The sequence below is a fragment of the Piliocolobus tephrosceles genome, chromosome 1, assembly GCF_002776525.5.
Source record: "Piliocolobus tephrosceles isolate RC106 chromosome 1, ASM277652v3, whole genome shotgun sequence".
NCBI classification, from domain to species: domain Eukaryota; kingdom Metazoa; phylum Chordata; class Mammalia; order Primates; family Cercopithecidae; genus Piliocolobus; species Piliocolobus tephrosceles.
In genome coordinates this window covers 165,249,444-165,393,622 of record NC_045434.1, presented here as the reverse complement: position 1 = coordinate 165,393,622, position 144,179 = coordinate 165,249,444, and the positions used below count along the sequence as shown (strand labels likewise).

General features: G+C 42.3%; 3 protein-coding genes and 1 long non-coding RNA gene across 5 annotated transcripts in view; 1 reads left to right on the top strand and 3 right to left on the bottom strand.

The window, feature by feature from the left end:
* The window catches only part of FYB2 (FYN binding protein 2), a 102,234-nt gene extending 90,822 nt beyond the window's left edge, over window positions 1–11,412 (bottom strand). The window contains exon 1 of the mRNA XM_023186820.3: window positions 11,296–11,412. Within this exon, the coding sequence (XP_023042588.2) occupies window positions 11,296–11,304 (9 nt within the window). The 5' untranslated portion in view covers window positions 11,305–11,412. The remainder of the gene's footprint in view (window positions 1–11,295) is intronic.
* Window positions 11,413–15,692: 4,280 nt separating this feature from the next.
* On the bottom strand, window positions 15,693–18,932 carry LOC111522945. The gene is made up of 2 exons (XR_002725383.2): window positions 18,578–18,932; window positions 15,693–17,159 (listed from the first exon to the last, which is right to left on the bottom strand). It is a non-coding gene; the product is annotated as an uncharacterized LOC111522945 (long non-coding RNA).
* Window positions 18,933–46,459: 27,527 nt separating this feature from the next.
* Window positions 46,460–109,404, top strand: C8A (complement C8 alpha chain). Its single transcript, XM_023186805.2, has 11 exons — window positions 46,460–46,669; window positions 59,150–59,243; window positions 66,489–66,633; window positions 67,610–67,757; window positions 73,010–73,199; window positions 75,025–75,225; window positions 77,233–77,473; window positions 98,006–98,131; window positions 99,290–99,447; window positions 103,765–103,987; window positions 108,869–109,404. The coding sequence occupies exons 1-11, from the start codon at window positions 46,593–46,595 to the stop codon at window positions 109,018–109,020; spliced, it is 1,755 nt and encodes a 584-aa protein (XP_023042573.1). The 5' UTR covers window positions 46,460–46,592; the 3' UTR covers window positions 109,021–109,404.
* An 11,039-nt stretch (window positions 109,405–120,443) lies between these two features.
* The window catches only part of C8B (complement C8 beta chain), a 44,963-nt gene continuing 21,227 nt past the window's right edge, over window positions 120,444–144,179 (bottom strand). Inside the window, exons 5-12 of one of the 2 annotated variants that reach the window (XM_023186793.2) lie at window positions 143,258–143,390; window positions 140,749–140,946; window positions 137,048–137,288; window positions 134,917–135,045; window positions 132,075–132,238; window positions 124,573–124,726; window positions 123,052–123,120; window positions 120,444–120,795 (exon numbers count right to left, since the gene is read on the bottom strand). In XM_023186793.2, the coding sequence (XP_023042561.1) occupies window positions 120,641–120,795; window positions 123,052–123,120; window positions 124,573–124,726; window positions 132,075–132,238; window positions 134,917–135,045; window positions 137,048–137,288; window positions 140,749–140,946; window positions 143,258–143,390 (1,243 nt within the window). In that variant the 3' untranslated portion in view covers window positions 120,444–120,640. The remainder of the gene's footprint in view (window positions 120,796–123,051; window positions 123,121–124,572; window positions 124,727–132,074; window positions 132,239–134,916; window positions 135,046–137,047; window positions 137,289–140,748; window positions 140,947–143,257; window positions 143,391–144,179) is intronic. The other variant, XM_023186786.1, reaches the window with a different exon arrangement.

Below are 144,179 nucleotides of genomic sequence, written 5' to 3'. Positions count from 1 at the left end.
GTATTCTTCTAATCCACTCAGTAAACCTCAGGATCTTCTTTACTCCAAGAACTTGCAAAGCCAGACCTTCTTGTGAGAAATGTTTACAGCAGCAATTAGTTACACACCAATACCTGACAAAGACTCCTGGCACCAGCTCCCAATTTCCTTCACCTTGGGAGGTTGCCAGCTGCGAGGGGCCAGCAACACATTCTGCAGCCCAGCTGGTTTCTTAGGAAAGAAGCATCCTTGGCCCTTTGGAGAAAACCATGCACTGATGGCTTTAAAGAGAAACTGTGTACTGTATGCTGCAGTAGAAAAGCATTAGCTAGGAGAGTCCTGAATAGATCTGTATTCTAAGGCAGTCACATTATATCTCATCTCCATCTGTGAAATGGATATGCTGGTTTACAGCAGAGATTTCACTAACAATCCTTGCGTGGAGAAGAAGCTGAATGATGGCAATCTCTGTCTAGACTTCCTGCCTTCCTTCTCATTAATTAGCTTAATCAATAAATGTTAATCCTCTATATAAGATATGAACCCAAACTACCAAGTTGTACATCTATTATGTTGTTACACACACACATACTCATATATAGATATAAATATAGCATATAATAGTTCTACATCACTACATCACTATTCACATTGTGATCACAGAGACCATCCTCATTGGCCACCACGTAAAGAGCACCTATTGGTAACAGCACCATGTAAACAGCACCTGAGTTGTGCAACTCAGTGGCCCCACTGCAGATTTCAGTGGTGATAGATAGTGGTGAACAAATGTTCTCTGTTCTCACAGAACTTCTAGGCAAATGGATAACTTTAAAGGTCTACAGAGATCATTCATTCGATGCCAACTATGTACGAGGTAGTGTTCTAGACATGTGAAAATGCACTGTAAATTGCAAAACATAATATAAGTATACTATTAACAGCTATTTTCCTCTTATCTCTCCCTCTGAATATTTTTTTTTTTCTCTACCTCCAGTCTTACCTTTTCTAGTTCATCCACTTCACTAGATTCGCTCTTTTTTTATTCCCCCTTGGGTTTCCTAACATAGTGACCAGAGCAGAGAAGACACTGTGAATATTTGCTGGAGGAACGAACGCCTCCATGCTTTTGCACACATGTCCCTCTCTTTCCAGAATGCTCTTACCCATGTTTATTGTCTGAAAAATGTTTGTTTTACTTGACTCAACCCAACTGCAAGTGCCCGAGGAAAGTTTCCATCAGGAATGCAGTGAGGGGTGGCCACTCCCCTGTGCTCCTAGAGCTCCTATACCTCCTCTACTGTGGTGTTTATTACACTCTAATTGTTTTTTACATTCTTCCCCTTCCTCCCTAGACTAGGAGCAACTTCAAGTACAGCAATAGGGTTAAGAACATGGGCTTTGGATTTAAAAGTCTTAGGGTGAAATCCTACCTCTACGAATTTTGTCTCTGTCACCTTTACAAAGCTATTTCAGTTCTCTATTTTCCTACTTCCTGATGAGTGAAATGGGGATACAGCTTTTCACATCCTAGAACTGCCATAGACATTAACCTTGGCCTGGTGCCTGACACAAAGCAAACTCACAATAATGATATTCTGATGAAGATAGTTGTGATGTGGATAAAGAGAGAAGAGAGAAAGGAGGAGGAGGAAGGGGAGAAGAAAGAGAAAGAGGAGGGGGAAGAGGGAAAGAAGGAGGAAGAGGAAGACAATGATTATCATGATGATCATGGTGATTTTTAGCGATGAAATGACTGTGGCAGAGTACATGTTCAGTAAATATGTTCAGAATTAATCAACCTGATGGTTTCAGATGGAAAACTTGAATCAGTTCTGTTAGATGGCATTTTAGTTTCCAGTAATAGAAACGCTCCAATTTTGCCTCCTTCTTCTGCACTCACAGACATGAACTCATTCCATGAAGTTTTCTTGGAGTTTTCACTCCAGTCTGCATCCCTTGGCTCTAGTCATTCTGTGAAACTACCCTATGAAGTTACCCTCTTCTCCTCACTCCCCTCTGTTTCCGAACCCAGGCTAGCTAACAACGGGCACAGGACCCACTCTGTAAACATTTAGTTCTGCTCTGTTTAGACTTAGACTCAATTCACACACCCATTTTCCACTCCCTCCCAGAGGCTACATTTTTCTCTCAGCAAAATCTGAAAAATATCAAAGAGGACTTTAGCAAGACTTTTCTTTAAATAAAGGGCTAAGAAAACCAAATGGAGATGGCCTTGAGTTGGCCATATGAGCACTGGGTCAGATTTTGTTACTTAGCTAAGAGATGCCAGTTTCATGTAAAGAGCCGGAATAATTGAAGGGCAAAATGCATCAGGCAGTGCTGCCTGGAACGCACAGCTTAATGGAACATTAACAGAGATTTTTCTTTGGGTTAATTAACAAGAGGAAATAGTAAGACTCTGATGTCGGGTGATACCGTACTTTTCCAATTTTTTGGAAGGGAGTTGTATTTTGAATATATTCCCCCTTTCCATGATCCTTCATATCCTGTGTATTTACCATCTTTTATTATCAATGATATACTATCACTGTATTTACCATCTTTTATTATCAATATCTATTTACTTTTCTATTTCTCAGTAGATGGTGAATCCTTCAGTGGCTATCATCATCATCAACAGTAGGAGCAGCAACAGCTAATACTCACTGAGCACACGTATGCACTGGGCATGATTCTAAGTGTTCTCTGTATATTAAATCATAGAAGCTCTAGGGGAGGGACCATCATCAGGCAGGTAGGCACTTCCATGGAGAATCAGAGAGGTCAAATAACTTGCCAAAGTTCACACAGCCAAAAAGTGGTAGCACTGGGATTCAAACCCAGAAGCTGAAGCTTTAAAGCACACATTCTATAAGAGTTCCTCTCTCAGAAAGTCTAGAATAGTGGTATTGTAACCAAGAAGTTTAGCTTCAAAATGCATTTTAAAACTTTTTCCTTTCTTGCTTTCAGCCTTGAAACACACTTTAAAACTTTCTTTCCCTCCCTTCCCACCTGACACTCCCTTGCACTGCCAGCTTATCTAATTATGTACTTACTTAGAAATTCCAGGGGCTAATCTTGAAACAAACCAGCCCATGGCGACCCAGCTGTGAAATTCCAGAGATTACCTCCAGGCAGTTAGTCAACAACCCAGCCATTGCTGAGATGATACCAGCCCTCGCTCCAGGTGGGCCATGACTCAAGACAGTCAATGGGACAAGACAGAGGAGCCTCGAGCCTCACACCAGCACCACCCTTGCATGTCTCCTGTTCCGAGTTCCCCTTTTCAAACCTCTTTCCATAGCCTAAAGTTTCCAATGGTCTCTCTCTCTCTTTTTTTTTTTTTTTTGATATGGAAACTGAGACCCACCAAGGTGAAATAATTTGCCTAAGGGCACACAGGCATGAGTGGCAAAGACCAAAGTCACCCAGACGTCTTGAGACTCCCAATTCAATGTTATTTCATCCATACCACAACTTGGAGAAAAGGTTATTGTAATGGACAAAAAACAAACAAACAAACAAAACCAGCAGCAACACACACTTTTGTATGATTTTTTAAAAAGGTGTGGAAAGTGGTTCTTCCCTGTTAATCTTTTAAAAGTTTAAGTGATAATACTGCTTTGTTTTTCTGTATCGACTTTTCAGTTGTTAAAAACCTTTCCCAACCTTTTTTTTCCTTCTTTTTCTCTTTCTTGTCTAAGATCACACTCTGGGCTTTGAGGTGAGCCATTGGCTAATTCATCAAAAGTGGAGGGTAGAGGGCTCAGAAAGTGGTTTGAATTCTAATGTCAGCTCTGCTACAATTTTGGATTGGAGAATTTTGATTATATCAACAACTATAAATATCAGTCTAGGATTTTATTCTTTTCATAGTACTTTCAAATACATTATTCTATATAATTTTATAGACAAATAGTTATTATTAGTCACACTTAGAGATGGGAAATCTGAAACTCAGAGAAGACAAGTTATTTGCTCAAGGTCACATTCCAAGTAGATGGCAGACCTAGACTCAAATTCAGGTTTCCAGTTTAAAGTTTTTTTTAAAACCTCTGTCCTATATACCATTCACCATCACTATGGTAAAAAGAACCAAACTAATGGTTAGGGATGGGGACTCTCGAGTTAGGCACATTTGAATTTGAATACTGATTCTACTCTATCTGTAAAATGGGAAAGATAGCTAGCAGTAATAATACAGTGAAAAGTAATAAATAAAACCTCCACTTTTTCCAGTATTATGATACAAAATTGCTTAATTATTATTCTGAAACACATTATTTGTAACTTCTCTGTATTTAATAGGTCCTAACAAAATGTTTCATTATTTTGATTAATCTCTAAAAATCTCCCAGGGGCTTGTTATTTCAGATTTTACAGATGTGAAAAGCTAAAACCCAGAAGTCAGTGATCAGGGAGGAATACTGACCATGGTCGCAGGATCATTTCTGTCCATTTTCCATGCAGAGGGGTAATAAACACTTCTCAGATTTCTTTACTGAAGAGATAAGCACAGCTGTCGTTTTGGGAACGGTCAAAATAGCAACATGATATAAAACACCTCCCAGGTTGATGGGGTAAGAGAGTCCAGTTATTTACATAAATTCTCTTATTTTATTTGTTGATATGGTTCATTTATTAGTTGCTAGGGCTATCACAGCAAGCACAACAGACTATGTGGCTTAAACAAGAGAAGTATATTGCCTTAAAGTTCTAGAGGCAAAAGTCCAAGACGAAGATGCTAGCAGGGTTGGTTATTTTCTGAGGGTTGTGGGGGAAGGATCTGTACCAGACCTCTCTCCTTGGCTTATAGATGGCTGTCTTCATGTTCACATGGTGTCTTCCCTGTATCTTCACATTGTCTCACCCCTGTGCATCTCTCCAGGTTCAAATTTCCCCATTTTATAAGGACACCAGTCATACTGGATTAGTGCCTACTCATGAACTCACTTTAACTTACACTGCTAATAAAGACATACTTGAGACTGGGTAATTTATAAAGAAAAAGAAGCTTAATGGACTCCCAGTTCCACATGGCTGGGGAAGCCTCACAATCATGGTAGAAGGCAAAGGAGGAAGGGCAAAGGTATGTCTTACATGGCAGCAGGCAAGAGTGTGTGCAGGGAAACTGCCTTTTATAAAACTGTCAGCTCTCGTGAGACTTATTCACTGTCACGAGAACAGCACAGGAAAAACCCACTCCCATGATTCAATTACCTCCTGCCTAGTCCCTCCCATGACACATGAGGATTATGGAAGCTACAATTCAAGATGAGATTTGGGTGGGAGCACAGCCAAAACATATCACTTGATCACCTCTATAAAGAACCTATCTTCAAATAAGGTCACATTCTGAGGTGCTGGGGGTTAGGACTTCAATGTGAGTTTGGGAGGGATGGGTGTCACAATTTGACCCATAACAGCCCACCTGTTATTACTATAAGTTATTGTTTGTAGAATTAACTGCCTTTGAGTTCATTGAGCTGTTCTAAGCTCTTTAAATGTATTAATTTATCCAAATCTCGGTTGAATGTTAAGATGTAGGTACTATTTTTCCTTTATAAATGAGATAACTGGGACACAGAGAAATTAATTAACTTGCTCAACACTGAACAGCTAGTAAACAGGAGAGCCAGAAATTTAAACCAGTCATGCCAGTTCAGAGTCTGTGCTCTTAAGCGCCAGGCTTTGCTGCCTCTGTGAGCAAGACAAAATCCTTGTCTCTGGGATCTCACAGTCTAGACCTGGGTCTGATCAAAGGGTCTAGGGTCTCTTGCAAGGCAGGGAAAGACCAACTGTGGCCAAGGTAGGGAAGTTTTCTCAAGGAGGTGTTGTCTGAGCTGAGTCATAAATGAAGTGATGTTCAACATTCTGAAGAGGAGAATGTACATGCAGGTGCAGCAGGCTAGGAAACTGGAGCATGAGGGATGTGGTGCAGGGGGTGAGGAGACTCGAGTCCGAGCATACAGGGCAGGCACCAGAGTGCCTCGGCTCTATCATCCAGGCCACAGAGCTTGGGCTCTACTCTGTGGGCAATGGGGAACAACTGGAGGAAATCTGGCAGTAGACTGACATGATTAGATTTTGCTTTTAGGACCATTTTTCTCCCCAGGGGGAATGTGGGTGTGCGGTTTGGAGAAGGGAAGACTTGACTCAATGGGAAAGTAATGCCAGGCTAAATGCTGAGGTCAGAATTGCTGCATAAGGCTGGCTGGCAAGGACTTCAGCCCTCCAGTAGTATAGGTAACTTAATGTGTCAGTGTCAAGGACTAAACAACACAATTCAAGAGGACTCTGCGGTGCAGCATCTCAGCAAAGATGAACAGGATATGCCGTCTTTTGGACTTGTGACTAATTGTGTGATTTTTTCTTTTCTCTGTCTAGAAATTCTCCCAGAAATCACAAAAAGCCTCACCCTAAATTATCTGAACTTAATCCAGGCCCAGTTTACTCTCCCAAGAACAAGCTCGTTAACAGTAGACCATCCTTATGGTACAGATCCTCTCAGCAGGTCCACTTGTGTAGATGTTACCCTGTCTTGTGACTTATTCCTTAAAAATGGAAATATTCATGAAAAAACCCTCCAAAGTTGCTGTTGAAGCCTGTGTGGGGTTTCACAGACATTTAGACCTGGCTTCTGTCAAAAACAAGCCATGCATGACCTTGGGAACATACTGCCATCCCAGAATGTCAGAGCATGACAAGACCTCAGAGGTATTTAGTTGGACCACCCATCTTAGAAGTGAAGCCTCTCAGTGGCTCTCTTGGTTTACAGGATAAATTATATATGGCATTGAAGGACTTTCAATATCCAGATCCTGTTTGCTTATTGGGATTCCACTCTGGATACTCTTTTTTTAAACTTTCTGCTGTAGTAGCACCTTGCTGCCAAGTGTCCCCAACTATCACCCTGCCATTTTACCTACCTCTGCTGCTCTACCCATGCTGTCCCTTCTGCCTTCTCTCCCTCCTTCCCTTGAGTGTTCCCTGATGAAATGCCACTTCCTCTTCCTCTGACATTCAGTCAAGACACCAGCTTCTCTAAGGAGCCCAGGATGAACCCCATTCCTTGTCAAGCATCCATTCTCAGTGCTTCCATCAAAGTTTGTGCCTTCCTCCATTAATCTACTTTTCATCAAATATGAAAATTGTCTGTTTCCTTGACACTCTTCCTTGCAAAGCTGAACAACCAGATGGGATCTAGGATAGGGTCCTTCTCAGAAATTCTAAGATGGGGCCTGAGAGTAGAGTCTACTGAGGAGATCTGACTCAGAGTTTACCCTCAAATTGAACAAGAACATTCAGGGAGCAGCCACTATAAATGGGGCACACTGGACAAATTGTGTTGAAGAAGTGTGTTGGCATTTTCTGTCTCTGTGGCTCAAATTTCCCTGTAAATTGGGAGTTTCCAGACTGGTTGGTATTTGAGAACACTCCCACCTGCTATATTTTATAATTCCGTGACTTGTGCAAATCACTGATAAGAGGCAAAAGTAGGCCAGGCGTGGTGACTCACGCCTGTAATCCCAGCACTTTGGGAGGTCAAGATGGGCAGATCACGAGATCACGAGGTCAGAAGATCGAAACCATCCTGGCTAACACGATGAAACCCCGTCTCTACTAAAAATACAAAAATTAGCTGGGTGTGGTGGCGGGTGCCTGTAGTCCCAGCTACTCAGGAGGTTGAGGCAGGAGAAGGGCATGAACCTGGGAGGTGGAGTTTGCAGTGAGCCGAGACTGGGCCACACTCCGGCCTGGGCAACAGAGCGAGACTCTGTCTCAAAAAAAAAAAAAAAAAAAAAAAGGGCAAAAGTAAACTTAAATATACTTCAACTACAATTCCAGTGCTCATTCATCAAAAATTCAAGCACCATTTTGTAAGCTCCTTGACTGGCCAGCTCTCCCAGCTCAAAAGTGCTACAGTTCTCTCTTGCAATGACTGTATAACTGAGTGGAAACCTACCTGACTGAGGGCGTGCACTAGGCTATACCTCTGATTTAGAAAGAGAAAATTCCATCAACCTCTTTGGGTGTCTAAACTATATAATAAAACATAATTCTGTAGGGTTCACTTCAACCTTATGTTTATGGACAGAGAATGACTTTTTAAATAACTACAGAACAAAGGATATATCTAATTGTCCTGATATCCGTTAATGAAAACAAACCACCCCAAAACTGAGTGGCCTAAAACAAAAAACATTTTTCTGTATTTCACAATTTTGTGGGATAGGAATTTGGATGAAGCTCAGCTGAGTTCTCCTTCTGTTCCACAGGGTATTGATAAAAGTCATTTGGCTGCATCTCACCAGTGGCTGGTCTAGTCTGGAGGGTACTGATTTTAGTCTTGCAGGAATGGCTAGAAGGTTAGGCTTAGCTGGAACTGTCAACCAGAGTGTATATATCACGTGTCTCCAGCCAGAAAATACTGGAGTATAGACTACTCACATGGGGGCTCAGGGCTGCAAGAGTAAGTGTTCTCATAAATGAGGTAGATGGGGTATGACCTTTTATGACACAGTCTCTGAAAGCACAGAGTGTTACATGTACCACACTGTATTGGTCAAAGTAGTCATGATTTCAACCAAGGGATGGGAACATGGGCACCATCTCTTCATGGGAAGATGTCAGAGAATGTGAGGCCAAGTTTTAAAATCCCCTGTATAACACATACTAAACATCTACTACACACCCAGTGCTATTCTAGATAATGTAGATGTATCATCAGGATGATACTTCCTGCCTGGGCCTCTTCCTTGAACTCTAAACCTGCCTGTGTAGCCCCCCTAAACATATTGCATCTAAAACCAACTCCTAATCTCCTTTGGAACCTGCTCTGTGTTAAGTCATCTCGGTAAACCTTGATTCCACTCTTCCAGATGTTCTAGCTTTACAACTTGGAGTCATCAACAATTTTCATTTTTTGTCCAATCCATTAGTAAATCCTGCTGACCCTACCTTTAATCTATTTCCAGCATCTGACCACTTCTAGCCACTTCATTGCTAAGACTGGTCTGAGCCACCATCCTCTCTTGCTTGGATTACTGCAATAATCTCCTACCTGGTCGGCCGGCTTCTGTACTTCCTGTCCCTAGTATCTATTTTCAAAACAGTAGTCAGATGATCCTTTTAACATGTCAGTTGGATTGCATCATTGCTCTGTCCCTAATGCCCAGGTGGCTGTCCATTTTGCTTAGAAGAAATGCTCAAGTTTCAACAATGGCCTCCAGGGCCCTATATCATCTGACCCCACTCTCTCTGACCACTCTCTCCTTCACTTCCTCCAGCTCCAGTCATTCCTTGAGCACACCAATGAGCTTCTGCCTCAGGGCCTTTACATCTGCTATTACTTCTCTGTAGAATGTTCTTCCCTAAGATATCCACACAGTCCATTAATTCCCATACCTTTTTCAAGTTTCTGCTCAAATGCCACCTTCCATTGACACCTTTCTTGAAACGATCTCATTGAAAATAGCAGTCCGTCTTCCTGCCTGACCATCCTTATTCCCTTCCCTGCTTTGTGTATCTACATTGCACTTACTGCCATTTGACCCGTACATAGATTTGTTTGTATTCTCTCACTAGAATATGAGTTTTAGGAAGGCAGGTGTCTTCAACTATTTGGTTCACTGCTGCATCTCCAGCACCAAAGCAGGACCAGACTGCACAAAACATGTCCTCAACAAATATATGTTGAATAAGTGAGTATTTTGTTAATTTTAGAAAACAAAAAAAAATCTTTCTTTCAAGATGAGGAACCACTCTTATTTCTCTTTTGATTTTTTTCTGTCTCTGAGCAGTGAAAGTTATATAATCATATTAGTTTATCCCATAAAAGTGTGATTAGCTAACAAACGTGCTCTTTTGTACATTTTTATCTAATTTGCCTAACATTCTTCCTGCTGTCCTATTGTAATCCTTGCTAGCAATGCTTGGCTTATAGTTGGCACTCAACAGTTGTTACTGACACAGGTAAGCTCATGTCCCAGCTCTGCTGCCAGCTGTGTGATACTGAGTAAGTGATAACATTGTCAGTTACCTCATCTATAATAAATGGGGCAATGGCATAGATCTCACTGTGTTGTCATCAGATAAACTGAAATGATGGATGCCAGTGCAGATCCTGGCCCATCAGAGATGGCAAAAATGTAAGTCAGTTTCCTTTTCTTACAGGCACACTACATATATTCAGCCTGGCACATTCTCATCAAGGAGGAGTTTCTCAAAACTTACTAAGTGGTACAGGAGAGGTGGGGGTGGCGGGGAGAACTCAGAGGAGGGAGATGAAGTCATGCCAACATGCCCCTGCTCACCCCTTTCCAAAACTCAGCTATTTGGACTGGAGTGATCTGCCTCCGAGATAAAGATGCCCTGTGCCCCGAGACAAAGGAGAGCTTTTCCTGACCAGCAAAAGTTGAAACGTATCCTGTGTACTGATTTAAAACCAAACATGTGGGTGAGAAGCCACATGATTCATGAGAGAAAATTACTTGACTCCAAATGTATAATAAAAAAGTATGGAAGCAACACACACACATGCACATCAAAAGAAACTGACTTATTGAAGACGGAAATAGAGGAGAGTGGAGAATTGCAGAAGGAAAAAGGAAGATGTGGTCAGTCAGGCGAGACATCTCCAACTATGCCAACAGCACTCAGCCATCCAAAGGGCAGGGAATGCTGGCGTGGGGCAGGGTACTTTTCCATACATCTCTATTTATACAAGCACCTCTGATAGTCTCACAAACTAGTTATTGTACTAGTAATTCACTTTCATGAGTGAAGGACCCAGGGCTCAGGATAACAGGCACACTTGCCCCAGGCCACACAGTTAACAAGGAGCAGAGCGCAATCTAGAGCCACAAGCCACAAAAGGGCACTGCACAGCCGGTTTCCCAGCACCAAGCACTGCCCTCTGACCAGGAGGCCCGCTAATCACTGTAGAGGCCGGATACTGTCCACAAGGGCAAGTAAACAGTGAGAAGCCAGCGGGCGCTTCAACAGAGGATCTGGGAATAGGTCAGGAGTCCAGCTGGCTGGGTAGAGCTGGGTCACATGCTGTCATTCCTCAGCACCTCCTGTCCACTCATACTCCAGGTGGCACAGGACATGGCACACTCCTCTTCCCTCCCACCTGCCCTGAGCAAAGCCAGTGTGAGCAGAAACGCACTGGCTGACACCTGACATGTTTATTTCTGCCCAAGAGGCAGGACGCATAGGCAGTTTTTCCGCAGGGCTCTCAAGTGGGAAGAACTTGACCTTCAAGAAAAGACACGCAGAAAGCCGGCAGCAAAACTGAGATAGCCTTACCCCTTCCATTGCTCTCCTCCAAGTCAGGGTCGGGGAGACAAGCCCAGCCTCCCAGAGCTGGGTCCCGGGGCCAACAATCTGCTTTCCTCTGTCTCTGCCAGCCAGGGAGCAATCACTTCGCACAGGACACACCTGAGCCCAGGCTCCCTACCTGCCCCATCTGAGCCGAGGCTCCTCCCTTGCCTGGGGCTGGGCCAGGGCCGGCCTCCATCCTCCCAGCTTGGTTTAGACCGGCACCTGCCGGGGGCTGGGGAGAGTCCTCTGTCTGCAGTCCTGCCAAGACCACCTCTTCTCAGCAAGCGGCTCTTCCCATAGCTCCCTTCTGGCTGGTCTAACAGTCACCCACTCTCCAGGGCATTTCCCTTTGTGCCCAGGCGGCGGGAGCTGCCGAGGAATGGGGAAGGCAGGCTCCTGTTAGTACAGACCGTGCAGGCTGGATAGTGTGATCCCCATTAGTAACAGCCTCCGCCAGCTCCGCCCTTGCAGACGACTACTTAATTTCACAAACCCTTTCTCACGGTCAGGGAAACCAAAGCCCAACAGGACAGCGTGCCTAAGCCCACAGGGGGATTTAGTGGAGGCCAGAAAAGGAGCTAATATAAAGGAACACCCTGTTTTTGGCCTGGTATTTACTGAGGCATTTGGATTCCCATTTTAAAAGGTGAAGAAGAATGGCCGGGTGCAGTGGCTCACACCTGTAATCCCAGCACTTTGGGAGACCGAGGTGTGTGGATCACTTGAGATCAGGAGTTTGAGACCAGCCTGGCCAACATGGTGAAACCCCATCTCTACCAAAAAAAAAAAAAAAATTAGCCGGCTGTGGTGGTGAGTGCCTGTAATCCCAGCTATTTGGGAGGCTGAGGCAGGAGAATTGCTTGTACCTGGGAGGCAGAGGTTGCAGTAAGCGGAGATCATACCACTGCACTCCAGCCTGGGGGAAAGAGTGAGACACTATCTCAAAAAAAAAAAAAAGTGAGGAAACTGAGGCTCAGAGAGATGGTAACACTTGCCCATGGTCACATAGGTAAGTGAGTAGAAGGGCCAGAGTTGGAACCCAGATCTGGCCGGCTCTAAAGTGATTTTATTTTGCTGGGGTCACTTTTGTTTGTTTATCTGACAGAGTTGGAGATAGAAACCCAAGCCTCAGTTGCCAGTTTGGGGGCTTGCAGCTCTCCCGGGGTTGGGGAGGGGCAGAGTGGGTGGCCTGTGCCCTGCTTTATGTGTAACCGGTGTGACTTTTCTTTCTTTGTCAAATTCTTAGAAATCTTCTCCTGTCCTGACCAGGGACAGGAGGGGTGGAGCACAGGTGAGGAGACCCCACCTGAGGGCCATTTCCTTTAACAGGTGATTCCCAAACCTGGCTGATCACCAGAGCTGCCTGGGAATCTATCAAAAAACACAGCATTCAGGGCCCAGACAAGACACTGCATCAGTGCTTCTGGCCCAAGGACTGGCAGTTTGGATTTTATAAAAGCCTTTGAGGTCTGTGTATTTTAAACTTTATTAATGAATGACTCAGTAAGACGTGCCTTTTACATCCTTCCTCAACACACATACACATCGGCTAAAAGAAAAACTCCCCAAAGCAGTACTCACTCTTACTGTGTGTAATCATGCCGATATTTTCCATTTTGCTCTGAGCCATGACATGCCATTGAATTAAATAACTGGTAGCACTTTCTTGACTTCATGACTCTCAGTTTGGCCAACGCTGCTGTGTAGACTCTGCTTCCAGTCAGTCGGAGGGCCCATTTCTGAAGCTAAAGGGGACCCAGGCCAAAAGTCATCTGTAGCTTTCCCTTAGCACTCTGGTTCATGCTCCTGTGTGTGTAAGTTTGTAAATAAAACAATGGAGGAAGCTCTCTGGAGAACTTGGAGCCCTCCCCACAGTCCCCGCTGACAATTGGGCTGTCAAATTCCCTTTGCTCCTAGTGCAAGAGCTCCCCCTAGTGGCTTCAGGCCAGCCTACACTGGCAGAGGGGGTGGAGCAGAGCGGCAGGATTCTCATCTCCTCTTTCCTGGGAGGGCTGGGAGGTCTGTGCACTTTGCTTTGGTTCAGGGGTACAGTGCTAGCTCGTAGGCACTAATCATTGGTAGCTTTTAGGGGTGGGTACTGTTTAGTCAGTCGGCTTAAGAGCTATGACTCTTGGAATGGCAGAGAATCCCTTGCTGTATGTCTTATGATCCTCTAGGTGCTAAACTCAGTTTCCCCACTAGCTCTTGGTCTTGGGAAAGTCAACTCTGAGATGCATGTTTCTCATCTGTAAAAGTAAATAAGAGTCTGGCAGCGTTGGCTTAAGGACTAATGGCCATGGGAAAATCTCCTGAGAGGGTGGCTTAGCAATAAGTAAACACCAATAATGTCAGTTCCCCTCTTTCCCCTCTCCTCCTCAGTGGTTGGTGGCTGTGTCATTGTCAAAGTGCCCATGTAGCACTTGGATATACAAATGAAGTAACATCATTTTATTTCCCTGTAATCATCCCAGTTTTCTCATGGGCCTCTATCCCATAAGTGGCAGATCCTTGTATTCAGTTGCTATAAGGAGAACTCATACATGACTACATGGGAGGGTAAAGGCAGAAGAGATAGGTACAAAGTGCAGACGTTGTGGGGAGAATTTCGGATGGGAAATTTGAGGGTTGACCTAAGTGGCAATAGATATCACTATACCTTATGAATAAATATTTCAATTCAGTAAAGATGTATGAAATCCTGCTGTATCCAAGGTGCTTTGGTGACCTCCTGCTAGCTTTAGGCCAGGGTGAATCTTACTGGCTTAGAGCCAGGAAGGTTCACTTAATCATGGATAAAGAAATGACTAACTGAGCACCTGCTGCCTGCTGGGATCAGTGCCCCAGACCTTGCAAGCATCACTTTATTTAGTCCTTATTATGATCCTAATTTTCCAGCAGTGGAAACTGAGGCCCATACAAGTTATGTTGCCTCTTCAGGTAACACAACCAGTGGAAGATCAGAGACTTCAGACCAGGAAGGCTGACTTCAGAGCCCATGCCCACAGGTGCTCTGTTTGCTTCTATTTAAATCTTAGAGAAATACAGAATCATAAACTCACAGAATCAGAGAGCTTCAGGGGTTCTTTGAAGCAGTATTTTCCAAACTCAATTTTGAAAGTAGCCTATGAGAAAGCTTAGCAGATACTTAGGCTGAAGTTTGGCTCAACATCTTCTAGATATTTCTAGTCGTTCAAGACCCTAGCTCCAGTTTGCTCCTCTGCGAAACAGGGATGATGTGCCATACTCTCCAAAAAGGGCCCATCCATTCTTCAGGGAACTGAGCAGCAGAAATCAGTATTTCCAGCACATTCTTAATGTTTCCAAACCTTACTTTCAATCTCAGATTCTGCTTGGAGCTCTGCAGTGTCTCCTATTATGTCTCAGTCTTTCATTTCTTAGCAAACATATTACTTACACTTTGTATCATAAGCAATGGTGTGAAATAGAATACCCCAATGTAAAAAAAGGAGCACTTAAAACAGATCTGAAAATGGGAAATCATGTACCCTCACCTCTTTCAGGGTAAACTTCGAGCACTGTATGTTATATGATGACAAAGCCAGACTGTGTCGATTGATTGTCAGAGTTAGGCTGGTGCTGCTAGAGTAACCTATTATTAATAGTAAAATTCTTATTGGTTAGATTAATCATTTCTGAGGATTTCCAGCACAATATGTAATTTATTTATGTATAATTTATATCCTGACTGCTTTCAAAAGGGAGAGAAGGAAAGATGAAAGAAGTTAAATTTATTGAGAGTCTATTGTGTAGCAGGCTACACAGTTGCATATATTTTCTTCTATTCCTCATGACGATGTTGTGAGATAAGAGATGCTATCTCTGGTTGATGAATGAAGAAAGTGAGGCTGTGAAAGGTTAGGCAGATGTCCTGGCCATGCGGAGAGTACAGGTCTGTTTCTCCATCTGAACTCTGCCCTGCCCTAATCCATTGTTCTTTCCTCCATTCTATGGCAGCTGCAAAAGGGGTTGAGGGAGCATACCATTTAAAAAACAGGTAAAAAGGATGATTTGAAATGAAGATAATAGCCATGTAGAAGACAGGGCAGGTGGGAAGCTAGGAAAGGATGGATTATCAGGACAGAAACATGGGACAATTCATATAAGGTATACAAGTATTTAAAGATAAATATTTAAGGATAAAATGCCTAGAATTATCTTGGAGATGTGTGGGTTCAAGAAAGGTCTTGCTTCCATTTTACCAGTTTTTGAAAAACGTTTAGTCCAGCTGGTTTCTCCTTTGCCTTGAAGGAAGCCTGCATCTCAATTTTGTGCTCATCTAAGTAAACATTTTAATAAGTGTGTAATAATTTAGTAAGAGCTTTTTTGAAGAATGCTAAGCAAACATGACCAAGACAAGTTGCTTTTCTTTTAATAGTCTTTTAATAAGAATCTCAGCACCTGCTTTGAGCCAGGTGCTGCGCTTGGAGCTAGGGATGTAGCAACCCTTTTGGTTCTTGTAAAGCAACGGTCTTCCCCCACTAATGCCAGTTACATTATGTATGCATCACTCAGATGAATTATTAAGATGTTTCCTAATATGCTTGTCTTGTTGAGATCAAAGGAACACCATTCCTCTGTGGGAAGAAGATGGAGCTTGCCTGGAAATAAGAAATCTTTTCCAATGTCAATCACTCCCATGTTCCATCACCCAGAAAAGTGAGTCTTTAGACAGAAAACTCAAGCAGGGAACCCCCATCTCTCTTTGGGTTTGTTTTTCTTGGGTCTGGACTTCAAGGCATAGTCATACCACAAGAATGCAATGTTCAGAGACTCAGAGTACTAGGATATAGGAGTGGCAGGTCTCTCCACAAAATCCACAGGTCAATTGGTATCTTAGTCTGTTTGTGCTGCTGCAGCAAAATACCTTACCTGGGTAATTTGTATACAGCATAAATTTATTGCTCACAGTCGAGGAGACTGGGTTAAGATGACTGCAGTTTTTGTGTCTAGTGATGGCCCCATGTCTGGTGAGGGCCTGGTCTCTGCTTCCAAGATGGCACCTTGAACACTGCATCCTCCAGAGAACAGAAGGGCTAAAAAGGGCCCAGTTAGTTCTCTCTGGGTCTTTTATAAGGCATGAATCTCTGAAGCTTCACCATAAATTTTGGAGGAGACACAAACATTAAAACCATAGAAATTGGTATGTGACTTATGACTCATAATTTAGGTAGCTGATTTCATATATGTTGGAAAGCTCTATCAAAGTCTAAGAGTTTGAATAGTTTCTCCTTATGAGGACTTGGGGAGGCAAAGCTTCTCTCTCACACTCTTGCACTCTCCCGAGCATGTACTTAAGGCATGTGCGTGCACATCCCAGGGTCTGCAAAGGCATGGTTCCTGCTCTCAGGAGTTGCTGTTTCTGACCCTTTGTCATCCTGAAAGCAGCCCTAGGGATTGCACCTCCTTTTCTGCTTTAATGTCTATTTTTCTTCCTCATGTAGCTACATTACAGAGTTGCCAGCAGCCCAGGCTCACACTGCCAAGAGCTGATGCAACAGCTTACAGGGAGATGGGATGTGGCAGGCCACACTACCATGGCCCCATGTGTTGGATCTCAGTCAGCTAGTTCTGAATGAGGATGCTGGATGAGACAGGCCATTTGGCCCTTGTTCATATTGCAAGGTAAGAGTCCTTTGTCATCAAAATGAAGGGCTCCTGGGAAAGGAGGTGGCCTGTGTCAATGAGATCCTGTTTCCCACTGTCTCCTAGAGCAGAAGATGCTACTCAAGCCACAGGGGAACAATCTGCATACACATAAGCCAGGCGGAACTGAGCATGGAGGTCAGTGTATTCATTCAAAGGCATCTATCACTGTGGCAGTTAATCACCTATATAAACATTTGTAGAATTGTATGACCTCATTTCATGCTCACAGCCAGCTAATAAAGAAGGCAGGGCACATAATGAGTCCCCATTTTACAGATGACAGAACAGCAGCTCAGAGAAAAGATTTGATCAGGGCAGGATTTGGGGAGTGTGGCATGTGGAAGAGGAGGAGGGAGTTGGGAGGTCTAGAGAAGAGTGCTACAAACAAGCAACAGAACCTGGAAGCTCCATGCTTGATGTGGTCACCCTGCTCACCTGCTCCCTTCCTTTCTTCTGGCTCCCACCTGCCTCTGGCCCATGCCCATATCCGTGTCTCTTCATCCATTCAGGAAATGCTTACCTAATTACTGCTATGGTCTAGGTTAGACCAAGACACACAGTGGGGAACAAAATTCACACTATTCTCACCCTGTGGAACCTGTAGTCTAGTTAGGATGTAAGACACTAAACAAACACCTGAATCATATGAGTACTCATACCCTCAAGTGCTATGAAAAAAATAGGGAATAAAATAACAAGGGCCCCCACTTTGTCAAAGACTGTCATGAAGTCCTGTCATTCCTGAATGTACTTATTCATTCATCCAACACATATTTATTGAACACCTACTCAGTGTGTTGAGCTAGGCTCTGTTCTATGGATTGAGGACTCACAGTGACCCACAAAACCAACTACTTGCTGCATTTCTTCCTTGGGTATTTCATAGATACCTCAAACCAAACAAGACCATGATTTAACCAATGATCTGACCCCCTACGCCTGCTCCGAGCGGCATCAAGCTCATCCTCTTTCCTGAGCAGAAAACCTGGACTTTCCTGACTCCAATTGATCCTTCACTTCTCAAGTCCAGTGGACTATGCCTCACTCAACAACATTTGGTGAGTATGCCTGCTTGGCACACATTCCCACAGTGGGTGCCCGATGGTCACTGGCACGAAGTAGGCATAATCTTTGCATTAAGGGAATGAGAGTCTAGCTTCACCTCAGGAAATGACTAGACCTCAGAAACATCTCTTCAATCAATGTGGTTCTCTCATTCCCCTCTATGGGGGGTTGTAGGTTTAGTCCTGAGAGAGGTACCCCTTCCTTCAATCCCCCACCTCACACCAAATGAGTCTTCTTAGTGTTACCTGATTGATCTTCCCAAGACAAATCTGACCATGACACTCCACCATGGGAAACATCCTCTAACTCTCTAATGCCTACAAGGGCAAGTCCAAATCCTTCCCAGGACATACAAGACTCTTTAGAATCAGCCCCTTGGTGCTTCTCCAGCCTTGGCTCCCATCACTGGGCTCCCTACACCTGCTAGACTGAATTTCTTCCTTTCTGAGCTCTCCATGCTGCATCTGGCCTCTGGATGTTGGCCTATCCCATTTTCTCTACCTGGAATGCTGTCCCTTGCATAGCTGTTACCTACATGTGCCATGTCCCTTAACCTTCCAGAGCTAGTGCCAGTGATGCCCCTGCATTGAGCCTTCTCCGATGACAGCGGAAGGTGATTTACTCAGTTCTATATTTCCACAGTTCCTTCATCATTCATCCCATAATTGATCTTGCAACAACAAAAATGGTTTTATTCCTATCCATGTGGTAGCCTCTGTGAGTCCTTCATAAACTCCCCATCCTCCCGAGTATTTCTGAGAATCTTCAAAGGCAGTTCCCAAGGGCCCCGAAGACCGACTGTCAGCTAGACCCATCACGAGTGGCATTCACCACAGTCTTTCTTTCCAGCTCCAATCCAGGGCCCACAAAGCTATTGGTGGAATTTCACTACTGTCACCAGAGGCCATCCATTATGACAACACCAGTGTCCTTGCATAGGCTTGCATCAGACTAGGCATGAAGAACTTCTGGTGCATAAACTCATTTTATTTTCACAACAACTGTGAGTAGGCACTCACCCTCCGTTTTACAGATGAGAAAGCTGAGACCCAGGGCAATGAGGGTCACACAGATCAGGCTACAAGGCTGGTCAGTGGGAGGGCTGGGATTTGCTTTTGATCAGCCCCATCCAGAACATATATTCTTACCTGCTGCGCATGGGCCATACACCAAGCCTCTGGACTGCAGCTCAGCTCACCACCCTGCCTTTGTCACTCCACCCCATACCTATCTCTGCCAAGTAGGCAGTGGGGCCTTCAAGGGCAGAAATTGGTTCTTACTCTTTCTCTACCCAGCTCAGTGCTAAACCTACAATAAACGCTTTGTAGTAAACTTGTTACCTTTCTGGTGAGAGTTCATTCGGTGGGATTATTTTCCTTTTCTCATTTTAGGTCTAAGCTTCTTCTCAATAGCTGGTCAGCCTCATTTGACAGCCAAGCCTCCTTTAGAAGGACCAAAGTGATTTGAGAGATGTATGGGTCAGGAAACGGTAGAACCATCCTCCACTGTAGTGGGAGTGTTAACTTCTGGCCTTTCCCAGATCCCTTTTAAATGCCTTGTTTCTATTCATTTGGCCTCCAGACCAGTATGGAAATATAATAATGCTCTGGGCAGCATTGAGGAGACCATGTGGCCGTGTGCTGGCCTCACACACAGGGAAGCATTTCCGCAGCCAGCCTGATATCCAAATCTTCCATTTTGGCCATGAATGTGCATCTTCTCGTCATGGGCAAATTGTACTGGGCTCTAGGAATAACTGTAAATTGGCCTCACTCTGGCTAAAGTCACATATCAGACCTGAAGAGCAGAAGGATAATGGATCCTTTGCCATTGTCCTAAGGGCCCCTGCCAACACTCTCAGATATTCTGGATTCTCTAACTGTTCTGATTGTGATGATCTCACTCCACACCCAGTATCTCACCATCTGTCAGTGATGCAGGACTTGAGTGTGGGTTAACTTGAACAAGAGGATTGGGGTTGGAGAACCCAGTTAGAAAAAGTGGATAAGCTTTCCCAGAGCCATGAAAGTGTCTTGGAAAGTATAAATATAAACATGATTTATGATAAGTAAACATATTTCTCCATTCACCCATTCACTGATTTTATTATTAAACTGACCATTCTCAGGAACTGCTGGATGGGGAGATGAGCTGATGTACCTGCCAGGGTCCAATTAGGAAAACAGAAATTGTTCTACCTATTGGAAGCAGAAAATTTAATATGGACAATTTGTTACACCAGGAGAGCTGTGAGGATACCCAGAGATTAGCAACAGCTGGGAGCCACTAAGCTACAAGGACAAATTGGAGGTGGTGTCATCAGGGTCTAGGAGCTAGAATCACTCAGAGGAAGCGTGAGAATCAGTATGGGAAAGTAATGGTCACCTCTACATTCTGAAGCTTCTAGAGAAGAGAAGAAGTACCCTGGCTTCTTCCTTCCTCCCTTCCTTCAGTAGTCTCCCTGTGAGTGCCTTACATTGACCAAGCCCAGGCAGAAGCCAGCTGATGCAGGAGCCTGAGACCTGCAGCCTGTAGGGGTCAGAGGTCCTGACATTTGGAGGAGAACAGGACAGGGCTGAAAAATGCATCTGTGGGCAACCTCTCTCATGGCAGGCACAAGGGATACAAATAATACAAGAGAAAACAGTAAGTACCGTAATTGACTTTTTTAAAGCCACTAGATCAAAATAGAAAGAGCAATGACGTCCTTCTTTTGTGGAAGGAAAGGGTTCAGAAAGTTTTTTGGAGGAGAAAGCATAAGCTGGGTCTTGATGAAGCATGAGATTTTGACATGAAAGCAGGGAGAGGCTGTTTCAGAAAGGTCAACAGTATGATCGAGACACAGTTTCTGGAATGGATCTGGCATCCTCAGGGAGCAGAGAGAACTCTGGCAGAAGTGCAGGGTGTGTCAGGAAAGCCATCCCAGGGGGGAAAGACCAGGTTGTGTAGCGGCAGTGCAGGCTTTGAATTGTGTACTGAGGACTTCAGATTTAGCCTGTAGGCTGGGAGAATTCTGATGCAGGGTGACTGAAAGAGGGTGGTCCAGATCATCCTGGATGCAGAGGAAGAGTGCGACACCCTGCCACCTTCCTGTGTCTCCTTCTCCTCCCCGCTCTTCCTTCTCCTCTTCTGTTAAGCAAATGGAAAACTCATGCACCCTCCTGAGTGTTTGCTCTTCAACATTTATTCTAATGCCGGGATCCAAAATATTTTTGTAATTCTCCATGGACAGTTGCCTTCAGATCCTAAGATATGTTATTTAAGAAGACAAATCTTTGCTTTGGATTTGCAAACAGAGATTCAGTTGTGGTTTTCTTTTCTTCTTTTTAATTTTTTTTGGAACATTACAGGGGATTGGGAATTAAATCAGATGCATAATGCAGTTGATCAAGCCATTATGCTTTTTGTTAAAATTGAGGTATAATTAATACGAATTGAGCTGTGGCTCAAATATTCATTGGAATATGAAGTTCACCTCTCCAGGTGACTGCTCAGAAGAGATTCATTCGAATATCTAAGTAGTCTGTTTAAAAATCAGTTTCGTGATTTTATGATTAAGTATCATATGATTTACCTTAGGCATGAAGAGCAGAGGAGAAGAACAATCCCTCCCATTTGTACAGCACCTTATGCTTTCTAAAACACTTGCACAAAATCAAAGGAAAGTACAAAGAAATAAAGAGGGGGGAAAAGCAGAAGGGCAAGAAAAGAAGTCAATATCTGAGGATATTTCAGGAAACTCATGGTCAGAGGTTAAGAAGTTGAAATCCACAATGTCCAGTTCACTTACAGATTTCTGAAAGGTTAAATGACCATTTTGAGTGATCACAAAATAATATTCACCATCTACTCCTACAACTTCTTTCTTACATCAAGGGAAAAAACATACCGATTGTAGCACACATTTTTGGTAAACTCGCTAGCATACACTTATCCCTGCTCCCCTTTCCCTCAGCTTTAAAACATTATTTAAAAAAAAAAAAAAAATTGTGTGCTCTCCTACTTCCCCTACTCCCACTTAAATCCCTCTGTGAGTTAAGGAAAAGCTGGTTCCTCCCCCTCCACCCCACCCCTCGCCTCCACCAATCAGATCCCACCAGCTCCAGATGTGGGACCCGATTGGCAGTTCATCAGCACATGTTCTTCATCTCAACGAAGAGATGGGTTCAGTTGTAAGCATGTGATCTAAGCCAGCCCAATCAAGGGACTTTTTTTTTTCTCGAAATATTGGGATAGGGTTTCCTCTTGCCCTTAAAGCTCACTAGGAACAGGTAGTAGCAGGAGCTGCTGACAGCCATCTTTGACCATCAGGGGAGTCAGGTTAAGAATGAAGCTTTACCAAGCAGAATAAAGAGTGGTCCTTGAGTTGCTGGATGGATTAAACCAGCTCTAAGACTTAATCTAGGCTTGAAGTTTCCAGCTCTGGAAGCCAATAAAATCCTATTTCAGTTAGCCCATTGGAGTTGGATCTTCTTTTTCTTACAAATAAAAACCTGGGTGACGGCCGGGCACGGTGGCTCACGCCTGTAATCCCAGCACTTTGGGATGCCGAGGTGGGCGGATCACGAGGTCAGGAGATCGAGACCATCCTGGCTAACCCGGTGAAACCCCGTCTCTACTAAAAAAGACAAAAAAATTAGCCGGGTGTGGTAGCGGGCGCCTGTAGTCCCAGCTGCTCGGGAGGCTGAGGCAGGAGAATGGCGTGAACCCGGGAGGTGGAGCTTGCAGTGAGCCAAGACTGCACCACTGCACTCCAGCCTGGGCAACAGAGCAAGACTCCATCTCAAAAAAAAAAAAAACAAAAAAACAAAAAACAAACAAACAAACAAAAAAACCCTGGGTGATAACCACAAAAATACTCTTCCAGTATGAAAATATTGCTTATGTGAAGCACAATAGCTTTTAAACCAGGCTTTATTCAGCCCTGATAGATGCCAAATGTTTTCACATACATTGTTTTGTTGATTCTTTATATATTTACCCTATCTTTAAATGAGGAAATGGTAGCCCGGGGGATTAAATGGCTTCCTTTAATAGTCAGGGTTGTTGATCCTGGCTGCTGTAACAAACAGTCTTCATATCTCAGCACTTTACTATATATGTGAGTATTTCCTGCTCACATCACAATCTAATGAGAATTAGGTGGCTTTCCTGGGTGGGTGTCCTTTAGGTGATGACTCATGGATTTGGTTCACCTCCCTTGTGTGATCCTGACGTTTTGGAATATTTTGTTTCTGTTGGTGTGGATTTAGAGACAGAGTGTGTGAAAAATCTCCAGGGAAGCTTCAGAGGTAAGGCCTGGAAGTGTGGCATCCCTTTTGCCCACGTCCTACTGTCCAGAATCTAGTCGCATGGCCAACAGCAAGGAAGTCTGGGAAATAGTCTTCCTCGTGCCTAGAGGAAGAGGGCGAGCATCTCTCTGTCACCCCTGTGGAGGGCCATCCCAGGATCCCGCCCGGTGCAGCTGGTAAATAGGGCCAGGATTCTAAGCTAAGCTTCTCATTCTGCGAACTCCTTCCCCCTCTGTTTCGCTTGCTCCTGCTTCTTTTTCTCCTCCGCCTCCGTCCCCCATGCAGTCGTATTTAGCTAATCTCCTCCATACGTAGTTACACTGCTTATGCAAAGGCCAGCTGATATTTCTTCCCTCAGTATCTTCTTAAGGGAAGAAGAAACCCCCAGGCCCCCTGACATTTGATAGAACCACAGAAGCTGTTGTTACTTGAGAAAAATGTTCACCACATAATAATGTATACGAGGAATTGATCATTTACTTACCCTCAAAGCAGATGGACTTTATAAGCAGAAGTGCTCTGTAATGCAGGCATGACTGGGAAGAATAAATCAAATTTCTCTGTGTACTTAGGGGAGAAAGAATTAATTCAAATGCAGGGTCTGCAGCTTCAGGTCCATTTACGGAAGCCACAGTCCTGCACTATGACCACCAGGGGGAGCGCTAGGCCCATCCCTGCACAGGTAGCTATTTTTAGAGGCTGCTTCTAGCCTGGAGGAAGAAACCAAAGAAATAAAGGACTACGATACTTTTTTTTTTTTTTTTTTTTTAAACGGGACCAACTTATAAATTATTTGTAAGTCCAATAAAAGGCAATTATTAACATTTCCTACTATTTCAAGAGTAATATATTCTATGTTAGAAAAAGATTCCATTTATTCCATGGCTATGATTCAGACAATGGGAAATTGGAGACAACCACAACCAAAAAAAAAAAGATTGTTACCCTGTGTAAATCTTTGTCTTTAAAACCCAAATCAGAGGATGGGAATTCTTGCCCTAGTGGGCATGAGATATTTGCCCTGAAGGCAGTGGAATTTGATGGGCTGGGGAAGGTGACTGGAAGGTATGTGTGTCTGGTGACACTGTGTAAAACTGTCATTCTTCCCACAGCACAAGGGAAGTGAGTCAGAGTACTGTTGTCCAAACAACTGGATAGTGTTTTATTATTTCTAACTCTGTAGGCATGCAATATAATAATGAAGCTCAGAAGATAGTCTCATATATGTGTATGTATATATATGCATACACACACAGACACATATATATATACACAGAGAGAGAGAGAGAGCGTGTGTGTGTGTGTGTGTTGCTATGTTGTCCAGGCTGGCCTCAAACTCCTGGGCTCAAGCAAATGTGTCCTCCTGTCTTAACCTCCCAAAGTGCTGGGATTACAGGCGTGAACCACTACTTCCGGCCAAAAGAGATCCTCTTTTAATAAACAAAAGTGTTGTTTTCAAAGAGCCTTCCTGTTCTTTCCAATCAGTTCTGTGAGCATCACTTTCTTGCCAAGCAGCAGTGTCATGTGATGGGACAAGCCTGGTTCCTTGACTCCAGAAAAACAGAGCCCGAACCTTGCCCCTGTGAGTCAGTAAAACTGAGACTTTGGGCAAATAATTGAACTTCTTCCATCTTCAGTTTCTCTAATACAATATCTATCTCCCAGAATGAACATATAGCTGGAATGAGGCAGTATACAGGAGTACCTAGCTCAATAAATATTAGCTTTCTACTTTGATAAGGTCTCTTATTTCCCTACAGATGGCAACAAATACATTTGAATTGAGCGGCTGGATTCTACGTTGTCACATATTCTGAGTCTGTGGGGATGAATGAGGTTTTGTGTTGAAGCCATGGCAGGGATGAGGAGTAGGTGACGGTGGACACACTCGGGTGCGGAGGCAGGCTTACTGAATCCCTGAGCTCTAAAGAGGAAGCATGTTTCTGGGGCTATGTGTTCTCCAGAGAACTGAGGCCCTTCACTGAGCTGAGAAGGCCTTTTTCTAAAGCTCAGGGAACAAAGCAGCAGGCAGTGGGAATGTGAACATGTAAACCAAGGCTCTCATCAGCGGCTGTGACTACTTGGAGACCTTTTCCTGACTGTGTGACAAGCAGAACAATAGGAGTTGATAAAGCTCAGAGCCTCTGCTGGGACAAATGACTGAATGTTTGTGTGCCCCCAAAATTCATAAGTTGAATCCTAACCCCTGATGTGATAACTGGAGGCGGGGCCTTTGGGTGGTGCTAAGGTTATGAGAGTGGAGCCCTTACAAATAGGATTAGTGCTTTTATAAAAGGGGCCGTGGAGAGCTACCTCACGGCTTCTGCCATGGGAGGTTACAATGAGAAGCTGGTGTCTGTGAACAAGGAAGTGGGTTTTCACTAGACACTGAATCTGCTGGGGCCTTGATCTTGGACTTCCCAGCCTCTAGCAATGTGAGAAATAAAATGCTTGCTGTTTAAGCCACCAAGTCTATGAGTATTCTGGGGTTATCATAGCCCGAATGGACTAAGATAGCTACTGTCTGGGGAACTTGCAGGTGTCTGGGGAATGTGTAGAGCTTGGAAGAAAGCGAGTTGCAAGCATTCTGAAGATTACCAGGACTCTGGGGGTCAGCTCAGTGCTCCAGAAACAAGAGAAAGCTGACACCCCTAGAGAAAAAGCCCATGTGCCACAAGGTTTGCCATCAGGCGGCACAGTGAGCCCAGCACCTGCTCGCCATTCACAGAACTGGTCTTAAACCACTCAGTTCTACCTCCTCATTCCTCCAGGCCTGATCCCTGTTTGTGAGCATTAGCCTAAGACCTCATGGTTATCTCTGCTGTTTATTCTTAATACCCCTCCACCCCTGTCCTCCACCTTTCTCAGCCGTTGTCTGTGCCCTGGGAGATTGCACCACCTGGACTTCTTTGCTGCCTGTTCAGGTTAGAAAACTCCAGCAGGAGGTGCCGAAGTGAGATAAGAAGGAAGTTGAGGTATTTCTTCCCTGCCCGTCTTCCTACTTGGGCGTGAAACTCTGCCACTCCTGGTACCCTGCCAGCCACTGCAGCTCCCACCAACCCTCCTCATGGCCCCCATCCCCGTGGGGCTCTAGTGATAATCTTTCCGCTCACCTTGTTCCTTCTACCATCTGTGTGGTAATGGCTTCCTGCTCTTGCTCCGTGCTGCATGCTCCACTCTTCCTTGTCAATTCCCTCAACTCTATTCACAACTCCCTGCGATGTCTCGTCATTAAAATCTCTGCTTTTCAACCACCTGGGGTAAATTCTGTTTTCCACAAGGGCCCTGATTCAGACATATCGCCTCTTTGTAATATTTATTTACATATTATCTTGTTTTAGAAAGGAGCCCAAAACAATACATAAAATGTAAAATCACAAAAGTTAAAGTAAAATTTAAAAACATGGGGACAAAGGTATAAATTGGAACCAAAGACAAAACTAAGAAAACTGCACAGCACCATCACTCCCCCATTTGCTTATTGGCAGGCCACAGATGTAGCCCCTTGTTTTCTAGATGCCCAGAGATAAAGTACAGCCTCTGTTGAGTGCACAGTCTATAAAATACCAATAAACCATGTATGTCACACAAATACAACTGTGTGGGACTATAGTTTTAGCAGCATTCTCTTAGTTGTAATGAAAAGACTTTTATACAGAACAGCACCAGAAAGGGGAGGACTAGGTGAAGGTGTTGCCATAAAGATGCCCTTGGCCATGAAGGAAAAGGGCATGTCCCAGGCATCTGAGAACAGGTACCACAGTGTGGCCAGACCTTCCAGTCACGGCACGTGGTCCAGGGCACCTGCAGAAATCTCAGCAGCGGGGCTTGTTGACTCTGCGACCCCGTGGTCTGCCATTAGCACCGCTGAGCTTTTTCTAACCATTGGCTTCACTCTGCTTCTCTTTCTGCCAACAATTTGCTCCTTTAAATGTCCTTGGTCTATTATCAGACTTCTGGTTACTCAGATTTCCACACTGCCATCAGTTTGTTTGCACATAACATCCGTTTATTCAGGGTCTCTATTCTACCTCATAGCCTCTCTCTGGGCATTCAACCAGTCTCACTTTCTGCTACTGATTCTCCTTATATCTTTCAATTCAGATTTTCCAGAGTGAAAATACGATTGGCTGTATTTCTCCTTGGGCAGAACTTTCCATATTCGGTCACATTATAACTGGTGTTTGGTCAGGTGTCCAGCCTAGGACATTCCAGGGGCTGACAGGGTAGGTAGGGTCACATGCTAAACATGACAGCTCGGGGTTGTGGTGTGGGCAGGGCAGTTTCCTTTGGAAGAGGAAGATCAACCCATATAGACTGCATCATCTGGGCTCCACCAGTTGACAAGGAAAACCCTGTCGGTCATTTTTCACTCTTCATGAAGAGACTGTAGATGGTTTGTGAACATCTGCTGATTCTGGTCTCCTGGACTTCTCTAGGAATCTCCATCATGGCTCAGTCCTCTGTAAAAAAAAAAAAAAAACTTCTACTGATCTACTCCATCCCTGAAAGCAGAACCCAGACAGCAGGGGGAATATGACCTAGGCAAAAACAGTAGATATTTGATTTTGGTGAGGTCATTGGTTCCTGAGCACACCAGTGTGAGTTAGGGGCTAAAAGACAAATGCTAACCACTGCCTGCTGGTGAGGACAGAGAAGGACTCTAGTTTGCAATGAACTGACTTGGGACATGAAAAAGATGAGCTGTGGATGATGTCTCTGAAGGCCTCCAGCTAAGCATGGCCGGGAAAGGCAAGCAATGTCACATAGCCAGTCTGGAGAATGTATCTTTCTGTAGTGTGGACAGCCACCAGAGGAGAACTTTCCCCAGGGAATTTGGCATTGGTGAGTGAGTGCTGGTGGAACTGGAGTTCTGACCCTGCCACATATCGGCTGTGTGACCTTGGACAGATTACTTGATTCTTGAACCTGTGTCTGCATATATAAAATGCAGGCAGTAATATCTACTTTGAGGAGCTGAAGCAAGAAATACATGATAGAGTGGTTATGAAGCACTTGGAGACTACATATTCAAAAACTGATAGTAATTTTTATGATTATGATTCTTGCTGAAGCTGCTGACCTGTTTTCTAATATTTGTAATAGGACTTGGGTTCCCAATAACTTGAGAATAAAGGAACTTTTCAAAGCAAATGAGGAATTGTGCCACTTATGCTGAGGCAGTCATAGCATTTTGGATAGACAGGGCCGTGGTTTTAAGCAGAGGCTGGGGCTACGTACTTCATACAGCTCAGTCAGCTGTGGGTTGAATAGTCTATTGCAAGATCCAGATTTTGAGTTAAATTTTTTAAAAAGGCAGCAGTACAAGAAAAGATAACAGGTCTCCCAAGTGGCTTATCAGGCTAGAAAGCATTTTCTTGCGTGGAGACACAAGGATGGCTCAGTCCATTATAACACAACCCTGCCCCCGAAATCCTGGAGGTGGTGAGGGAAAGTGCAGGCAAGCTTGACCTTATATTGGAGTTGCCATCTCTCACAACAGCCCTCTCCACCAATATCTGAAATCCTTAGTTCCAGTAAGGGTGTGAGCTCTGAATCACTGAACTCTACCTACCTACACCCTCTGGGGAGGGCTGCAGGAGGCCAGTGGCTGACGACTTCTTTTTTCTGCCTCCTAGGGGAAAAACTGTTCCCCTTCAGTCAAAGGGACCATTTCTGCAGTCAGAAGGCAAGGAGCCCTGCTCAGTCTTGCTGCCAGGTGCAGGCTGAATTATCTTGCAAGAGCGACTGGAGCCTACCTTGGCTGAAGTCAGTGAGGTTGTAAAATCACTTCCCTGAGGCACTCCAGCACCCAATTTGGAGATGAGTGGGGATTTACATGATTCAACGGAATGTTTCTTTCCAGTGTCAGGGCTCAGTCAGTCGTGAAGGAGGAATTTGTAAGCAAAGCTTACTGGCTGTGTTTGAGATTCATTCTTGTCCTTGTCCGGCGGGGCTGGAGGAGCAGTGGCAAAAAAGGGCTAAAATTTTTGGGGCAAGTAAAAATAAACGATGCTCAGGGATGAGATGTATCTGCTCCGTTGGGACCTTGTGAGACTCTCTTTATTGGGGTTGGGGGATGAACCAAGAAAACTTTTCTAAGTCTAAATCCACAATAAAAGGGACACTCAATTGCTGAATATTTATTATGGGTTAGGGGCTATGTTAAGTCATTTACATAACATTTTCTCATTAGATTCTTACAAATCTCTGTGAAGTAGCTATTTTTGTCCTCGTCTTACAGATGAGGAAACTGAGGCTGAGAGAAATTAAGTAACGAGCCCGTCGTGATGCAGCCAGAAAGTTGCTCAGCTAACTCAGTACTGCCCTACCCCAGGGGGACACTCCCTGGAGTTGTGGCTGAAATTCACACCTGAATGTGTTTATTTCCAAATATATATCATGCAATCTAAGAACAAAATGAGCCAGTATGCTTGCTTTGCGCTTGGAGGCTCTGTGCGATCCCCGTAAAAACAGGTTAACAAGTAGCTGGAAGTTGGGGAGAAGTAGTGTCTGTATCATTGCCCTGTGGTTTAGTGGATAAAGCTGGAGACTGGAGTCCTTCACCAGGCAGAATTCAGATCCATGCTGATCCACTTACCAGGTATCGGATTTCAAGAGAGTCACTTATCCTTTCTGAGCCGCAGTTTCTTCATCTGTTTACATGGATTGCTAAAGGAACTCAGAGTGGTTGTCACTGTAATGGCCTCGCTGTATGGTATAGGCTCCACAAATGTTAGGTTTTCCTCTCTTGTGGTTATCTATTGTGGTATAACTAACCATTTCAAAATATAGTGGCTTAAAATAAAACAATCCCTCATTTTGCTCATTTAAGGTTAAGACTCGGTAGGGACATCTTGTCCCTTCTCTATGCAACATTGTCTGGGGTGGCTCATCTGGGAACCCTCTTTCAAGATGGCTCATTTGCATGGCTAGCAAAGTTGTTTGCAGTTCCTTTTGAGATGGGATATTTCCCTTGACCCCTTTGTAGGACTTGTGAAGGGGTGACTCATTTACTCAGCCCGCAGCTCTGGACCCCTCACAGAGCGGGAGCACACAGGTGAGTGGGTGCAGGAGCCCAAGCAAATGAATGCTGGAACAGGCCAGTTGCTCCTCTCTGGTGGGAGCAGACTCTGTGCAGCCCTGCAGCAGGGTTCAAGCACATTACAATGTTCTTTTAGCTCTGCTATCTAGGAAGGGGTGTCTGCATCCCCTGGAGCCCCAGAGGGAGTGTGTTACAATCAATGCTCTTTTAACATTTGCTGTCCATGGATAGCTAAGTGTTTACCAGCTCAGTGGAGAGTCAAGGTGCCAGCCTTTTACACCCTGCCCTCTTGGTACCTGAGTTCTTGTCTGGCATTCAGGAAGATCAGGTCACATGAACAAATTGAAGTGTGGGGAATGCGGAGGATTTTATTGAGTGGTGGAAGTGGCTCTTAGCGGGAAAGGGAGCTGGAAGTGGGACAGAGAGGGAATATAATCTTCTCCTGGAGTTCAGTTGTCCCCAGCCGAACTCTTTTCTGAAGTCCCCCTGTCAAGCTGTCCCTCTGAAATCAAGCTGCTTTTCTTCTACATCTGGCTGCTGCTTCTCTTCTCTCCTTCTCTGCTGCTCCACCCTGCTCTTCTGCCAGGGGAGCTTGGGATTTTTGTGGGTACAGGGATGGAAGCTGGGGAGACCAGGGTGGTTTTGGAAAAGGCAACATTCAGGCAGGAAAACAAGCAGATGAGGTTCTCGTTTGGGGCCATGGGTCCAGGCTTGAGGGTGGAACCCCAGCCAGGGACCCACCCTCTTCTACCCAGTATTTCTCTGCCTCCTGTCCATATCACTTTCCACACTGGTCTGTTCACAGAGCAACTCGTGCTTCCTCACAGTATGGTTGCTGGTTTAGAAGAGTAAGTGTCACAAGAGGTTCGGAAGTAGAAGCTGTCCATTTATTAAAGCCTGAACCTGGAAACTGGCACAGCACTACTTCTGCCACATTTTTTTGGCCAAGAAGTCCCAGAACCCAGAATTAAGGGCAGGGGACATTAATGGGAGGAATATCAATTAGTTTTGGGATCATGTTTTAAAACAACCATGCCACAGTCTGCCCTCTGGCCTCAAATTAATTACAATTATTCTACACGCCAACTGTATCCACTGCTTCCCAATACCCCCACAAAAGCCTCATCCCATTATGGTGTTAGATTCAGGATCAAGGTCCAGAATCCTGTCATTTCATCAGGTTGAGATGCCAAAGAGGCTCCTGGGGTGCAGTTCCTCAGATAAAGCTCGTTTTGATCAGAAGTCCTGTGCACTAAAGAGACAAGTCTTCTGCTTCCACTTACAATGGTGGGACAGACAAACTCAAACCATCAGAGCAGCGGTGTTTAGAAGCTGAGCTGCTGAGTCAGTCTGGTGGGCTGGGGCATGTCTGATAGCAGCCTTGTGCCATGGACTGAGCACAGGCTTTGCCACTGGATGTTCTGGCTTCCAATGTAGACTCTGCCACTGATTTTGTGGGTGGCAGTGAGTATGTCTTTCCACTACTCAGAACCTTAATTCCCTTTTCCTTAAAATGGGAATAATAATCTCCGCTTCACAGGTCTTCATGGGATTTAAATAATGTTGTACTTGAAATTGCCTGGCAAAATGCATGGTCTATACTAGGTCATCAATATGAGAAGAAATTGGACATAATGATATTTATTTCACAGCATGAATGCAAAACTCAAAGTAAATGAAAGAGATTTGTAAACTGTACAAGTTTTATGAAAGAATAATGTGTGTTTGTTTCTTTTGTTAACATCCGTTGGCTGCTTCCCAGTTGAGGCCCCAGCATCAGCAGTGAGGGGTACCCTCTGCCCTGGGCCCAGTGACAGCTTGGTCTCTGAGGCAAAAGTTGGGAAAGGGAACTGCTAGCTGCACATAAAACAAAAGTCATGAGACTTTCCCTTTCCTTTTGTGCTTGATTTTGCTCTGAAGCCACCAGATTTCACCCACATGGGATTACACCAAAATGTATCAACCCAGCCTTCGATGCTAGAGAAAATTTCTGGAGGGGATAATTAGATGAATCTACATTGCAGCCAAAAGGTCAGAGCAACAGTGAGTGGGTGGGTGGCCATATGGTTTCTGTTTCTAAGAGTCAAAGATGAAGTAGAAGTAATATGGGCTTAGAAGTAGGCAAACCAGGCCAGGCATGGTGGCTCACGCCTGTAATCCCAGAACTTTGAGAGGCTGAGGCTGGTGGATCATAAGTTCGAGAGATCGAGACCATCCGGGCCAACATAGTGAAACCCTGTCTCTACTAAAAATGTAAAAATTAGCTGAGCGTGGGGGCACGCGCCTGTAGTCCCAGCTACTCAGGAGGCTGAGGCAGGAGAATTGCTGCAACCCGGGAGGCAGAGGTTGTAGTGAACCGAGATCATGCCACTGCACTTCAGCCTGGTGACAGATTGAGACTCTGTCAAAAAAAAAAAAAAAGTAGGCAGATCAGGGTTCAAATCCAGATACTGCCTCTTCTTGACTATGTGATGTGGGAAAGTCCTCTCACCCACAGGATCCTCAGCTTTCTCACCTGATACACAGGAAAATAATCATCCCAGCTGATGCAGTTGTTGTAGAAAGCACCGAGGCAATGCATGTGAAGAACTCGCTTCATTGCCTGATGTAAAGGCAGTGCCAAGCAGATACTACTTTATTATTATTGGGAGAGCATGGGATAATAGTATTCACCTCATGGGCTGGTATAAGGATTGGATAAATTGCATTCAGAGCATTTTCCCAGAACTAGACATGTAGAAAGTGCTCAGGAAATAGTAGCTACTGCCATTAATAATTTTAATTTTAGCAACCACAGTGTTAATCACACTCGACTAACAGTCTTTCGAAGTTTCTATAAGCTTGGAGACAAGTAGGTTTGAATTATGTATACAAATGCCATGTGAAAGATTTCTTCTGCAAGAGACTGGTGTATAAACAATTTACTTGCACAAAACAAGGAAATAAAAAATATTAACAGAAAAGGAGCCATACTGAGACCAGCACCCACAATTTTGTTGATGTTTCACATGAGAAAGTGCACAATAAAATCTCCATTTTGAAGACGTTGCTCAATTTTTTAGACAGAGAGAAATACTAAGTGGAACAGGCTTACTGAACAGTTCAAACTGGGGCCACAAACCAGATATGGTTTTATTTATTTTCCAGTCACTGCCTTCAGCTAAGCGCTGTCTAAATCCACTTTCCCATATCTTATTGGTAAATCCATAGCTTTTTGGTCACTTTCAGCAACATAGATAAAATCACTCTAGTATTTTAGCCTCCTTGTCCTAACCATGGTACTCCATGGTCCCTACCTAACCCTCCTTGTGTGGGCTACTCCATCAAGTCTACTGCCTTCAGAAACCAGAAGAGAAGTAGGCACCAGTTTCTATGTTTCTATAAGTTCCCAAACTCCAAGAGACCACTTTTAAGAACTTTCTTACAATCTTCCCCTCCATGTCAAGGTGGTCCTGGGCTGAAACCGCACATTCTGCAGCTCAGTGGACAGCAGACTGGGGAATATAATGCTGCATGGGTGAGCTATTGATACAATAAGGCTAACACTTAATCCAACACCTAGCAGTTTAGACCACACTCTTTCTCAGATCTGTGGCCGACTAAGCAGCCTGGCTTCAGGCTACGGCAGGTGGAGGTCAGCTGATTGAGTCTGGATTTGAATGAGCAACTCTAATTCAAGCTGAAGGTATGCAGGTTTGCTGGGCCCTTCTGTTCCACGTACCTCTTTTCCTCCAGGAGAGAGGGATACCTGAGGCATGTTCTTTTTGTGATGATAACTGAGACATAAAAGGTCTCCTCCAAGTATCATGACCTCACATTACTATATTCAAAAACATGAAGGGAAATGAAGATTCTCCCTGCACTGCTCTCAGTTTCCATCAGGCTGGTAGCTTTCCTTAGAAGTTGTCCAACAGATTTTCCTCTGTATCTCATCCACTAGGAAGGAGTCTCATGTCTATCTTCAAATGAGTCTCCAGAAAAGGGAAAGTGCTGACCATGGTGGGCTCAGAAAAATGCTTGTTGAGTGAATTGATTTTTATGGAAACAAGCAATCTTCATTTAGGTTGCTAAACCAAGTGTCATTTCTGAGAACAAGCAAAACACATGACCAGGTTAGGGTAACTAAGTAAAAGGAAATGAGGAGGGAAGAGTAGGAAGAAGGACCCAACTTTATGTTTGTTGCCAACTCATCTACTAAAACACAATTGTAGTTTCAGTAACACAGAGTGATAATATGCTCAGAGTTTGAGGGCTATGCCAGAGCTTCCCAAGCCTGGGGGTCCTTATTTCATATTCAATAAAATAAAAGCAGTGGTGGTAAAGAAGTTAATAATTACTAATAACAGTGTGTTATAATTAGCTCTTAATAATAATTAGCTGTTTTTAATACTTAGATAGTATCAATTAAGTGCAGGCACTTCTTAAGAGCTTCATAAATATGAGTTCAGTATTATGTACTGCTCATGAAGACTGCAGTGGCCAATTGGCCTCAATGAACCACGCTTTCTGATATTCACACCCTTGGATGGTCTCCTCCCACACTGATCCTCGGGTTGACCTGCATTTTGCTTTCACCAGTGGGACACTGACAAGTGTAATATAAGCATATTATATGGGAGTCAGCTGCTATGCTGTAATGAAGCTTAAGCTAGACTCCTGAATGATGAGAGCACATGTGCAGAGAAACCCTATGCAATGATAGGCTGTCTTTCATGTCCCAGCCCCAGTTTAGCTCTCAACTGAACAACTTTCCACAGAATCCTGAGAAATAATAAGCCAATGTTCTTTCCAGCCACTGAGTTTTTAGGTGGTTTGTTATACCACAGTAGAAATTTAAATAATTGGTACAACGAATGTGTGCAAATTCCTTGGACAATTTATGTGAATGACTTTCTTTTCCTTTCTTCCTATTTATGATCAGCCAGAAAAAGCTAAGAGGATGATTATGAGCCTCACAGGGCTCATTTATTCATTTATTCAACACATATTGATTGCATGCCTGCTCTGTGCCAGGCAATGTGCTTGGTGCTGGGGTACCGCTGTGAGTAAACAGCCCCTGCCTTCGTGACACATATAATTTATGACACAAATCCCTCCTCCCTGATGCCACTCTGAAAAGATGAGTAGCGGCCTCCTCAAATATATCATTTGTTTTCTTAATAACCGATTATGCATCTGTCACTCATCTAAATCTGACATTAATCTGCTTGTTATGTCAAAGACAGGGACGTAGTCAGACTTTGAGATCAGGTTAATTTCGCCTCAAATCCTCTCTCCCTCCTGCCTCCTTTTGGCCTCAGTTTCCTCCTTTTTGGATCGAGTATAAGAATTCCCACTTAAAGCTACTGTAAGGAAGGCAGGAAAAGCACAAGTGCTCAATACATATTCATTCTTTTCTCTCTTTCATGGAGTGGAAAAACTACATTCAATTTCAGGGCAGTTTTCATCAGAGGACAGTTCATGGGCATCTGGTCTGGACCTCTCCTGTTTTCTAGGATGCTGATGCTGACAAGAATTTTGCACCAAGCTCTCCTAATACTCTCTACCTGCCCTGAGTCCCTGGTCCTCTGCAGTGGGCAGCTGAGCCTGTGATCCTGGATGCAGGGCCCCTCGTCGACAGAGCATTACCAAAGACTCTCATGTACATTATCTCAATTACTCTTTCCAGCAGGCCCGCGAGGCAGGTGTGCTTAGCCTCATTTTATAGTTGAGATGCCCAAGGCTCAGAGAGCTAAAGTGACTTTTGCAAGGTTACAAAGACAATTAGTGGCTGAGCGTGCCTTGAAACCCAGGTGACCTACCTCCTGCCTTAAGGTCTTTCTAGTCTCTTTGCACTGCTTCCCTGCCACGCCATCCCCCACTGCCTAGTGCTATATCACAAAGACCTTTGAAAAGTGAAACCCAGAGCGTTCTCAAGAAGTGGAGGCACAAATGCACAGTTATTGTTTTTCTTGCAACTGTGTATGTGGGGGGCATTAACATTCACCCAGGAGCTGCTGAAATCCACTCAACCAGAACGAGGCTGGTGAGGAGAGAACTGACCAAATTTGTTTACAGGGGGCTAATCCGGCTCTGTCTCTCACTCCACACAGTCTGGGAGAAAGTCTAATTACAGCCTGACAGCCCAGAGTGTCTCATGGGAAGACAAATCTTGAATAAAAGTATGAAAACAGACTTGAATGGTGTGTGTGTGTGTGTGTGTGTGTGTGTGTGTGTGTGTGTGTGCGCTTCCTGGTCCTGCAGTTCTAACAGGGATTTGTGAGATAAGGATTATATAAGCCTAAGTTTGAATACTGGAGGAGGCAGTGGAGATAAGCTAGCCTTCGGGTGTGGACACTGAAGTCCGGAGAAATCAAATGGCTGTCCTAAGTTCATGCAATGTGGTCTTGATACAGGTTGGCATAAGAATCCAGGTGCCTGACTCTGGAGATTCTGAATTCCCTCTGGGGAGCCCCCAAGGGCTTCCCTTTGTGTGGCAGGTGCATGGTGTTCCAGATCCTGGGAGTTGGTCTCTAACCTGTTTCTCTGCTTCCAATCCTAACTCCCTGATCCCCGCCCCTCACTGCATCCTCCAAGAGGATCCCAGAGTGCAAAGTACAAATCTGATCAGGAGGCTCCACAGCTTCAATTCATTCAATTGTACCTCCCTGTCCTTAGGGATGAAATACATACCTGAGCCTTACCAAAAACCAGCAACAAAAAACCGAAACCAGAAAACCCAAAGTTGTTGGATGTGGCTTTGCCTGTCCTGCCAATCCTTCTCAAGGTATACTTGGTTCTAGCCCTCCAGATAGCTGGTTGAGCCCCAAGATGGCCATGCTCTTTGGTGCCTTCCTGGATTTGCTTATTCTATTCTCAATGTCTGGGATGCTTGCTCTTTCTTCCTCTCTCTGTTCAAAGTAAACTTCTGCATCAACCAAGCTCCTATCCCCTTCCTCCTGCTTCCTTCAAAGCCTATGTCTCACATCAGCAGCTGTTGGTGGCTGCTCCCAGCTTAGCCCTCTGCAGCTCTCCATGACACACTCACCCGTATGCATGGCATGGTGATGGACAGGGGCTGTGTTCTCTTCATCTCTGAGTGTTCAATGCCCACCACAGTGTCTAACCCTAAGCCTCAATGGAACGAATGCAATAACTGATTGCCATGTGCATTATATCACTGGCTATAACATAATAGTGAAAAGTTTGTCAGCACTCCCACAGCTCAGGTTCTGACTAATCAGTCCATTGGGTCACTATTGCTCTGAGACTTAAAGGCTACAATTTCTTTAAGGGTCTCATTTAAAATGTAAATACTCATGGGCTGACAATATAAAGATGTCTAAAATACATAGAAAAAAGACACACAGTGGTCTCTATCAGTTTCTCAGTGACCCTTGTGGCATTACTGATTCTTCAGATGGCATCATGGGCATCACTGAGAGTAAGCCCAACCCGAATAGCCACAGGTTGGTATTTCTGGAACAGAGAATCATGACAGAAGGGATGGTGTATTAGTTCATTTCATGCTGTTGACAAACATACCCAAGACTGGGAAGAAAAAGAGGTTTAATTGGACTTACAGTTCCACATGGCTGAGGAGGCCTCAGAATCATGGCAGGAGGCAAAAGGAACTTCTTACATGGCAGCGGCAAGAGAAAATGAGGAAGATGCAAAAGCAGAAACCCCTGACAAAACCATTAGATCTCATGAGACTTATTCATTACCACGAGAACAGTATGGGAGAAAGTGCTCTCATGATTCAAATTATTTCCCACCATGTCCTTCCCACAACACATGGGAATTATGGGAGTACAATTCAAGATGAGATTTGAGTGGGGACATGGAGCCAAACCAAATCATCCCACCCCCGGCCCCTCAAAATCTCATGTTCTCACATTTCAATATCAATCATGCCTTCCCAACAGTCCCCCAAAGTCTTAACTCATTTCAGCATTAACCCAAAAGTCCACAGTCCAAAGTCTCATCTGAGACAAGTCAAGTCCCTTCCGCCTATGAGCCTGTAAAATCAAAAGCAAGCTAGTTACTTCCTAGATACAGTGGGGGTACAAGTATTGGGTAAATACAGCCATTCCAAATGGGAGAAATTGGCCAAAACTAAGTGGTTATAGGGCCCATGCAAGTCCAAAATCCAGCAGGTCAGTCAAATCTTAAAGCTCCAAAATGATCTCCTTTGACTCCAGGTCTCACATCCAGGTCATGGTGATGCAAGAGGTGGGTTCCCATGGTCTTGGGCAGCTCTGCCCCTGTGACTTTGCAGGGTACAGCCTCCCTCCCAGCTGCTTTCACAGGCTGGCATTGAGTGTCTCTGGCTTTCCCAGTCAATGGTGCAAGCTGTCAGTGTATCTACCATTCTAGGGTCTGGAGGATGGTGGCCCTCTTCTCACAGCTTCACTAGGTGGCGCCCCAGTAGGAACTCTGTGTTGGGGCTCTGACCCCACATTTCCCTTCTGCACTGCCCTAGCAGAGGTTTTCCATGAACACCCCACCCCTGTAGCAAACTTCTGTCTGGGCATCCAAGTGTTTCCATACATCTTCTGAAATCTAGATGGAGGTTCCCAAACCCCAGTCCTTGACTTCTGTGAACTCTGAGCCTCAATACCATGTGGAAGCTGCCAAGGTTTGGGGCTTACACTCTCTGAAGCCATGGCCCAAGCTGTACATTGGCCCCTTTCAGCCACGGCTGGAGAGGCTGGCATGCAGGGCACCAAGTTCCTAGGCTGTACACAGCATGGAGACCCTGGGCCCAGCTCACAAAACCATTTTCTCCTAGGCCTTCAGGTCTGTGGTGGGAGGGGCTGCCATGAAGACCTCCGACATGCCCCAGAGACATTTTCCCAGTTGTCTTAGGGATTAACATTCAGGTCCTCGTTACTTATGCAAATTTCTGCAGCCATCTTGAATTTCTCCCTAGAAAATGGGTTTTTCTTTTCTATCACATCATCAGGTGGCAAATTTTCTGAACTTTTATGCTCTGCTTCCTTTATAAAGGTGAATGTCTTTAACTGCTCCCGAGTCACATCTTCAATGCTTTGCTGCTTAGAGATTTCTTCCACCAGATACCCTAAATCATCTTTCTCAAGTTCAAAGTTCCACAAATCCCTAGGGCAGGGGCCAATGCTGCCAGTCTCTTTGCTAAAATATGACAAGAGTCACCTTTACTCCAGTTCTCAACAAGTTCTTCATCTCCACCTTACTGTCCACATCGCTGTCAGGCTTTTTGTCAAAGCCATTCAACAAATATCGAGGAAGTTCCAAACTTTCTCACATTTTCCTGTCTTCTTCTGAGTCCTCCAAACTGTTCCAGCCTCTGCCTGTTACCCAGTTCCAAAGTTATTTCCACATTTTTGGGTATCTTTTCAGCAACACCCAACTCTGCTGATACCAATTTACTGCATTAGTCTGTTTTCACTCTGCTAATAAAGACATACCTGAGACTGGGAAGAAAAAGAGGTTTAACTGGACTTGCAGTTCCACATGGCTGGGGAGGCCTCCAAATCATGGTGGGAGGTGAAAGGCATTTCTTACATGGAGGCAGCAAGAGAAAATGAGGAAGATGCAAAAGGGACAATTCCTGATAAAACCATCAGATCTCATGAGACTTGTTCACTACCACGAGAACAGTATGGGAGAGACCGCCTCTATGATTCAAATTATCTTCCACCACGTCCCTCCTGCCACATGTGGGAACTATGGGAGTACAATTCAAGATGAGATTTGGGTGGGGACATAGAGTCAAACCATATCAGGAGAGAAGTGAAAAGATTACAAAGAAAAACAGCATTCATTATGATTTTGCCTGGAAATGCTTGCTCATTCAGGTCAATTCAGTAAACATCAATTAGGTACTGTGTGTATATATGATATATATCTGTATGCATATACACACTTATATATATTTATAAACCCAATAATCATCAGACCCACTATATAGGAGGGGTGATGAAGGCACAGTGGTGAAACAATTTGCCCAAAGTTGCAAGACTGGTTCATGGCTGTGCTGGGATTTCAATCCAGTTATGTTTGGACCTAAAAGCTGAAATCTTCTGTAACTGCATAAAACATGCACCTACTATCTGTCAGCAGTGGAAATACAAAGATGATTTAAATCATGGTCTTTGCTCTCAAAAAGCTCACAGGGTATCTGGAGAACAGAAAGTAACAGGCATCTCAGTGTGGTGCTGGGAGGGAATGGAAGGTTGAAAACTGTGGGAGAAGGCAATGTGACCAGGGACATTGTTTAGAATAGCCTGCTCATGGTGACCGCACAAAGCCAACTGACTTCTAGAGGGCTTTAGGATTGTTTTTAACATCTCTGCATGCCACGTGCTCCCTTATTGCTTGCACCAGGGGCGGATGAAGCCAGCCTGGCTATGGAGAGCTAGTTTCACTCACTGACTCTCACGTATCTGATTCACAAAGACTCTGGGCCAGGCATAGTCTTGCCTTCCAGAAGTTCACAGAAATCACAAGCAGGATGAAGGACGACCCATCAAGTCAGTAGTCTTTTAAAACGAGTGGTATGAACTGGCACTGTGGGAACAGAGAGGGCTATGCTGCACCAAGCTGTGAGTGAAGGCATTGCAGAGAAGGAGACAACTGACCAGTGGATGAGGCCTGGAGAATTTGCTCAGGTTCAAAATTTGCTCAGGTTCAAAATTAACTCTGTTTTTATTGCAGCCAAATTCCAACACAGATTTTTCGAAGGACCACCCAGATTTTGGCCAGAGCTACTTACAATGCAGCTCTTTGAGAAAAGGTCCTTAATTTCTACTTTAATGAGTCAGACAGTGACTCCCTCTCATCCACCCTCCAAAATGCAAATACAAAGCTTCAGTATGAAGTAGGGAGCAGCAGGCACGCATTAGCCCATTCGTTGTTAAGCCTCTGATTGAGACCAATTACTAAACCAGCCCTACTTCATTTCCAGTCGAAAACCCACTGCTAATGTCTGTTGGCTGCTACCAGGGACTGATGAGCTAATCAGGAGGAAAAACAGATATAAAAGACATGTAATGAAGAAGGGAGGATGGGGAAGGCAGTGGACAGGAGATGCTCATTTGCTAATTGCAGATTTTGTACCAGATACTCTGCTGAATATTTTGCAGGCTTCTCCAGTGAGGGCGCAGGATATCATCCCCCAGTATACCCACACACCCACCCACACATATACACATGCATACACAGCCCCCAGAGAGATACTTTAGGCAAACCCACAAAACTGTATGTTCAGCCATTCATGTTGACCCATCAGTTAGCTGCACAGCGAAACTTTATGTCTTCTATGACCATGGTGAGCTTGGCCACGTCCATGTTGAAGTTGCTACTTTGAGTTGCTCTCAAAGTTTTCAATGCTTTAGATGCCATAATGGTACTGGAACTTGGGTAGAAGAGGCCTTTCTACCATGTTGCCACCTGGATCTACAGCTGGAGTCATTCTATCAGCTTCTGCTGGTTGCATTGTCCTGCCAGAGGGACTCACAATCAGTCCAAGGAACCAGCACACAGATTTCTCACATCCTCCCTCCAATAGTCGCTTTGCCAGATCCCTCCTTTCTTCCACTCTCTCCTTTCTTGGTACTTAAATGAAAGCTCTCACGCATATGAATGGGGAAAAATAGATTGTGAGAAGGGGGAGCATTGTTTGAATAAAGCAGCAACAGCTGCTCAAAATGTCCAGTTGTGAATAGATTTCTTCATTTAGTGTTTAAATACCTTCATTTTAGATATTTAAATATCTTTAGATTAAATATCCTAATTTGGTGCTTGATCCTATCCTGTTAGATAGGTATTGTTTTATCCATTTTACAGATGAAGAAACTAAGGCTAGGAGGCAATAACTGGTTAGTGGCACTTTCTAATCTAAGGCTGTGTTTTTTCTACTCCAGCACATTGCCTCCATTTGCACTAGATTTGCAGAATTTAGATCTCCTATTTGGATTGGGCAAACTCAGGGTCAGCACGGGGGAATGTGGCACAGAGCTTCTAAAAGCTTTGCAGAGAGCACAGATCTGGATGTCACCCTGTGGGAGCAGTCTGAGCCAACACAGGACATGTTCCTTTCTGAGGTCATAACTCACAGGCTGACTTAGATGGTGAAAAGTGTTTCCCTAAGACAGGCAATGTGTTTTCAAAATGAATTGCCATCTCCATGTCTGTTCTGCTTGGTATTTTATAACTATCTATCTTTGATAACAAAATGCTGCAATTAAGGTGGAATCCACATATGCAAACCTAACAATTTTTTGGCATTTCCCATTCATCTTAGAACATTTGGGTTGAAAGCAGATAGATGCCCCTCCCCCGTCCCAGTGCATGCGTGCACACATGCGCGCACACACACACACTCACTCACAGAGACACTGAATACTCCCATTTCTTATTAGCTTTTCTCCTTTGATTTCATCCTGTGATGATTTTGCTTTCTTTGTCCTCTAGAAATTGTATTCATTCTCTGCTAAAGCATGATAGATCATTAGACTTGGAGCTAGAAGACCCAGGCCTTAGCCCTGATATACCACTTAGTTGTTGCACCAGACCAAAAAGAGCTAAAGTTTTGCAGTTGGACGGATTATAAATCCATGACTCTAAGACTCACCTGCTGTGTGATTGCAGGCAAATTGCTTAACCACCCTGAATTTCAATATCCTCATTTTCAAAACTGCATTAGTATTACTGGCCTTGCACGATTGCTGTGAAGATTAAATAGACATGTAAGGTGGTAGGCACTGGGCCTGGGATTTCAAATATCTTAGTTTCATTTTCCCCCTCAATCACTATCTCTCTGACTCTCAAGATTCTCTTCAGGATAATGATATTTATTTATTTATTTATTTATTTATTTATTTATTTTTGAGATGGGGTCTGGCTCTGTCACGCAGGCAGGAGTGCAGTGGCGTGATCTTGGCTCACAAGATCTGATGATCCTCCCACCTCTGCCTCCCAAGTATCTGGGACTACAAGTGCATGTCACCATGCCTGGTTAACTTTTGTATTTTTTGTGGAGATGGGGTTTCACCATGTTGCCCAGGATAGGATAATGATTTTTATCTCACAAGATTATTTTGAGAATTAAATGAGAAAATATACCCGAAAATATTCTGAAATAGTAATCTATTTTTAATTGCTTATTTGCTTATTCACTCAACAACTATTTCCGATTAAAGATTTTATTGTTAAGTGATATGGATGATTATAAAGAAGAATCAGACACAAAACTTACACTAAAGAAATGTACGTTCTCCAGTTACTCCCTGCTCCCCTAGAAGAATAGGAAACAAAAATTAGAAGTGCTGCTGGCACATTTATGAGGTTGAGCTTCCAAGGAGATACCTTTTAAATGGAGCCACCAGCAAAAGATCCATGATGGATCTGACATTTGAGAAGACGCTTGGCAGAAAGGGAGGAGATGATGGAAGAAGGTAGTTCAGGTGGAAGGCCCAGGGTGAGCAAAACCACAGCAGCAGCAAAGCATGAGAAAGGTGAGGGGAACCTAGACTGTGCTGTGGGGGACCATTGCAAAGTTGTAGTTGATAAGGCTGCAAAAATGGGCTGGGACTCATTTATGAAGGAATTTGGACTTTTACTCTTATAGACAATGGGAGAGCCAATGCAGCTTTCTGAGCAGGACAGTGATGTTGTCAGGGACTGTTTTCTTGTTGATGAATCTAGCAGTGCTAGAGAGGGAGGGTTGAAGTGAGAGAGAACTGGAGGCCCACTAGGAGTGGGTTACGAGAATTACAGAGAGATGAGGCCCTAATATGGATCAAAGACAGTGAGGATGAAGGAGAGAAGGTTGGTGGAAAAATATTACAGAGGAATATGGTGGGATGTAAGGGACTGTGTTGGGGATGGGGTGGGAGAGGTGATAAAGGTTAAGGAGGAGTCCCAAAGCCATTGAGGGCTTAGGTAAGGAGAAAAGGCATCAGAGACATTTCAAGAAGGAGCTGCTTTAGGAAGGAAGACCCGATTGCTTGTATTTCAGGAATCAGAGGAAGGCAGACAAGCTTTTCCGTGGGGCAGTGTTGCCCAGCCTAGGTACTATTGATATATTGGGCCAGACAATTTTTTGTTGTGGGGGCTCTCCTGGGCATTGTAGGACATGTGGCAGCATCCCTGGCCTTTATCCACTAGGTGCCAGGAGCACAACCCCCCAGGTTGTGATAACATAAATATCTCTGAACATTGTCAAATATCCCCTGAGGGCAAAATCACCCTCAGGGGAGAACACTGTTGTAGGGGAAGTCTTCTCCTCATGAGAAAAGCTGTAGGAGGAGTCGGGGAACCTGAGCTGTCCTTCCCAGGGGACTCTGTGGATCTGCGTCAGGAATTTTGACTATGGATGAGACAGGACAGGAAGTTGGTAGAAAGAGGTGGCTGCCAGATGTACCATCATGAGCTGGCCCCAGGGTGCCCAGATAGAACACCCCCCATTGTCTTTCATATCTTCAGTGAAAGCATAATGAAATGCTAGTCACGCTGGAATATTGTGGAGCAAAAAGAAAGTGTGCTTTTCAAAGTAGGGTAGAACTGAGGCCAAGAGGACCCAGGATTCCAAATGAAAGGAGGTAGGAGAAAGAGAGACACAGAAATCGCAGGCTCCAGGGACTCGCCAGGACCCGGAATCCACATTTACTTGTCAAGTTTACCAAAATCTCTGAGAAAAGGGAGATGATAACAATTTGGTGCCTTTAAAAAAATCTCCACATTTAAATCGGAAACACATTTTCTTAAGCATACTAGTCATTCATTAAAATTTCCCCTAACTTTGATATCAGTAATGATACTACTGGACAGTCCTGCTAATGAGAGAATCTAAATATTCCCAATGATATTGAGATAGCTGTACAACTTTTGGCAAGTTAGTTACTTTCTCTGGGCCTCCATTTCTTCGTCTTCATTAATTCCATCTACATGGAATTAATAATTTATATCTCATATCCCTGCTATGAAAATTAAATAAGACATATGAAATGCCTGCCACATAGTAGGCATTCAATTATTGTCTGTGTATCTATCCATCATCTATTTACCTACCTATCTATCCATCCATCTCTATTAATTTTGTTTGTTTGTTTGTTTTTTGTTTTCAAAATGTCAGACTTGGTAGTTTTATTTTTTGTTATTATTGTATTTTAAGTTCTAGGGTACATGTGCACAATGTGCAGGTTTGTTACATATGTATACATGTGCCATGTTGCTGTGCTGCACCCATTAACTCGTCACTTACATTAGGTATATCTCCTAATGCTATCCCTCCCCGCCCTCCCCACAATAGGACCCGGTGTGTGATGTTCCCCTTCCTGTGTCCAAGTGATCTCATTGTTCAATTCCCACCTATGAGTGAGAACATGTGGTGTTTGGTTTTCTGTTCTTGTGATAGTTTGCTGAGAATGATGGTTTCCAGCTGCATCCGTGTCCCTACAAAGGACACCCCATCTCTTAATTTAATTTAATTTATGTCTTGGAGAGTAAGAGATTGTATGCAGGTATGGTACCGTTAGCCCAGATGTGTGGTTCTATTGACATTTGACATTATAATTCTAGAGAGTGCTTCTGGAGATGTCTATTTAAGACATCTGGCCCCCTTGAGAAACAGATATGCTGGACCTTGATGATAGCCAGTGTCTGTATGAAAAGTGGAAAGTCCATTGAATTACACATATATTTCAGGATTTAGATGTTTGGCAATATATAGTAGAACTTTCATATAACTGTTGGCATTTCCTACATTTTTCTGAGTGCTTTATGTCTGAGTTGATATGACAATATTAGCCTTGTTTCAGTCTTGTGAAATAGATTGATCTGACCTCAGAAGTTCCAAGAGATACCGGAAAAGACCAGGAATTCTAGAACTGCATCATGGTTTGGTTTTTGTCTCTGTTTGAAAATAAGACCTCTTTGCTAAGCTGTTGTTGGTTAAATATCTTCTTTTCCTTAACCACATGGATTTGTTTTTCAAAAGGTCTAAAGGGCAGTGGCCTTTGGTGTCTGGAACATTTTTAGAGTATTTAGGTAATCAATACTCTGGTTACTATTTAACCACATTTGAAAGAGAATCAATTGAGTTCTGTGCGAATTTGTGTGTATCTGGGTGAGTTTCTAACATCAGATAGATCTTACAGGTCCCAGCCTGTAGACAGCTTTTACTCCAATTTCCTGAATAGATAGTTTTATTCCGTCAAGGTAATATAGCGCGGTGGCTTCTGGCTGAGATGTTTGCTGTTGTTTTCTTCATCTTGTCTTTGATGACTTGTCAGCCTGGGGTAACTGCACAGGAGAAGGTGAACCAGTAAGTGGGCCATATGTCTCTGCAAAACTTGCACATAGGAATCACCTGCTGGGGAACTAAGACACTTTTATGTTTGCAGCAGAGGCTATGTTAGAATGGAAAATAACCTCTTTTCATGTTATTGCTATTCCCGTGGAGGAGGATGGGACAGTGAAAAGACTGTGCTAAATTGGCCTACATGTAAATCACAGCTCTAATGCTTAGAAGCTGAGTAATTCAGGGTAAATCATTTAATCTGTTTGATCCTTAGTTTCCCTAGCTGTAAAATGAGAATAATAATACCTCTTCTATAAGAGTTAATGTAGATAAAATAAGATCCTGAATATGAAATGTACTCAACTTATAGTAGACACTTAATAAATGATAGTTTTCCAGAGTGGTGCTGAACAGTTAACTTAACCCCTACTTCCTTATCTGTAAAAGAACATCATAAGAGTACCTGTCTCATAGTTTTGGGGGAGGATAAAATTAGATAATGTGTTCAAAATCACTTTGGGGGAGGCAAAGGACTATAGAGATGCTGGGTCATTTGATTCTAAAACTGACTTTATCTTTTGCTATGGGATAATAGAGGGAAGTGATATAGTTTCATATGTACATTGCATTTCACCCATTCTATTTTCTTGAGATTTCCAACCTAGCTTCATGAGATTTTTTTTTTTTTTTTTTGTATCTTAATATTAAGTATTTTGTGGAGCCTAAGCAGTCCTTTATTTCACCTTTGGGATAGCTTTAAAGCAATCCCTTTCTCCCAAACATTAAAGATGTTAAATAGATTTATTTAATTATAATTCTTGATAGATGATGCAATTTTGAATCATTAGTGCTTTTAAATGCTAGAGCAAGTGAGAGTTCCTTTAAGTAACAGTTCAGAAGGGAGGAAAGCATTTTAAAAGCAGTTAATCTGTAACTTGTATTTAAAGGAAATACAATTTTGAAATCAGAAAATTCATCTCTAATAATTAGAAGATAAAGCAAGAGAACTGTGGTAAAGGAAATCTCCGCCGAGATATTCTTAATTATAAAAGCTTATCATTGTAATCCTTTTTGAAAATGAACAAAGAGTCTTGATGTTTGATGAACTTATCAAACAAGACAGACCAGTGAAGAGGCAAATTTCAAGTCAAGGCAAACTAGAACCAATTAAATACTTTACAAAGTGCTGAAGAAGGAAATCATGAGGTCTTTGTATCTAATGCCAGTGTGTCTGACACTGACTTTGAAAGTGAAAAGCTACATGGTGAAAAGATTTTATTAGGTTCAAATTCTGGCACTGGCATTTAGTAGCTGTCTGATCTCAGGCAAGTTATTTAATTTTTCCAAGCTTCATTTTCCTTACCTGTAAAATGGGAGGAAAGTAAGAACAAAAATTAAATGCATGAAAGTACTTAGATCAATACCTATTACCTATTACCTAGTAAGTGTTCAGTGAAAGCTGTCACCAGCGCTTTGTGTGATTGTTATTGTTATTTTTGGGTATTTTCATTCCCTTGATGGTTGACAATAATCAGACAGAACAAATTTATAATATGCCAATTGGCATGGATCTTTCTGATCAGTCAGAGATTTTAAACTTTATTTTTAAGTAATAGCACTCTTTTCCCCTGCAAAATAAAATTTCACATGAACTCTAACATTGAAAACAGATAATATATAGATTTACATTTTAATGGCACACATTTATTTTGTAAGTCCGTGTTTAATGTTTGCTCATTATAAAATCTTAATTAAGAGTAGTTATTTGAAAAAAACATTTTAAAACAATGGTGATGGAAGGAAGTTATAATCTTCAGCCTCAAAATCAGTGGATCTCTATTACATATTTTATACAAATAACATCTTTCAGTATGTATGTTGCTTAGAAGTTTTTAATTTCAAGTTTCAAATTTGCCTAGAAGTTTTAATTGCAATTCTTTTAATGTATTGGGATTTGGTTTTTACTAAGAGTGTGGCCAACCTTAGTGAATATTCCATATGCTCAAAAAAGTGCATTATTCTGTGTTCAGTGTAGTTCCAAGTCAATTAAGTCAAGCTGGTTGTTAATGTCACTCAAGTTTTTATCTTGTTCTATTGATTACTGAGAAAAGAATGTTGCAATCTCCAACTGTATTTGTGGATTTGCCTACTTACAGTTCTATTAGTTTTAGCTCCATGTATTTTAAAACTCTGTTATTAAATACACACACACTCACACACACACACATCTAGAATTATTCTGACTGCTTGATAATTTACCCCTTTATTATCATGAAAGGCTTCCATTATCCCTGGCAATGGTCCTTGTTCTACAACCTATATCATTTATCATTAATACATATAGTTATCCTTGCTTTCTTATGATCTGTATGTGCATGGCAAATCTTTTTCTATTATTTTATTTTAACTTATATGACTATGTTTAAAAATATAATTCATGTGAACGTACATAGATGAGGCTTGCTTTAGCTGGTCTCACAATCTCTGTAGTTTAATTATGGTAATTAGACCATTTACATCAAATATAATTATTGATAAACTTGGGCTTGAGTTCGCCGTTTTACTATTTGTTTTCTATTTGTCCCATGTCTTCTTTGTTTCTATTTTCTTCTTTTTTGGGGCCGTATTTTAGATTTATATTTTTCAAATTCCAAGGTGATATGGTTTTGTGGGTTTATAGTTTTCATCAAATTTGAAAATTTTTGCAATGATTCATTCATATATGTTTTCTGCCCCATATATTCTCATCTCTCTTTCTGATAGTTCAATTACAGAGATGCTAGCCTGCTGGATAAAGTCCCTCAGGTCACTGATGCTCTTTCTTTTTTTTGTTGTTGGCGGTTTATTTTCTATTTCATTTTGGTTTCTATAACTATATATTTATTAATTTTTTGTTCTGCAATGTTCAATCTGCTGTTAAGCCTATCCAGTGAATTTTAAATTTCAGTTAATATAATTTTCAGTTTTAAATGTCTCATTTGGTATCTTTTAATATCTTCTACTACCCTTCTCATTAGCTTCTTAATTCTCCTCAAATAATAGAGCATATTTACAATAACTCTTTCAAAGTTCTTATATGCTAATTCCATTATTTCTATTTTGTTGGTCTTTAGAATTAGGAATGATTTAGTATCTAGCTTAATCCACTCATGTTACAGAGAAAGAAACTGAATCCTAGAGAGAGAAGAGGAGTATTCAATAACAAGATAACTCTGATAGGCATTTACGAATACTAGCCAATTTAACCCTTATTACATTCTTCTAAGAGTGTTGTTTTTATTATCCATCAGTTGAAGGCCAACATTTTCAACCCAACTTTTCCATTAATGAAAAGCAGAATTCCTTAGGGGAATTTAAAAAATGTGGATGGGGACCCCAAATACAGAGGACAACTATCTAAGCATCTAAAGCTCTTTCTTTTTGTTAAGTGGGCCTGTAGGCAGTTGACCCTAAAGAAGTTTCAATCATGATGTCCCTTTTTATTTTATTGCTTTTGTGGACATCAGAGTATATTTACCAAAGCATCTTGGGCCAAGGCCATGTGAATATTTTTAATAGTAGTACAGACGACTGAAAATTGATGTATATTCAGGAAACATGAATTTTTACTTAATAAAAACAATTGGAGTAGTGGATGTGACTCAAAAGTGAATCATGTAATATGGAGACTTTTATTCAGGGTAACTAATCTTTAGCAATACTTCAGGTGGCATTGGGTCTGGTCTATGAAGTATAATCAATCTGGGATTAAGTCCTGGCATCACCACGTAGTGGCTATGGAACTTGGGCCAGTTGCTTCAACTTCCTAGGCTTCATTTTTTTTTCATCTATGAAATGGAGATAACACATATTTCATAGAGTTTTTGTCAGGACTTGAGTAAGTTTATATAAAGTACTTATAGCAGAACCTGGTACGTGGTAAGTCTTTAGAAAATTATTTTTATTACCCTGTTTCTCTTTTGTCAGAAATCCTTCAGAATACATCTTGGAATGCTTAAAAAATGCATAGGCTTTGGAGTCTTTGTTGGTTTGAATTCTGGCCTTGCCACTTTCTACCTACATAACCTTAAGCCAGTTATTTCAACTTCTTATGAATCTGTTTTACTCATTTATAAAATGGAAATAGTACTTCCTACCCTCACAGGGTTCTTGTGAAATTTTAATGAAATAACTTAAGATTATATGAGATAATATATTCGAGGTACTGTGCTCAGCACTAGGGTACAATGGTGAGCAATACAGTCACGATCTCAGTCTTCCAGAGCTTGCAGTCTAGGAGTAGGAATAAAGTGTTAGAAGCTCTATGTATATGGCGCTATGTTAGCATAGGACAGTCAGGCTAAGGAAAGCTATCTGGAGAGAATGAACTGAAGTGGAAAGGTTCGGCCAGATGAATGAGATATGATTAGCATTCTGTGGAGGAAATAACGTTCTGCAAATACTGCAGGAGAACCCAGTATATGCTTGGAACTTAAAGTTCTGTATGGAATTCTATGTGCATCTAGCACACAGTGGATACTTTTTTGGATTTATTTATTCATTCATTCAATAAATAAATATTACAGGTGTGCTAGGTGTTAGGTAATAAACTGAACAGATAGTGTTTCAACACTCATGGAATTTCCAGTGTAGCGATGGACTCAATAAGTATGTAACCAAAAATATTATCTTAGAAATTGTGGGCGTGGTGGCTCACACTTGTAATCCTAGCACTTTGGGAGGATGAGGCAGGTGGATCACTTGAGCTCAGGGGTTTGAGACCATCCTGACCAACATGGGGAAACCCGGTCTCTACTAAAAATACAAAAAATTAGCTGGGCATGGTGGTACATGCCTGTAGTCTCAGCTACTCGAGAGACTGAGGCATGAGAATCGCTTGAAACTGGGAGCCGGAGGCTGCAGTGAGCCAAGATTGTGCCACTGCACTCTGATGTGAGCAACAGAGCAAGACTCTGTCTCAAAAGAAAAAAATAATTTTTTTTCTTTTACATTGTGATAAATACTGCGAAGGAAATAAACGGGGCCCTTTGTTCGAGGATATTAGAGCAATCTAAAGACAGGCTGATTGAGGGAATTTTCTGCGGAGGTGGCATTTAAACTGAGACGTGAAGGGCGGTAGGGAGAAGCTGGGTAAAGAGCAGGGTAAAGCAGAGGGATCACCTGTGCTAAGACTCTGTGATTGGAAGTGGCTTGTCATGTTTGAGGACTGAAGAATGAGAGAAGCATGAAAGCAGAGAAATGCCTTAAGAAGAAGTCAAAAAATTGGACAGAGGCCAGATCCCAGAGGACCTTAGGCACCACAATGAGAAATTTGGATTTGAGTCTATGTGTAGTAAAACACACACACAAAACAAAAATCACTGAGAGTCTTATAAAGGAAGGATATTATCTGATTTCTCATTTGAAAAAATTATCTTGATTGCTGTGCAGAGAATGGATTGGAGAAAGGTAAAGTAGAAGAAGGTCTTGGCCCACAGGAAGGCATAACAAGGAACTGCTTAAAAGAGAAAATGAATAGTTTAGATGTGGAACCATTAAGTTTGCCATGTCTAAGAGGCATTTGATAGACATATCAAATGGAGAAGTTGGATAAACAAAACAGGATTACAGAGGACTAGTCTAGGTTGAAGGCCTAAATGTAGAAACATTTGCACAGATCGTGTATGAAGCCAAGGACATGGATCTTACCTTCTTAAGGGTGAGAAAAGCAGAAAGAGAAAAAGAAGAAAGACCAGACTGCACCTTGAGGAATTCCAGTTTTTGGAGGAGAACTGGCCAGAGGTAGGAAGAGAGTGAGGAGGAATTATGCTGAAGAAGTTAAAGAGATGAAAGTTCTCATGAAGAAAAAAGTGGTTAACAGACTGTGTGTTAGTCAGTTTTGTGTTGTTATAAAGGAATACCTGAAGCTGTGTAGTTTATAAAGGATAGAGGTCTATTTGGCTCATGGTTGTGCAAGCTGTATAAGAAGCATGGTGCCAGCATCTGCTTGGCTTCTGGTGGGAGCTTTTCCTTTTTTAATTGACATATACATGCTTACTGTGTTTTATTGAGCACCCATTATATGCCAGGCACTGTTCTGGGCCCTGGGGATATAAATGAGAAAGACAAAGTCCTTGCTCTCAGCTCTCATGAAGCTTCTGTTCTAGAAAAGTGTATGCAAAATATTTTATATACTTTAAGTTATATAAAGAAAATAGGAACATCCTGGTGAGGACTTTTGTGCTGCGTCAAAACATGGCAGAGAAGGTAAAAAAGGAAGTGGGCACATTTGAAGGGGACCAAACAGGAGGAGGAACCTTGCTTTATAACAACTAATTTCCATGGGAACCAGTGAGAATGAGTCTGTCTAGCCAGGAGAACCCACTCACTACTGCAAGAGCAGCACTAAGCCTTTCCTGAGGGATCTGTCTCATGACCCAAACACCTCCCACCAGGCCTAACACTGCCACATCGGGAATCAAGTTTCAATACGAGTTTGTTTTTTACCCCCTACTTATTACACTCATGCAATCAACATGAGTGGGGAAAAATAAACCATAGCAGAGGGCAAGTAAAACAAAACCAGACAACTTTCTACCTGACTTAGCAACATGGAGGTTGCTGAAGACTGAGCGCTTTCAAAGTTAAATCTAAAATACCTCTATTGTATGATGGAATCTCCATGTAACTGGATGGGACTGGCTCAAGATTATATGATTAGTGATAATCAGATTTTAACACAAGCTGAGCCAATTTATGAGGACAATCCCCTGGTATCATCAGAGTTGGGCTTTCTGACCTTCTAGCCTAGGATTGGTAGCTAATTAATTATTTTCTTTTCTAAATTGCTGAAGTGGCCACATTCTGGGTCAAGTATTTAACTTGCACGTTGCTTATTCAACTCTAGGTTTTAGACCCTTTGCCCAATAAGCTGCTCTATTTTAAAAGGCAGATGGGAAGCGTGTCACTTGTCCACAGCCCTATTCGAGTACCTTCAATACATTTTTGATGAAGATGGAGAGGTTTGATTAGCATGTGTGAGGTTGACAAGGTTAGAGTGACGCTAACATGTATGCCAGGCTTGTGCTTGAGATTTTACATACATGATCTCACCCCATATTCAAAATAGTCTTGCAAACAATTTTCCCTGTTTTATAGCTATAAGAAAATTGAAATTCAGTAAGTAGCAGAAATCAGATTCAAATGCGTATTTGCCGAACTCTAAACCTCTTTCTTTTACATCAGTGTTTCAACTGTGTTACATAGTCTTACAGATGATGCATAAAAAAAGAAATGGCCTGTGTTTCCTCACAAAATTTGGGAAATGCCAGGGTAAACAAATTAAAATGCAGAAACTCTCTGAGCCTTTAATATGTTATTAGGCATTTTAAATCTCCAAGAACGATATGGCGTATGCAGTTCATCCAAATGTATTTGAAATGGAACTTTTCTCCTCTTCCTCCCTGACCCCTGTGCATATCTCAGGAACTGGTACTCTGCAGGTTACTCTTTGAGAAACGCTGTGATAGCACCGTATAGACTTGTGCTCATTCTACAGATTAAAAAACTTAAAGTCAATTAAAGCAGCTTGCTCATAGTAGCCCAGCAGGTGAGAGGCAAACTGAAGATGAGAAGCAAAGACTCCTAAGTCCCTGTGCTCCGTATTAAACGTCTTACTGATTGAGTAGATTTTTGCCAGCTGAGAGATGCCTTAAAAATATTTTCCAAGATTTATTAGGCCACGGAATTATGAATGGCTCCTTAAGTAATTAAACAATTTATACAGTTCTTTTGGAAAGCCATTTGGCAATATGTGCCATAAGCTCTAAAATCCCTTCAATGCAGTCATCCCACTCTACAGGATAGATCTTCAACAAATAACTTGAATACGGAAAAACTGAGGACTCAATAATCTAATTGTTTAATGTAAGAGGAGTGGAACAATGTGTATTACCATAAATAGTTTAGGTTTCTGCTCTATTATTAAGTGGAAGAATCAGGATATAAAATATAATACTCAGTATGACCTCAATGTGTTATGAAAATAAACAGAAGAAAATATAACTAAATATTCATGATAGTAAAATTTGGGCCAATTCTTTTCATTTATAATCTTTCCCATGTTCTCTGTAATGAGAATGTATTACTTTTATAATGATCAAAAAATGAACTACATTGAAAAATTTATTGGAATAATAAAATGTTGGTCACGTTGGTATTGGCTAAAAGGTTGGAGCTCTGTAACAACTTTAATGAATGGTCCTGGTGTACTTTCTGTACTCTGGCCTCCGTGATAACATTAGCATGTATGCCTCCATCTAGACATCTTGTCACAAGGCTTTTGAAACTACAGAAATACACCACTGCTCTGTCTAGGCTTTCGCTTCCATCCATTAGTACTGTTTCCCTCCGGTGTGACACATAACGCAGTCTCTATGGGCTTACAGTGACATTATCTTGACAATTCTGTAGTGAGATGCAGAAATAATGCTGGAGTCCTTTCCTGTTCCCAAACCTTCTCCCTATACCTTCTCTCTCTCCTTCCGATTATCCATGTTCCCACACTTCAAACTTTTATTATTAGAACAGTCTATTAGAAAAATGACGTGTGTAACAAACCCTGAGCCATTTGAATGTCGAGATACCAGGATCTAATTTAATTTAGATTACAAGAATCAGGTTCAAATAAATATCTCAACAATGTCACTGTCTATATCCCAGAAATTGTTTTTACTCCTTCTCTTCCCTTCCTTCCTTCCTTCCTTCCTTCCTTCCTTCCTTCCTTCCTTCCTTCCTTCCTTCCTTCCTTCCTTTTTCCCTCCCTCTTTCCCTTCCTTCTTTTTTTTCCTTTTGTAAATATTTACTGAGCACTTTCCATGGGCCTGGCCCATGATAGGTGCTGGGAACTCTGTAGCAAATATAGACAGTTTCTGCATTCATAGAACCTAGAATCTGGTAGAGAAAAAATAAATTTTACAAATATTACAAGTTTGATAATTAAATATTGAGAAAATGTGCAGAGATTGACCAAATCAAATGAAGGAGGTTTTCAACCAGTCTGGGTATCAGGAAATATTTCCCTAAGGAATTGATGTTTATGATGAGAATGAAAGATACATAGGAATTAACCAAAGTAAAGAGGTAGATAATTGGATTCATTCAGGGTTGGGATTTACAGTTAGGTGTGATCGAGGGAACAGTGGGATCTAGGTGTTTAGAATATAGGTAAGATTTAAAATGATGAATCATGGAATCAAAACTGGTTATAAAGGTAAATAAAGATAAGAGGGGTTCTTATTGAAAGGGAGGAAGCTTAGATGTCGAGATAATGGAGATCCCAATGAGGTTCAAGAAGAAGCACAGTGGGAATTCCCTTAAGCATATAAGATAGAAAGACAAGAGGCTGTGGAGCCCCCAAGTAACTATTCACAGGTGATTCATGAATGAATGACTTGGAGCGGAAGTTGTTTTAGAGAGTGAGAAGGTTCAGAAGAGAAGATTATTACAGATTAGGAAGAGGAGCAACTGAGCAACCAGAGAGTTGGATGACTCGTTTGTAGGGATGATGAGTCTCCCAGCATGAGGACAGGAATTGATGTAGGGGGAAGATTGTGAGCTGGGCAATGACGCTTTCTTTGAAGGGATGGGAGGGCTTCTGCCTGCTAGCACTGTGTTACAGATTAGAGTTTCTCCAAGTGTGTTCTGCAGACCCCAGGGAGTCCCCAATATCTTCTCAGGGGACCTGTAAGTTCGAAACAGTTCTCATAATAATGGTAAGACATTATTATTTTACCCTTTTACTGTGTTTACAGTTGCACCGATGGTACAGAGGCACCAATGGATAAAACTGCTAGGGCCTTGGTCAAAATCGAGGCAGTGGCACTAAACTCACAGGAAAGAACACACAAACAAACAAACTCCTAAGTTTTAAGTTTTACTTAAGAAAGTCCTTCTAGAAGCAGTAAGAATTGTTAATTTAATTAAACCTCAATCCTTGAATAGATGTGACTTAAGTATTCTATGTAACAAAATGGGAAGAATGCATAGAGAAATCACTGAGTATGCACAGAGTATGATGATTGTTTTGAGGAAAAGCAATTATCTGAGCTGTAAGTTAAGGTAGCCACTTGTCTTACTACTTGGACTACTGTAACAAATTACCATAGACTGGATGTTTAAGCAGCAAGCATTTATTCTTCACAGTTCTGGAGATTGGGAAGTCTAAGATCAAGGCGCTGGCAGATTCAGTGTCTGGTGAGGGCCTACTTCTTTGGTTAACGGGTGATCATCTTCTAGCTGTGTCCTCACGTGGTGGAAGGGATGTGGGAGGTTCCTGTAATCTCTTTAATGAGGGCACTAATTTCATTCATGAGGGCTTCACCCTCATAACCTAGTCACCTCCCAAAAGCCCCACCTCGTAATGCCATCGGATTGGGGATTAGGTTTCAACATATAAATTTTGGGGGGACATAAACATCAGTCAATAAGACCACTTTTTTTCCTGGAACACCATTTTTTCTTGATGAAAAAACTGCCAAACTATGGTTATTTGGGCTTAGATATTTGCCAGGCATTGTATAAAAAAATGCAGAGACCCTATCATTTCAAGGAAAACAAATAACGTTTACTTGTTACTAATAACAAGATTGGAGCTTCTATGAGAAAATCAAAATTTTGGAAACATATCCACTACCATGAGCTTGATGAGATCACTGGTGATATTAACAAGTTTGATGTTTAGGTATTATACAGTGAAATGTATTAATATTTGTAAGGCACATACTCAGTGAACCATGATTTTCCAAATTTCGAATGTCTGATGTTATAAAAAATTGTATATGGGCACAAGATCCATTAAAAATGTAGAGACCAATGGATTTTAATGTGACAGAGAACAAAAAATTCACTGATACGCTTTCAGGTTCCACATGCCACTAACATGTAAGAAATTGCCTCTTGTCAAGTTTTCATTTAATACCAACAGAGAGCATCCACAGTTATTGGAAAAGGCTGCTAAAACACTCCTCCCCTTTTCAACTACGTAACCGTGTGAGGCTGAGTTTTCTTCACAGATTTCAACCAAATCAATATATAGCAACAGATTGGATGAAGAAGCAGAAATAAGATTCTAGCTACTTTCTTCTAAACCAGACATTAAAGGGATTTGAAAAAATGTATATTTATGGTAACATGTAATAGGTTTGTTATTGTAATTTTAAATAAGTTAATAAATAAGTATTTTTTAAATTTCTCAGTTTTAATTTTGAATTCTGTGAATATTGGTAGATCTAGCCCACTTACCAGCTCTTTGAGGTCTTTAGTAATTTGCAGAAATGTAAAGGTATCCTGAGACCAAAAGTTGGAGAACCAGAGTTAAAGATAGACAAAATTTTCTGAACTATTCCATGGCTCCTTGTGCAGAGTTTCAACTTAGGTGTCATTATTCATCAAATTCATTACATAATTAGTCTGAGATTTGAAACACTTTCTGTTCCTACACGAGGGTTATAATCATGCCATTCTTCACAGTGGTGGCTGCCTGGCTCTCAGAGGCTGTGGTAATTCTAGTGTTAACAGACAATGTTCCCACTTTCCCCGTGGGCCAACCTGGCCTTGAAGTTGTAGCAGTGGTGCTATGGGAAGAAGCTAATGTGGAAGCCAGGCAAGCTTGTGGCTTGTTTCCCTTTCCCTGAGTAGGCTTTTTAATTGGTGAGGGGGAAGCATGGGGTAAGAGAAGGATCGTGGGCTTGGAGATACACTCTCTCACATCTGTTGGCTGATTCATAAAATGCGGCAGTAGCATGATGAGGAGCAGGTAATGGATTTTGCCATCAAACCAACCAGTTCCATTTTTGCCTCTGTCGTTCCTGGGCTATGACTTCAGGGCTATTTAGCTTTTAGGAATCCCAGCTTTCTTACACTGTAGATAAAATAGATCTAATAATATTTATCTCCAAGGATTGTTATAGGGATTAAATGAGATAATCCACATAATGTCCCAGCATGTAATAATGAAAGTCATCTTGTAGTAAACCTTTCATAAGCATTTCAATACACTTTCAATAACCCCTTTTAGGTAATGTTATTTTTAACGTAGTTTTACAGAGGGGAAAGCTGTAGTTCAGAGATATTAAGTAATTTACTCAAGTTTTCAAAGTCAGCAAGTGGTGGTTAAGACTCAAACCCAATCCTCTTACCCCAGACTCCACATTCTTAACCACTGAGCTTTCTGCTACTTTGGCTGTTCAAAAATTGTTAGCCCTCTTTAATATTCTTCTCTCTAAAATTATAATAATTTGATGCATGGGGGACTGATATGGTATTAAAGGGATAATTTATATAAATCCTCTAGCACCATACACTCTCTCATTTCTGTTGGCATTTCTACATAAAGTAGGAGTACAATAAATGTTCATTCCTCATTTCTTTCAAACCATGTTTTACTGGAAGGAAAATGTGCACAGCTTTCTCATTTGCTTAAAATTTGCATCTCAAAATTGATGCAGGGATCTTTCCTTTCTTTAGGAGAGTAAGACGGGCAGCCACACCCACAGCAGTTACCTGCCAGCTGAGCAACTGGTCAGAGTGGACAGATTGCTTTCCATGCCAGGACAAAAAGGTAAGACACTTACAACTGGTTTTGGGGCATTTCATATTTGATGTGTGTATTGGGCATTCAAATGGAGATTAAGCAGATCACTATGTCTAGGGGCCTGGGGAGAAACTGGGTCTAGAAATTGTTGTTTGAAAGCCATTGTACATGGATGGTGAAATTGGTTTCTGCGTCTCCCAATTTTGTTTGTAGGGTAGTGTTGAGTGAGGCTGCAAAAGATGTGTGTTATGGCTCATTAGCAGAAAAGTCGCTATCTGTACATAGGCATGTTTATTTCTGTGTGAGTCGTGGCAAATCTATTGCCCACTAATGAGAGTCTTCTGGAGGAACTAATCGCTTAGAAACAAAATACCAAACTGCCCATGAGGAGATGAGATAATCCAGGAGATGTCCCAGGTGTGTTCTTGAGAATTCCATTTTCATCTATGGAAAAGACCAACACACCCAATGAACAGAAGTGTGTCTACTTTGCCCATCTAAATGGTTTTGAATAGTTCAAAATGATCCCTAATACCACTGACATATGAAAGGAAGAGGGATGATGGGAGCCCTCCACTCAGGCAGAGGGGAGCATTAAAATTCTGACTTTGTTCAGAATCCTTGGCTCACAGTGATAATAAAACATAGTCAACTGGGTGTGGTGGCTCACATCTGTAATCCCAGCACTTTGGGAGGCTGAGGCAGGAGGATTACTTGAGCCCAGGAGTTCAAGACCAGCCTCAGCAACATAGCAAGACTTGCTCTCTACAAAAAATACACACACACACACAAAATTAGCTGGGCATAGCAGTGCACACCCAGAGTCCCAGCTACTCAGGAGGCTGAGACAGGAGGATCACTTGAGCCCAGGCGTTCAAGGCTGCCGTGAGCTTGGATTGTGCCACTGCACTCCAGCTTAGGTGACAGAGCCAGACTCTGTCTCGTAAATAAATAAATACAGAATAAAACACAGTGTAACTTCTAGTCTGTTTTATTATTGTTTTAAAATTCCCTTCAGACATACATGCCTCTATTAGATACTCCCTTCCCCACTTGGCATACCACTCACTGCCTGAACCTTGTCTATTAGCACACTACTGCCAAGTTTCAGTGTTAAGATTCAGTTCCGCAGTTTAGATCTGGCTTTGCCTCTTATCTGCATTGTTACTTTGGGAATATTTTTAATCGTTTCTGTGCTCAGTTTCCTTACGTATAAATTGGAGTAGTAGGAGTACCTACTTTCTAGAATTGTTATGAGCAATACACGAGTAATGCACACAGAACCCTTCTCATGCATCTGGCTCAGAATACATGTTTAAGGAATTCCAGATGTTTTCCTTCTTTTATTTTTTCATTTTTATTTCAGTAGCTTTTGGGAAATGTGGGTTTTGGTTACACGGTTAAGTTCTTTCATGGTGATTTCCGAGATTTTGGTGCATCCATCACCCGAGCAGTATACACTGTACCCAGTGTGTAGTCTTTTATCCCTCACCCTCCCCACCCTTCCCCCCAAGTCCCCAAAGTCCATTATATTATTCCTGTGCCTTTGCATCATCGTAGCTTAGCTCCCACTTATAAGTGAGAAGATATGATATTTGGTTTTCAATTCCTGAGTTACTTCACTTACAATAATGGCCTCCAAGTCCATCCAAGTTGCTGCAAAAGCCATTCATTTCATTCCATTTTATGGTTGAGTAGTATTCCATGGTGTATATGTACCACATTTTCTTTATCCACTCGTTGGTTGATGGGCATTTAGGTTGTTTCCATATTTTCCAATTGTGAATTTTGCTACTATAAACATGCATTGCAGTCTCTTTTGTATATAATGACTTTTTTTTCCCTTTAGGTAGATACCCAGTAGTGAGACTGCTAGATTGCATGGTAGTTCTACTTTTAGTTCTTTAAGAAATCTCCACAATGTTTTCCATAATGGTTGTACTAGTTGACATTGCCACCAGCAGTGTAAAAGAGTTCACTTTTCACCACATCCATGTCAACATCTATTATTTTTTTATTTTTTAATTATGGCCATTCTTTCAGGAGTAGGGTAGTATGCCATTAGAGTTTTAATTTGTGGAATGCCAGCTGTTTTTCTAATAATTATCTCTGCCTTTCTCTTCATCCCCGGTCCCACTGCCCTGAATTAATCCCTGCTTTTTAGTCACCTGAGATCTTGCAAAGTTTGCAAATGGTCATCCTGCCTCCAGACCCACCATTCAGACAGAGAGGTGCTCTGTGAATGTTTCTGATGAGTTATTCAAAATTGCATAGCAGTAAGTGGTGGAACACACACAATTTTGACCTAGTTCATTCAACATCAAAGTCTGAAATTTGTTATTCTACCTCACTCATCTCTGAGAAGTGCTGAAGAATTTTAGACTGTTCCTGTTTAAACGTGTTTGATCCCTACATGCTCATTTTGCTCTGACATCCTGTATTAGTTTCTTGAGTCCACTGGAACAAATTCCCACAAACTTGGTAGCTTAAAACAACAGAAATGTATTCTCTTACAGTTCTGAAAGCCAGAGTCTGAAATCAGGGTATCAGCAGAGCCATGCTCCCTCTTAAAGGCGCTAGAAGGGACTCTGTTATTAGGTTGGTGCAAAAGTAATTGTAGTTTTGGCAGTAAGTAACAGCAAAAATCACAATTATTTTTGTAGCAACCTAATATTTGCCTCTTCCAGCTTCTGGTGGCATTGACAATCCTTACCTTGCGGCTGAATCACTGCGATCTCTGCCTCCCTGCTCACGTTGTTGCCTCATCTGTGAGTCTTCTCCTCTGTGTATCTGCCTGTAATCTCTCTCTGCCTTCTTCTTACAAAGACACTGTGATGACACTTAGTGCTATCCAGACAATCCAGGGTAACATCCTCATCTCAAAAACTTTAACGATGTCTGCAATGGCCAGCTTTCTGAATAAGGTAAAATTTACAAGTTCCATAAATTAGGACTCGATATCTTTGTGTGGCCATTATTCAACCTGTTATACATCCTAAATTAAATTTTTCTTATTTATTTCAGTTTAGACAGCAGGTAGCACAAGACAATGACTTGCAGTTTAAATCGGAATAGAATTATTTACTTAGTGACTCAAAAACACATGTGTTTTTAAAGTAATCCTTAAAACAATTAATTCTGTTAATTAAGCGAAAGACCACCCTGGTTTTTTTTTATTAGTGTGTTTCTTCTTCTTCTCAAAATCATCCAAACAAAGATGTACATTTCTGGAAGGAAACATTATCTACCAGTTAGAAAAGAAAATTGTCTTAATGATCCCAACCACAGGCAATAGCATGGAGAAGTCGCTAAGGGAATATTGGCACCAACCTTCCTGCCACGTAAATATCTTCATTATTTGACAGCAACCTAGAAAATAGGGAATCAATGGGAATGAACCTTATGGTTTACACCATCATTCCCAGTATAGGTACTATAAGAAGGATGACAATGGCAATAGTCACCATTTATTAAATAATTTCTATGTCCCAGACAATTGTGCAAATGCCTTAAATAAATTATCTTGTTTGACTTTCACAGCCAACTGTAAATGACAGACATCATCATCCACTTTGTTTAGGTCACCCATTAAGAACATGACAGAGCCTTGATTTAAAACTTGGTCAGTCTGACTCCAAAAAGCTTCTGCGGCTGACCCCCCCACACTACTGCCTCCCGCTGAACCATCCTGGAGCGTAATGAGTGACGTAGTGGTCACTTCAATTCCTTTTGAAGTAGCCCAACAGCTGGATACAAGAATGATGATGACGTTGATAGCTACTTTTACTGAGTGTATATCAGAAACCAGGCAAAGTGATGATTTCTTTGCATGTATTATTATGAATCTTTGCAATGTTCTCAGATATATTTCATTTAAAAATGAGAAAACAGGATCAGAGGTGTTAAGTCGTTGACCCAGTGATGCATATACAGTAGGTGGCAGAGCTGGAATTCTAACTCAGCTCAAAATGGGATTCCCATAGTATACTTAACTTCACAAACTTGTGAAGATTAAATAACATAAGGAATGTAAAATGTTTGGCCAATAGTAGGCGCTCAATACATGGTAGCCACTATCACCATTATCAAATTGGTAGCTACAGGTTTTAAAAATCTAATATAATTTTTAGAGTAATAGAGAAAATTGGCTGCTAATTCAAAGAAGGAGTACTCAAAGGCAAGTACCTACTGCGTCTGATTTCAAATAACGTTGTGTGTTATTTGTTTGGAGAAGCTTAAGCCCTCACTAAACCATATTAAATCTGTTCCTATAAGTCACCATGAAAGCACTGCAGAACAGTGACATGTACCAGATCCCTGTTGCTCATTTAACTGTGAACTCCTCACCCTATAACATGTACAACAGATATGCTAAGGTATCCTTGCACCAGTTTTCAGGCTCAAATTTGCTCTTTTGTCAAAGAAACATAAATGGAGTTTAGAATGACCTAACTGCAATATTCCAAGTATCAATATTTTCTTTCTTTGGACCTTGGATAAATACCTTTACAATTCACTCCCAACCTCATTCTCAATGAAGTGGAATTATAAGCACAACATATTCATAATAAAAAGCTGTAATCAAAATAGATGTCACGTAATGGCAAATAGTCATCTGAGTTGGAGAGCAGTATTCCACGCATAATGTCCTTGTTAGATATTCCATTCTCCTTATGACATTGACTGGATAGCTACTCAGTGCTGGCTGTATTAAAAAGTCTGAGACGCTTTCCTTCAAATAACGTGTAACATTAGTTGATGAGAAAAGAAAAATACAGAAAATATATTTAAGATAATATATCTTCAGTTTCAAGCAGAAAATGGAGACAATAAGATCTATACGAGTTCACAAGAAAGTCAAACCTTTGGGGTATGAATTGTGGGAAAGAGGCTGAACAGTTCTAAAAGATCTCATGGTGGAAAATAGGCTTTAAGCTGTATTTTAAAGGAAGGAAAGATTTGAAAGTGAGATGAGAAGTCATCCTAAGAAGAAAAACCATGAACAAAAGTCTATAGCCAGAAATAAACATAGTATGTTTAGGAACAATGAACAAGATATATTTGGCTGAAGTCATAGTGTCATGTAAGGAAATTACAGAAATGTATTTAACGTGGATAGCAGTTACACTTCAAAGAATGCGAATGACTAAACAGTTCGAAACAGAGGAAGTAACAGATAAACCCCTGTTCTTGGAAGGCACGTCTAGAAATAAACTGACATAAAGAGAGGAAAAAAAAAAGAAAGAAAGAAAATTGACTCTACATTTCCATGCTGATCACTCCTTTATTTGCTGCGCTGAGGGGCAAGACTGTGGGTGAAAAATTAAAATATACTGATATTCTCCAACTGGTCATTAATTACAGTCTCTTCCCACAGAGTTTACAAATCTGTTACTGCTGTTATTAACTGAAAGGCAGGACAGGCCTATGGACAGGTTTGATCTTCACCTCTCCTTGCTACCTTTACCACTTTGCTAATGAGCAGCTAAGGAGACAAAGGTGGGCAAGAAGAGAGGCAAGCTGCACTGCTCCACAAATCACCTGTGGAATCACCTGGAAAGACTGTATGGATTACAATAACAATGTGAAAACCACCTCTGCTTATTGAGCACCGATAATATACCAGAAACAGGGCTGGAGGCTTCTTTACACATTCTCTTTCTCAGAGATCACACAGTCCTTTCAAGGGAAAGTGCCATTACACCCATTTCACACACTGGAAGACAGAAGCTCAGAAAAGGGAAGTGGCTTGCCCATGGGCAGTTGGTAAGAATATCTGGGACCTGAACCCAAGTCCATCTAATCCTCATGTCCATGCTCTGTCAACTTCAGGACACAGGTGAAAGGATATTAGTCATTATAATTAGGGAAGTCATTTAGCTCACCCACCTCATTGCACAGATTTAGAAACTGAGCAACGAAGTACCAGACACTGTTACTTCACACAGCAAGTAAGAAATTGATTGAGGTAGGAAACCCACTTCTTTTGCTGCTCAAATCATTGCTTTCTTACCTACATACTAACATTCTTAAAGGAAGGGGCCTGTGGGTTGAGCCAGGGAGAGAGGCACCAGGAAATACAGGGCTGCACATTTCCTTATTGGCCACTGTGTGGTTGCTATCCGTGCTGCATGTTTTGTATTATTACACATTTTATGTCCTCAGCTAGACTCTAAGTTTCTTGAAGGCAGGAATAGAACCTCATGTTTCTCTGAATATCCTAATGTTCAGCTTCCTCCTTCTACACTAGTGCCTGACACTACACTATACAGAAAACATGATTATGAAACTCTAAAGTCCCAAGATTGGCGTGCATTTTAATTCTTCCTTCTGTCAAGTGTCTATTTATCTGCAGTCAAAGGTGGACCCAGGGACTCAGATGATGCCTTAAGAGCTCTCTTTGTCTCTCTTTGTCTCTCTCTCTCTTGGATGGGTGCTTTCTGCAAAATAGGCAATGCATCTACAATTGTTTCCAACAATTCCAGGAAAAAGAAGCTGTCTCTTTGTAAAAGAAAATGCCCAGAGAGAACTTGATTGGATGGGGTTGAGTTATGTGCCAATCCCTGAAGCAATGATTACAACTAGGCAGATGTGATGATTTGATGGACCAGACCTGGTTCATACCCACACATCACTGTGACTGAGGAGGTGAGGTCATTCCCACCTGAACCATAGGAGATATATCTCAAAGAAAGAGGGGAATTCCAGGACCCGAAGAAATGTTGCAAATAAAAAGCAACAGATGTCTTCTAAACGTGCCTCTTGAGTACCTGACCCTAGATCAAGTGCCAAGCGTACAAAGCCAAATAAGACATGGTCCTCTCTTCCCCACCCCCAATATGCAAATTGCTCACAGTCTGGTGGGAGAGATGGAGAACTACATGGATACTCAATTGCAACTTCATATACCAAGTGCTAGTAGACAGGGAGTGAGCAACCTGCAGAATGTTACTGAAAGATGAATAGAAATTTAACTTCTTCAAGAAGAGGGAACAGAGGTTCTTCCAGTAAGTAGGAAGACCCTAGAAATATCTTGTCCAAGCCTTTCATTTGACGCTTGGAGGCCCTATTCAACATTCTAGTGGGTGATTGTGCCACTTCTGGTGACACACCCCTGTTTACGCACACTCATCCCTCAAAAGACAGCTTTGCAGAAGGCTCTCAATCATTAGATAATTATTTATGTTGAGCTGAGACCTGGCTGCACAAATCTTGGTTGATTGATTGATTGATTAATTGACAAGAATGTTTCTGGTTCAAAATCTGATTTAGTACCGATACCGGAGCCTCTTGCAGCCAAACAAGTTTGGGGGAACCATCTGCAGTGGTGATGTCTGGGATCAAGCCAGCTGCTCCAGTTCTACACCTTGTATAAAGCAAGCACGGTGTGGACAGGATTTCCAGTGTAAGGAGACAGGTGAGTAGCATTCCAGCAGGATAACAGCTGCGCCTCTCAAAAGTGACATGTGAAACACTTCCCCAGGGAGCTTATTAAAATGCATACTCCTGAGCCCTTCCTCTCGAGGTTGCCATTCTGTAGGTTTGGGATGGGTCCCAGGAATCCGCATTTTAAGCCAAGCCAGCAGCCCAAGTAATTTTGATTCAACTTTGTAGGAACATCTGTTGATTCATTTAGAAAAAGATACAATTCATTCATTCATCCACTCACTGAACAAACATTATTGGCCACATATTATGTGCCAGGGAGTAAGCTACCTGCTGTTAATATAAACATGAAAAAAATAATGCACCTTACCTTGATGTACTCCTAGTCTGGAGATGTAGAAGGAGTTAATTACAATACTGTGTGATAGCCATGGGCACATACATGTGCATGGTCTAGTGGGACTTTCTAGCAGGAGGTTCCCAAATCTGCTTTGGGCAGTCTGGGTGGGCTTTAAAATGATAGTTGAGTAGAGACTTGTGAAACAAAATGGAACTTTCTAGGAGAAAGAACGTACAAAAGCATGGGGGTCAGGGACTCCCAATCATCCCAGAATGTTTGCAGCATCAGGGCTTTGGGAAGAGAGGTAGGTGATGGGCAGGTAGGTGATGGGCATGTAGGGTCCAGACTTTGACATTTGGAAGAAGAGGAATGGAGAGCCACTGGAGGATACTGAGCAAGGGATTACATGGGCAGACTGGCATCTTAGAAAGATTACTAGGGCTGCAATATGGAGAATTAGAGAGAGACAGAAACTCAGGCAATGCCCAAGCTGGGGGGCTGCAGGCAGGAGCTCTTGAGGCTGGAAGGAAGGCAGAGGCAGTGAGAACAGAAAGAGGATGGGACAGATGGGAGGTTTATTTCTGAGGCAGAAAGGATTTACTGATTGTGGGTGTGGGTCTGGAGGGATAGGGGAACCCCAGGAGCAGCCACAGTCTCTCCTCTCTAGGTCGCTGCCTGAAACGCCACCTCGTGTGCAATGGAGACCAGGACTGCCTTGATGGCTCTGATGAGGATGACTGTGAAGATGTCAGGGCCATTGACGAAGACTGCAGCCAGTACGAACCAATTCCAGGATCACAGAAGGCAGCCTTGGGGTGAGGGCCTGCCTACTAGCTATTTAGGAGCAGGGAATGATTTGTCTTTAATTGTGAGCATTAGTTTTGAGGACAGAAGGGGGCCATTTTGGAGGGTTCCTCTGGAGTGCATGCTGTGAGCTACTCTCATTGTCCCCAGAGATGGCTTGCCCAGTCCTGCCTATGTGACACTGCCCATGCTATCTCCCCATGTCTCTGCCTGAGAGTCCTCCTCTCTTTTAGTACACCTACCCTACTGCTCATCTCCCTTCCCCCCAATGTTGTTTCTAAGGCCCATTTAAGAAGCCACAGCTTCCATAAGCCTTCCTGATGTTTCAGAAAGATAGCTCTTCTCTGATCTCAGCCCTTTCCTTTCCAATAGCCCTGTTCACAATCTGCTTTGCACTGTAGAGGCTTGCAATCACCGGGGCTAATGGTGTGACACAGTATAAAGAAAATGGGCTCAGGGTGAGACAGAGAGGGGCTTTAACCCCCACTTTCCCATTGCTTACTTAAACCTCTCAGGGAACAGTGTCTTTATCTGTTGAGATGAAATCAGCCTCGATTCTAACTTCTCTTCATTCACCTTATGTTCAGGTTCAGTTCCTTGAATGCATCACACTCTTTCCTTCTGAGCCTTAAGCAATTTGGTTCCTTCTTCCTGGAATATTCTTTCCCAAATTCCTACCTGGGTAACTCCTTATCTAATGTTCTGCACTGAATTGTGTCTCCCCTACACCCACATTTATATATTGAAGCTCTAACTCCTAATGTGACTGAATTAGGAAATAGGGATTTTAAAGAGGTAATTAAGATTAAATGAGGTCATAGGGTAGGACCCTAATTCAAGAGGACTGGTGGCTTTATAAGAAGAGAAAGATATACCAGCGATCTCTCTCTTTCCACACATGCATAGCGAATGAGACATGTAAGGACGCAGCAAAAAGGTGGCTGTCTTTGAGACAGGAAGAGAACCTCCAGCAGAAAGCAACCCTGACAGCACCTTGATCTTGGACTCTTAGCCTCCAGAACCACTAGAAAATAAATTTCGTTTGTGTAGGGCACCTAGTCTATGGTATTTTGTTGTGGCAGCCCCTGCAGACTAGTACACTGAGGTACCATCTCCCCTAGGTAGTCTTTGTAACAGCTCCCTCCCCTGCTCTTGACTTTGCCTAGGTTGACTTAGTCCCCTCCCATGGCTCCCAGAGCCTCCTGCAAGTCTTATTCTCACAGCTCTTGCCCAACAGGGCTGGGGACGTCTGTTGGGGTGTCTATCTGCCCAGGCTAGGGGCTCCTTGTCATCTCTGCTTCTCCAGTACCAGAATAGGGCTTAGCTCAGAGTGACATTCTAGTACTGCCACTCTGTTTTTGCCTAGGGTCTTGTCTCCTAACTTGAAAATAAACTCTTTGAGGGCAGAGGTTGTTTCTGACTCAGCTTTTTCATCTCCTTAGTCCCCGTGTCAGAGCTTGTCCTATAGCCTCTCACTGAATATTGGTTGAATTGAAACAAATCAATATGATCAGCTGGATCTTTACAGATAAGGAAATGAGGAGATGTAGTAACTGTCACAGAGTGACTCAGCCCTGTTGCAGCCCACTCAAGGACAAGTGGGGGTTCCATGGAATGCAGCCCTCATTCATTATGGTTAATTGCTCTGAGATCACAGCCCACCTACTTGATGGAATTGACCTCTGTAAGTGCATGTAGATATACACACATAAAAAGATGAGAAAATTCTGTGTTCTTTCATACCAGCAGTGTTAGTTTGCTGGGGTTGCCATAAAAAAACACCACATCTTGAATGGATTAAACAGCAAAAATTTACTTCCTCACAATTCTGGAGACTAGAAGTCTGAAGTCAGGGTGTCAGCAGAGTGGTTTCTTCTGAGGCCTCTCTCCTTGGCTTGCTGATGGCTGCCCTCTTCCTGTGTCTGCACATGTTCTTCCCTCTGTACATATCTGTGTCCTCATTTCCCCTTCCTATAAGAGCACCACTCACATTGGCTAACAGCCCACCATAATGACCTCATTGTAACTTAATTACCCCTTTAAGGACTCTGCCTCCAAATATACTCACACTCTGAGGCTTTGGGAGTTAGAACTTGAACACATGAATGTTGGGGAGACATAATCCAACCCGTAACATCAATAAAAGGGGATTCCTGTTGATTTCAAAAGTGACTGTAGAATAAACAATAGAAGTGTGAAATATTGACATGTTGAAATGAAAAATAATCCCTTCCTTATTGGCAGACCATGGATCTTCTCCCACGTGATTTAACTAGAAACATTTCAAATACACTTTCTGAACAGTGTGCTTCACCCACACTGAACAGTGTGCTTCACCCATACCACACTGAAACTAGTAAAATGGTCCTGCTCCACTCCAACCACTGATGTTTGATGGTTCTTCTAGTTATCTCAGATCTCAGAGGCCTTTCATGCTCTTATTTTTTTCTAATTCATTTCCCAGATTAAAATGTTTACTTATTGTTAGAGAAGTAATACCTGTTTGAAATAAAAACTGAGAGTTTTCTTCCATCCTCTCTTGCCTGCACTCCATCCAACAGCCCTCTCTCCGTTCCCTCCCTAGAGCTGACCCATGTTAACAGCTTGGTGAAGATACTTCCAGATTACGTAAAAAATGCATTGACAATATGCATTACATAGAAAATATACCCATGTGTACTGGGCATTCTAGACACAGGTATATTTTACATAAGTATGATTATGCTATACATATTGTCTGTAACTTGCATGTTTTTACTTAATAGTACGGTTTTAAGATTTCCCCCAAAATTTCTATCTCTTTTTAATAAGCATCATATTCTTCTATAACATAGTCAGCAAACTATGGCCTGAAGGCCCAATTCAGCCTGCTGTTCTTACAAATAAAGTTTTATTGGAACACAGATTTCACCCTGCGATAACAGAGTTGAGTAGTTGCAACACAGCCTTGTGACCTGCAAAGCTTAAAACATTTACTATCTGGTCCTTTATTAAAAAAAGAATTTCCAACTCCTCATCTATAGTATAATTATGTAATAATTTATTTGACTACTTCCTATTGAAAGATAATTAGATTCTTTCCCATATTTTTCTAGTACAAACAATGCGCTGTGGACATTCTTGTACATGTAGTTTTGTACACATGTGTGATTATTTCTGCACAGTAGATTTCCAAAAGGTAGAACTTCTTTGACTACACCTTTCCCTTTTAACTGGAGCTTTCACAACCAGCTTTTCCAAATATATATAGGCTTCATGCTTAGAGATTATAGTATACTCTTAGGGAATACTGTTTCTTTGAGTTTTTTTTTCGGTCTGTTAAGAGGCTATATTTATAAGCTACAGGCAGAAACATGTTCAATGGTCAGGAAGATAGAAATTTCAGGGCAAGTAGAGGGAAAGGAACCCAGATTTTACTATCAACAAAATCTAGGAAAAAAATCCAGCTATGACTAGAGGCAAGTTATTTAATTTTTCTGATCTTCAATTTCTGCATTTGCAAAGTTGTCATGAGGTTGAAAGCTAATATATGCTAAATATCTACTACAGTATGTATTCAATTTATTGTAGCTATTATTGCATCACTTACACTAATATGAAGAAAGAGAAGGAGAAAGAAAGAGAAAAAGGAAGTTAACATACATTGAATTTCTACAATCTGCCAGGTGCTCTATAATTATCCACTTATTCCTTTGAGGTGGATTTTATTCACAATTTATCCCCTGCTCCTTTCCTGCCTTGTGCCTTTTCACTGAGGCCGTAAACAATCATGATGATCGCTATGCTACAGGTAGTCACTGCATGCCTTGGGAACACAGAGGAGGAAACAGCAGTCTGTCCAGAGCATTCAAAGAAGGCTGTTGACAGAAGGCAACATTTGAGTTAGCTCTTTAAATAGGAATTTGAGAGACGAAAAACAAGCAATAACTATATTGTCTGTAACATAAGAGGCTTTGATTGTCAGGTCTTAGAACTCTTAGCCAACTCTACTGTTTTTGTTCTGTTAACTTTCCCTTTTTAGAAAATTTAAGTTGTATTTCATCTGCTTGACATTATTTTACCTGAATATGGTAAAACCATCCATATCCTAAAACATGGAACCTGGGCTGATGATTTTTAAATACTGTAGAAAGGGAAGTATGGAGAAATATTTCTGGAAGAGTATTGGGCTAGGGAAAAGTAAGTATAATTTGTTGAATGCTTAATATGTACTTTACTGCTGTTTTAGTTTCATACTTTCAGCTTCACAAAAACCATGAGAGGTAGGTATTATTATGTCCATTCTTTAAATGAGGAAAATGAAATGCAGAGAGCTTCTAGACTGTGTTCAAAGTCACACAGTTAGTAAGTGGCAAAGCTGGAAATTAAACAGGAGTCTCCCTGACTTTTAAACTGTGCACCTTCCAACATCCCATGCTGCCTCAAAGCTAATGGCCTTTCTGAGGATTAGATTCTCGACCTTAGCATTATGAATTGCATCCAATATTTCAAAGTTACTTTTTTTTTTATCAGCAGAGCTATTATACTAACAGTTATACTTAATACTAACAATTACCACAACAGCAACCTTTAGTCAGTCCTTGATGTATATGCTGAGCACAATTATGATTTCTCTACATGTTTCAACTCATTTAACTCTATGAGGGCAGTAGTATTTAAGAACTGCTTTTTACAAATGACTAAACTGAGGCACAGAGAGGCTAAATGATATGCCTGAGGTCACACAGCTAGATGTGGCAGAGATGGGAAATGAGCCCAGACTGTCTGGCTGCTGCCCTTGGATTCCTGATAATTGCATATATTCTTCTCTAACTTATTCAGCAAATATTTAGGGCTGCTTATGTGGCAATATGATTCTAGACGCTAAATAGGACTGTCTAGATGATCTACATAAAGGAAAACTGAAGGCTCAGGCCAGCCCATTTAGTCTCCAAGTGTTACCTAAAGTGGCCCATAAGCTACTTGGAGGAAACCCAGGGCTCCACAGAACATAGGTTGAGAAACTATTACTTGAACCAGCTACAACATCTTTCAGAAGATGACATTATATGCCACCTTGCCTTTCTAATTCTCTCTCCTAAAAGCTGCTTTTGCATTTTAATTTCCAACTTTTATTTTAAGTTCAGGGGTACATATGCAGGATGTACAGGTTTGTTACACAGGAAAACATGTGCCATGGTGGTTTAATACACGGATCATCCCATCACCCAGGTATAAAACCCAGCATCCACTAGCTATTTAGAAGCTGCTTTGTTCAATGTAGGTACAATATCCTGACCCAGGAAGATGCTCAGAGTGTGTACGATGCCACTTACTATGGGGGCCAGTGTGAGACGGTGTACAATGGGGAATGGAGGGAGCTTCGATATGACCCCACGTGTGAACGTATTTACTATGGAGATGATGAGAAATACTTTCGGAAACCCTACAACTTCCTGAAGTACCACTTTGAAGTAAGTCTGAACAGGGAAGCTTTCAGGCCACTGTGGTGTAGGTGGCAGAGAGGCAGAGGCCTATTGGTGGAGATTGCTTGCTCTGGAAGCTTTTGTTTTCTAGAGTTTGCTGGTGGCTGAAGTCTCCTTCATACCCATCCCCACACATACTTAGTGTTGAAGGGTGCTGAGAGGCAGATCATAAATGTGGCTACCTACCTGTTAAATCTTGGCTCCATTCCAAAATCAGTAAAATAGATCTGAGGCCCTATTCTCTGGGCTGCCAATCAGAAGACCTATTTCCAAGTTGTGGCTCTGTTAGACTATATACAAGACTGTTAGCAGCTAACCCACTGCCTCCTTGGGCCCAGTTTTCTAATCTGTAGAGTATGGGTCAGGACAAGGTGTAGATGAGCAGGATCTGAGACCTATGCTTTTGTTTCACCAAGGGCATCTCACACTGATCATTTTCATGTCTTGGCTCTTTGTATGTGATTTTGTGTGAAGCAAAGGTTCTTCTGTATAAAAATGCTTGCAAATTGCTGACAATCACTAAGACTCTCTCCATCTCTACAATTTGGTGGTCTCTTGGTCACTTAGAGCTCATGATCAGTCAAGAGCCTACTCGTGGCCATTAATTTTCTTACCCCTCATCCTTTGGGTGAAACATCATTGAATTTTTAACATGTGTCAGATCTTCTACTTTCACACAAATTGTACTATTTAACCCTCACAACACAATGGGATAGATATTATCATTGCCTCATTTTAGATATTGAGAAAAAGAAACACAAAGGGAGAAAGTGTCAGTATCAAACTCCATTGCAGTTGGTAGCAGAGAAAAGACCCAAACCTAGATCTGTCTGAACTGAGTCCAGGCTGCACAACATTTAGGGGAGGAGATAGATTATTCACGTTCTAGAGAGAGATAGTAGGATCCTAGGATTCTGAACAAAATACTGACAGAAAATAAGGCCAAGCTTATAGGGTCTGTTTTTAAGAAGTTTGTTCCCCCAACCCCACTCCAACCTCTACTCTCTATCAGACCAATGGTAAACCAATGTGGAAGACATAAACCACACCATGTTCCTAATCTCGAGGAAGGTCTTGGGCCTATGTATCAGCAAGATGGACTAAGTGCTTTGGGAACAAAGAATTCTCAAATCTCAGCAGCTGAAGCAACAACGCCTTGCTTATGCTGCTTGTCCACCCTAAGGTAGAAAGGAAACTGACCATCACAGACACTCAGGGACTCAAGGTAATGGAGGCTCCATTTCAACATATGCTCTCATGATTGCAGAGCAAACTACTCACAGGCTCCTAAGGCTTACTTCATTGACTCAAACAAGGCCAAGCCCAAGCCTCAGTTCAAGTCAGCAGAGAAATGAAATCCTGTATACCACTGCCTAAGACAATCATAATCTGCAGGTTTCCTTTGCTTCTTTCCTCCCAGGCTCCTGCCCATATGTGGCTTTCTGTATCTCACTATTGCAAAGACAAGCAGCCAGGCTTCTCTCCTGGAAGGATAAGCTAGCCAGAAAGAAATCCATGCTCAGAGCAATATAGCATTTGATCAGAATCATCTGCGTGTGTGCGTGTGTGTGTGTGTGTGTGTGCAAGCACATGTGGTGTATAAATGTTTTATCAGTACCACTAAACACTAACAATGCTGTGTTTTCTATATTTTAATAAGTATCTGTCTAATGACTGGATTGCCTTATAAAATAATTGCCTACCGTAATCTAAAATTTTAGGTATTTTACCAAGCAAAGATTTAAGTATTAAATATGAATTGAGAAATGGCTGTATGTGCACAAAGCTAACATCTATTCATTTTTTTTTTCAGGCCCTGGCAGATACTGGAATCTCCTCAGAGTTGTATGATAATGCAAATGACCTTCTTTCTAAAGTTAGAAAAGACAAGTCTGACTCATTTGGAGTGACCATCGGTGTAGGCCCGGCCAGCAGCCCTTTAATGGTGGGTGTAGGTGTGTTCAAGTCAGAAGATGCTTCATTCTTGAAAGAATTAAACAAGTATAATGAGAAGGTATTCAAACATAATGTCTGTGTCTCACAGTATTTCATAATATACACTGAACACGTATTACCTTAATTGCATTAAAAAGTACAGTAGTAATTGAACCTTAATTTGCTTGTGTAATTGGAAATGTCTGATCAGTGGTAATCAGGTTTGTTTTTCTTATTACGCTTTTGCACACAGAATCATCACAAAGGGAATAAAATTGAATGATAAGACTAGGATTCTTATCACTTTGCCCCCCCCTTCCTTTTTTGTGGTTACCTGGAGCATATAGGGAAATGTGTAGAATGGTAATGTTTTAAGAGAAACAGTTGGACCCTCTAAATTTCGCTTGGAAGAATTGTAAAGCAAGCTTTGCTTTTCCAAAAAGATAGAAGGGCGGGTATGCCAGAGAAAAAAATTTTCATTTTTCCAGCAAACCTTCACCATTAAGTGCCTATCATCCTGAGGGGTCAAGAAACGCTTCCTTGAGGAAAGAACATTCATCTAAGCTTAGATTTAAAGATCAGTACAAATTGTCCAGAAAAAGGGAGACAGAAGTTGGCAAAAGGATGCTGTAGACATGGAAATCAGCATGTGCGAGGGACTGGAGATGAGGAAGCCACACAAAAACTTGGGATTGAAAGTACTTCAGCCAGCTGAAACACAGGGTGGGAAAGGAAAACAGGGAGTGGTGAGGTTGGAGAGGTAATCAGGTGGCCAGGGGAATATTTATTGAATTAATTAGAAGCTTACTAAAATTCTCAATAGCATTAATACCAAGACTATGGATCCAGTTGGGGTTCAAAAATTGTCTTGAATGATGAAAATATAGTTATAAAAATTAACTTACTCAGCACACATAAACTGAGTCCTAGAGCTTTGCCAAAGAATGAGCTATTGAACTGAAGGTAAAGTCCTATATTGTTCTAAGGGTTATCTGTAGCATGTTAATATGGACTTTTCTAAAAGCATGTGGACTCCTCAAACTTCCATCATCACTTTGAATCAAGGTTTCTATTGCCTGAAAGTAAAGCCCATAGATGGCCATCTTCCTGTAAAACCAATCCAAAATTCTTCCAGTGCTATCTCTTATTTTTTTATATAAGGACCCTGCTTTTCTTTATTACTTAGTTCAAGATTACTATTGGAATATGAACTCCAGGGAGGCAGGAGCCTATCTCATTCAAGATTATGTCCTCTGCACCTAGTGTAATACATGCTGCTATAGGCATTGTAGATCTTTGCTCAATAACTTCAATTGAATGACATTTCAGCATGTCATTAAAGATATCTTAAACACAATTTTTAATGGATATTTAATATTAGCATAGGAAGTTTCACAATGCAATGCTTTGATTAGCACTGGGAGAAGTGTGGGGGTGGGAATGGATTGGGCAAAGAACAGAAGGGTGAAGCACAATGAAGAAACCATTGTAGTAGCTCACCCAGGTGAGAGATGATGAGAACTTGACCTAGGCAGGGGCAGTGGGAACAGAGATGGAGGTGTGGGGGAAGTCTGGCATACATTGGTACCAAGTATGTGCTTGTGAAATATGGTAGTACTCCATCACATGTATTTGTGTTCATATGTGTGTTTATATATATGTATTTCTTACAGCTACTAAAAGCTGACTTTTTGCATTATTTCTATTTATTTATTTTATTTTATTTTATTTTATTTTTTTGAGATGGAGTTTTGCTCTGTCGCCAGCCTGGAGCGATCTCAGCTCACTGCAACCTCTGACTCCCTGGTTCAAGCGATTCTCCTGCCTCAGCCTCCCGAGTAGCTGGGATTACAGGCATGCACCACCATGCCCAGCTAATTTTTGTATTTTTAGTGGAGACGGGGTTTCACCATGTTGGCCAGGATGGTCTAAATCTCCCGACCTCATGATCCGCCAGCTTTGGCCTCCTGAAGTGCTAGGATTACAGGCATGAGCCATCGCGCCCAGCAACCTTTTACATTATTTCTAATGGTAACATATATGCTCTATTTTTTCCTTTGCTTTATTCAATGGCGGTTGTTGGCAGAAATTCATTTTCATGAGAATCTTCACAAAGGTGCAGACTGCCCATTTTAAGATGAGGAGGGACAACATTATGCTGGACGAAGGAATGCTGCAGTCATTAATGGAGCTTCCAGATCAGTACAATTACGGCATGTATGCCAAGTTCATCAATGACTATGGCACCCATTACATCACATCTGGATCCATGGGTGGCACTTATGAATATATCCTGGTGATTGACAAAGCAAAAATGGAATCTCTTGGTAAGTAAAGCAGCTCTATGTACACGGTAGTCAACACAGACACCAAGTCATGATTTGAAGTTTTCTAAGCACTGACTATGAGCCATGGGAGATCTCATTTAGTTTTTAGGACAACTCTATAGGATAGAATAAGTATTATTATTCCCAGGGAACTGAGATCCAGAAGCGTGAGACTTGCTAATAAGCACCACAAACAGGATTTGAGCTCAGACTTGTCTAGCCTCCAAAACTATATGCTTCCTATTGTATCATAGTTACTTTTATTAAAAAAAAAAATGGGGGCATTTTGTTAATTAAAATGTGAAAACTTGTTTTAAATGTAGTATTATTGGTTAATGGAACTACCACACAGTCAGTCAGTGAAGCTAGAAACTTAGATTCATCTCAGACTCCTCCTTCTCCTTCACTCCGGTAGATCTCTAAAGTGCTTCAGTTCTCTCTCATTCTTCCGCTGTCCTCCATCTCCACTCCTGCTGAGGTAAGCTGGGGCCCCATCTTTCACTTGTTACTGCATCAGCTCCTAAATGGTCTCTGGCGGCGGGCTCACCCCTTCCAACCTATTCTTGATAATTGCCACCAGATGAATCTTTCTACTTCACAGATCTGATTATATCTCTTCCTTGCTTAACATCTTGAATGGCTAAGAATAAAGACTATTAGCATCGACCACATTAATGACATTACTCCAACCTAGGAGAACAGTGGTTCTCAAAGTGTGGGCCCCAGCCGTCAGAATAGCATCACCTGGGAACTTGTTAGAGATGTAAATTCTCAGGTCGCCATCCCAAATCTAACTAAATAAAAAACTGGGAATGGGTCCAGCTGTCTGTGTTTTAACAAGTTCGCCAGGTGATTCTGATGCTACTACAGTTTGAGAACCACTGACCTATTCAATGAGTGACAGGAAGGATGGGAGATCTATCCATATTGCAAAGCCAAGTTCAAATTCCCAGCTTTAAGAAGTTTCCTTGACTGCACCAGGCCAGGCTGGCTACTCCTCTTCTTCAACACATACATAAAATTCCACACTGGGAAGTCTTTAAAAAATAATTTTCCAGTAATGGGACTCCTGGGTCAAATGGTATTTCTGGTTCTAGATCCTTGAGGAATTGCCACACTATTTTCCACAATGGTTGAACTAATTTACACTCCCACCAACAGTGTAAAAGCATTCTTGTTTCTCCACATCCTCTCCGGCATTGGTTGTTTCTTGAGTTTTTAATGATCGCCATTCTAACTGGCATGAGATGGTATCTCATTGTGGTTTTGATTTGCATTTCTCTAATGACCAGTGATGATGAGCTTTTTTTCATATGAGTGTTGGCCACATAAATGTCTTCTTTTGAGAAGTGTCTGCTCATTTTCTTTGCTCACTTTCTGATGAGATTGTCTTTTTCTTGTAAATTCGTTTAAGTTCCTTGCAGATTCTGGATATTAGCCCTTTGTCAGATGATTGCAAAATTTTTCTCCCATCCAAAGGATTATAAATCATTCTACTATAAAGACAGATGCACAAGTATGTTTACTGCAACATTATTCACAATAACAAAGACTTGTAACCAAACCAAATGCCCATCAATAATAGACTGGATAAAGAAAATGTGGCACATATACCCCATGGAATACTATGCTGCCATAAAAAAGGATGAGTTCATGTCCTTTGCAGGGACATGGATGAAACTGGAAACCATCATTCTCAGCAAACTAACACAGGAACAGAAAACTAAACACCACATGTTCTCACTCTCAAGTGGGAGTTGAACAATGACAATACATTAATACAGGGAGGGGAATATCACACACCAGGGCCTGTCGGGGGTGGGGGGCTGGGGGAGGGATAGCGTTAGGAGAAATACCTGATGTAGATGACACGTTGATAGGTGCAGCAAACCACCATGGCACGTGTATGCCTGTGTAACAAACCTGCACATTCTGCACATGTATCCCAGAACTTAAAGTATAAAAAAAATTTTCCAAATGTTAGTATTATCTTCCTTATCCAGATAGCAAGATATTTGAAACCAAGTATCATGCCTGCCACTTTTCCATCTCTTTAACATTCAACATAGGGTTTAATACATAGTTAGTGTTCAAAACAAGACAGGAAGTTTGAGATGAAGTATTAATTTAGATTCCTGGCTAGAGTCATTCATTAATTCATCCATCTACATGTTCATTTAAAAAAATAATGCAACTGCTCTGTTGAGTATCCATTATGTGTTTGTGCTAGGGATATGATGATGAACAAATCTAAATACGGTTCCTACCCTCTTGCATTACAGTATTTTTCAAACTACATGTTGCAAGCCAATTGTAGTTCTCAAAATCAATGTATATGGATCACAAGAAAAGTTGTGAACTACAACAAAGGACAGAATAGAAAATATCATAGTGGATTATAGGCACTAAAGATAAATTATTACTTCAAGAAATCTTTTCCAGTTAAATAAAAACATGCACATTTGTATCGTATCATGATGCAAAATAAGTAGCCTACAATGGATGTAAAATATGTCAAATGTAAAATAAGCATTTAAAAACTTTACTCAAGTGGGTCTTTTAAGAATCATTCAAAAACATGAGGGAGGAAAAAAGAGTTAACATTTGTTGAGCACCTACTAGGCTTCAGGAGCTATTTTACATATTCTCATTTAATTTTCTTGACACCACTTAGAGATTGGTGTTATCCAAGTTTTAGCTACATAAATTCTGTGGCTCATCAGAGAGGCTAATTACTTAGTCCAGGCCTGCCAGAATCTGGGGTCAGAGCCCTGGGCCTCTGGTCTTCCACCATGTGGTTGTGGTATAGCCTTTCATTTGGGCTCCTGTCTTTGGGGCTGGATTGCTAATTAATTGCCTGGGGTATCTGGTGGCCCCTCCTCTTTAAAATCTGTGAGGCTGAAATGGGCTTCCAATGTGGTTAATATTCAAAAGGAGCCCACCGACAAATTGTCCCAGGGATAATTACCTCAGCTCTGTTTATAGAAAACCATATGTCGATAATAGCACAATTTGCTATTTGTGAAGAGCTGATTTTCTATAAATCCGGAAAGTTAGTGTTGCTTTTCTATAAATATGGAAATGTGCTAATCATCACCTCATCTGCTGGAGACCGCTAATAAATCAGAATGTCATTTACATATTAACCTACAAAGAACAAAAATATCTACCTTCTTTCCCTTTGACAAACAGAATCACACACACCCTTTCTCCATTTTGATGTTTGCTATATTGGGTTGGTGCAAAAGTAATTGACGTTTTTGCCATTAGAAACTGCAACTTTTGCCTCAATCTAATAGCTTTCTCTCCGTCTTATTCTCTTTCCCTCTGTCTCATTCCCTTTCTTTCTAGGTACTTTTCTCTCTCCCTTTTCTCTTTCCTCTTTGTCACTGTCTTTTTCTCTCTCTATGTATCTTTGATCTACATGCTGTTAATGTATATTCTATTAAGTGGTTGTTTCTAAGAGACATCCTGTGTGGTGAACATTCATGTCTGCAAAGGCCTGAGCTTGGCATGGAATGATTTAAGTGAACATTCTCATTGGTTTGCTCTGGGGGAATCTTTTGTCCTTGGGTTTGCTCAGATCCTCTCTGGGTTCATCCCAGAGGATACACGAAGCTGTTTTCTTCTAATGTACCCTTTAGATCAAATGACAGCATGAAACCATGCATCAAAAATCAAGGGAAGTCTTGGATGTTAGGGAGGTGATGTTAGACTTCAATGAGATCCTAACATTTCCTCAAGGGCTGTGACTGACAGCTTTCTACCTTCTGCAGGTATCAGTACAGTTTGGGGCTTAAATTTCTGGATTTAGATTTTGTTTCCCTCCTTCATTCCTTCTTTGGAGCTCTCATTATTTGTCTTTGTATCAAGGTATATAGAAGAGAAATAGTGTATTCCGCATTCTGACTTCTCTGGTTACAGAGCTGCCAATATATGTTGGACAGGTCAAGTACTTCAATGCCATTGTTCTGTTCAGTTGGATGTTCCTGGCCTCCTTTGCACATGCTGTTCTCTCATGCCCCAATGCTCTCTTCCCTGTCTTGCCAACCTGATAAACTTCAACTCATCCTTCTGAACCTTGTAGGGGCATCCCCTACCTCTGTGAAACCTGCTCTGATATTGCTCCACCCCTTCTCCCATAGTTTCATTTGTTTATGCATTCATTCATTCAGCCATGTCCATTGAGTTTGTATCATGTGTGAAAAGAACAAAATCAGTATGGTCCCTGTTCTTGCAAAGCTTACGATCCAGTGGAGGAAACAAAATAAACAGCCAAAGTCCAAATATCATCGTTGGTCCTCTTTTACTTCCTGGCCGCATCAGCAACATAAGTTGACTTTACTTCTAAAGCATATGCATCACCTGTTCTCCCTCTATTACTGTCTCACTTGTCCAAGCCACTGTTGTCTCTCACCTGGATACTGCAAGAGTATGGTGGTCTCTTATTCTCTTTCTTTGTTGTTGTTGTTGTTGTTACAGGGGTTGTGTAATTGTTGTTCCTGTAACTCTCTGGCACTCCAAGCTTACTTCAGTCTAGAGTCTTTGTATTAGCGGTCTTCTTTGCCAGAACCATCTTTTCCTCTGATGTTTGTATAGCAGTATTCTTATCAGTTGGATCTCCTTAAGTGTCACCTTTTCAGAGAGACCTTTCCTGACCATGTAGTTAAGTTTCTCTTTGTTATATCACCCTATTTTAATTATCATCAAATCAGTAGCCCCCATGCTCATAGACTTATTTGTTTATTGTCAATCTCCTCTTTCTAGAATGTTCGTTCCAATCTTTTTTGCTTATTGTTGCATATTCATTTCCTAGACTATAGTAGGGACTTAATAACTTGTAAATTAATTGATCAATATGTAATTGCAAATTGTGATAAAAACCATGTAGAAAATGAACGGGTTGTAAAAATAGAGACTAACTTCAGGGGGTGAGGGAGGATATTCACTTAGTTTGGGATGATCTGGGAAAGTCTCTTTGAGGAAGTGAAATCCAAACTGAGATGAGATCCAAAGGATAAGGAAATGCGAAAGACAAGGGTGAAGGCATTCAGGGTGAGTGGACAGCTTATACAAAGGCCCTGCCTGAGGAAAGAGCACGGCGTGTTTGTGAAGGGAAAGAAGGCATGTGTGACAGAAGCCTTGGAATAGGGGAATAATAGCAGAAACTGAGGTTGGAAGAAGCCAAGAGGCGTCAGAGAGTCTTTCTGTCCATAGTAAGAAGTATGGACTACATTTGCAGTGGCAGAGAAACTACTGCAGGGTCATCAACAGGGCAGTGCTTGGTCTAATCAATGGGTAGCAGATCATTCTACTGCCATGTAGAACACAGATTAGAGGAGCAGGAGTGGACTCAGGAAGAACAGTTAGGGGCATTGCTGATGTCCAGGCAAGGAATAAAGAATGAATGTGAAAGAATATGATAGATTTGGGGTGTATTTTTAAAGTAGAATTTAAGGAATTTATAGATAGACTTGGTGTGGATTGTGAGGTATCAATTACTCCTTTCTCTAAATTGAATTTTTATCATAGACACACGAGTGTGTGTGCGTGTACACATACACACATTGAGGTGAGAAGAACAGGATGTGCTTACCTGAAGGTGTCATCTTCGTGGTAAAGACAGCCCGCAGGCATTTGGAAATATGGTAGGGATTCTGGGGACAAAGAAAGGACTCTAAATATACATACGTATTTAAACGCATATTATAATAATTGCAATTATATATTTGTCTCTTCTACAGACTATGAACTTTGACGTACAAATCCTAGGCCTGTTGTCCTTGGGGTACTTTGTGAATCTAGCACAGGCCTGAGACCACAGTAGTGCACCATGAATACTCATTGAGCTGCATTCCCCTTGCTGCTTCTACTCTTCCAACTCTTACCATCATGTGAATGACCTCCACATTTACATCTAGAGTCCTCTTTCTTCTCCAGAATCCCTACCCATATTTTCGTATGCCTGTGAGTATCTCCACCAGGAAGCTGGCACCTCCAGGCAATAACATTCATTTCCTTCTCACCCCAAACCCTTCAAGCATTTCTTCCTGAATTATTTCTCTATAGAGACACCACCATCCTCCCGGTTTACTTGACATAGAGAGGTGGAAAAATAATTGACTATTTATTGTGTGCTAAGCTCCATACCAAGTCTCCTCACCTAAGACTGACAAAGTTCCTGTGAGGGAAGCATGGTTTTCTCATTTTTACAGATGGAGGAAACAAGGCAAAAAAGTCCTATCACTAGTAAATGAAAAATATATAAAGTGAGTTAAAATCCAGGGTTCTTTCTTTTTCATCTCAGTTGCCTTTATTGGGACTCACAACCTGGGAAAAATTCTGTCTCTCTCCTCTCTCCCTCTACATATCTCATTAGTCACCTCCTCTGTATCCACAATCCATCCCTTTGTCTCCATTCCCGATACCACTGATGACCATGCTATGCCATTTTTTTCTGCAGGTTCCCTCCAGCTATGAGGGAACTCATAGCATGCAGAATGCAGAAATGAGAAATGTATCAGAGGCTAAATGGTTATTTCATAAATGCCTTTGGAACAAAGTTGGTGGTGGTCTGCTCCAGACCCCTTCGTTGGCTTATGTAGATAGGACGTGACACATTTGCTTCAGCTTTTGTGCCCTGGGTCCCTCAAAATGCAATATGAAGTAGAATGCTTCCTACCAGTTAAAGAACCTCAGGGAGTCTGATCGGACACCTCTATCAGGGATGCTGTAATAGAAATCCTGCATAGAATAGAAAGTTAAACTGCCATGATTCTTGGCCTTATTGAAAGGGCTTTGCAAAGACCTCACAGAAAATGACTTATGTTGATGATTTGCTCACAAAAATAGCAGTAGCCATTCTGCCACCGTATCAAAGACAGCAGGCCCCATCAAAGATGGCAGGCAGTGTCGTAGTGGAAAAAATTATTTTCCCTGAGATATCTTTTTTTTTTTAATCTAGGCTCTACCATTCAGAAGCTGTTACGTCACATTTCTGAGTCTCAGTTTTTCCATGACTAAGGTAGAGATTGTCATAACTACTTTAAAAGTCTATTGTGAGAATTAACCAAGATAGTCATGAAAAGCACTGTGATACCTTAAATACTGTCCAAGCAGTACTTACTATTATGGATTATAATGTCAGGTGGAGTCAGTAAGTACTAAAGCCATTTTGATCAAGCTCTGTGAAATTAAGAAACATGCCAGTGACATGGTAGCAAGGAGTCCACTCTTTGAAGTCAGATACATCTGGGTGGGGATATTGGTTCTATCATTTAGTAGCTGTATGATTTTGATTGAGGAACAACACTTAATTTCTCTGAGCCTCAGCTTCTTCAAGATCCAAATAAGAATGATAACAAGGGTTTGTTTGGTTGAGAAGAATTCTATGTACATGTTGCATGATAAGTGTTTAATAGATATTTATTCCCTTTAATGAAGGATATGAATATAGCACAGTGGTTGGAAACCACTCTGCCACTTACTATGTAGTCATGGGCAGATAATTTAATCATCTTAAGTTTCAATTTCCTCACCTGCAAGCTAGAAATACTGTCATCTACCTCATAGAGTGATTGGTTGTGAGGAATAAGTGAACTTATTTTGTACCCACATTCCAATAAGCACTCAATAAATTTCAATTGCTGAAGTAGGTTCTGAGTCAGATTGCCTGATTCAAGTCCTAGCTCTGCCTTTATCATTCATGTGACCCATAGACAAAGTAGTTAACCTCGCTGTGCCTCAGTTTCTTCCTCTAAATGAGTCAATGACAGTACATACTTCATACGGTTGTTGTAAACTTGAAGTGAAACAATCTATGTGAGCATGTGGCTTAATGCCCGACACAGAGTAAGAGTTCAAAAATGTTACCTATTATTGCTGTACGGTGTTGGTGTTATTATTACCACATTTTTATTATTCCCAGATTTACAGTTATCAACTCTGGAATGTTAACTGTTCTCTCATCTGTAAAGTGGGGATAAGAGGAAGATCTGTCTTCCAGGGTTCTGCAATCACTCAGCTCTGAAGCATTGCTCAACCAGGAGGGAAATCATTATCATGATGTCCAGCCTGCAGTGGCTGGTACATTTGCTGTGGACTTGGAGCCTCAGCAATCATGCCTCCTCCTCCACCTTCCCATTTCTTTGATCAAGGTCATTCATTTCTGTCTCCAAAGCTTCATCCAGTGTTGGAGGGACCACTCTTCCCATTTATCAAGGTCACTTTGAATTCTCATCACTATCTTTCAAAGTGTTAACAACTCTGCTCAAATCAGTGCCTGCTTTCCATCATCCCTGACCCTGATTGATGCCAGATAACAGTGACCCTGGGAAAGACCCTTCCAGCAAGAGTGCGGTACGTCCAACCCATTATTGATCATCTTCTTCCAGTCAGGGCTTGTGGACCAGCCAGTCTACCACCTAACACACAACGTCTAAATAGCTACAGGGACAGAATTTAAAACCTCACTAAAGTTAATGCCAATTATAGCTCTATATCCTCTTCCTGCTCCCTCCCTGCCTTCCTGTATTTCATTTATTCCTTTAGCCTTTCCTGTGGCAAACATTTATAAAGTACACATAACATGGGAAACACTGTCGAGATACCAAGATGCTTAATACATGGTCCCTCTCATCAGGGGTCTCATAGAAAGTAAGGGGGTTTCTCTTCGTCAGAATCATCTGATTATGATCAGGGATAATTTACTCTGTGGACAGCCAAATTGGTTACCACCCAAAGTGAACAAGCAATTTATTTTCTTATTCACTATTTGGTTTTAATAAAATGTATTTACATATAATATCTACTGCTTGTAGAGCATAACACATTTACATCTGGCATTCAAATTCATCCTCATGATAACTTTATGAGGAATTATATTATTATTTTCTCCAGTTTTATAGAAAGAAAGTTGAAATCCAAAGAGCTTAAGTAAATGGTTCAGTGTGACTCACTTAGTATCAAACCTAGGTCTTCTGATTTAGATTCTGTATGTCTTCCAAGTACTCATCCCTTTTTCCATACATTCTGTCATTCATTCTGATACTATATGCAAGAGGCTTAGGCTCTAGCAGTGGTAGTAAGACAGCCAAGATTTACTGAGTATTTACTGTGTGGTAGACACTGGGGTAAACACTTTAAATGCACCATCTCATTTAATTCTCAGGAGAGACCTGTGAAGAGGACACTATTGTATAATCTCCAATTCACAAAAGAAGAATTGAGACTCAGTTATTCTCTGTTAAATAGCTTGCCCAAGGCCACATAGCTATTAATTGGTGAAGTCAAACTCAAGAAACTGTAATGTTAAGCAACATGCTATTATGTCTCAAGGAGGTCTTAACCTAGGATTTTTCAAACTGCAGACCATAACCCATTATTAGTAGATTGTAAAAGAAATTTAGTGGGTCATGATCAGCATTTAAAAAATAAAATATAATAGAATGCAAAATATCAGAGTATATCACACAAAGTGTAGTTAAGCATTGAAACTTCTTTTAAGCCAAGCACAGTGGCTACTTCTTGTAATCCTAGCATTTTTGGAGGTCAAGGCTGGAGGATCATTTGAGCCCAAGAGTTTGAGACCAGCCTGGGCAATATAGGGAGACCACATCTCTTTAAAAATTAAACAAACAAACAAAAAACTAGTCAGGCATGGTACATGCACCTGCAGTCCTGGCTACTTAGGAGGCTGAGGTGGGAGGATCACTTGAGCCTGGGAGCTCAAGGTTGCAGTGAGCCAAGATCACACCACCGCACTCCAGCCTGGATGGCAGAGAGGGGCCCTGTCTCAGAAAGAAAAGAAAAGATACTTCTTTTAAATGACTGTGTATAGACGGGATCATGATGTGAAATGTATTTCTTACGTTGAGAGTGGTCAACAAAGTGTTAAAAACACAGTCTTAACTCAGTGTGCTCCACTAACTATAAAAGCATATTTAATTACTTTAAAGGAAAAATCATCAATAGCCCTAAGGGAGGCATTGGAACGTGTATTAATCAGGTTCTCCAGACAAACAGAACTACTAGAATACCTGTATCTCTCTCTATCTTTATGTAACATGTATATATAATATAAAGAGATTGATTACAATGAATTGGTTCATATGATATGGAGTCTGACAAGTCCCAAGATCTGCAGTAGGCAAGCTGGACACCCAGGAGGGCTGCTGGTTTCATTTCAGTCCAAGTCTGAAGGCCCGAGAACCTGGACAGCCAGTGATGTATTTCCAGCCTGAAGGCCAGCAGGCTTGAGACCCTGGAAGAGCTGACATTTCCATTCAAGTCCAAGGGCAGGAAATAAAAGCCAATGTTCCAGGTTAAAGAAAGGAAGAATCTTCTCTTATTCAGAGGAGGGTCAGTCTTTTTGTTCTAGTCAGGCCTTCAATTGATTGCATGAGGCCCATGTGCGTTAGAAACGGCAGTTTACTTTATTAAGTCCAGCACTTTAAATGTTAATCTCACCCAGAAACACCCAGAACAATGTTTGATCAAATACCTGGGCATTCCATAGCCCAGTCAACTTGACGCAGGAAATTAACCATCACAGGAAGATAGACAGGTGGGAAAGCTGGAAGCAACAGTTGTCAATAACAACTGTGGAGCTAGGTCTGGAAAGTCTCATGGAATCAAATGGTTCCAAGAGTTTATCTCATTGGAACTAGAGGAATAAGCATCATTGGGTTCTAATTCTGTGGCAGGTGGCACGCTGAGCCCTCTGATGCACATCATCTCATCCAAGCCTTGTGGCAACCCTTTGAGCTCTATTTTATGGCTGTCCTCATTTTACAGATGAGGACCACCAGGCACTGAAAGGCAAGATGGCATGTCCAAGGTGACGCAGCTGGTCAGAGACAGGGTGAGGTTTGAAACCAGGTTTCTAATTCCAAGTGCAATGTTTCTTGCAGTAAACCTAGGTATTTTCTTTCATTTATTTTCCTTTCTAAGAGCATCAAACTGTTGTGATAGCTTTGAAAGCAAGTCAATTGGGTTTTAAAAATAAGTAAGGGAATATTATTTTCTATATCCATTTCTAAATGTAATGTTGGCTCAGTTTGATCCATTGATGGGGAATTGTAACTGGGAGAATTGTTAATGTTTAAACTGACAAGCATGTGATTGTTCTGAAACTTAAGTACAGACTCAGAGCCAGGAACAAGCAGTGTGCTGGCTGGTGACACCCAAAGAGGTGAACCTCAGAGACTTGCAGGTCAGAAGAAGTGTCTAAGCCAGTGATGTCAAGTGGTCTTAATAGCAAATGCTACCTAGACTGCTGAGTTGAAGATTGAAACACAAGATATGGGCTCAGCCAGAAAGTGCTATGATCAATTAGTGATGTCTGCCAGAGGCTGGGAACTGAGGGCAACAGGGCTCTTGGGCTGTGTATTTACTATACAGTTATTAAAATAAGACAAAGTCAGCCCAGATGTTTAAGCCACGTGCAGAGAGTGATTGGGGTGGGATAGACATTTAATCAAACTCCCTTAAATTACCATCACATTTATGTATCATAGCTGATTGTTTGATTGTAACTCCCTTTCAGGACGATTCTGAGTAGAGCATTTACCCTTGTTGCACAAAGTTGGAAACAGGAAACAATCTTAGTGGAAAACCATACTCATAACCTAATCTCCATTCATCCATTCATCCACTCATTCAGTAAATGCTCACTGAGCACCCATGATTTCTGGGAACACAGGTGTGAAACACACAGATCCCTTCCCTGGAGAAATGTGCAGTCAGTTGGGGGCCAAGAAGAACATAATATGATAAATGTTTAAATAGAAACAAATACAGTAGAAGTACAAAGGAGGGAACAGCAACCTTTTCTGCCCCTCCCACTTGCTAGACCCTAGACCCTAAAGATATTCAAACCTCGTCTTCCAAAATTGCTAGGAGTAGAAGTTTGCCTGGAAGAGAAGGGAGTTGCATGGGAATGGCTGGGGCAGCAAGTAGGTAAGGATGAGTAAAAGGAGATGAATGTCCAGATTCACCCAAAGGCTGGACTTGGTTTTGGAAGGGCTTGCTACTGAGGCCAGGGCATAAATGAGAACAATCTTGGCTGGATTGTGCCAGGAATAGTGATGATAACAGTGGCCAGAGTCAGTGTTGACCTCTCAGAAACCACAGAGAGGATGGCAAGCTGCAGGAATCATGCAAGGGGAACACTGAAAGCAAGAGGGTCTCTGCATTTGGAAAAGAAGGCCAGCATTTCAATGAGCAGGTGCAGACCTCCAGCTCATTGTTCACAATTGGAGTGCACTATACTGAGCAATGTACTGGTCCCTGGACTTACCATACTGTTTCTCCTTGATTTGCGTATGCTGTTTCTTCTAGCTGGAATTTTGCACCTCTCCCTCTGCCCTCCCTTATTCACTTGGTTTATGCTTATTCGTCCTCAGTTCTCTGCTTAGCTCAAATAGGACTCTTCCAGCCAGTCTTTCTGTCTCCCCAGGTCTGGGTTGGGAGCCTGTTTTAGGTGCTTCAGTGTACTCAGGACTTAGCTCTGAGTGTCACACTATTGCAGCTGCTTGTGTCCAGCGTGCATCCTGTTAATGTTGCATCCCAGAGTCTTGCCCATTGACTGAGCCTGACCCACAGCAGAGACTCAGCATCTTTCTAGCTGGGGTGGTTCCAAATCCAAGCCCATGTATGCTGTGCAGCCTCCAGAGCTTTCCTAACACTCTGCAGAGTTGGGGGTGGTGTCCTAAAAGTTCTGAGCTGAATTGGACAGTGAGGAGGGTGAGGTGGGCAGGAACCTTATTGTGAAAGGTCTTATGTTTGTGGCTAAGGACTCTGGGACAGCCCAGCACGTCTTTTAATTAATTAATTTATTTATTTTTGTGCCTGCTAACTAACCAATCACCCGAACAGACAGTCACTGGATTCTAACAAGCTCCAGGCTTTATCCCCAGTTGCCATGACAACCAGGCTTCATGGTGATGGATGGTATTGATTGACTGACAGACTCCTAGTTTCTTGGCTCTGTCCCTACCCCCCTTAAGTCATCTGCACACACATAGAACTGAGACTCTCAGCACCATCTTTCTGATTTTTTCTTGATTTTGAATTTCCACCTCTAATATCACTGAAAACAGCTTATTACTTAAAGGAGAAAAGCTGAGATGGTGTCAACCTTCTTCCCAGAGCCATCCTTAGCTCTCTTTCCCATAGGCAGTATAATATGGCATACAGAACAGGGCTTTAGACACAGGCCTTGGTTCAATCCCAATTCTGTTATTTACTTAGTATATAACCTGGGCAAGTGACAAACTATCTAAGTTAAGTTTAAACTATTTCAACTTACTCCTTTCTAAAATGAGACTGATTATCCTATTGTGGCATGATGTGTGAACACTGAGTGAGCTAACCCATGAAATATCTCCACCCAGCACATAATGGTGCTTATGAAGTCACCAGGTGCCCTTGTCCTCCCCACTTGCTCCTGGCCTAACCACTTATACTGCAGAAATGCCCATTAAGAAAACCTCATTTTACAAACTCCTCAGCCCCCCTCTTTTTCTAACTTTGCAGATTCCAAATCAGGAGCCAAAAGCCTCAGTGTAGGCTGCAACATTTCTGGCAACAGTAGTAATGGCAACACTTAACTGCAATTGCTAGCTCTGAACCAGGCACTGTCCTGAGCACATTACATGGCATGGATTAACTCATTCGACACTCACAACAACCCTAGGAGGTAGACAGTATTAAAATCCCCATCTTACAGATGGGAAAACTGAGGCAAGAGAGGTTAAACAACTTTGCCCACATGGTCATTGGGCAGGGATGGAATTCCAGCTCAGGCAGTCTCTGTTTCAGAATCTGGCCTTCAGCTATGCTGTCTCTTGTGATGGCTGAAATCATGTAGAAGAATCAGAGCCTCTGAAGAGCCCTTATCAAGTAGGACGAAGACATGGGACTGCAGTCTCAACATTGCCTCCTTCTTCTGCCTAGTTTCCTTTCTCTGAGCTTCTTTGCAGAATGAGGTAGTCAGGGAACGAGGGGTTTGGAAGGCTCCTTTCAGGACTACCATTGGCTGCTCACCACGCCTGATGAATGTTCCTCTGCAGAATAACAGTAGCATGATGAAATGGAGCATCTATTGTGTTTGAGTATGGCATATCTTGCTTCAAGACCTGATTCTTGGGCCTGTTAGTCTTGAGTGACTTTGGCAAGTTACCTAACAATAAAAGTTAGTATTTGTTGAACACCTAATTGCGCCAGACACTTTTTAGGAATTCACTTAGAGAAACTATTATCATTCCCATTTTAAAGATTGGGAGTATGAGGCAGAAAGTCATTAAATGAGTTACTCAAGTCACTAACAGAGAAAGTGAATGGTAGAACTCTGACCCCAGAGGTTACACTCTTAACCACCACAACTCCTGCTTTTTCCAATCCTAGTGAGCCTGTAAGATGGGTAAATCTCCCTTGTCCCAGAATACTGTTGAGAGTTTTCAGTGAGATAATGCTGCTGAGCATGCTTTATAAAATATAGCATGAGATATTAATCTAGCATGAGATATTACAAAGCTGTGATTTGCATCTTCAATTAAAGAAAGATCTGTGACTCCTAAAACGTTTTAGAGGCATTGTCTATGTAGGCTAAAGTCAGCCAATCCCCAAGCACTCCTGGGGGGGTTGGCACATGCCAGGTTCTGTGTAGAGATTTGCAAACCTCAGAGATGACTTAGAAGCTTATAGTCTTATAGGAAGAACAGACCAAGAAATTGACAATTACTAGAGTGAGCTAAATACTATGCTGGAGAGAAGCACAGGGATACACTGAGGGCTTAGATATAGGGCCCTTGGGGATTAAAAAAAGGCTGTCTGGAGCTGAGTGGGAGAAGCTCAGTGAAAGAGATAAAGGGATTTTCTAGCACCTGCAAAGGCACCGAGGTACTCATTTTATTCTCAGGTGTTTGGGAAGAAGTGTGAGTTTTAATGAATAAACAGAAACACAAAGGGGACAGGTAAGTTAGCTGACACCTCCCAACTAGCCCAGCCACAGACTCCAATCATCTTTCCAATGTGATGATAGAAAATAGACTATTAGATTCTCTTTCCCCTTCTGAGGCTGTCTTTGGGGGCAACCGATATAGCAAAGCAATGTAGCAGATAAATCATAGCAACATGAATGGTATTTGTTTTTTGCAAAGAGGTAAATAATGCACTACTCCTGCTGTTTTCCACCTAATGCTTTTAATCTGAGGAATGACAGACTTGCCGTGTTCTGGCACCTTGGAAATCAAGCTGCCTGGTTCTGCCTGAGAGCTGTACACATGCAGCAGCTCCATGGAGGTGTGAGGGCAGCTCTCCCACCTGCACCACAGTCAAGACCATGAGGGAACCAAGTAGAAGACATGGTGGCCAGACACATATCCTTTGGGCTCCTAGCCTGGCAAGTAGCCACAGAAACAGCTCACCTTGAGACCAGACTAGACTGAGAAGCAACCCAGCCTCCCACTACCTCTGTACTTCCTTAGGGATCTCACCTGATTTGCATCTCTCTCTTTCCCGCTCTGGAGTTCAAGTCACATTGGCTTTTCTGAGTAGAATCTTGCTGCTGAGGAAACAAACCCTCTGCAGGATCTCCCTCATCTCCCATTATACTTCTAGCTTTGTCTGGCTAATCCCTACTTGTTCTACTGGTCTCTGGCTCCTTCTTCTGACCCCCACAGACACCTTCCCTGACCCTGCTGCCCTGTATCAGAGTCCTCCCCCCACACTACAATAATTGTGTGTTTCCTTGTCCATTTCCCCACACTTGACTCTCAACTCACAGAGGTCAAGCACTCTCCTGAGTCCTCCTTATTTCTCAGCTAGCTCTAACACAGTAAAACGTCATTAGGTACTTATCAAAGTTGTCTCAAATGTTCTTAAAGTGTTCCTCTGTGTTCTTAAAGTCTCAGGATCATGACATTAGAGGTCACCTTAAAAGATCACTGGTCTTTTCTACCCTTCAAACCCTACTGTACACTCACAGGCAAACAGCCAGCCTCAGCTTTGTCTCCTACAATGGTGAGAGCTCACTGCCTGCTGGAACACCTCATCTCTGCTTGACTTCTGACTGTGATAATGATCGACCTTATGCTAAGCCTAAACTTGCCTTCCTGTAGCTTCTGGCCTTTGGGTCCTAGTTCTTGCCCTTGCAACCACACAAATAAACCTAATTCTTCTTCCTCAAGACAACTCTCTGGAGAGTTTAATCCAGTTCTACTGGTCTCTCTTAAAGAGAAATCTCTTTTCCTTTCTTCAGGTAAACATCCTTAGTCACCTCTAATATTTTCAAAAGGATGTGGCTCTGAACATCTTCACCCTCATGCTTATTCTTCTCTGATAATTCCCTATTTTTAAATTTTATTATGGTAAAAATACTTATCATGAAATCTGCCCTCTTAGCCAATTTTAACAGTACAATACAGTGTTGTTAACTATAGGGACATGTCGCTCTCATATCTTATCTTGTATAATTGAGATTATATAAGATAGTTGTATTAGTAATTCTACCTTTCCTCTTGCCCTCAGCCTCTGGAAACCACCTTGATACCCTTTGATTCTATGTATCTGACTATTGTTGTATCTAATATAAGTGGAATCAGGCAGTCTTTATCCTTCTGTGACTGGCTTATTTCACATAGCAGTATGTCCTCAAGGTTCAGTCATATTGTCACATATGGCAGGGTTTCCTTCTTTTTAAAGGCTGGATAATGTTCAATGAAGAAAATCATATTTTCTTATTTCATTTTTTTAAAGTGTTTTTGCACACAGCTCTGAGTTTCTCTAACCTATGGAGAGGAGAGTGAGATTATTTTCTCCTTCGTTTTACTAATTATAATTTGTACCCTGGTTTCATTACCCTACTGAGCAGGGAGTAATCTAAAACTCTAAGGCCTTTTCTTTTGTTCTCCTGCTAAGCTGTGTCTATTTGCTACTGTGCTTATTCATTTGGTGTTTTGTCTGTAGGGTAGGATGTTAAAGTTTTCCCAATTCAGTCTCATTCTGCTATGCTTGGTGATATGGTTTGACCGTGTCCCTATCCAAATCTCATCTTGTATTGCAGTTCCCATAATCCCCACGTGTCATGGGAGGAACCTGGCGGGAGATAATTTAATCATGGGGGTGGTTACTCTCTTGTGGTTCTCATGATAATGGATGGCTTCCCATGAGTTCTGGTGTTTTTATAAGGGGTTTTCCCCCTTTTCTTGGCACTCTTCTTGGTGCCATGTGAAGAAGGACATATTTGCTTCCCCTTCTGCCACGATTGTGAGTTTCCTGAGGCTTCCCCAGTCATGCTGCAATGTGAGTCAATTAAACTTCTTTCTTTTATAAAATCACCCAGTCTTGGGTATGTCTTTATTAGCAGCATGAGAACAGACTAATACACTTGGTCAATGTATCCACCCAGCCTTTTGAGGGCTTTTTGGAGCCTGTTTCTTTAACTGAATTATCCTTAGCTTCTTGTAGTTCTTATTCTGAGTAGATATGATGGAACTGGCTACTAAGTCCATATCCAAGGCATTGACAAAGGCATCAACTGAGATGGGATGCCAGAGTCCTGTGGCAAGCCACCAGAGATACTCTGTAGGACCACCGTACTCAACATCTGATCCAAGATCCAATGAAGAGGAAACATCTGGGATACTTGTCCAAAAAACACATTCCTGATTTCATAGAAATATACGATTAGAATTGATAGAGGTTGGGCCTAGTTACCTATATTTTTCAAAAGCACTCCAGATGATCTCAGTGTATAGCCTGGGTTGGGACTGATCAACTCCAGAGCTCACTGAGTTCAAAAGCCCCAAACAAACTGCATTTGATCTGGTCCAAAATTAAGCCTAAGGAGTGCAGCCTGATGGGATGGGATGGAGCAATGGCAGAGGATTGCCTGGTTCCATGAATATAGTCAGTCTATCCACATTACACACCTATCTGGGCAAGTTCTCTACAATGGCTCCAGACCTTTCTCTGTTCCTTTCACCTCAGACCCCCACCCCCAACTCTCTCTGTTTGTCTCTCTGGTTCTGAGTCCTGGCTTCCAACGCCAGTTTCAACTCCTGGATTTTGGTACCAGGTTTGACTTCCTCTGCCCCGACCCCAACTTGTTAGTGTCATTTTCCCACAGGCTCTCTGTAGACAGCTCTGATTTTGGCATCTCTTACAGCCTCTGAGAGACTCTTTTCTAGCCCTGGCATATTGAAACAAAAAACTCTCGGGATATAGATTGGTCTTCATTTAAGACATGGCCCCTAACCTGCGGACTTCTCAAGGGCAGGAGCTTAGCTTTGCAGATTTACATCATATTCACATTAGTTATATTCTCAAGGTGTCTACATTGCCCAATATGCGATATGCTGGAGATGGTACACAGTAGGTGCTTACTACATTTTCCTCTCAGATGGCAGAATTCTTTTTTCTAAGGCAATAACTGAGATTAGTGAAAGTACTGCAGGCTTCTAAACATGACAGACTTGAGCGTGAATCTCAGCTTCACCATTTCTTAACTGTATGGCCTTAGGCAATATAATTAACCTTCATGAACCTCAGGCATCTCAACTATAAATGAAAAGTATGAGCTAAGTGTCTCAGAGTGCTTGGGCTCCCAGGTTCTATGATTCTTTGTAAGTCACAGACTCCCCTTGCTGGCTGGGACCCACTTTGGGGTCCTTAGACTGCAAATCTCTGCAGTCAAGTCGTGCTTTTCAAGTCAGGCTGGAATTTTCTTCTCCCAGCAGCACGTGGCAGGCTGTCGCTAGATCTTTTATGAGTATAATCACACCACAGGCATCCTCCAGCCCCCATTAATCAGCCCGTCCTGTCTCTTTAATTCAGCAGCACTCCACCATCCACCTAAATAATCACTCTGGCTTCTACCCGTGAATTCTTTTCATCCACTTTTGTTTATCACCGTTGAAGCATTTTTTAATCAAAACAATTAAATATGCTAAATCTTCCCCCAATTAGTAATGCATTAAAAATTAAAAGTGTTTGAATGGAAATGGCAGAAGAAGCCCTTTGCTCAGTGTTGAGTGCCGGTGCTCAGAGCATCACTTTCAACAAGCACTTTCAGCTCAGGAGTGACTCAGAAACTGATATCCAAAGAGTCACAAAGGGCTGCAGCTGAAAGGGGTCTTGGAGATGACAACCTCTTCTTTCCATAAATGGGAAACGGAGGCCCACTGGGATCATGGGCCTTTCCTAGGATCATACAGGGTGTTAGTGACTGGAATTTGAATTTAGGACTTACGACTTCTAAGTTTCCTTCCATCAGAAACCCTTACCAAAGGACTCAGGGCATTCATTTATTTACTCTTTTTTAAAAAATTCATCAATCATTTATTCTGAAAGTACTTACTGAACACGGCACACACCACATTGCTATGCTAGCAAGACAATGGTGAATTAGATGCAAGTCCTTGACCTCATAGAGTTTGCTGTTTAATGGGGACAAGGCACATAAACTTTGATGCTCAATACTCCCTTGAAAATAGTGAATCTAATCTTTAGCTCAATTGAATGACAGGTCTAAATTATTTTTCCTTTATGGTTGATAGAATAACAGTATGACTGGAAATAGTTACTTTGTATAGTTGTAGTTTAAAGGAGTGATGTCTCAAAATACAAACTCCTTTAGCTACCGAAAAGGTTGGACTCTGTAGCATGGTCAATATCCCTCCAGTCTATTTATCTAGTTTTATCTTGCCAGGCAGACCTAGGATTGGAAACCCAGCTCTATCTATTTACATAGCAATGTGGCCTTACTGCTTTAAGAATTATTTTCCTCATCTGCAAAAGTCAGTTCCTCTGTGGGTCCTCAGATGTAGACAAATACAGATAACGGCTAATGTGGGCCTGACAGTCTTTATGGGGTCTGAAGGGCAGGTAAACTTTCCATGGTGATCCATTCATCTTCTAGCAAGACTTTGGTCTCTCTGGGGTGCAAAGAGGACCTGGACAAAAAGAATTGTGATGAAGATGATCACTCAGTCACAGAGAACATTGGTAGCTCTGAAAAAAGAGGGAATTATTCAGATCTAAAAATTGTTCATGGAGTAAATGACATTTGAATGGAAGCTTTTGGAGAGATGATGGGTGGAAGAGTAGTCTTTGGAAAGATGATGGAAATGGAGGAGGAGAGGCATTTATAGTAGGGCCAAATATGTTCAGAAGTTCAGAGTAATGGTGCCCATCATGGCCCGGGTGCTGAGGTAGGCATGGGGGCAAATGCAGATGGATGAGATAGAATTATTGCCTCAAGGTGGCTCAATAAAGAATGGTCAAAAGAAAGAGTGCTAGCATTTTTTACCAACTAGTATGTGCAACACATATCGCTTCTCATTTCAAGAATTATTTTGGTTGGAACCATGCAGAAGAGAAAACTGAAACTGGATTAAAGAACCAGGCTTTCAACTCAGGCCTTTTGGACTCCAAACATGAAGCTAGCTTTTACTACTGTGACATAGTTGTACCGTGTCAAGTTTCTTTTAATAACTCAGCATTTTGTGTTTCTCTGTGTCCCTGTTGCAGGTATTACCAGCAGAGATATCATGACATGTTTTGGAGGCTCCTTGGGCATTCAATATGAAGGTGGAATAAATGTTGATGGAGGTTTATCAGGAGACCATTGTAAAAAATTTGGAGATGGCAAAACTGGCAAGTGTTTAGCAATAGATCTCCCAAAAAGAGAAGCCAGGCTTTCCTTTGGACACACACTGGGACTTGGAAGCTATGTTTTTTTCCCAGTTGATTTCATTTTATTCAATGATCAGACTGCATAGATGCTAAATACCCCAAACCAATGACCCGCAGTGGCTCTATTTTGAATCTACCATGGGTTTGAAATCACCTTTGAAGTACTTACCTTTATATGGGACACCCTCCTAGATTTCAAGTGTTAGACAAAGATCCAAGTAAGAACTAGAATGAAAGGCATCTGGAAAATGGGCTGTTTAAATGAAGGCCCATCATATTACAGTTCAGAGGAAGGAAATAAGGCTGTTGAGAGAGAATATGGTTACCAAGTCCAAGCACAAAGAATAATTATTAGAGAGGGATTGTACAGGAATATTTTATGGCATTTCCTGAACAAGTCAGTTTGGGTGTTCATGTATTCATTTACTCATCCGTTCATCAAACAGGTATTGAGATTTTCTTCCCCAAGTGGGAGCCACAGAGGATACAGGGATGAGGAAGAAGTTTATAATGTAGTAGGTAGAATAGATATTAAACAGATTCAAGCTATTCCCATTGTGTTAGGTTACCTGTAACTCCAGGCCTTAAGTCAAAATGTTTCCTCTCTCTTTCTATCCTCTCTTCATTTACTTGGCAAATACTCACTTACCTTTGTAGACAACTCACCTTTCTTCCTGACTGCCTCCCACACCTCCTACTGTGTAGCTGACTAGTTTCTTTCGCTGTGCCCCCATTGAGTCCTATAGTAACATCTATAGCACCTATAATATTTGATTGAACCTATTTCGCATATAGCAGGTACTGAGTAAATATTTGACATATGAATGAATTAGCGAATGAATGAATAAATGAATGACCACCCATTTCCTATCCCCCTTATCCTCCATGTGGGTCAGGCTTTCCTCACAGTGTTTCTCCACTCCAGAGGATGGGACTATTTTTTGAGTCTTGGTCCTTCCCTTCTGCCTTGTCCTGCTAGCTAACCAAGAAGAGTAGAAGAATGGTAAACATCTAAAGAAAACATGTAGCCTTTCTTCCAAATCTCATTAGTGGGATTTGTCAACCAGTCCTTGGGCTTTTTGGGAAATGAGCTAATGCAGTTTATCCTCTTGACGGCAGAAAGGGCCAGGAAGGCCATGGCTGTGGAAGACATCATTTCTCGGGTACGAGGTGGCAGTTCTGGCAGGAGTGGTGGCTTGGCACAGAACAGGAGCACCATTACATACCGTTCCTGGGGGAGGTCATTAAAGTATAATCCTGTTGTTATCGATTTTGAGGTAAGTCTTTTCGCAGCTGAAGAAACTCTACGTCCATGAGGAATGAAAGTGAAGCAGACCAGATCATTTCATATTTCTTATTATGAGCCCATCAAAGAACAAGATTAAATGTAACGGCACACTGAACTAGTGGCCTTGCTTGTGCCTGACTCCAGGGAGTGCATGACTTCAGACCCGGCCACGGGAGAGCAGGGATCAGAAACTGACGATCTGGTCAGTGCCCAGTTTTACACTGCTCATCCCAGAATTTCCTCAGCATGAGTTCACATTAGGCAAATCGTGATTTTTATTTATACATAAAAGACTTTAAAAATCACATGGGCTACATTAGGGGGTGGCAAACTTTTTCTGTAAAATGTCAGAGAGTAAATATTTTAGGCTTTGTGGGACACATGCAATCTATGATACACAAATTAGTAGTAGTAGTTCTTCTTCTTTCTCTTCTTCATCAAATCTCTTAAAAAAGATAAAGGTCATTCTTAGCTCAAAGGCCATACAAAAATAAGCTGTGGATTAGACTTGGACCCAGGCTGCAATTTGCTACCATGCTCCAAAGTTATCTCATCTCTCCATTACAGGAACCTCTGGCATAGATACTATTCCCTACCATTAAAAAGTTTAGGAAACAGGCTCTGAAAAATCAAGTGAAAATGTTTGAGGTTATAGAGCTCAGAAGTGGCAATGCTTGGATTTCAGACCTTTGGACTTCATACCCAATTCTCACTTCTCTCTGTCCTAGCACCTCCCTTAAAGAAGTGTCTCTCAACTACTAGGGGCAGTTTTGCTCCACAGAGGAAATTTAGAAATGTCTGGAGATGTTTTTGATATTTTTGTCACCACCCACAGTGGGGCAAAGGAGGTGTTACTGGCATCCAGGAGGCAGAGGCCTGGGATGCTGCTAAACGTCCTTCCATGCACAGAACAGACCCCACAGCAAAGACGTATCTGGCCTCAAGTGTCAATAATGCCAAAGTTGAGAAACTCTGCCTTAAATGCTTAACTTCACAAAGTATGGAAAACTCTATTCTAACCACAAAGGAAGTAATTGTTCTAGCAGTTGCCAAACTACTTCTGTCAATATGCGGTGTAGTCCGTTCAAAATAAGACTGCATTTTAGACTTTGAAGCAAAAGATCATCATTTTCTCATCCATTTTCTCCCTACCCTTTTCTATTTTTCTATGTATATTTAAAATCCCAGATATGGATATAGTCCTCCTCTTAAAACATACACCTGTAGTTACCTATAGTTAAACCTTGAAGTCTATTCTAACACCCTGGTTTCTGTGAAGAAAGAGGTCAGATGGATTAACCTTGATTTCATTTCTTCTTCAATAAGTAAGAAACCATTTTCACGCAACTGTAATTCACATAGAGTTTGAAAATTGATATCATCAAGCTATTAGTGATTTGAGCAAAAACTGTAAAATTGATATCAGGAGTAATATATAAACTTTCACAGGCAAGAGGGGAACTTGGTGTTTGCCTTGAGATAAACTTCCCTGGGAAGACTGAGGGTCATCATTTGGAGAAGACCACTACAGTCTTTTGGAAAAAAGAGCCCAGGCTTTGGCAGGGTTGGTTGGGAGGGAGGGGAAAGACATAATTTAGGTCAGAGCTCAGCTGCCTTCTCAACGTGTGACCTTTGACAAGTTACTTCCCTCAGTGAGCCTCAGTTTCCTGCTCTATCACATAGAGATATGTCACAAGACTCAGGAGATCAGAAGTTACTTAGTAAATGTCAGTTGAAGAAACAGGTTAAACACAATATCTCAAAGTTGGCAAATGATAGAGTCCAACTCGAGTCATGTTTGACTGACACTAACATCCTCAGTCTCTTCACAACTCATGTTGCCCCCTGAGAAGTTCGGACTCGATGCATTAAGCCTCGGGCAGGCTTTACAGCAGGGAAGTAACACAGCTAGCACTGTGCTTTAAAAAGAGAATGCTCACAGGAAAACACAGGATGATTTGAAGAAGAGAGAGATTACAGACAAGGGGCCCAGGTAAGGGTTATTTGTAGCCGGATGTTCAGAGTGGAAACAGCATCTTATTCACTTGCATATCCCCCAGAGTTCAGTAGTGCTTATTTATAGCACGTACTTAAAGTTCATGAATGTAGGAGTCTTGTTATGTTACGTTTGTGTTATGTTATTTTGCTATGTTGTGTTGTGTGATATATTACTATGTGTTATTTTGTGTTGCTATATTGTATCATTTGACCTCTGAGTCTTTTTTCTCATCTGCAAAACGGGAACAAGATCATTGCCAATACATTTTCAAGCTCTAACATCCTAAGACCCCTTTTCTCCACCTTTCTCCCCTCCTTTAACTCCACCAGTCCACCCTATGGAGTGGTTTCTCTCTTCCTGTGGTTCCTGGGAGGAAGAGATCTGAGGTAGGGAACTGGGTGCTGAGCCCCACTGGAAAGTCAAAGAGACCTCTGCGTGCTTAATGGTCCTGGCCTTCCCTGGAACTAAGAGTCATCTTTGACCAGGCCAAAAGGGCAGCCTATTCTACGCTGACTTCCTAACAATGGGACTGAATTCCCTGAACTTCCAGTAAGTGGTTTTTTCCCCTTGACTGGGGGCCCTACCAGTCCTGATATTACCTGCCTACTGACCTCAACCACAGCCCCTGACCACAGGCCAAAGTCTGTTTGCCACAGGTCTTTCTGTACACACTTCCAGGAACTCAGTCAAAGCTATTGCCAGTGCCCTTAGTTGATTTCTGTTTCCAGGGAAGTGAGACTACTGGAATGTGGCTCAGTCCTACTGCTGACTTGCTCTGTGACCTTGGCAAATCACTTCCCCTTGGGGGGCCTCAGGTTCCTCTCCTTAAAATGAGAGATCTGGAGAAGTTCCTTCCTTTTATGAGTGTATTAAAATGTGTAACATTATAAGCATGCTACAGATAACCATATGTACATGCAATTTGAAAAACACAGAGTTTGGGGTTTTGTTTGTTTGTTTGTTTGTTTTTTGTTTGTTTACTATTATCACATTCAACTAACAAAAATGGTGCTTTATTTTTTTGTCATTCGTCCCTTATACAGTAGTATCTCACATTCAGTACTTCTTTAGATCCTCATAAGAAATCTGGAAATTAAGTATTATTCCCATTTTCTAGATAATGAAGATTAGACTTAGACAGGGACAGTTAGGCCACATAACTGGAAAGTGAGCCACATTTACTTAGCTTTTACCATGTGACAGGCCTTTCCCCTATATCATCTCCCTTTATCCTCACAATAATCCTGGAAGGTGCGATGACTGTTCTCCCTTTACAGATGATGAAAGAGGCTCTGTATGTCATGTGCCAAAGATTACACAATTGGAAGCAGGGTAGCTGGGGTTTGAAGTCAGGTTTTCTGGCTCCAGATTCATTGCTCCTTGTGCTTCATCTACTGCTTCTCAGTTGAGGCAATTATTTTCCCCAAGGAATATTTGGCAATGTCAGGAGGCAGTTTTGGTTTTCACAACTGGAAGGGGGCTGCTGGCAGGTAGGGGGTAGAGAACAGGGACTCTGCTAAACAGCCTACAATGCATAGGACAGCCCACTCCTGCCAATAAAGAATTATCCAACTTGATACGCAATAGTGCCAAGATTGAGAAACCCTGAACTATGGTCATGCCTGGAATGGGTTGCATCAGTTGTAAATAACCCCTACCCAGCCACATGTAGCTGCCAGAGTTACACCATTAGGGGAATTGCTCAGCAATGACAACAACACTACCTGTCAAGGATTTTATTAATTCCTTCATTGAAGGCTGACAATCAAAACACACTTTTCCTGCTTCCTAAACATTGTAGATGGGGCAGATGAGTTGGCACAAATAACTTCTAAGCTCACTTGGGATTGGGAGTGCACAGGTTTCAGAGTTAAGTGGGTGATTCTCGTGAGGAATGTACACATTGCTCCAAAATTATTGTGACGATTAAGGGAGATGATATAGGGGAAAGACCTGTCACGTGGTAAAAGCTAAGTAAATGTGTCTCACGTCCTAGCTGTGTGGCCTTGGACTTTTAACTGTCCCTCTCTAAACCTGATCTTCATTATTATTTCTTAATAATTGTGTGTTTCTGAGCCAGTCACTTAAACACTTTGAGCCTCCCTTTCTTCTGCTGGGAGCTGAGGAGTTTGTTTAGTGCCTATGTCACAGAGTGGCTGTGAGGATCCAAGGTGGTGGGATAAGTTGAGTGTCTGTGTCTGTGCCTGGCATGTATCAGGCCTTCCAGAAGCTTGATGTTCGCTTCTTGGGCTCTGGGAAAGTAGACAGAGCCCAGGGAGGGGCGCTGTGTTCTTTCTGTGCCCACAGATGCAGCCTATTCATGAGGTGCTGCGGCACACAAGCCTGGGGCCTCTGGAGGCCAAGCGCCAGAACCTGCGCCACGCCTTGGACCAGTATCTGATGGAATTCAACGCCTGCCGATGTGGGCCCTGCTTCAACAATGGGGTGCCCATCCTCGAGGGCACCAGCTGCAGGTGCCAGTGCCGCCTGGGTCGCCTGGGCCCTGCCTGTGAGCAAATACAGACAGAAGGTAAGGTCTGTGCATCCCCACCCAGTTCCAGCCTGGCCCAGCTCAAAGGGGCCAGTGCAGAAAGGACTTTTGGGGTTCCCAGGCCCTCCTTTCTGAGCCCTCCTAGCCACTATCCAGGAGCCACCCTTGAGAGTTCTATTAATCATCCATCACACTTAATAGTTCTTGTGCTTTGACCTTGCCATCAAGACTTTTCTCAGATGAGAACTGTTTTTCACCAAGATGTTTATGGATACCAGGATTCATTTATGGAGGAATAAACTAGTTAGGTGACTTACAACAACAGAAGTATATTGTTTCAGACTTCTGAAAGCTAGAAGTCCAAAGTCAGGTGTGTTGGCTAGGTTGGTTCCTGCCAGAGACTGAGGGAGTGTGTGGTCCATGCCCCTCTCCTACCTTTTGGTGGTTGTCAGCAATCCTTGGCATTTCTGGGCTTGTAGATGCATCACTCCAGTCTCTGCCTCTGTCTTCATGTGGCATTCTTCCCTCTATAACTCTGTTTCTCTTCTTATAAGAACCACCAGTCATTGGGTTGGAGCCCACCCTAATCCAGCATGACCTCATTTTAATGTGATTTCATCTGCAAAGATCCTATTTCCAAATAATATCATGTTCACAGGTAACAAGGGTTTGCCTTCAACGTATCTTTTGGGGAAGCACAATTCAACTCACTAAAAGAGATAGGTAGTTGTCATTTCAGTGTAAGTAGTTATGACTAAAAACAAGGTTTGGGCAAGGAAAGTTTAAAAGCAGATAGCTGCGATATGAACCAACTTGTACCAGGGAAGAAAGTCATCAAACAAGCATTAAAAGTCCATCACTTAAAAATGAAGAAGTCTGAGGACGTGGATGTGCATCCCAGACACTTTACTAAGTCACTGTGAGACACTGATTATTCACGTCTTTCTGGGGCTTAGCTTTCTCATCTATGTTCCCTTTTAGCCCCAAGAGTCTCTATGCATGTTCCAGTTCCTAAGCTCCCAATTTTTCAGGCATATGAAACTGTTTATATGAAAATGATGGCAAAATGTATCAGCTACCCAATCAATGTATACATTAACCTAAATTGGCTATTGCAATGAAGAAAACACAAAGGGAAAAACAAAGAAGTCTGGATGGGCAAACCCAAGGTATTACAATTGACTCCAGAAAACAAACAGTTGAAGCACAGGGTGGAGGGGGCTGAAGCCATGTGGCCCAATGGCCATGTGAAAGAAACAGGCCAACCATTAGTCCCAGTTTAGTTAGTGAGAGCCTGATACAGATGGCCCCATAGTGAAAGATGGGTTAACAGAAGTCAAGAGTCCAGGATAAGATTCTTCTCTGGCATACCAAGATCTTTGTTCTTGGTGTCACATTTCACCAGATACTGGCAAAGCAAAGCAGGCAACCCAGGGAAGTGGGAAGGCTCAAACCTATGTACTAAGAAGATCTGGAAAGATTGGGAACTTTTGGCATGAAGAAGAAAGACTCAGGAAGGACAAGTCTCATACAAACCACCATATGGGAGGACATGTTTTTTATGGCCACTGAGATTAGGTTGTAGGACTAAAGGAGAGAAGCTATAGCAAAGGGATTAGGGCTTAATGAGGGAGGACTTTCTTCTGCATGTACTGTGGCAGGAGTGAGGGAAGGGGATAGATGACCACTTTTCAGGGAATTGTAATGAACGAGATTCATTCTTCCAAGGGATGATTGGGCAAGACAGCCTCAAGGTCCTTCCTACCCCCAGAATCTCTGAGTCTCTGACCCAAACAAGGGATAGCAACATGGTGAGCAGTCGGTAGTTTGAAGCTTAAAATCTTTAAATGCAAAATTGAATTTAAAGATTTTAAGCTTCAAACTACAAATACCAACTTCTTTAGGATACAAGGGGATCTTTATGCAGTAGACCTGGTTTTAAAATGAGATGATGGTGAGTTATTATTTCCTCTTTGGGAGAGTAGTTCTAAGTAGGAGGCAGGATAGCATAGCTCAGGTATCAAACAGATCTTTCGTTTTTTGTTTTTGTTTTTGTTTTGAGATGGAGTCTCACTGTCACCCAGGCTGGAGTGCAATGGTGTGATCTCGGCTCACTGCAACCTCCACCCTCCAGGTTCAAGCAATTCTCCCACGTCAGCCAGCACTCCCCCACCCCCACCCTGAGTAGCTGGGACTACAGGCATGCGCCACCATGCCTGGCTAATTTTTGTATTTTTACTAGAGATGGAGTTTTGCCATGTTGGCCAGGCTGGTCTCGAACTCCTGGCCTCAAGTGATCTGCCCAACTCAGCCTCCCAAGGTGCTGGGATTATAGGCGTAAGCCACCACATTCAGCCCAGATCTTTAATTGCTAAGCTGCCAATTTCCATCTGTGCATACCCTCTAAAATGAGATTATACTGGAACCTTCTCAAAGATTGTGTTGAGGATTAAACTAGTTAACACTCGTGGTAGGCTCTATTATAATAAGAAAAAGATGAGACAGCTTCATGTGGGATGTTTCATTGGTAGAGAATTGTTCTGGGTTGTTACTTCTTCAAATTCCTCCTTTGGTGGCAAAAGGGAATAGAATCTGAGCTGCCTGTGTCCTGTGGGAGATAAGCCAAGAGGGTGAGTGAAAGCCAAAGACCTTAAGAAGGAGCCTGCAGGGAATACAAACCAAGGAGACCAACTCCCAGGGCCAGTTCCATCTTCCATGGAACTGCAGATTCCAGTTTCCTTGTGAGAACTGGAAAAAAGGCACTGCCTGGTAGGTGGGTGAATTGGGAGAGAAAAAGAAAACCACTCTGGATTGATACAGCACAGCTCAAGGGTCCAGGGCTTTCCTGACTTCCCAAGCAGGGTATGGACTGGGTTGCAGCCGCCATTTTCCCATTGGCCAGGCAGCATTCCCAAGGGGACCAAAGATCAATAAACAGAAAAAATAACTAAGCCTTATTAGTAATAGCCATTATAGCAGCATGTATATGAACTCATTTATTTTCCCAACAACCTTATGACATAAATGCTATTATGAGTCCCAATTTACAGATGAGGAAACCAGGGCAGAAGGAAGGTTGGATAATTTGCTCAAGGTCACCTAGCTGGGGAATGAAAGAGCCAGGATTTGGACCCGGGACCCAATCTCTTAACCATTACACCCTACTGAGGCACATCCTAAGAGTGAGGAAATTTGGGGAATGAGAGTAGAGGATCTGAGACAACTTCAGTAAGTATCATCTTGGGGAGTGGAAAGTGGGGTATATACCAGTTCCTGGTTATCAACCTGGCCTGGCTTAAAGGAACAGATGTGAGCCTTGCCAGAGTAATTTAATTATAGCACCTCAAGGGCCCTCAGAACCGGTGACTTGCTAGGATCCCTGTCCACACAGCATAGAGACAAGGAGAAGAGGGAGTGTGGACTACCCAGACGTGCCTCTCCATGGTCCAGTGTCAGGCTCAGTGGCAGGCAGGCTGAGACACCTGCACACATGGTGGGCATCAGAGAAGGTGTGGGCATTACGTAATGATCTGCAGGAAGGGATGAGACAGAGGGCTGCTCCCAAGGTCCCATTCCTCCTGCATTCAGTTGCAGGCAGTGCACTTAGTTCATTGCAGGCAGCTCATGGCGCTCCATCAACCTGGTTCCAAGCAAGGTGTGGACATCAGGTGGCCTTGGGGCTATCATACTGAACTTTCAGCCTGATGGAGACTGGGCTGGCAAGGAAGTCTGAGGCAGGGCAGTCAAATTCCATGGAAGCCCATTACAGTCCCTGGGAATTTTCCCAGCAAACCTTTGCCTATGGAGACCGAGGCACAGAGGTGGGAGAAAGAGACAGAGAGCCTTGCTGTGGCTGCCCCATCAGGGAGTATAATTACAGAGCTGGAAGGAACTTGGAGATAATCCAATCCAATGATATTCACACTGTGATCTGAGGAGCCTTGGGGTCTCAGAGCTGCCCCAGTGGAGGAGGGCGAGCCTGACAGACATCCAGCTTCAAATAGAGCAGCTCTACTTTCATCTGACTTCGAGGTTGGGGTCCATGTAAGATTTCATTTAGGAAAAATGAAATTGTGATGAAAAAAATAATGATTGAAAAACACCCATTGGATTAGTCCATCCTTCTCATATGATAGCGTCCAAAACTCAGGCTGAGCCCCAGGCTAGGCAATTCTCTGAGCTAGATTTCCAGATAGTCCATGGTCAGTGCATGTGTTCAGATGCTCTGTGCAGAGAGCCAGTCACCCTCTGTGCCTCTGTTGCCAGAGTCTGAGGGGGTTTGATTTGCAGATCCTCATACAAAAGCTTAGCAATCCTCTCCAGGGAGGTGCCCGGCCAAACCTTTTCTCTGACTCCCCAGCGGGGCGGTGCTCCCCGTTCTCCACACCCTCCAGTGACTCTGTGTCATTCTTCCAACAGAGCACACCTTCTGCCTCCCTCCGCTATCCATCTTCCATGGAATGGCGGATTCCAATTTCATGAGATGGGCTCCCAGTGGCCTCTTCTCACTCCATCCAGAGTTTCAAATTAAGTGCACGGCAGTGAGCACAGAGGTCTTGGTTTGCTACCTGAAGGCATTTCCCCAAGGAGGGATTGCAGACAACTTTCAGGCAACAGGATAGCCCTCCCTCCTCGGTAGCAGCTCTGCAACCCCCTGGACAGTGCCCCCAGGGACAATTAAAAGCCTGTCTGCCATGGTCTCCACAGTGAAACTGCCCTTGCTACATTCGGACTAGCAAAGAAGCAAAGACCCTATGTGCCTTATCTGTAGGTACCTCCAACAAGCCGCAGTCAACCAAAGGAGGGGAGGCCAGTCCGTCTCCCAAGGGTCCCACCCACCCCTCCCTGTTCGTCACCAGACAGGCACTTCCTTCTTAACCATATGCTAACCTCCTCCTCCCTGGGAAACTTCCTCCGCAGGAGCCAAAGCAGATGGGAGCTGGAGTTGCTGGAGCTCCTGGTCTGTGTGCAGAACAGGCACCCAGGAAAGGAGAAGAGAGTGTGACAATCCTGCGCCTCAGAATGGAGGGGCCTTGTGTCCAGGGCGGAAAGTACAAACGCAGGCTTGCTGAGGGCCTCTGAGCACAGGCTGGACCAGATGCTGTGGATCACCCCTTCACTGACTATTGGATAAAGACTTCTTTCAACTGAGAGACAATGCAAATCAGCACACTTTTTTCTTTGTTCTGCCAGCTTCCAGGCCTAAGACCAGGTTTTGCTATCTACAGCCAACTATTCTATTACTTACAAAACTCAATAGTTTTATTCAGCAACTGGATGTTGACTGTTAACTAAATGCTCTGTCCTGCTCACAGCACCTTGGATCATCAAAAAAATAAAGTAAAATAGAAAACTGAGAAAACTCAATCCATGACCAGGGAGAACTTACAGGATGTTAGAGACAAAGCAAGCAGACGCCTGAAACAATCAACGTCCAATTAAACAAAGTAGGATGAGAATTCTCTTAGTTCTTTGATAACAATATTTGTTCTTTCATGGAAACATTATTAATTGGTAGGGTAAGCAGACACTCTGAAATAATGAGAAAAATATTAAAAATTGACTTGAGTTATTTCAATTTTCCTTCATTTGAACTCATTTATTAATTCAATTAATCTCTCTAGTTCCCTTAAGTTCTTACCACAAATGTGACATTTCTTCTAATTATTTTCTCATGGAACACTTCTTTTCCTTCATTGCAATTTTCATAACTAGTAATTATATTATCTTAGTCTCTTTGGGCTGCTATAACAAAAAGCCATAAACTAGGTGGCTTATAAACAACAGAAATTTATTTCTCACAGTTCTGGAGGCTGGGAAGTCCAAGATCAAGGCAGATTCAGTGTCTGGTGAGGGCCCACTTCTTAGTTTTTACAGGACTGTCTTACTGCTGTGTCCTTACATGGCAGAAGGGGCTAGGCAGTCTCTTAGGTCCCTTCTTTAAGGGCACTAATCCCATTCATGAGGGCTCCATTCTCATGACCTAGTCACTTTCTGAATTTCCTGCCTCCTCATGCCATCACTTTGGGGTTAGGATTTCAACATTTGACTTTTGAAGGGACCATGTTCAGATCATAGCATATATATTTAACCCCACATCTCCTGTGACTATTTAAGATCTATCTCTTCCTAAGAGATAATAATCTTGAGGGCAGAAGTCAAGTTTGTTTTGTTTAGCACTGTAGCCCCTGAGGTCAGGCTTGTGCCTTAAATGTAGCAGGGACTTAGTAAGTAGCTGTGATTAAATAAGTGAATGAATTGAAGAGTCAGTTCATAGATGAGGAGCACATTGGTCAGCCTCCCAGAGTGGAGAGTGGATTTGAAGAGGCCAACTAGTGAAAATCAATTCACCTTCTCTGACCCATCTCTAGGGGAGGCCAATCACACCAGCCAGCCTCAGAATCCCACAGCACTCCAGTCATGCCTCAAATAGAGAATATTTTAGGTAGCACTGATTTTTCTGTTTATCTGTCAGTTTCCTGTATTAGATTGTGAGCTCCTTGAAGGCCAAATCTACAATCCTAGTGCATAGTAGGTACTCAAGAAATGTCTGATGACTAACATATATATTGATGCTTCAAGTCATTCCAGAGTCCTCAATCTTGTTGAAGTAAGAATAAGAATTTTATGTATACGAAACAACTAGAGGAGGCTTTAGGGAAATTAATTGTTGAGTTAATGCTAAAATATGTAGCACACAAAATAAGTGCTGAAGGAGGCCAGGTGGGAGAGAGATTTACCTTTCCATGAGTGTTTATATTGTGGATGGCATGGGGCTTGCCCCAGGCCCTGAAGGACTTTTCAAGTAGGCAAACAGGGAGGAGATCTCTCAGACAGAAATTCAGCATGAGACAAAGTCTGAAAGTGAGAAAGACAATTGGGGGTGTGTGCAGGTGCATATGTGTCAGGAATGGGGAGTGGGGAAAATAATGCATGTAAATAGAATAAGGCGTATAGAACACTTGGCACCATGCCTGTCATACAGGACATTATTTAGCCTCACCCTTATCATCATCATTATTAAGACAATTATTAATTAAAGAATGTGATTTAGAAGTTGATTGCTGAACTCTTTAGATCTTCTGTCTGAAAAAAGAAAAAAGACTTTTTTATTGCCTTCCATCCTGTCATTAATTTGTTTTTTACTTTTTAACTTATATTAATAATTAACCTACATTCTTTATTTACTGAGTAGTGGCAGTTTCATGCTAGAAAGTGACCAAGGGCCAAATTGGCCAGGCCACGTGAGCACTTTAAAGAGAGCATTTGATCGTGACCTAAAAACAGTGGTTCTTAAATTTGGTTGTATGATACAATCACCTGAGGAGTTTTTAAAACCCTGATGTCTGCAGGCTGCACCCCAAACCAATTAAATCTTAATCACTAGGGTTAGGGACCAGACATTCGTAGTTTTTTGGGTTTTCTTTTGTTGGTGTTGTTTGTTTTGAGACAGAGTCTCCAGGCTGGAGTATAATGGTATAATCTTGGCTCACTGCAACCTCTGCCTTCGGGGTTCAAGCAATTCTCTTGACTCAGCCTCCTCAGTAGCTGGGACTGCAGGTGCACACCACCGTGATGCCCAGCTAATTTTTGTATTTTTAGTAGAGATGAGGTTTTGCCATATTGGTTAGGCTGGTCTCGAACTCCTGACCTCAGGTGATCCACCCGCCTCGGCCTCCCAGAGTGCTGGGATTACAGACGTGAGCCACTGTGCCTGGCCTGACATCCTTAGTTTTAAAAGTTCCCCAGGTGATTCCAAGTGCAGCCAAGGTTGAGGCTCCTGAGAGTGGAGAAATCATTATATGTGCATGGGGAATGGGGTCTGTGACAAAACAAAAAGGCAGAGACAGCAAAGTTATTTGTGCTATTTTAACTAGTCCTATGCAAGATCTCTTAAGGTTTGTTTTCTGTGTCCTATTGTGCAGCCAATAAACTGAATCTCAGCAAGGTTGAGCCTCATGGGCCACAGAGCAGGCCAGAGTTTGAATGCGTCAAACACATGCTTCCATTTCCTCCACCCACCGTTTCCTCTTGTCTGTCGGTGGAGGGATTTGGAGAATAGTGTGTGGGGCACAGGGGAGGGAGAGAAACCAGAGGCAGGGAGGCTCATCAGGAGGTAAGTGTAATAATCTGGGCAAAAGATGAGAACTTTGAGATTAAGTAATTGCCTGAATCATCTGTGAGCCAAAACCACCGGCTGAGTAACGCCATCTTCCTATCTTCTGAGCCAGAGAACCCAAGCCAGCACCTGTCCTACTCCTCTGAGGATGCTACATCCCCAGGAGCTTTAAAAATTAAAATACAGTGGCAGTTTCAAGCATAGCAACCCTTTACTACATCAGCAGCTTTCCCTCTTCAAGAATGGCTCTCACAAAGCAAAAAGCATAAAGCTCATCCAATGCATTTTCCCTTAGGTCTTTTAAGAAGATCTATAATCTAAGGTTTTATAGGTAGTGGGTGTAAATACATGGTTTAAAGATATAATCTTCAGCTTGACAAGGTGTCTTTTGAAAAGTAAATTAATGACAGAATAAAAAGCAATAAGGAGAGGCTTTTTTCTTTTTTTTCTTCTTTGTGAGAGAGGAAGATCTAAAGAGTTCAGCACTCAATGAATCTCTTCTGAACTATATGCCTTTAGGGTGAAGAAAATGGACAGAGAGAAAGCGTAGGCTTCAAAAGCCACATTGCAGAAATGAGAGATGGCAAAGTGAAGCCACTGAGTGCCGTGAGAGGAAGGGGATGTGATATGGATTAGAGCAATGGCATGAAGAAAATTTATGGTGCTACTCCTTCACTTCAGAAATGGGCAAAATACTCTCTGGAGATCTCTTGTGCAGGCCCCATGCTGGGTGCTGGAGGTTCAGAAAAGGATCAGACATGGTCCCATCCCTGGAAGAATGCAGTCTGGTAAAGGAGAACTGTGAACAATGGCAATAGGTCCCAGGCAGCAGGAAGTCCAGGGACCTGTCGGGGATGACCAGCTGTGGGAGCAGGGCAGGCAGCCAGGACATGGCCAGCAGAATCTCAGACACAATGGGAGTTGGAGCATCAAAGAAAGCAGAAGGAGGGGCCCAATTGTGAAGGGGAATGGTGCCAAGTGACAGAGCTGGAAAACCAGGAGATAGAGTGTGGGGCAATTTTTGCTCAGCTCTTTGGGTAATGGTGCTGGAGTTTGTCAGGCTGGAGATGACCGAGTTTAGAATTCCAGTTTGGTCACTGGGCCTTTCCTGAGGGCAGCCAGTGCTCAGTCCCAGGGAGATTCCTAAAGACAGCCCCTTTCCTGATTACCCTGGGCTACTCTTGGGCTTTCAGCAAGCCCACAGCTATTGTTATAAAGGCCACGAATTTCAAACTGGATTCATAAAGCACATCTCTGAGGCTGCTGTACCCCTCCACCTTTACCTCCCTGTTCAGACTCTATGAGCCAATTGTGCTAGAAATCTATTGCACCTGACGTGAGGAACAAAGATCTGTGTAACTAGCCCTTGGCTCCCTCTCATTTCCTTCCCTTCCATTCTTCTCTCAATGATGCTGCTCCAGTCATGCAGGCCCTTTTGCCATTCCTCATGCACACCAGGCCCTCCCCTCCTCAGGACCTTTGCACCCGCTGTCCTCTCTGCCTGAGATGCTCACCATCTAAATGAGCTCATCCACAGCTCACTTCCTCATTTCATTCAAGTCTTTGCTCAAGTGTCACCTCTGCAAAGACATTATCTGTGCACCCTGTGTAAAGAGGCTCACCCTTTTCATTTATTTTTCTCATACAGAGTTACCATTACCTGACATTATAGATTTGTTTATTTGTTCTTTTTTTCTTCTCATATGTTATGGACTGCATGTTTATGTACCTCCAAATTCCTATGTGGAAATCCTAATCCCTAATGGGATGGTATTAGGAGGTGGGGCCTTTGGGAGTGCTTAGGTCATGAAGATGGAGTCCTCATGATGTGATTAGTGCCCTTATAAGGAGAGACACCAGGGAGCTTGCTTCTCTCTGCAATCTGCCATGTGAGGGATACAACAAGAAGGTAGTGGTCTGCAAACCAGAAAGAGTGACTCATCAGACACTGAATGGGCTGGCACCTTGTTTTTGGAATTGCCAGTCTCCAGAACTGTGAGAAATAAATGTCTGTTGTTTAAGCCATCCAGTTTATTGTCTTCTTCTATAGCAGTCTGAAACGACTAAGACAGTATGACTCCCCCCATTATTAAGCAAGCTTTTTCATGGTTAGATCCCCAGTATCAAATAGTATTTAGCCTTAGTAGGGATTCAGTAAACATTTATTGAATTCAAGAACTGTTTCCAATTTAGTTCCCCAAATAGGTCAGGCCTTCTGTTGCCTCCAGCTTTTGCACCTACTACTCCTGGAAGAACTACCCCACTCCCACTTCTCAGCTCTCATCTTCTCCTAGCCCCTCACCAGCACTTCCCTGGGCGTAGGTTATGCGTCCATTCATCCAGAAAACCAACCATGACCGCTTCCATTACCCCACACTTCATCAGGTCCTCCTCCCTCACACAGCTCTGTATTCCAGCACTTTCCATGCTCCATTCCTGTAGCCTAGTTGTGTGTCTACCCCACCCAGTGACTTCTTGCAGGGCAAGTGGGGAATCCTATTTACCGTTGAAGCCCTAGCACCTAGCATCATACTTGGTACGTAGGAATTTTCCAGGGAAAGTTTGTTGGCTGCTGTTGTCTCTGGTTTCTCTGTGCTGGAGGCAAAGACTCTAGAACGGTTTTAGTGTCTAGCCTGCAGAAACTTGTGAGAGGAAACCTAATGAAAGACACTTTCACAGGACTCCTGAGTCCTGCAACCTTCTTGGTATGTCAGAGGACAGCCGAGCCCACACTGTTCCTGAAGGCTGCACAAATTCAAGACAGAGCCCACCTTTTTCACCTTAGTGAAGGGAAGTCCATCAAATTGAGTTAAAAATTCCTCATTCACGGTCTTAGGAGTTCCCCTGGGAGAGATAAAGGAAAATATGTTTCCCTTCTATATTAACAGCCTAAAATGTGAGATAAATCCTCCCGTCCTAACCTGTTTATAATAAATGAACTCTGCTGACCAGTGGCATGATACATGTCTGACAGATCTATTTATCCATTCTATTTCTTTAGAGATAGCAGCTAAAAAGTTTTATCTATGATTTGTCTCCCTCCCCAGTTCCCATTTTCCTAACCAAGCATGTGGAGCAAGCATTTGATGGATGGTCGGTGTTTGGGATAAAAGGGGCCCAGAATCAGATAGTTTTCAGGATGTGAGCAAACTGGCTTATTAACAAGGAGTCATCTGGCAGGAGGTGGTGAGGGAAAGAGGAGTGAATATAAACAATGGCCAATGATGGATGAAGGGACACCTGGGGTTGCAAGGTGTAGACTCGAGATAACTGGTGGATGCAGCCAATAGCGATAATGGAAGTACCCAGGCTCCGGCATGGCCTCCTACACAGAGGTGAATGTCAGACTAGCCACTTGACTCCCTTTGACAATCCTCCGAGAATTCGTCACTGCAAATGCAATCACTATTTCTTTTCGTTCTTCTTTTGGTGAAATGCATCCACCTGCCCAACGAGACAGATGCTAGGCAGGGTAAAAAGAGGCAGAAGTTAGGCAGGACTGTTTTGTTCAGCACCCAAGAATGTTAATCCTCATACTTGTGCCCTGAAGATTGACAGCCTCATTTTCTGATGAGGACACTGAGGCCAAGAAAGGAAAAGTGACTTGATTCAAACCACACAGCTAGGAAGTAATGGCGTTGGGTGTTACACCTGTCTGTCTATTGCAAAACCTTCCAAACCTGCTCAGTTTCTCTGCTGCAGGGATGTCAGATGAAGGGCCTTTCTCTGCCCCTGCTATGTAAGCAGGCAGGTGGGCATTTGCCCTGCAGATGAAGCTGGATCTACCTCTGCTGTTGTGGGAGACATGAGGACAGAGGCTGCAGCTCTTGGACTGAGCTCTGCTGCTTTCAAGCTGTGTGGTCTTGGGCAAATCACTCAGGTTCTCCGAGGCTCTGTCTCATCACCTGTCAAAGGCAGATAATAAATCCTTCCTGTTGCAGGCATTGAGAGGATTAAGCTGGATTAGGTATGTGAAAGTTCTTTGTAACTGATAATGCCCTCTGCAAATATTAGTTGTTATGCTGATACATTTTTTCTTAATAACCCAGAGCTTGGGATATAAAAATCATCCATGTCCTTTATTAAGACATTCCCTAGGAGCTAAGCTATTTTATGTCTTTTTGTTCTTGTATGATATAGTGAGTTTTACACTGAAATGTCTGTAAAGCAGTTTTAAATGACTTAAAAAATAACCAACGTGTGGTTCTTGTTAATGTTTTGAAAATCCCTGGAAATGACGATAGTAATGACATAGCTAATTATGGAATGCTTACTAGGTTCAGGGTGCTCGCCTAAATGCAGTAATTCACATAATGCTCACAACACCCTAGGAGGCTGACACTGCCACCATCCCCATCTTACAAATGAGGAGATGGAGACACAGACAGGTACATAACTTGTATAAGGCCACAAGGTATTAAGTCACAGAGCCAGACTTCAAACGTCAGCAGTCTGGCTTCCAAGCACTATGCTGTTTGGCCTCTCTCTATGCTGTCCTTCCAGTTTTGCCTAAGAGGTTGTGACAACACCCCCAGTATCTCCATAAACAGATCCCTGAGTTTCTGAATACCTCATTATTGGAATCTGGCCTAACATTTAAGAATGATAACTCAAAGAAGAAAATACAACATAGAAAAATCTGATTTGTGCCAACATTCAATAAACAGGGAATCTCAAAGACCTAATATGCACTATGCTAATGTGTTGCCATTAGGTTTTTTGTGGCCATTCTAGGTTTAAAACTAATGTTGAGATGAGAACACTGAGGGTGAAGCAGAATGCTGCAAGATGATTTTTTTCAGTTCCTCTTTCCTACCTCTGCCACATAGTAGGCAGGCCTTTTAAAATCTCTTGAGCCTTGGTTTTCTCATCAACCTGTCAATGTGCTTCTCAGGTTTACTCCACCAAGAATTGCAGAGATTTTGTTCCCTTCCTTGGCAAAGCTTCCTTGGGGATTCCTGGCTGTCCCCAGGAGGTGTCAACAATACTACCTCCAAACAGGTATTATCAGTCCCTTCATGACATCAGCTGTTTTTTCTTCCCTTTTATTTCACTTTGCTCTTGCACTGCTGCCCACAAAGCCAGTTGAAAGTGCCTATCCTTCACTACTATATGGGTTGCTCCTATCACAGGGGTTGCTTTGCCCCTGCTCTCATGATACCACTATCATGTACCACAAATTCACTAAAGGTTCTCACCAGCATGAAAAAGTTCTACCCTAGGCCCGACTTATTCCTTTCATTAATTCGTTAGTTACACAATTATTTATTGATGGTCTACTTATGCCAGTCACTAAACTTAGAAGTTGGGATATATTAGCACAGTAGATACTGTCCCTGCCTTCATGGATGCCATATTTGAGAAAGAATAAGCAGCAAGTAAATTATACAATGTCTGCAAAGTCTAGAAACATTGGTGAGTAGACATGATGTCATTAAGGACATCTTCAATCTGTAAAATGAAATATCATCTCTATTTTCAGACTTTCAGACTTACTTCTATTATGATGGCGGAAGTACAGAGTGAAACGAAAACAGAGAGAGTAGACATCTCTCTCTTAACCTAATGGAAGCAAGGAAGGCTGTAGGAAAGAAGAGATAGCTGAGACCTGGAGGATGAGTGAGGAATTGGCCTCAACAGGAGGGCGAGTGGTGGGGCTGCTGTGTGCAAGATCCTATGACCAGTATGTTTTTCCACCAAGGTGCAGATGGTGAAGGTCACCAGGCTGATGTCCCCAAGGGCTTTCTGTGCCAGGCCCACTTTCTCCTGACCTTTATAAGTACTTGGGAGCAGGCCAGAGTCCTCTTCTTTAAGACAGAGATGACTTTTCCTTCTATCTGGATTTTCTGCCAGCAAGTGCTCTTTCTCCTGACCTCTGTATCCCATCCTGACTTCTATAGTTGACTCATTAGTCATAAGGATCGAGTTTCCATTTGATGCTTTCTCTACCTGTCATCCAATGATCGTATTAATATCTACCTTATGAAATTCAGATGAAGATTAAATAACATAATGTAGGTTAAAAGACTTCATAAACTGGGAAGCACTCTATAATTGGCAGCTATTATTATTATTACTATTGTTAAACTAATTATAATAATTATTATTCCCACAGAAGTTATGTTATTAGTCCAAGGTCACACGAAAAGCCTCCCACTTGGACATTAAGCACATGGAGCTAAAAGCATTTCAAAGATTTATGTTCTGGGATGCAAAAATCTCCCACATCCAGGCATCTTGTGCTGTGTTCAAGCTTCCAGGACCACAGCCAAACTGTCCTGCCTGGACTCTGCCCCTTGATTGCTGCAGCTCCTTCACCGGTACACTAGTGAAAGCCACAGTTGCCAAGATTTTCCAAAAGCACAGTTTGCATTTATTTTGTTTAATTCTTGCATTATGTTTCAGCCTCCTCCAAAATGCATTTGTTTGCAGAAAGAGCCACGTGGGGAAGTTCAGCCCACAAATAAGAATATAATTATTACGCAGTTTAGCAATGCCTGGGCGTCACCCGGGTATTCACTCGTGCTCCAAAATTCAATTGTCGCTCCTTCAAGACTGTATTTAATAGGATAAACAATTTCTGCTAAATGCAATAAATGTGAACCTGGGCTGTCATCTCCATAATCAACTCAAATTTCCCATTAGAAACAGTGGCTGTGATTGAGATTCAGAATTTAATTTGGCAGCGCTCGCTTCAGCGTGCTAGTGTCAGCTTCATGGGAGCCTCCCATCAAGCAAAGACAGAACCGCTCTTCCCTGTCTCGGGGGAATCTTAAAAGAAGATAGATTATAACTCAAGAAAATTATACGGCTTCAGTATAATGAAAGAGATAAAACATTATTGGATTATCCTTTTGAAATAACAGCAGAGGGCAAAGCAATAATATTAAACCAAACAAGGGCCCAGACCCGTCAGCTGAATTGCAGGGGCCACGGGGATGCAGGAAGGCAGGCAGGATCACCACACTTGCTGGAAAAACCCCTAGCAGTACAATAGAAGCTCCTTCTGATGGCTGTTCTATGGACTCAATTCCAGACAGCTGGTTGGGTGAGATTGCTGTGTGCTGGTAACCAAAATTTGGTGTCATATGTTAACGTCTCAGGCCCCAGCACCAAACCCAGTGGTAAACTCCAAGCAAATGGTTTGGCTGAAAATCAATGGGTTGAATCAATAGGATGAACCAATTCACCTTTAACCAACTGCTTTTTACTCCACCAACTTTATTTCAACAAATTCACCTGAAGTACTTAAATCAGACGGGAGGGGCCCAAGAGCAAAGAAAATCTTACAGGATGTTTTAATATGATGGAATGAATGAGAGAAATAAAGCTTAAATGCTCACTTGACAATCTAGAAAATTAAATTTTTATTTCTGGTAGCCCAGAGAAAAATTGTCTTCTTATTCTCTTCTTCAGGCCTTCTGCCCTACCCCCAAAATGGTATTTGCACAAGAGCATAAGTGAGCAAAATAGAATGTACAGACAGTTTCATGCGGGAGGTAGGGAACAGTTTACTTTGCACATTACCCCACAACCATCAACTTAAAATTCTCTTTCACGTGTTTCCTCTTCCAGCCACCATGATCTTCTCTTCTTTTTCAACTTTCTCTCCTTTTTCAACCTTCTCTCCTTCAGGGATCAGTTTCCCTGGCTCTTGTCTCCAGCTCAGGATCTTCCCTGGGAACCCACCTTGCCACTCCTTTATTAAGCACAACAATTCCACTCTGCCCCAGAACTCCTGCTTCCAACATGTACAATCACACCCTTCCTATATGCAGCATCAAAGTGAGCTGGGGGACCAGGATCCTCTCTCCTCAGAAGGGAGTGGCTGGAGATTTGTCAGTCTCACACACACGCGCACACACACACACACAGACACAGTAATTTCTGCTGCATTTTATTTCATGAAAAACTCTTTGTTAATCAGATACTCATTTACTGACAGGTAAGAGAGCATCATAGTTAAGAATTTAAAATTCTAGAGCCTGAATTTGCAGCCCAGGTCTGCCGCTTTCTAACTGTGTAACAATGGACAAATTGCTTAAGTGCTGTAAGCCTCAGTTCCCCCAGCTGTTCTGGCATCTACTTTATAAGACTGTCATGAGGATGGAAGGAATTAATATACAGAATCCATGGCTGACATATAGTAGTCATCCAATAAACAGGAACTACTATTATTATTGAACAAGACCTTGTACTCATCAAGGAAAGTACACATTAATGTTCATTCATCGATTCATTATTAACCACCTACTATATGCCAGTCGCAGCTAGAAAGTGGAAGTGAAATGTGAACAACTTCCAACACAATTCCTGGCTGGTAGTCAATATGAGTGAAATAAAGTTGTAGAGTGAGTAAGGTGAGGATTACAAAGATGCTTAAGCCTTTAACTCAGTATTTATTTAAATCAACTGGCATTTTACAAGCTAATATCTCTATTTTAAACAGCCTGCATGGCACTGCCTTTTGTCCTCACATGAACCCCAGCTGGAAACTGGTGTAGGGGTGAGCTGGCCTGAGTATTTGAGGGCTCAGAGCTCTCACTGTATGTAGCCCACTGCTGTATTATCTGCTAGGAGCAGTCAAGTGTTTCTGAAGCAGGGCCTGAGCAGCGGCTGCCCCCATTTTGAGGAGGTGGATTGTTACACTGCCTTTGTCTTGTCTTATGTCCTCCAGAGCATGAAGACCAACTTGACCAGCAATTCCACTTCCCATCAATGGGGATATCTATAAGAAAGAAGGTCAACAAATATCAATTAGCTCTTCTTATATTCTGGTGCCTTACTGGGGTTGGGTGAGGTATACAAGCCAAAAGGCTTTGGGAGTCTGAATCTCTAAGCTTCCTGCTGCAGTTGACTGGCCATCTTCCTGGCCATTGTACTTGTCATGCTCCTGCCTACCACAGGGCCTTTGCATAGGCTTTCCCCCCTTGCCCAGAACACTCTTCCCTCCTCTACTCACCTGGTCAATTCAATTCACCCCTCAGATCTTAGTAAAAGTATTATTTCCTTGGGAAAAGCTTATCTGACTCCCCAACTCCCTATCAGTTCCCTGTGACTCCTAACTTTCCATCAGTTCCCATATTTTAAGTTCTCTGAGCATTTTGTAACAGTTGTTACAATTTAAACTTTAAAGAACTTTATGGGACAATTCAAATGATATTGGCCTTCCTTTCCAAAGCAAAGTCTCCATTGTGACAGGGGCTATATCTGATTTGCTCACCCAGCAGCTAAGCTGGCACACAGGAGGCCCTTGCTAAACATGTGTTGAATGGATGAATGGATGAATAAATAAATGAATGAATGGTTTCCAGCTTAGACACATCCCAGCTATAGGATGCTGGACAGTTACCTTCTTCTCAACCTATATAATGGAGCTGTGTTATCTACTGTGAGCAATGGATGTTGTAGATGAGGTGACAACAGACACCAGTGCTTTCCACACCCTGACATTCTGCTTTCACTTGAGGATTTTTGATTGTTGGTGAGATTGGTAAGTCATCAATCACTTTCATCATGATATATCGTGTGTCCAGCTATGCCACTGCCTCACAGTATAATTCTGGGTAAATTACTTAAATAACTCTGGGCCTCTCCATTTGAAAAATAAGAGAGCTGAAGTGCATGGTTCCCAAGGGCTCCTCCAGCCAATAGGAACCCTGTGGTTCTGTGACTGCAGACTCACTGGGAAGACGACTGCTACGGGCATGGTTGAAGTGCAAGATGAGAAGGTGGACAACCTTGAGTATTTCACTGGGAACATAAGAGTGCAGGCAGTAGTTAAGGTCAAAGGCTGTGGGGGCAGACCCACTGGACCCGAACCTCGGTTTCTATACTTCTAACTGCGTGACTATTGGGCATGTTAGTGAGTGACCCATTGAACCTCAGTTTCTTCATCCATAAAATGGGAATATCAATAATATCTACTTCATGGGGTTGTTGTGAGGATTAAAGAATTTAATATATATAAGATACAAAGTAACAATGTGCTCTTTAAAAAGTAACCAATGTTATCTTGCTTTTACAATGTGTAAGGTATCATTCCAAATGCTTTATATGCCTCCTTACAAACTCAAGACAACTCTATGAGGTAGTTAATATGATCATATTCATCTTATAGGCACAGAAACTGAGGCATAAAGAGGCTGAGCATCTTGCTCAAGGTCAGTTATTAAATGATGGAGATGGAATTTCAACCCAAGCTGAGTTCAAGCACTCAGCAAGGTGTCTAGTATATAGTAAAGTGTCCAGTAAATGTTCATTGTTTGTTTTACATGTGCCATTTCCACATTGAACAGTATCACCAAAAAGTCACAGAAAGGAATAAAAGTGAGAGAGGAGTGAAAGGTTGAGAACTCGTGTGTGTTAAACTGGCCAAAGAATTTGAGAGCTGGAAGGGATCTTAATGATAGCCAAGTCTTTCATTTGTTAATTCAACTATTATCACTGAGCAACAGCTGTGCCTGGCTACTGAGACACAGAGGTAAATGGGATATTTACTCACAGGTGCAGGGGAGCTAGACTGACACATCAACCCAAAGTACAATGCACAAAGAGCTATAATAGATACATGTTCAAAGTCCCGGGGGAGCCAGCAGGAGGAATTAGCTAATTCTTTGGGGATTAGAGGAATTTTTTATGGAGGAGGGGGCATCCATGCTGGAATTTGAGGGCTGAATAGGAGCATACTAAGCAGAAAAAGAGGGTAAGCATTCCGGAATGATCCAAAGAGATGGCTTACAAAAGCCACGCATTGATATTTCTCTAACATGCAGCACTCTGTGTTGTAAACATAATGAAATGAGTAACAATCAATGCATCAGTTATTAAATGATGGAGATAGAATTTCAACCCAAGCTGAGTTTAAGCAGGATGGATCTCAGGTTTCCTAGTATCCAGCCCCACACTCCACACCCGCACCTTGCTCTTGTTCTGGTGAATTATTCTCTGGCCCTCCCCAGAGTTCCTTTTCCAATCAACTTACTCTTCCGATAGGAGACCTCACAGGCTAGGCCTTGGGATCCAACAGGACAGATGCAGTCACAGCGTGATCCTGAGAAGACAAGGCAGAGAAAGTGTGAATCATGCCAGGTGGAGCAAAGAACTCCTGGAGCTCAGCCCTGCACATCACTGCAGTTCCATCAGGTTAAAACAGAGCACATATTTAGTTAAATAGCTTGCTAAGGGCAGGTTCAGTGCCAGGAATACCTACTCCTTTCCTGAGGGCCTTTGCCATGAAGGGGTGTTTATTGCCATCCCTGGGAATACATACAGTTGTTGAGGACAATTACTCATTAGCTGACATTTGACCCATTCTTAAATGCTTTCAGTGTCGGAAGCTACATTAGCAGTCACTGAGGCCAATTGTCATTGACGTTCAACTTCATCCCAAATAATTGCCTAGCCTAGGCTTGAATACCTCAAGGATGGGGAACTCCTTACTCTTAGATGTCTCATCTGACTTTTGGCCAGTTCTGACTCCTTGGAAGTAATTCCCTATGCGAATTTGCAATCCGTCAAGGAACTTCTCATCTGAATCACAAGAAATCTCTTTACAGGATTGCCCACCATAGGTCAGGCCCTGCAAGCACCCCAGTCTCTGGCTCCATATTCTCCCTCACCTTCACTCTATAGCCTCAGGTGGGTCCAAGTTTCTGGGTCCAAATTTCACACAAGGCAAGGGAGAGTTCAGCAACCCTAGATTAAAATCTTGAGCTGATGAGCTGATTCCACTTGCTGCAGAACTAACCCTCACATAGGGGTCCTTATGCTGACAGCAGAACTTCTAGGCTGTATGCTCTCACTTAATTCTCTGCTCATGTCCATCCTGTCCAAAGAGCTAGAGACATATTCCTTAATCCCAGTCTGGCAACTGGACTCTTTCTGCCTGAGAATATGCCTTCTTCTTTGTCCGTTCCATTGAGCTAACTTCATTCACATGGGCTCTGCCTTGACTCCAGCTGGTTCCTGGGCTGGGACTTGCTGTAACCAGTTGCTCCTGATGCCCTGTTTTGTGTGCTGGGCTGGCCTCTTTTTTAGAGTCTTGCTAACCTATCACAACAGGAGCATAAGATCCCAGGCTTTCACCCCTCCCAGTCTGCCCTGCCCACTGCAGTGACCCCAGGCATGTCTCTTGAGTTTAACAATCAAGTTCTAGTGGCCCATCCTTGCTGCTACCCACAAATCTTATTACATATTAGTCAGGACATGCACAAAGGGCTTCTCCTACTCAGCCCAGGCCATCTTCTGGGGGAGATGCTCTGAGTCTATTCCCACTCCTTGCTGTGGACCACAGGGTCTCAGCCTGCTCCTGTCTTCAGCTTAATGATGCTGTCACCCACAGTAACCCTTGGGGCTAGAACCCAGGTATACTGACAGCCAGAGTAGTTTCTCCCGGTGGACTAAATTCTGACTTCTTGGTAAATAGAAGCAGGCAAATGGCTGGCCCCTAGTCTGCTTCAGATTATGGCTTCTACCAGGGACACTGGCTGCCTGAAAGTGGTACCTTTCAGGACAGGGACTCCATTCCCTTGACAGGGAGCACACTGGCAGGAACTAACTTCCTTCTGGAACTCCTCCAGCGCCTGCTTCATGTTCTGCTTCACTGTGCTCGAATAGGCAAAATCTGTGGCTGTCACCAGTTCGTACAAAGGCTCCACCTGGAAAGAGAAAAGGGCACTTATTTAAAGAGAAAAACATCTATCAAGTAGAAGTGTAAAGCAAAACTACAAAGGAATGGACCGGGATCAGTGCACAGAGACCACATGTGGGTTCCTATGAAACTAGATAAATCCCCCATCTTCTCTCTGCTTCCCCTTACCCAATATACACAAATTAGCTTACTCAAGTTCAGGTCAACAAACACTGAGAATGCTTACTAAGTGCTAGGCATTAAGCAAAAAAAAAAAAAAAAAGGGTAAGATAAAATCCCTGCTGTCAAGGAACTCAGAATCGAGAGAGACAGAGACAAACATACCAACAGATGGTTACCACATGGTGGTTACAGGCAAGAGCAGAAACTTGCAGAAAGAAGCAGGTGAGAGCAGAAAGGAGTGGATGGTTCATCTATCTTTGGTGGGGTAGAGAAGGTGATTTTCCAGCAGCTCTTTGGAAGGATTATAGGAGTACCGTCCCAACATCACTACGCCCTCCAAACCTATCAAAATCATGCCCATCCCGCAAGAGTCACCATCAGGAACCTTCCAGAGCTCCAAAGCTCACAGGACACCTTCCCTCCATTAATCACTCAAGGTACTGTCTGCACTACTCATCTGATACAAATCCCAGGGTTTTTTACTGCTCCTTTATAGTCAATACTGTTTTTTTTTTTTTTTCTTTTTTTATGTGCAGAGTTCCTTTTTTTTTTTTTTCTTTTCTGATTAGATTGTAAGCTCCTGGAGATCAGGGCAACGTCTCAGCTCTGTATTTCGAGAGTCCAGCCCCCAGCTAAGTGAATATAGTGGCTGGATGGATGTAGGGGGATGGAAGGCCTCATTAAGGTGATGGCAGGAGGCATGGATGAGAGGATTTGGCTGTCAGAAGCATAGAGGAAGAATCAGCAGATGCTGTTCACTCGGTGGGCATGGCCGTGTTTGAGAGGGAGATGTCACAGATAGATGTGGCATTGTTTGTGGGTTAGAAAAACCAGAGCCACAGACAGTCCAAATAGATAGTTTAAAATGTTCTATTCCTCTTGACTCAAGTTGCAACTCCAGGGCCAGGTTCCTCTCCAGGTTTTGCTTGTGATTCTGCCCTAATCCTGCCCTGAGAGTTTAGGGTATGTCTAAATGCAGGCAATCATGACTAATAGAAGCCTCCCCTGGGAAGAAAATTGCTTCCATTTCTTAATGTATCTGACGCTGACCTTCGCTCCAGTGGGCAAAGCAAGGCCCCTTGGTGGTCCCATTGTCTCACCATTTTGTGGTCAATGAATTGATCCAGGGGCTGTTTGCAGAACCATCTAACCTGCTGGCCACACAAGGGGTGGGGGTGGGAGTTTGGAGACAGAAAGAGGGGAGCTTGCTTTACACCGGTGAAGAGCTCCTCCAGTAATCTGATTTTGCTCCTGAAGCACCTTAAAAGGCTGCCATTAACCACAAAGGCATTTTCCTACCAGCACTGAGATTTGCTGCAGGAGACAGAGGAAATCAGAGGCCAAACTGGAATGAATCTTCCATATGTACTGTGTCCTGGGAGCTGTGTGGAGGTCTACAAATATGATCCTACTTCATCCTCACAAACTAGCAATTATCAGCCCCATTTTCAGGTGAGGCTAAGTAATTTGATCAGTTCACAATATGGTATTACCAGAATTCGGTTCCCAAACCTGTGTTTTTCCTCCTACTTCGCTGTGATTATTGATAAAAATGGCTTGATTATTCCCATTTACAATCTCCCTCCTAGGCTTCTCCAAATTTTGCAAGCTATGGTTTGACTTGCAGTTTAACAGCAACTCCTCAAGACTCCAAATTTCCTTTTTAAACTTAATATAGCACATTCATCTGTTATTTGATTTGCTCCTCATTTTTTCCTATCTTTTTTTCTTCTCTCCTTTTGCTCCTCCCTCCTTACCTTTTGTCCTCCTTTTCTCTTTCTCTTTCTTTCCCACCTCTCCCCCAAATACACAATTCTAACCACTCACATTGATCATTGAATCCTTAACACACCTGCCCTTGTGAAAATTTTCTTTTATCATATTGCTGCAAAGAAGTGGTGAGCACGACTAAACTCTACACAAGTTTCTATACTAAACCTTAGTGTTCTTAGCAATAACAAATAATTATTACCATAGCTAGCATTTATTAGGTGCTGAATTAAATACTTCACATACATTATCTAACTTAATCTTTACAACAATCTTGTGAGGTCGTTAGTCTTTTGTTTCCTTCTTGTACAGGTGAAAAAGCTGAGGCACAGAGACATTAAGTAGATTCACAAAACTCACAAAGCTAGTGAGTAGTGGAAACAGGATGTGACCTGTTAACACTGTGGTCTGTTCCTTTCAGTGTGTATTTTTGGGGAGGTAGATGGACCTATCCAAAGGATGAATAGGTAACTATTTACACCAAATTGGTGGCAAAAGGGTAATTTTATATCTCACTTTCTTCACTTATCATCAGAATATGAGCATTTTCCCACACGATTCCATCGTCTTTGATAAAACGGCTTCTCACAGCTTCAGAGTATCCTTCTATATGGGTGAGCCACAATGTATTCAACTCTTCATCTGTTCTTGAGCCTTTAGGACTCGAGAGTTTCCTTTCTTTCTTTTCCGTTTTGCTACTTCAAATAACAAACGAAGACATGCCTTTACACATACATCTTTACCAACTTGTCAAATTATTTCTTTAGTACATTTTTGCATTGGGGGTTGTTGGATGAAAAGCTATAAGCATTTTTAATGTATTGGATATATCCGCTTAAATTCTGTTCCTAAAGAATTGTATCAAATTATATTCCCATACTATTTGACAGAAATATCCATCTCATCACAGTCAATGCCAGTGAGTATTGTAGACTTTTAATCCCTGTCCATTTAATAGGTAGAATATAATATTGTAGTTACTTTAATTTTTATTTTTTATGACTACAGAAGTTAAACATTTTGTATCTTTATAAACCAACTGAGAAGTGTTCATCTCCTTTGAGATGTCTCTTTCTTCAAAACTATCTTTCCTTACATGTTAAGGATCTCATTTGTGGTAAAATTTTTTTTGATATGTTATCAGCCATTTAGTTATATTCGAGGGTTTTCTTTGTTTTTTCTTTTTCTTTTTTCTTTTTTTTCTGGAGACAGAGTCTTGCTCTGTCACCCAGGCTGGAGTGTAATGGCACCATCTCAGCTCACTGCAACCTCCACCTCCTGGGTTCAAGAGATTCTCCTGCCTCAGCCTCCCGAGTAGCTGGATTACATGCGCCCGTCACCAAACCCAGGTAATTTCTCTATTTTTAGTAGAAATGGTTTTCACCATGTTGGCCAGGTTGATCTTGAACTCCTGACCTCATGTCATCCACCCCCCTTGGCCTCTCACAGTGCTGGGATTACAGGTGTGAACCACCGCACCTGCTGGATTTTCCTTTTTGAAATTCAGAATTTATTTTTGCAGGTGAGCTTTGTCGGTCCAAATCCAACATTGTCTTTCCAGGCATATGCTGCCACAACATTTATATTTTAAGCGCTCTCTGGACCAGAGTAATTTGCTTTGAGAAAATCTTTGAATAATTTGCTTTGAGAAAGGTATGAGGGTCATTATTACAGTTTATTAAATACTTTAGCTTCTTTTCTTTCTGGGCACATGGTAAGGCTGCCATTTTTGCTCTCTTTGAAGGCAGGTTTGCAATGTGACTTGTTTTAACCAGTGACAGGTGAGAAGAGAGTGTCACTTCAAGGTCGAGGCTTTCCAAACAGAGTGAGGTGACTTGTCCCCCTCTTTCATTATCACTGCTATGGTGATCTTGGGAGCACATGGCAAGATGCAGTCCCCATCATCTGGATCTGTGAGCAACTACATGGAGCAAATGCCCTTTGCCAACACACTTTGGACATATGTGATTGAGAAACAAGCTTTGTGGTACCAAGCTACTGAAATGTGGAGATTTTTCTCTGCATCATGACCTAGGCTATCCTGATCTCTGTGTGAGCACCATTCATTACTATATTTTTTCCCTTCTGCCCTGGGCGATGCCGGTGATTCATACAATGGCTTCTCCACCAGCGTAGGACCCAGCCCACAACCTAACTATCCTGGCTAGCATAGAAATATACATGGATGACAGACTTTGTGACTAGGATTACCAGTTAAAGACAGGACATTCAGTTATATTTTAATATGAGATTAAAAAACAAATATATATCTATTTAGTTTAAGTATACCCCATGTGATATGTGGGAGATACTTACACTAAAAAATTATTCCTTATTTATCTGAAATTCAAATTGAACTGAACTTTCTGTGTTTTCATTTGCGAAATCTAGCAACCTTTTATGTGACTCTTCTACTATCTAAAATCTCTTTGGAATTCTTCACCCATTAATGACTATTTCACTAGGCCACAAGTTTTTCCTTCAAGACGCCACAGTTGTTGCTCCATTTTCTTCAAGCATTTCACACTGCAAAGAATTCTAGGGCCAGTTTGACTTTTATTCCTTTAGGATATATTTGTTCCTAAAAGTAAACACTTTCACCAGGATGTGTTTCAGTTTTGTTTTGTTTTCAGTACTTTGGCTTAGTTTTCAATGAGCTGTTCATTCTGCATTATCAGCTCAGGGAAGATTCTCTTCTTATGTTTTTGATTAATGTGTTTTCACATTTAATCTTGTCTCATTGTTAGGAAGAAGTCTCTGTGTTTTAAGCTTTCTACTCCTGTACTCTCTGTCCATCATATTTCTTTCCTGCCATTGTTTTAATCTCCCTGTCTCTTGCTTCTGCATTATAAGCACATGTTTATAACACCGTCCACATCACCGTCTCAATTTTCTGCAATGTCAGTTCTGTCCTTTATAGCTTCCAATGTGGGCTTTAATTCTGCTATCGTATGTTTGGTTTCCTGTATTCAGTCACTTGCTTTTTCACCTGATTAGTGTCTAAACACCTCAACTTTTATTTCATAAATTCTTCTTTTCCTTGGATTTTATGATAATCACAGAAAATGTATTCTAAAATTTACTTCTATTTTTCTGGTTTTTTAGACTTCATGATTTCCTATATCATGAACATAATTTCAATCTTTTGTGTTCAAAAATATCTTTATATGTTCATTGCTGCCTCTTAAGTCTTCTTTGAACAAAGAGCTAACTATGTGTAAAGTTTACCACTAAATATTAAGAATGGATTCCTCTGTGGTCTCCTTCCCTGCCTACCTGCTTCTATAGAAATTATGTTTTAGGCCTTGGTCTGGAAGACTGGTTTACATAATTAAGCCTTGGCTGAAACTATTGCATCTAGAAATTGTTTGTCTACTGGGCTCTGCTGTCCTGAAATCAATTGCCACTCCAGCTACCTGGTAAGCTGGCTTTGTGGAGAATTATTATTCTGACATAATGTGAAGCCATCTGCAGTTTTCTTTTGCCAGAAAAAATGCATGTGAGAGTGGGATGCCCAGAGTATATATTTCCCACTCAGGGTGAGAAGGTACAGAGGTGTGGGAAAACCTTCAAAACTCCTGCCTCCTCCACTCTTGCAACACTCCCAAAACATCTCTGATTCTCTAACACATCCCACATCACATCACATGCTTGGCATTTGACATTCCCAGTGGCCAAACAGGCACATTCAACTGATCTGAGTAACCAGGGCATTCCTTTGGTTCTCAGTTTTTTAAAAAAGATTCAGGGAATATATTTCAGGAAAAAGAAATAAAGGCTAGAGATCCATTTTCCCTTGAACTCTGTTCTCTCCCATGATGAGCTGTGATGCCCACCAATGTCACCATGGCATCGGCCAAGCCCAGATTTCTCAGGAGCTCTTGCAGCTCAGCTGATTTTATCCTTCTCATGTTTGCCAGCAACTGTACCCTAAGTGCCACCGCTGAATAAGTGCAAAGGAGAGGGTTTGAATGGCAGCCTTCTTGTTCCGCAGAAGCTATGCATTTGACATGCAAATAAAGAAATCACCCAGACTAGAGACTGCAGAGTCTCTCATCAGAGGTCCAGCCCCTCAAACCTCTACCTTGACTGCAAGGTGGGATCCCCAGCGGGTGGGTACTAGTACATAATGACTGTACAGACACTGGCAAGAAGAGCATGGTGTTAAGTTGTGCTATGGGCACCATGCAGAAGTCCCCACAGGCAAGGACCTACCATCACTGATATGTATGACAGTCCTGTTCTAACAAACATCTTTTTAGTTTAACATTATAAAACTCTCTAGTTTGGGTGACAAGTGGTTAAGATCATTATTTTTTATTCATCAAACCCACAGGAAAGTCTAGAGGGGAGGGAAGAAGTCAGTCTTTTGTTTGAACCGAATAGACTCTTGAGCAGCCAAAAATGGATACAACCTCCCTAGCCCTTGATTTTTGTCAATCACAACATGGAGATAAGAATAATTAATTTACAGACCAGTGTGGGGATTAAACAAAATAACATTTTTAAATGTTAGATGAAAAAGCATTTATAAAGAGGGTCATGAATATATTAGGTGCTCAAGACATGTTAGTTGTTGTGATGTCTTATCCTGTCCTGTAAGATAGTTATGCGTGTGTGTATCTTACTGTTCCTCATAGACTATATGTTTTATCCTTGCATCTTCCTCTATTTTTCCCTAGTACCTTAGTTCCTGTAGCATAGCAGGAATTTAGCAACTATTTGTGGGTTGAATGCATAATGTTTAATGAATAAATAATTAAATGAGTGATTCTCTACTGAAATAAAAGGAACATTAATTTAATTGATTATATTTTAATGAAATTAATATTTCTTTTATTTCACTAGAGAGGCTAGAGGCCAGGCACAGTGGCTCACACCTGTAATCCCAGCACTTTGGGAGGCAAAAGTGGGAGGATCACTTGAGGTCAGGAGTTCAAGACCAACCTGGGCAACATAGCAAGACCCCATCTCTAAAAAAAAAAAATTTAAATTAGCCAGGTGTGGTGACATGCACCTGTAACCCCGGCTACTTGGGAGGTTGAGGCAGGAGGATCACTTGAGCCCAGGAGTTGGAGGCTGCAGTCAGCCAAGATCATACCACTGAAGCCCAGCCTGGGCAACAGAGCAAGACCCTGTCTCTGAAAAAGAAGAAGATGAAGGAGCAAGCTAGAATTAGAAGCTGATTGTTAGTTTCTTTTAGCAACTTGGGGCCCAAGTGAGAGGGAGTCAAAGGTCTCTAGGTAGTACTGAGCAATGTGTCATAATTTATTTATTTAAAATATATTTTCTACTATTGTATATATGTCTCAAAATCAGGGCCTGGGTCTTAGTGATCTCTGCATTTTATACCTTGGCTCATAGTAGGTCCTCAGAAGCTATTTTCCAGGTGGAGGAAAGGATGGTAGAGCAGCATTGTGTACCTTAACTTTGATGATGGCTGGGTTGTACTGCACAGCATCTCCCCACTCCTGCATCAGGTCCGCTGTCGGCAGCTCCTGGTACGCCAGGGTAGTGATGTGCTCACTTGCCCCTCCTCGTACCAGGACCACCAAGTCCTCCACCATGGTGTCCCTCTTGTTTCTGTCTGGAATGGACACAGAGAGCTAGCAGGTCACAGAGGATACCCCTCTGCCCCCTAGAATTTACTGCAACCCAACCAACAATTTGGGTACATCATATTCACTGAGCTTATCTGAGAGATGTGGGTAGACCAGACACTTCCTTGCCCACAGGGCAGTCGTGGTGCATGGGGCAAAGGGAAACTCACCCATCCATAGGCAACACAAATTGAGGGCAGGACAAGAAAAAGACATTTATCTTGAGCAACTGTAAGTGCTAGTTACTGAGTAAGTTTATGGAAGATAGATGATAGCTAGACTAGATAGATAAATAAAGAGATAATAGGTAGGTAGATAGGTAGATAATAGACTGGCAAATAGGTAGGTAGATAGGAGAGTAGATAGGAAGATAGATGATAGATAAGTAGGTAGATAGGTCATAGGAGATAGATAATAGATTGGTAGAAAGACAGATAGAAAGATAGATAGATAGATAGATAGATAGATAGATAGATAGATAGATAGATAGAAAGATAGATAGATAGATAGATAACAGATAGTAGATAGATAGATAATAGAGAGACACACAGAGAGGTAGATGGTTAGATACAGAGATAGGGTATGATATTTTCTTTTACCAGACAGCAATTTTAGGAGCCCAGCATTATTAGCTCTACTTCACAAATTATGAAACTCATACCTGGAATTGTTAAGTGACTTGCCAAGGCCCACACAGCTAGTAGCTGATAAAGATAAATTTTAAACAAGGTTTGTCTGGTTTTATAGCCACTGTTCCTTGGTCAAATAACTTTCCTCTCCCCAAACTGACTCCTGCAGGTAGAGTGTAGTGGAACTCACCTGGGGGAAACTGAGTTCATCCTCTCCTCCACTCACCCTACACACCTTGACCAGGCATGAGTCCAGCTATGACTTTGTCTAGCCTTGTGGTTTTGGACAAATTATTTATACAGTATGAGATTTCTTTTTTGTTCTCATCTGCAAAGTGGATACTCTGCATCCATGTAAAGAATAAATGGTATATTAACAGCTAATAATTATTGATTATTTATGTGTCAGTCACTAATCTAAGTGCTGTACATGTATGAATGCATTTAATCTTCACTACAAAATAGTAGCTATATAATCCTCACTGTGCAGATAAGAAATCGGGGAGAGATGAAGGTACTTACCAGACAGTCCTGTCCAGGCCTTAGTAGTCTCACTTCTTTGTGTGAGATGACAATTATGGGAAAATTTATAAAGTCTGTGCTAAGCATGTAGTAGATACTTACTCAACAGTGGCCACGATAAAGCAATTATTATTTTGACTTATAGAGTTGCCCAGAAAGCCCTCAATCATATCAGTGAGTTATTTCCATTCTAATGTGTCTATGTCCCCAGTGCCAAAAGAACTGATGTAAAACAGCCCAGCGTGGTGGCTCACGCCTGTAATCCCAGCACTTTGGGAGGCCAAGGTGGGCAGATCACTTGAGGTCAGGAGTTTGAGACCAGCCTGGCCAACATGGTGAAACCCTGTCTCTACTAGAAATACAAATATTACCAGGAGTGATGGTGGGCGCCTGTAGTCCCAGCTTTTGGGAGGCTGAGGCAGAAGAATCCCTTGAACCCGGGAGGCGGAGGTTGCAGTGAGCTGAGATCATGCCACTGTACTCCAGCCTGGGTGACAGAGTGAGACTCCATCTCAAAAAACAAACAAAAAAAGAACTGGTGTAAAACAGCTCCTCAAGTCTGAGCCTGCAACACCTGAGCAGCATTAAAAAGTAGGGGGTGTCTCCACCAGGCATGGTGATTCATGCCTGTAATTTCAGCACTTTGGGGTGCCAAGGCTTGTAGATGTCTTAAGCCCAAGAGTTTGAGAGCAGCCTGGGCAACATGGCAAAACCCGTCTCTATAAAAAATAAAATAATAATAATAATAATAATTAGCCGAGCATGGTGGCATGCACCTGTAGTCCCAGCTACTCAGGAGGCTGAGGTGAGAGGATTGCCTGAGCCCAGAAGGTGGAGACTGCAGTGAGCTGAGATCACACCATTGCACTCCAGCCTGGGCAACAGAGTAAGACTCTGTCTCAAAAAAAAAAAAAAAAAAAAAAAAAAGCTGGGGGAGAGGAAGGGGAGGAGTCCTCATCTATGGCCAACAGGAATATAAACTGGTGCAGCCATTTTAGAAAACAGCTTAGCATTATCTAGTTAAATTGAAAAAGCGCACCCTCTAAAACCCAGCAGTTCCAGTCCTATGTGTGCTCCCTGGAAAGAGACTTGTACATGTGTACCAGATAACTATGTAAGATGTTCAGAGCAGCATTGATTATAATTGCTTGAAAGAGGAGACAAAACAAGTGTTCATCAATAGTAGAATGGACAAAGAAAAAGTGGTATATTCAACAAAATAGTCTGCAGTGATAGAAGTGAACTAACTATAGTTATACACAAAAACATTATGTTGAATGGAAAACACAGGACTGGAAGGATTATAGTCCATCCATATAAAGTTCAAAAATAAGCAACGCTAAGTCATGTTAGTTGGCGATATGTTAGGTGGTAAAACTATAAAAAACAGAAGGACATACTTGGCATAGAAGTTGGGATAGTATTTGTCTCAAAAAGGGAGGGAGATGTAATCACCGGAAGCACTAGGAGGGTAAACATTGTAAGTGTGGAAGTCACAAGCCCCTGTCACTCACCTTTTATTTCATTCAGAATACCTCTGCATTTGCCTGTGGACACACCCAGCTTGACATAGACCTCTTCAATGGCACCACCAATTTTAAAATCATTTTTGGCACAGGCGTGGACGTTGTTAAGAGTATAATCTGAAGAAAGCAAGGAAAAAAGTCCATGACATAAAACGTAATTCATTCTGTCCCTTTCCATATGATCGAATCCAGAGGCCTAGCCCTTGTTGGATGTCACAAGGACTCGGGTTCAAATAAATAGGTCACCAGTTTGATAACAAGAAATGCAGGCAGCAACTGGCACCAGGGCAGAGACTTCGTAGAGCTCAGACCCAACTTCCCCTTTCAGCCTCCCCGCAATGCTCTCTGAGGATTTTTGCTGACTTTGAAAGAGGGGAAGTGCTCAGAGTCATTTTCTAAAAATTTGATCTTATTGATTCTCTAGGGATAGATCCAGTGAGTACAGAGACTGTTACAATCTGCCTGCCCTCCCTGACCCACACTTCTCCAATCTTTGATAAAGTAGAAAAAGTGTGTTAGTTAATTAGTTGAGAAAATGCATATAAAAAGTAAGGCGTAGTATCTGGCAAAGAGGAGGGGCAAATTTCCCTGATTTCTTCTTCATTTTTGGACTATTTCCTACTTCTTCCACCCTAATTCTCCCTGAGGCATCCTCCTCCCCTGGTCTTGCTGAAATTCCAGATGTGACTTATAAGCACCTCTCTGAGCACTTTGAGGCCAGTTCAGGGAGAAAGGAGCAACTTTGACCACCAGGGCTGTCTAGCAATGTTGGTGTAGATCAGTTTTTCCCAAAGTGCATTTCTTGTAACATGAATCCCATGAGATGGTAGCAGATGTTATGAGAAAAGGAACTTCTGTGGTCGAGAAAGTATGACAGATGTTGCATACAAATAGGTGGAGAGGTCATTTTATTGGAGTACATTTGTGAAACTTTGAGAGTAGAATCTATTATGTGTTTTCCCAACTTATCTAATTATTAAGCCCTTTTATGGGAAGCAGTTTGAGGAACAGTGGAAAGCACTTTTGAGATCATTTTTATGCAGGAAGGTACCTCTGATTTTGACAAGACTGAGGCCGCACTGTATAAATTTACATTGTGTACCATGAGTCGTCTTGCAAGTACATGGACTGGTAATCAAGCCCTGGCTCTGCCACTGCAATCTGTGTGACCTACAGCAGTTCACTTAACCCAACAAGTGCCATGTCATAGGAAAGGATATTGGATTGGAAAGCAGCAGACTTGTAGTTGACTGGAGTTGGAAAGAGCTGGGATATCTGTATGAAGATGAATTATAGGGGAGGGGTGGGGGTGGAATATTAGTTTGGAGACCACAGTAATAATCTGAGACCTTGCTATGTAAAGTATGGTCTATCAGCCAGCAGCATCAGGATCACTCCAAAGCTTGTTAGAAATGCACTCTCAGGTCTCACTCCAAACCCACTGAATCAGAATCTACCTCCTCCAAGATTCATACTTGATTCACATTCACATTAAACTTTGAATGTGAAGGTCTGGTCATGGGATGAGGCTACGGTGGTAATAGGAAAAATAGGAAATATAATTTGGAGGTAGAGCTGATGGATTTTAAGAAAAGAAAAAACAATAGATTTGAAGAAAAGAAAAGTAATCAAGGTCGACTGCTAGTTTTATGGCTTGAGCCACTGGTTGGACGGTAGAACCATTCCTGAAATGTGGATGACTAAAGAAGAAATGTATTGGAGAAAGAAAGTCAAAAGTTCTCTTTGGGCACATGTTCAGCTGGTGAGGGTTGTTACACATTCACATGGAGACATCAAAGAAACATTTCAACATAAACTCTTAGGTGCAGGAAGAGATCCAGGATGGATCCAGGAAGAGATCCAGGAGTTATCTGCATGCTGGATGTATTTAGAACCATGGGATTGGATACAACTTCATAGAGAGAAGAGCTGTAGAAAAGAGAATGGCCTAAGGAGTTAGGCAGGAGAGGACTGACATTGTCAATCAAACAGAGGAGGAAGAGAAATCTGCAAATGACACTGTGAAGGTGTAGCCAGGAAGGTAGAAAGAAAACTACAAGTTCGACTTAGGACGCTTTCCCCAGCTTTTAGGAAAGCCATGGTCCCTTGGGCAGTGTACCTCCTCTCTCCATGGCCTCTTTGTTCATAACGAGGGTGTATTCATAAATGCCCCCAAGCACGGCCTCTGTGATGTAGTGGGTCCCAAAATCACGGAAGAGATCTCTGTATTCCCCGTAGCTGTACTCCAGGGGCAGCTGCTTAACTCTCTGAAGGAACTCGTAATGGAGCATGAGGCTTCTGGGTTTCAGCTTGTAATGTGCTACTTCAAGGTCAGAGCGTGCATGCAGAAATACGCTTTTCTAAATGAAATACCAACATGGGAAAACCAGACCTTTAAAGTTAGGAATCTGGAACGAGAAGATGAACTTTACAAATACCATCTGATGTTCTTGGCCCGGGGTCATCACTCTTATGATTCCTTTAGGATACTTGAGAGAAGACAGCCTCTTTGACAAGCTTTCAATGCTCATAAATATTCTGACATCCTGTTCAGCTTGGAAGAGCTTGCTCTTAACTCACCTCTTTACTGTAGAGAATAAGGACTGGGAAGGGTAACAGAAGCAGGCATGGCAGGGAGCAGCTGGAGGGCATGGGACCTCTCTGATGGGACATAGGATTTGCTAACCTGCAAAAGTGCCCGCTTTGTTGATACCTTGTAAACTCTGAAAAAAAGCCACACAAGAAAGAGTAAAAGTGCTGCTTTAGGAAAACCAGCAATGACAGCGTATGGCAGGAGTCAGCAAAATACAAGCCTCATACCAAACCCAGTGCCTGTACTTGTAAATAAAGTTTTATTGGAACACAACTGCATCCATTTATTTACATATGGTTTACAACTGGTGTCACACCCCAATGGCAGCATTGAATAGTTGCAACAGAGACCTTGCAGTCTCACAAAGCCTAAAATAATTTATTATCTGGCCCTTTACAGAAAAAGTTTGGTGACTCTCTGTGTATGGAATAGACTGAAAGTTGGCGATGCCTCATGAAGTATAAACATCTAGAAAGTGTTAGTACAACCCTAGGTGAGCATTCCCTATACTACTGTACAGGAAGAGAAAAAGAGGAAGGTGGCAAATGCCTATGAGATATGTTCTGCCTAATCCTAAATCCTTCGGCTCTACAAAGCCATGCCAACTCTGCTGGTGCCTATTGCCCTGGGGCCTCATTTTGTCTCCTAGCTTGCTCTTGCCCCATTCTAGTCCTGCCTCAGTGACCTATGACCCTCTTCCTTCTCCCTTACCCTTCCTAAATAAGCAGTCACTAGGTACTCTGTTCATTATTTTTCTGAATATTTTAGGTTGCATCTCCTTTTGCTTGCATTATTATAAAAGCCTCCTCCCTAATCTCCTTCCTTTCTCTAGCCTCCTTCAATGCCCCAATCAGAGTTGACACCCTAAAATTCAGATCGTATTATGACAATGCTTCTCTTAGCTTAAAGCAAAATCTTGCATGGCTTGCTGTTGCCTTCAGAATAAAATCAGCTGCCTTACTCTGAGTGTAAGATCATCACAATTTGTCCTCCAGTAGCCTCTCTGGCTTCAGCTTCTACACCCCTGAAGTTTTCCTCTCCATACTTTGCTACTTTCTACCAACCACGTATGTCAGCATTCATCCAATTTTCACTGTTCCCCAAGCCTGCCATTCTCTTTCATATTATTTTGCACATGCTGTTCCTTCTCCCTGAAATGTTATTTTCTCCCTTTTCTGCCTGATACATAACTACTTATCTTTTAAATCTCTGCTTTGCCATTGCCTCCAATTTGATACCAACCTGAAGGTCCCAGACACACCCTGGCACTCCCTTTTCTAAGATTGCATTGTACTTGCTTGCATTTCCTTTATAGCATATGCCATGTTGTATTATAACTGATATAATTAAGAATAATACGGCCGGGAGCGGTGGCTGACGCCTGTAATCCCAGAACTTTGGGAGGCCAAGGCAGGCAGATCACAAGGTCAGGAGATCAAGACCATCCTGACTAACATGGTGAAACCCTGTCTCTACTAAAAATACAACAAAATTAGTCAAGCAGGTGGCACATGCCTGTAGTCCCAGCTGCTCGGGAGGCTGAGGCAGGAGAATCACTTGAACCTGGGAGGTGGAGGTTGAAGTGAGCCGAGATCATGCCACTGCACTCCAGCCTGGGTGACAGAGCGAGACTCTGTCTCCAAAAAAAAAAAAAAAAAAAAAAAAAAAAGAATACACTGGCTTTCATGTTTGCTGCTCCTACTATACTGTGAACATGAAGGCAAGAATATTATCCTAGAGACTACAGATCCCTAGTCTGTCTTTAGGATAGTGCCTGGCCCAATGTTAGCATCCTATAACTGGCAATTTGAATCAGGGAGCTGGAAGGCAGAGAAGGAGAGAAGGAAAAGGGGTGGGAATAAGCAATAGGAAGCAGATGATATGATCAGATTAGCATCATAGAAACATTTCTTCATGCATGTGAAGTGGCAAGCTAGGAGACAGAGAAACTATTTAGTTGGGCATAGTAAGAGATGAAAGAACCTGGATTAACTAAGAAGTAATAGGAGTTAGTGTAAACAAATGTTGAAGAGTAATACTGGAGGATTTGGTAATCAACAGATGTGGACATGAAGCAGAAGTGAGAGCCAGATATGATTCTGGCTCAGTTCTTAGCCTGGAAAAGTAGAGAGGAATATGCCATTAACATCCATTAAAAATTTAGGAAGAAGACATTGCCTTGGAGTGTCAGCACAATGCCCAGGTAAGATGCTCAGAAGAGTGGTTAGGGAAGGTCTGAAGTTTAACTGAGAGGTTAGAAGCAGTGATGAAGGCTCATAGCTTGTCCCCGTAAAAGAGGAAGTGAGTTGAAGATGGCACCCAGGGGATATTGGAGAGTACATAGAGAAGAGGGCCATGAATTAAATAAAGGACAGATGGGAATGTTAGATCCAGGAAGGAAGCTGGTAAGGAGCAGAAAGAAAGCAGGAGAAACAGGAGAGCAATGGTTTGGTCATCTCCACCAAGCACCCTAAGAAGTCAGAGAAGAGGTCTTGGGTGACATTCCAGAGAGGAATTTCAGTCAGATGTCTGGGATAAAAGTCAAATTCCTGTGGGTTGAAAAGTCTTCAGAGAAGTTCTAGTCTTCAAAGGTACATCTTAAGCTTATTGAAAACCTAAGGGAAAAGTATATTAGAAAATGAAAGAAAATAATTATAGAAGGTTATCTCTGCTTGGTCTCTTTAAAAAGTAAGTTAGCTATTTTTTTGAGAAGATTTCAAGACAACAGAAAGATATTCGGTTGTTAGGACTAGTAGTAATGTGGAATATAGACACATCGGAGGGCATGTCATTTCAAAAGGATCCATAGGCTATAGCTGGAATGTCCCCTCCAAAACTCATGTTGAAATTTAATTGCCATTGTAACAGTTTTGAAAGGAGGCACCTTTATGAGGTTATTATGTCATGAGGGTTCTGCCCTCATGAATAGATTAATGCTGTTGTTTCAGGAGAGGGCTAGTTATCGTGGGAGTGGGCTCCTGATAAAAGAATGAAGTTCAGCCCCCTTATGTACTTCCTCACCATGTGATGCCTTCTACCATGTTACGATGCAGCAAGAAGGCCCTCACCAGATGTGGCCCCTTGATCTTGGACTTCCCAGCCTCCAGAACTGCAAGCCAAGTAAATGTCTTTTCTTTATAAATTATTCATTCTGTGGTGTTCTGTTACAGCAGCAGAAAATGGAGTAAGACAACATATACGTTTAAAGGCAACAAAGACATACTTACAGTATGAGAGAATCGTTTAGTTCTCCTAATATAATGTTTGCCTCGATCACTTTGCCTGCTGATACCAAGTTCAAATATTCCAGATATTTTGAAACCAAAACTGAAACCAGAACTGCTTGCCGCTTTCTCTATGACATTGTGTTCAAAATCTGAGTACGATTCATATTCTTTCAATGTAAATTCGTATTTGCCTTGGGTCTAAAGAAGAAAAAAAAAGTGTTTTTTATTTCATTTGACTCAAATCAGTTCAATACCAGTGAGCAGACAGCCACTCTACTCCTACTATGTGCTGGATATTGAATTAGATGCTCTGGATACAGAAAAACCAGGGCCAATTTGTGTCCCCACCTCAGGGCTCTTGGTTCAGTAGTAGAGACAGACCTGATCAATACCTTGGGTGGAAACTTAGAGGTTGGTTTTTGATTTGGATTACAACTGGCAAAAATGCAGGGGAACATTCTGGGCTGTAGGCTCAGCTTAATTAAAAGCATGGAGGTGGGAAAGGGCAGGGTGTGCCCCAGGAACTGCAAGGATAGCAGTACAGTTCAATGAGAAGTTGAAACAGTGAGGAGAAAAGGGGGATATTGCGAGAGGATGTTCTGGTGTCAAAATAGGCTTTTGAATTACTTGTCCTGAAATCTGGGCTTAATGCAAATACGACCCAGCAGAGGAAGTAGATCAAGCCTCAGGAAGATGATTTGGGCCAGCCTGGTGGTTGGATTGGAAGGGAAAAATTTGGAGTCAGAGAGACAAATCCATGAGGAGGCTGTATGAGCAGTGCAGGTGATGGGTGATGAGGGTCTGGTCTAAGGCAGTGGCTGGAGGATCAAGTGACAAACACAGGAAAGTGCCTTAGAGAGAACTTAGGAGAGCCCTTTGCTCGAAAACCAGTGTTCATGGCTTTGTGTGTAGGGAAACTGCCAAGGGTACTGCCTCGGGGGCCCTGGAGTGACCAGTCTCAAGTCACTTCCCTGCCCACAGCTCCCATCGGCTTCTGGATGCCTGCAATTCCCAGAGGAGGATGCAACAGCTCAGCTGCTACAAGGGGAAGGAGGAGCAGTTCGGACATGGTCTGCAGAGTGGCTGCTGAGATGCACTGCATCTCTGCTCTTTCCTAGTCGGATGACTTTGGACAATTGCCTTGACCTCTCCATGCCTCAGTTTCTTCATGTGTAAAATGGAGGCGATAATGGTCCCTTTCATCAGGCTTGTTCTGAGGATTGGGCTTATACTGGTAAATCACAGCACGGCACCTGGCACAGCACTCAAAGAATGTTGGTATGGAGAGTGGAGAGTTTACCATGTATGTCCTGCCTGAGTTGGGATCCACTTTTACCTGGATGGTAATGGCTGCTCTGAAATCCTCCCTTGAAAGTAGAAGTTTTGTGGATGGCACTGGACACCCTGATGGAGAGTGTGTTTGGCGCTAAACTAAATTTGTTCTTTCTTGGCTAAAAAGTGTGTTGGGGAGGAAGGGAAGGAGGAGTAAGAAGGAGCTAGCCTTCAACATGGTGCAATATATACATTTTAAAGACAGGATCTTGCTTTGTCACCAAGCTGGAGTGCAGTGGTACGACCTTGACTCGCTGTAGCCTCAACCTCCTGGGCTCAAGCGATCCTCCTGCTTCAGCCTCCCGAGTGGCTGGGACTATAGACATGCACCACCACACCCGGCTAGAAAACAGCGTGCAATTTTGGAAGTGGAAATTACTGTCAAGATCCTCTAGTTCCGTCCACCAGTTTCACAGATGAGAAAACTGAGGCCCAGAGTGGAAAAGGAATTTAACCTAAGGTAAAATTGGGACCTGTGGCAGAGCCAGTCCTGGCACCCAGTGTGTTCCCTCCCATCAGATCTCAAGTGTGTGTGTCCTACGGGCTATTCTAAACCCCACTGTCTGTGAGATGTGTTTCTAAGTTTGTACATTAATCATAATAGGGACTTACATTGGTAGAGCACTTCATAAAATGCTTAGAGCAATGCCTGCTTTTAATAGGCAGGGATTTGATAAGAATGCAGTAACAGCAGCAACAAGAGTTAACATTTTCTGTGGACTCACCATTAAGCCAGGCGCTGTGCTAAATACTTACACACATTATCTCACTAATCCTCTCCCTGCAGAGTAGAATCTCCATAACTCCCAATTTAAAGATAGGCAAACAGAGGCTCTTAGCCGTTAGGATTGTATGGATGGTAAGTGGCAGAGCCACCAAGTCAGTGTGACTCCAAATCCTAAGCTTTATTTCTACCTTCAAGGTAGCTTTTGATATTGTGGTTTCTATTATCACTGCTCTACAATCGCCCTCCTGTTACTATATACAGCATGTCATCTTCTACGCAAGATCTAAAGGAAGGAACTGCCCATTTTTACATATGAAGAAACTGAGGCTCTAAGAGAAAAGGGGATGTGTCTAATGTCACACAGCTAGCAGGCTGTCTGGCTGGACCATGGACCCTGCTAACTGGGTGCTCAGCTGGGGCTCCCTCCGTTGCTACCTGGTTGTCCCTTACCTGTGGCGTGTAGCTTTCCACATTGTAGGGCTTCCTAAACCTCGTGTTCAGGATGTAATGTGGGGAGCATCCACCCGCATAATACCTGTGGTCAAGAACTGAGCCTTCCAAACTATTTGTGAACAAATTTATCCTGTAAGGAAGAGACAGAGAAGGCAAAGAGGTTGGGGTTTGGGGTTGCTTAATCTTAATTGTCAGACCCTACTGAACGAAAACAAAAATTCCTTGGCACAGCCTTCAAGGCTCTTGATACCTGGTCCAAACCAGCTTTCCAGCTTCATCTCTGGCCACTCTTAACCACAGCCACGTGCCCTAGTCCCCAGCCGTGTGAAGAGACTTGCTCTTGCTCCAGTCTACTCAGCTCCTTCCGTGGTAAGAACTGTTCCCTGCACCCAGAATGCCCTTCCACCCAGTCACTGTTTTATCTCTGACTTGTCTGTCAAGATTGAGCTCTGTTGCCACTGTGGTGAGAGGTTTCACTAACACCTGTGGCGCTTGAAGCCCGCAGCCCAGCTGGGTTAGGGGCCCTCATAACACCCTGTGCTCACACCGTTGTGCGTTTATTGTCCTGTATGACTACAGTTGCCTTGCGAGAGTTGGGTAGCATAGTAGGTAAGTGTGTGGACTTTGGAGCCCGACGGCTGAGACCTAATCTCTGTTCTGCCCCTTACTGCCCAGGTGACCTTGGGCAAGCCAATTAAACCTTGGGTGGCTACTTACTACCTCTGTGCCTCAGTCTGCTCGTATGCAAATGGGGACCATGAAAATACTGCCTCATGGGGATGTTGTGAGGATCACATGTGTCAAGTTTATGAAGTCCTTAAAACACTGCTTGGTCCATGATAAATATGCTATGTATGTATTTGTCACCCTCACTATACTGTATGCTGTTTGAAGTGGCAGTTTTCTTAATTTCTGTACC

Coding starts and splice junctions, on each gene's coding strand:
- C8A (XM_023186805.2), top strand. CDS start 46,593: ATGTTTGCTGTTGTTTTCTTCATCTTGTCTTTGATGACTTGTCAGCCT. Junction 59,244..66,488: donor TTCCATGCCAGGACAAAAAG/GTAAGACACTTA, acceptor AATCTGATTTAG/TACCGATACCGGAGCCTCTT. Junction 66,634..67,609: donor TTTCCAGTGTAAGGAGACAG/GTGAGTAGCATT, acceptor TCTCCTCTCTAG/GTCGCTGCCTGAAACGCCAC.